Consider the following 144,179-nt stretch of genomic DNA (forward strand, 5'->3'; position numbering starts at 1 on the left):
TCTGACTCTCCTCTTTCCATGTAGGGAGTAGAGAAAGCCCAAAGGCCCCCAAGTTCAAAACAACTGATGTGCTGGGAGGTAAAGATGAACTCAGCCCAAGGCAAAGGTCCAAGCCCCACATGACTGTTCTCTGCAATGTTAGAAATCTTCAAGACACAAATTATTAGTAAAAATCCATAAAGCTCTGGTGCCCCCAGGCAATTCCTTTGAATACCAAGCCAAAAAGAATTCCTAGCTAGTTAAATATGAAATAATCAATTACAGTTTCTCTCCCTTCCCTACCAAACTTTTCTCACTCTCTATAGAAAAACACCAGCACAGGATGCAATTAAAATTCTTGTCTTTATCTAGAAAGCCATCATTAAAAAATACAGATAACTCGCAAGCAAACTTAAAATACAAAAACAGCAAATGAACCATGCCACTCATTCTATGTGACAATAAAACACAAAGCCAATAGGCAGAGAGTGGAGTAAATTCACCATTGTTCCAGCAGTTTCTCCAAGTAGGCACAATTCAGTCACTTTCTGCTAGGTTCCCTCTCAACTGAGTTGTGAACAAGAGAAAGAAAAAGGGTTTTAAAGTCAGTCTCCTGGAAAGAATCCTCCATCTGTTGCTGCTGGTGCCACTCTCTCCAGAGAAATTTTAAAATTGTCACTAGAGTGGAAAAGTCCACTGTCTAGTTTGGATCCCATAGCAATGTTATATCTTCCCAAGTGTGAAAGAAATACGATTTCAAGTGTCTTTAGTAGTCAAAAAGCATTTATTAAGTACCTACTACATGCCAGGCACTATGATAAGCCCTAGGGATACAAAGAAAAACAAAAAACAGTCTCTGCTCCTGTGGAGTGCATAAACAACTCGGCCTCCTTCCAAGACAGCCAATTCAAATCTTGTTAGAATTATTCATAATTGAAAAAACAAAAATCCAGGACACAACCCAAATGCCAAACCATAAAGGGAAGATTAATTGATGGTAGTACATTAATATAATAGAATATTCAAACGTTCTATCCAAATGGACCTGTGGCTCCCTCAGCTTGGGAATTCCTCCAGTCATGGAGATCACAGCCCATCCATGCCTCCCCATGTTGTGTGAGTTTTCCGCAGGGGGGTCTGCCTAAGGGACTAGAAGCCTTCCTTGATCTCTCCTGACCTTTGCAAGGGTATAAGTGGAGCATTCTGGCTATCCATCTATCATTCCTCATTCTTGCCACGTGGCTAACTCATCTTGTCTTCCTATCATATTATTCCTAGATGTAATTAAGATGAACAAATATGAAGAATAAGAAATCTTTGTGAAATAACATAAAGCAAAAAAAAAGGGAAAAATCAGTCTAACACTGACCACCCTGGCCTTCATCACCAGAAAGCCAAGTATGTTATGTTTTACTCTTCCCCCAGGATTCTCTGGCACCTTGAAGAAGACTTGGTGGGGGGAGGGGGGGGTGGTTTCTAGGCTCTCTGCAAATGACTTCAGCCCTCATTGATGGTACATTGAGGGGTAGTCCCCTGCACTCCAGTTTCATTTAGCCACTAACAGATCAGCTTTTATATAGAAATATTTACTTCAGAAGGTATAATAGAAAATATATATAAACTTATCACCCCAACACATGGAAGGCAAAATTCCCCTTCTTCCTGGTACCAACTCATTCTCTGGAAAAGGGAAGGGTATTAGGTTCACAGATTAGTTTAGTTCCTATAGAGCAAAATCCCAGTTCCAAGTCCAAAACCTCCCTTGGACTCAAGTCCCAGGCACCCTGGCTTCTCAGGGCTTCCGTGATGGGCTGGCTGGCTACACCTGTAATCTCGGCTTTGAGATCAGTATGGCTCAAATTCCTGGGTCCAACAAGGTTCACCCCAATTTAAGCACAAACAACACAGAATAGAAACAAACACCCATAGGCCTGTTTCTTGGAGCTAGGGCAAAGGAGGGAGAGAAGGAGAAGAAAGACCTTTCCCTCTCACAGGTTCAGTTCATGGTGCCAATGCTATAGATGAACTATGATCTTCATCCTCTGGACGAAGCAAATAAAAGTGTCAGAAAGAGAGTGACCAGTGATCCCTGGTTTTTAAAGACACAGACAGTCAAAGAAGGCTACCCCCAACCACATGGTAGGGGATGCAGAAGCCTCCATGTTAGGCACTGTAGAAATGCTCCAAAGGCCCCCCAAGAGTGCCTCCAAGATGAACTTGGCATGCTGAGACAAGCCTGAGTTACACTAGAAAAAACTGAATACTATAATCAAATGAAGAAAAGTGGTGAGAATGTTTGGGACTTACAGGGAGAGGCTGAAAGTGTCGTGATACTTTTTGCCTTGAAGTAGATGAATTTGAATATAAGCAGTTAATAAACAAGTTTGATGGATTGTATTGATTGTATGTTAAGCTTCTATACTCAGATCCTCAAATGGGTCTGTGATCTCATCAGTGTGAGGACTTCCTTTTTGGGATGCAGATCACGGTCCATGAAGGTCTCTTCCCTACATCTCCCTACAAACTTGCCACTTTGTTCTATCTTGAGATCATGAACATATCAATGGGGTACAAGGGTTATCCATTGGCTATCCCTCATTTTCAGTAGATGACTGGTCAATCTTTTTAATCATGCATTTCTTTGATGTCATTTACTCTACTTCTTTATAATTCCCTATTTGTAATAAATTAAATGAAGTCGACTCCCACAGTCATACCCCTTGCTATTGTCCTTTGGATAATAGGCAACTTTAATTCTTTGGAGACTATCATGTTAATGTCAAACTTAACCTTTTATAGCAGGTACTAGTGTCTTCACCCCTCAGATTACTTCTATTCTTGATATATCGTTTGTGCTTAGTTATTTTCATAATCTCTTCCATTAGAATCTAAGCTTCCTTAAGGTAGGGACTGTTCTGTGCCTAACTTTGTATCCCTAGCACTTAGGGATAGCTCTCAGCACAGTGCCTGATGTATAATAAACACTAAATACATAACTTGTTCACTGACTGATTGTTACAAGTCTTGCAGTCATATAATACCACTAGAAAAATCTTGGCTTAAAAAAAAAAGACGACTTTGTTTCAGAAAAAAGTTTGAAGTCGTTAAGAAAATTTTACAATCTCCCAAAGACAATCCAGCTACCATCATGTAACAGACAAAAAGATGCCCTGGGGGCAAGAGGGTTTGGGGATCCTAGCTTTATCCTAGGAAAGGTCACTATTTCCTGTGAGGCTCCCAAAGCTGTCACAGGCCTTCATGCTTGATCCAAGGACACAGAGATGTAAAGAACAGGGAAAACCATAGGTGTTTATAAGCAATAAGATTAGATCAGTCACATGAAGTCCTTAATAGAATAAAGGAATATACAAAGAAATGGATTCCAGTCTTACCCAATTAAAGTGCAGGGAAAGGAGATAAGAACCATCAATTCTTCTGCAACTTCCCTCCTCTCCTCTTTTTCATGGACTCTCCTTTTGGTCCTATTCCAGTCTCAAACCATGTATTTCCTTGCCTCAGGAGAGGATCCAAAAATTCCAAAAATCCCAAGAGACTCTGCAGGTCCAGGCCATTCCTGCCCTCTCTAAAAGGGGGGTTAATGTGCTTGTATTTGTATCCTCAGCACTAAAGACAGTTCTTGGCACATAGTAAGAACGTAACCCTTTTTAATTCAAGACTAACTTTTTTTTCAAGTAGCTTTCCTATCCTCCTAGTAGAGAAAGTTGACTTGACCTTGCACCAGATTTATAGTAGGCAAACTGAGATGTGCAAGGTCTCCTCCATTAGAAACCTCAAATTCTACATTATCAGGACCAGAGAAAATCTCAGAACCTAGAAATCTTTTTACAAAGTCCTCTGCCCCCAGGTAAGTTAAGAATAGTCCTCCCTGAAGAATAAAGGAATTTATTCACTTCCTACTCTGGGCTGGCTGGGTAAAGTCATTTTTATCAAGGTCTACGTACCTGAAACTTACCCAAACTTCTGGGTTGTAGCCAGACTAAGTCTGGGTTAGATAGAATCAAAAAGCTATTACCAAAATAAGCATGAGTTAATGAATTCAGTGTTTCTCTGGCTCAGTCAAGCCATTCCTGAGATCCTGGAGTTTTCTATTCAACGGTTTTCTCATAATCATGGAATGTTTGAGCCTAGAGATTACCTAGTTACCTCTCTCTGCCCCTACCCCTGACTTTTTCTTTTTAAACAGGAAGAAAATGATACTCAGAAAGAAGTGACTTGAGGCAGCAAAGTGTTTCAGTGGATGGAGCTCTGGACCTGGAGTTAGGAAATCTTGAGTTCAAATCCAGCCTCAGATACTAGCTACATGACCCTGGGCAAATCAATTTACCTCTGTGTGCCTCAGTTTCCTTATATATAAAGTAGGGACAATAGAATCTATCTCTCAGAGTTGTTGTGAAGATAAAATGAAATAATATTTGTTGAGCACTTTGTAAACCTGAAAGTGCTATATAAATGTTTGCTATTGTTAGCATTTATAATAATAATACATTCACATTATTCCTTACAAACCAAATTTCTGGATAAGGACTCTTTTCCATAAGGGAATAATTTTGCTTCCAAGGGCTTAGGATTGATAAAGAGTAAAGAATGAGCAAAGCAGTAAGAGGAGAGAGTGAATCTCATATCAAAAGGAGGTTGGTCCAAGTCAATCAATATTAAATACTTTACGATGTGCCAGGCACTGTGCTAAGCTCTGGGAATAAAGAGAATGGTGCAAAATAGTCCCTGCCCTCAAGGAGTTTGCATTATAATGGAGGATACTAGTGTAAACAACTTTGTTGTTCAGTTATTAAATTGAGACTCTTCATGGATCGTATCATGCCAACGGTGTCTATGGTGTCTTGACAAAGATACTGAAGTGGTTTGCCATTTCCTTTTCCCTGTGGAACACACAAAATGTATCCAGAGTAGAGGGAAGGTAATCTAAGAGAAGAAGGCATTAGCATCTGGGAGGTAGCTGGAGTGCTGAGGCACCAAAGTCAGTAGAATTTGAGACAAGTCACGAAGAATGTCAAAGAAACAAAGGGGTGAATGTGAGTGGGTAAAGATAGCCAGTGTACTGGTATAGAAAGCAGAGGCAGAATACTGTGTTCAAGGAATTACCAGTAGACCAGTGTAATGACAACTTAGTATGTGTAGAGGAGAGGAAAGCATAAGAAGGCTGGAAAAGTAGGAAGGAGCCAGGTTACAAAGAGCTCCAATGCCAAAACCGAGTTTTATATTGAATCCCAGAGGTGATAAGGATCCCACTGGAGTTTCCTAAACAAGGGATTGTCTGGGTCCTATGCTTTAGAAAAATCTCCTTGGCAGCTGAATGACGAAACGGAATAGGAAGAAGAGGCAGGGAACACAGTGGGAAGGCTTTTGCAATAGTCCAGGTGTGCAGGGTGATAAAGGCTTGAATTAAAGTTGAAGGCCATTGTGAGTGGAGAGAAGGAGCCATGATATAGTGATGATGTATGATTCATGTGATGATGACTTAGTCTATGAATTATCCACAGCTGCAAGTCTCATCCCCGGCTGGTTTTTCCTATACAAACCAGCATATTTCTGGTCTGTGTCATTCTTCCTTCAGTTCCTATGTGCTTTTATTTTAATATCAGCCTAAACAAATCCTCATTGACTAATTTGGAGATTAGAGAGGTTTTAATAAATTTCAAAGCCAAAAAACAAATGATTTGGAGATATTCTATTCTTATCATAGTGGCACTTCAAATTGGAGCAATAGAGTATCAGGCCTGAAGCATAGTGGAAGGAACAACATTTTGACTTCTCACATATCCTGGATGGAATCAAGAGAAACTTCTTTACCAGGGAGAGCTGATTAGAAGAATGAATTGTTTTGTGTGTACTGGAGATCTGTAAGTGAACACAGTTAGTAGTCTACCATTGCTTATAGGAGTAAACTGGAGCAGAGACCCTAGATTTAGGATTCAGTGTTGAAGGTAGCCCTGCAGGAGGCAGAAAAGAGGAGAAATGTATAATGGCAGAACTTCAAAAATGGGGGACTGAAACATGTGTAGACCCCATCAATTTTCTTGACTGCTGGAACCACTCAATGTGGAGGATGCTGGGCTGGTGGTTTCCCAGGATGCTATGAAGTGCTTTGGAGAAAGGCATATGAATTTGAGTACACATTTTGTGACTGACTCCAGTTGGCTAACTATGTAGTGATAAGGCCTGGCCGTTTCAGCTAAGGCCTCTTTGCTTCATTCACATCTGGGGTTGCTCAGTGTCTCACCTTGGTCAAGAGAATGAATCACTGGAATCTGGGCTCTGGGATCCAAGCTGGGTCAGGAAGTAACTTCAGGATTCCAACCCAATGGAAGGATTCACCCAGTAGTCATGCTACATCATGACATGAACTTGGTGGGACCAAGTCTATGTAGGAATTAAGCTAAGTTTTGGGGTCTACTCCCCTTGAAATTGAGGTGGTCTAGGGGAAAATATACCCCAGAGGTATTGGTGGAAATGCTTTACATTTGTTTTTGCTATGTCTTTGAAGTAAATATTCTTTTGTAAAAGCTAATCAATGTTCAATGGAAGTGGAGTGCTAGTCACTAGCCCATAACAAAAAAGAGGAACACAGCCAGTGGAGATTCAAGACAAATTCAGTAGAGAAAAGACACCCTCAACCACACAGGGTAACCTCATCAAATCAACAAGCATGTATTAAATGCTAATTATATACCAGGCACTTTGATAAATTCTGGGGACACAGCAAAAGGCACAAACAGCCCCTGCCCTAAAGGTGCTCCCAATCCAATGGGGGAGATACCATGGAAATGACTATGTACAAATAAGATACAGTTAATCTTTAATTTTTTCAGGAGTAACATTCCTAGAAAATAGCACTTAAAAGTCAAAAACATGAATATTGATACATTGAATCTATGAGAAGTGGGGGGTTAGGTTCCCATGACCACAAAAGCCATAATCTTTTACAAGAGATTGTTGAAAATATACTTTTCTGCATATAATTCTTTATAACAAAACATTAATTCTGTTAATATGTGTGTTTTCCTAACACCAGGACCATGAAATAATCTGTAAAATGCAGGCGAGAAGAGAGGCAAGGTAGGATGGGACTAGAGGGGGGCAGGGACTGCCATGTCAGAAGAACCCTGAGGTAAAAAAGGGAAAAGGGCAATCTGTCATCTCTAATCTCCCTCTCAGTTCCATGACTGAATTGTTCCTCGATGAAAAGCACATGCCTAGGGTGAGTCCCTGGCCCCTGGTCTGAGTGCAGAACTCCCACCCACACAGCAGCGGGAGGTGGGCAGTGATGCTCAGTGCTGTGCCCCCCAGGACCGCCCAGGCAAGGGCAGCAGGGGAAGTGGGACATTGACTGCTCAAGTACTGGCAAGAGGGCAGAGGTGACCACTTGAAAAACTTAGCTGTTCCCCCCCCCCTTTTTTTTCAATTCCCTCATCACACACTTGAGAGGTTACTTTAGCACTTTCTGGAGTGGATTCACAAACACTTTTTATGAATACTTTCCTGCTTTTTGCAGATATAAACTTGCCACATTGTGCTTTTCATTTATTTTTCTACTGTACATAGCTGCGAATATGAGTGGTTTACCAGTGAGAAAGGGAAAATGAGGTTACTAATAAAACCATGCAAATACTTGAAGTCATGAAAAGCTAAAACATGTGAATGTTGAGGATTGACTGTACAGTTTCCCCTTCTACATGGCAACTTTCGCCGTTGGAGTTTCGATATATTACAGGTCAGCAAAAGAAATGAAAGGGAATTTTGGGGGAGTTTGGCAAAGGCCAGCAGATGAGACAGAGCTTATGGCCAATACTCAACCCAAATTTTACAATAAGGTACTGTAAACACCCCATAAAAGAAAAAGAAACCATTCAGACTTCTCCTCTGGTATGAAGGGAGGGCCAAAACATTTTACTTGGATTTTCAAGATTGTAGGGATACTGTGCCCCTAATCCCCATGATGTAGAAGGGATAACTGTATATACAGTATAAATTAGAAGCAGTCTCAGATAGAAGGCACAAGCGTTAAGGGAAACCAGGAAAAGGGTCTTACAGAAGTGTGATTTTAGCCAAGACTTGAAGGAAGCCAGGGAAGCCAGGCAGTGGAAATGAGGAGCTATGGTGGACAGCCAGTGAAAACGTGCATGGGAGTAAAGTGTAAGAAGGTTGGGAAGGTAGGAAGGAGCCAGGAAGATAGGAAAGGTTTCATGTGGAAGGTGGTGGTTGCTCTTAGTCTTAAAGGAAACCAGTTGTACCAAGAGGTCAAAGAGAGTCTTCGAAGAAGGGCACCATACAAGACAAGTCTGCTTTGCTTATGCAATACATGTTCCATGTAATGGTGTATGAGTTAAATCATATCAAAAAATACCCAGGGAAATTAGCTATTTAAAGGAAATCTGTGTCACATATTTTTCATAAAGTGAATCTTCCTATAAAGGGGACAATTGACAAGCCCAACCCTTCAATTTATCTGGTTTGTAAATGCATATGTTGCATTTTCTCAATAATTGTTTAATATTTATTAAGCACCTACTCTGTGCAAAGCATCATATTAGGCCCAAGGGCAGAGACTGTCTTTGCATCTCAAGAGCCTGGTCCATAGTAGGAGTTCAAGAAATGCTTGTCAATCAATTGATAGTAGAGAAAATCTAGCACTCTGCTACAAGCCTTGAAAAAAACCTATCTGGCAACCACTCTAAATTCCGAAGGATAAAGACGGAAGACAGTACATGAAAAATTATTAAAATATGAGAAATTACTTCCTGCAGAAGGAAAAAAGGTATTTTCCCCCTTCCTTTGAAAAATGTGTTAGAAGTCCTCTGAAGTGCCTGTGTTCTCCAACATTACCTAAGAATTAAAACATTAAAAAAAAAAATCCTGGCACTCTTTATCTTCATCTCTAATCTAGAAAGGTATTCCGCCTCTCCCCCTCTCACCGCCCCCCAACAGTTTTAGCCAATTAATTAGATTTTTGCCTCTCAGGGTTTTCTAAAACATTTTTGCATTTTTGCCAGCATTGTCATAGCTGTTTCATGTTGTCATTCCATTATGTAGAAATATTAATGGAATTTTTAGGAGTTTTTCGTTTAATTTTTTTTTCCTTTTTCTAGTCCTTGAAAAAATTGCCACAAGTCTTTTGAAGCCTTACCAGTTCCATCTAGACTCTTAACAAATTAGCTTTTACAAAGGAATATTTACTTCAAAAAGCATTATCAGAAATATCCAAATATTTTGCAGCCTGGGTTTGAATTCTCTCCCCTCCCCTCCCAATTAGTCTCTGGGGAGGGGAAGGCAATTAAATTCATGGGTAACTCAGTTCATTTAGAGCACATAGGCCCAGTTTCAAGCCCAAAGCCCTACTTGGGTCCAAGCGTTGGGCACCCTGGCTTCTATGACAGGCTGGCTGGCTACACCATCTCTCCTGGAGTCTTGGCTGGGCTCCAAGGTCACCATGTCTTGAACTCCATGTCTGGCCAGAGAGGATCACCACCAGCAGCTAAAACTGAGAACAAAAAACACTACACCCCTAGCTCATTTCTGGGGGTGAGGAATGGGGGAACAAGTAAGGAAGTCCTTCCCCTCTCACTGGTTCAGTTCATAGCACACAAGCTATGGGGTGAACTTCAATCTTCACTTTGTAGACACAGCAAATGAGAGTGGCAGAAAAGAGAGGGATCAGTTTTAAAGGCATAGGAAACCAATCAAAGAAGGCTACCCTTACCCATGTGATAGAGGAGACAGAGGCCTCGGTGTTAGGCAATCTGGGGAATGCCCAGGCAAACCTCATTACACTACTTCCCAGAACCAAGGAATATTTCAGAAAACTGTTAAATCGTTGCCTAGATGGTTTAGATATGTTTCCATCCAACAGAGGGTGCCAAAAAAATGTGACTGTAAATGTTGATAGAATATTTATTAAATGTTTACTATGTGCTATTGAGGAATTTCTCAGTTTGGAGAAAATTAGCCTCCTAGAGGATTTTACCCACTAGTAGGTACACAAAATTGGAGGTCAAATATATTGAGTACCCAAACTGAAAAGAAATTTATTTGTGTACTTGCTAGTTCCTAGCCACTTTGGGGCATAGATCTTAGCTTACATTGAATTCCTAGGACATAGATCTTAACTTATATAGCTTTATCAGACCCACTCAGAGTACACAACAGCATTCTGTAGCATTTGCATGAGCCATTGGAATCCATTCTCTCCCTATGGGGATGCTGGTCTGGAAAGTACCCGATTATATGTTGTGTACATTTGTGGGTTCTAATGCCAATTAGCCAGGGCCTCGTGTTTTTTAGCCCAAGAAGGATGGAGGTATTTAGTCAGGTTTTATGTAGTCAGTCTACAGCATGGTTCAGTCAAACCACACATTCCCTTAACAAAGGTGTTTTTCCTTCACAGAGTCAGTGCTGTACTAAACTGTGGGATGCAAATAGACAGTTCACACCCTCAAGGAGCTTACATTCTAATGGGAAAGACAATACCTAAAGGGGAGCTAGAAAATGATAAGGGGAGGGTACCCGCACCCAGGCAGAGTGGCTGGTGAAGAGGAGGAAGAAGGCAGCTTGAGTGAAGCAAATGACCTAAGCATTTATTCATTAGTTAAATATTTTGGTGCTTGCTTATTTGTAAGACATTGTGTTAGGTACTTTAGAAAATATAAAGAAATATGTGGTATGATCTCTACCTTCATGGAACTTATAGTCAACCTGAAGGATAGGATATTGTAGGATGCATATAACTAGAGCACAAAAATAACAGATTAGGAGTTGTAGCCAGAATGGACTTTGTTTTCTTTGAATGACTCAGCTTGCCTCGTCGAGCTTCCCTGGACGCTGGGGCTTGCTCTTCCGGGGCAAGAGACCCAGCGACCATGCCAGGGATCGGAGAGCTTCCTGTGTGATGAGTCATGGGGCTGGCTGAGGGGAGGTGTGTTAACATGGTCTACGCTAGGGGGAGGGGCCAAGTCAAGAACCAATTGGCCCTGGTCGTTCAGGCGGCACTTGATGATGTCAAAAACTCTATAAGAGGGGAGAGGATAGCTTGAAGATCCTCCTTTCCTTTTCCGGTTGGAGCCAGAGACGCCTACAGCCGAAGCTGAGCTGCCGGTAGCAGAGCTGACTAGAGGCTAGTGGGTAATCTTCTTACCATAGAGGGGGAGCATGTATACGATTTTGCCTTATACCATCTCGCTTCTCTGTGGCCTCCTGGTTACCCTTGTAAGGCAGACTTATTGGGCCTGGAAGCTTTTGATGAAAATATCAAAATGGGGACGCTGGTTTGTGGGCTTGTTATTGTGGAGTGTAAATACATGCTTTAGTTCTCCTGCCTTCTGCCTAGAGAATTCCTTATATCCTGCGGTTCCGGACCTTTTAGGCACATATGAGATTCTCTTTGAAATCATAAATTCTGCCTTCCTAATATAGGAGTAAACAAAAGCCTGAGTGAAGGCTAGGGGGAGAAAGGGCATTGCTAACTTGGTGAAGGCAGGGATCAAGGCAGACTTTCTATAGGTGGTATTTGTTATTGCTCTTTGTTGCGAGGTGATATGTTAGTTGGCCATTCAAAGGTATGGGATTTAACAGGTTAAGCAGAGGAAGGCATTCTTAGCATAAAGGAATATGTAAACAAAACCACAGAGGTGTGGAAATGTGGGGTGAATACTGGAGACAATAAGCAGTCCAGTTTATCTGGAGCATAGGTTACTTAGAGAGGAGACAGCAGTATGAAATAGGGCTGGAAAAGTAGGGTAGTGTTACCCTACCCAGTATTGTGGGTGGCTGTTAAAGCTAGTAGAGCATTTCAAATTTTATTCAGTAGGCATTCGGGATCCATTGAAGTCTTTGGAAAATAGTTATATGGCCATATTTATGCGTAAAGAAGGTTACTTTGTCAGTGACATGAAAGACGGCTTGGAGGTAGGTAAGAAAGTACGCTTGAGAAGACATATTAAGAAGCTATTGCAATAATCAATGAAGGAGGTAATGACATCCTCCACTAATAATTGGCATTTATGTAGCACCTTAAGACTTGCAAAATGCTGTACGTAATGTTATCTCATTTGAACCTCACCACAAACTACAGATATTATCTCCACCTTGCAATGAGAAATAGGAATTTCAGAGTCTTGCCCAGGGTCACACAGGATAGTGTCAAAGATGGGATCTGAAGATTCGAATCTTCACATGCCTGTAGTCAGATCTTCCTGACTACAAGATCAACATTCTATCCATTGGTTCACTCTATGTGCCCTTCGATTAAAAAAGCCTTGGAGTAACTGTGCTCCCTCTTGAAAATTCAGAATTTGTGTTCTTTCTCAAAGTTCTAGGCTATAGAAGTAGGGTAGCAGAGTATCATGGAAGCCAGTGTAGGGGAGTGCTTCATGAAGGTGGAAATACTTAATGCTGTCAGACAGTGGGCATATGCAAACTGATAAATAGGTATGGAATTTCATGATGAATAAATCATCGATGACTTTTGAGGAGGGAGTTGCACTAAGAAGTGAAGGGATTATGAAGAAGTAAAGTCAGTGAATGTAGGTGTTCTTACCAGAAATGTGGTGACCTCCAAAAAGAGGACTGATAGACTCAGAGTGCAGATTAAAGCATATATTCTTCTAAAAAAAAAGAAAAGAGAAAAAGTTGGAGGGACTTTGGAGATGTACTTTTAAAAAGATGTGTCCAATGATGGATAAAAGAAGCTATAAGCACATTAAGAAGAAAATCCAGAATCCAGCTGCATTCCATCCTGAAAGATTATTAAAAGGAATTGGAGATTAATGGAAGTAAAATTCATGAAGGCTGAGTCAGGGTTATCTGCTGTCAATGACACTTGTTTTAGTAAAGAATCATGATGGCTTTATCACATAATGTGGATAAAGTGTTGCATATAAGTCTTTAAAGGGTTACAGTCAAGTGACTTAACCCTAAATGATGACATTCCTTAAAAAAAAACTATCCATATTTAAGACCCAAGAAAAACATAGATTATTGGATGTATTTATGGTATACTTTTTTAAAAACCAATAACTAAGAGAAAGATTGTAAAAGTGAAATATGTCAACTATCAGAAAGAAAGAGAGCAATGTGGCAGTGAGAAGGGGGAGGAGAGAGAGAGAGAGAGAAAGAGAGAGAGAGAGAGAGAGAGAGAGAGAGAGAGAGAGAGAGAGAGAGGACAATAACTCGAGTGGGTAGGAGGGTTCAGGGAAAGTATATTTTTAGATAGAAGAGACCCAAGTATATTTATAGGCAGAAAGGACAAGAAACAGAGAGGGAAATGCTAGATACAAGACAGAATTTCCATTCAAGTAAAGGAGTTGTTATTTTAAGAGAGGAGAGCTACTTCTTCCTCTGTGACAGAAAAGGTGGAAAGAAGAGTTGAAGATATAGTAATACCATGAGATAGAGAAGAGGGAAGTTGAAGGCGTGAGGGAACTCTCCATCACAGATGGTCTTGCTCTTCTAAATGAAGTAGGAGGTAAGGGAGAAGGAAAAGGTCAGAACACCTATTGAAGGGTGATTTACAGCTAACCTAGCCAAATATATGTATTAGAAAGACAGGTACACTAACCAGAAAGGGAAAGAACAACAAATGTCTTTACATCCTTCTCTTCATTTTGTTCTTGCTCATAATCAATCCAGAGAAAAGTTTTGCATTGAAGAATAATAGCTAGCATTTATATAGCACTTTAAGCTTTGCAAAAATGCTTTGACTGCGTTGTCTCATTTGATCTACACAACAACCCCATGTTATAGGTGCTAATATTAGCCTCATTTTACAGATGAAGAAATTATCATCATTTTCTCAAATTATCATCATCATTTACAGATGTGAGAGGGTCACACATCTAGTTAAGTGTCTAGGCTGGATTTGAACTCAGGTTTTCCTGACTCCAAGTCTAACATTCTATCCACCATACTCCCTGGCTGCCTATGAAGAAAGCTTCGAAGGCTGATTTCTACACAGCTTTTGTGGAGCTCCACACAGCCTTTTGTTTACTCCTAATCTGTTGTATTTATGCTATAATCATGTGGCTCCTATATATCCTATCCTCCAAGTTGACTATAAATTCCATGAGGGCAGGGATCATATCTCATACTTTTTTATATTTTCTAAACTACTTAACATAATATCTTGTAAATAAGCAAGCACCAAAATATTTAACTAATGAACAAATGCCCAAATCCCCTGAAACAGGTTTGGGGACAGGGGTTCTCTATAAGAGGTTAATTGGGAATTACAAGGAATATCTAACCTTATGTTAGACAGTTGTCTGGAATAATGGTCTGAAATTCGATCCCAGGTAGAGGCATTTAAAAGAAAAGACATAGTTACAGCTTTGCTTTTGTTCCTTTGTCCAAGTGGGTATGATGGCTTAGAGCCTTATCATTGATTGAAGAGCCATTAGCCTGGCCTTATTATGTAGGATCTTTCTAGTCACGGTATTTGAGCAATCTGGTGCCAAGATGGCCAGTAGGTGACCCTGAAGAAATTAAATCAGAGAGAGCAGCAGAAATGGAGACTAGATGCTTAATTGGGAACAGTTGAGATATGATTCTCAAGAGGAAACAGTTGACACAGGATTCTCAGTAGAGAGCAGTCTCTAGCAGGGAACAGGCCTAGCCAAGATCATTCTCCAATGGGGAGCAGGCTTAACAAACCCAGTATAATTCAATCAGCAGAAGAAATGAACAGCCCCAATCATGAGAAGCATGAGCTGTCTGTAAGTTTACTGCTAATGCATGTCCTCTCTGCCTGTCTCTTCTCCCCACTAATGAAATGTATATTTGGGAGAGAGGGTACTCTAGAGTTAATGATGGGTTGCTTTCTTCTATTTCATTAATTACTTTTGCTTTGAGCTAATTGCATCCTTCTACTTACTAGTAAAAAAAATATTTCTATGGGGACTCATAAACTATATTTTTAGTGAATGCAGACCCACAGAGTACCTAAATCTGGAGTTGCTCTTCTGGGGAATCCACATAAGGGATATTTGACAAGGAGTTAACTGAAGATGAATAAAAAGATTCCCAAGCACCACTGAGGGCTCAGCTGAGATTAAATAGCATGCCTTTGTCATGCATCCAAGTGACGTGTTTTTGATCCCATTTTTCCAGTAATGGTCTAAAGGCAGGAAGCAAGAGCAGGAAAAGTAAACACAAGGGTTTACCTCCCCATCCCTAGGGCTGGGACTTAGTAACATAGAAAGACAAGGGGGCAAGGGATTCCAGAATATAAAGCAAAAACTTAGTTGGAAGGGCAGTATGGAGCAAAACTTGCTGCCAAATAGAGAAGGCAGGAGAGGAGCAGAGGAAATTGTATCACTTCCTCATCTCAGGTACCACCAGGGACCTGAGGCTATCAACTATCCCCTCCTATTCCTATGTCCTTCACTCCACCTCAAAATTGAGTCTCCCAAATACAACTAGAGTTGTCAGCTACTTTGCCTCTGTCTGTCTGTCTGTCCCTCTGCTTCTGCAAACTATTATCTTAGATCAAAACAGTATCCCCTGACTTCATTCCTCTGTGTTGAGAGATCTGAGTGCTCTTGTCTGCTTTGTCTCAGTTTTCTCAAGATAAGTGTGATGATTCAACCCTTCCCTGAGGAGGGTAAGAGGAAACATCTTCACACCAGCCTCTTGGGCCAATCCTTACATTTTAGCAATAATTAGGAGCATAAATTCTCCTCCTCTCTGATTGACTTTGTTGGATAACGCAGGGGGCTCAGGGGGTCTTCACCAGTATCAGACTCCAATTCCAAAGAGAAATGAGTGGGTGATGAGTGGGAGAAATATTCCCAGGCAGAAGGAAAATGAGGGATGAGGGGTGGGTAAGTACCAGGCATGTTAGGAATAGGACAAGTAGTCCACTTTGGTTGAAGTGTGACTGGTGAGAAAATTGGCCCAGGGGGATTTTGATTTGCCTGTGGTCACATGGGTAAGCCAATTATTGACAAAATCAGGACTTGATCCCCAGATGTTCTGGTTCCAGTGACCATTTCCCTAAGCTCAAGATCCTTTATTTATCTGAGAAATAAAGGAGAGATGAAGGAGCTTAATTTCACATATAAGGAAATAGAGTCACAGACAAACTCATTTCATCAGTGGCAGAGTGGTGTCTCTGTCTGACCAGACAAGCAGATAAGGTAGAAGAGAAGAGGGAGCTATAGCCAGTTATTTTCCAAAATGTGCTTTTCTTCTAAGAAGGAGGAAAAAAGAAAGAAAAATGGGAGTAAGGATGTCATGGGAAATGGTGTTCTAAAATGCTAGCTGGATCATTATTTATATTTCCTACCAATGTCCTTGGTCTGCTGTTTGCTGAAAATATACTGTATCAGTCCATTTACTTTCTTAATGATTGCAACTTGGAGTCTTTTACACATAATGTATCATACAAGGGAAGTGACTTCTTGAAAATTATTCATTCTCGTTGTCCACTTAGGTTTTAGCATCGATTAGCCGCCTTTATTTGCTGAATTTATTATCTTCCAACATTTATTGAGCATCAACTATTCAACAATTATATTCTTTATTAAGTACCCCTTGGCACAAAGCATTGTGTCAGTCATGGGAAAGATATAAAGATAAATTACAAGATTCCTGCCCACATAGAGTTTGTGGTCTTACCAGAGGTCAGGTCTCTCACTGTATTGATGCCCCTCTCCATTCTGGATAGAGGAGCTTTGGGACCAGGGAGTGAAGGAGGAGTACCATAGGGAACAGTGGAGAAAGGGACACTAGGACTGAAAATGGCAGCCTTGCTCCTTCCTAGGACTCTGTTGAGTTTACTTACCCCGTTCTGTGAGGCACTACCCAAGACCAGAAGTGGTCTGAGCTATAAACAGTTGACACTGGGGGAAGCACCATCTCTCCTGGGTTAAATTCTTAAGAGATTCACATTCCACAAATTCCATGCTCTTTGGTATGAATTCTAAGTCCAGAGCTTCTCTAGTTTCTGCATCAGCCCCTAAAGACAGGCCCCACTGGCAGCATGAGCTAAGATCAAGTAGACACTCATTTGCCTGCTCACAAAGGGCATATAGCTAACTAGATTCAAACTGTGCATTTCTTAGAACTCCTAGGTCTAGGTAATTCCATATCTGGAGGGTCTAGGAGAACATTTCAGTCATTTTTCAATAGTGTCCAATATCCTCTGCCTGAGGGGAATTTTTTGAGCACTCCACTAATGGAGAAAAGACTTCTAGTAACCAGGAAACTGTAAGCACCACTTTGCCCACTCAAACCTACTTTCCTTTGTGCTCAATATGTACTTGTGGAAAAGTGTGTCACAGACTTTGGTGGGGGGCAGGAGATGTTTTGTACCAACTGCTTTGATTGTATCACCTTAGTAAATAGTCCTTGCTAAAAGCTTTTTAAGGATGGCTGACTAAATGGAATCTCACCCAATAATCTTAAGTGGAGCCTGCCAGTGGGGGCTCACACCAATGACATCTGAAAATTGCCAACCATCCCTCATCAATACTCCCTAGAATCCTGAGGAAAAAATGCAGCCAAGTTCTGGGGGCCCCCATTGTCAATAGGAGTGGGGATTGGGATAAGAATCCTCAGAGCTTATATGAGCTATATATATAAGATAAATGCAAGATATTTTTGGTAGAGAGACATACTAATAGCTGAACAGTTTAGAAAAGGCTTCATGATGTCTAAGCTTAGCTTTGACAAAAACTAAGGACTCAAAGAGAGGGAAGTGAGAATGTCCATGGGTGATAGTCAATGCAAAGACATAGATATGAGAGATGGAGCATCAAGCATGAGGAACTGCAAGTTGGCACCTTTGGCTGGACCGTGGAATGCCTCAGGTAGGATAATACATAATAAGACAGGAAAGGTAGATTGGAACCAGGTTGTGAAGGGTCCATGTCCAACAGAGGACTCCATATTTGTTAGTAAATGTAATAACAAACTTCTGAAATTTCCTGAGTGGGGAAGTGACACAGTCAGACCTATGCTTTAGGACAACGACTCAAACAGCTGCACCAAGTCTGTATTGGTGAGAGGAAAGATTTGAGGCAAAGAGACTAAGCCAGAGCCTTTTGAAAGGTGCCTAAGGACTTGCTGAGGCAATGGCATCCCTGACTAGAGGACAGGACTTCACCACTTGAATCTGCATAAACCAGGTGCTTCTGTTCTGATGAGGAAAGCTTGATTTCTGTGCTTCTGCATGGCATCTTTCAGGAGGGCAATTGGGACAATGTCTGCAATGGACTAGGTTCTGCCCTAAGTCTAGAATTAACATTGGTTCCCCCTAAGGGGACAGAAAGAATTTACAAACAGGACAAAGACTCAAAAAAGTAGAGTTGGGAAAATCACAGCTCTTTCTGGTGGCTTTCTGAAGTTTGTCATTTATTCATTAAATAAACATGTTTAGCACCTACTGTATGTATGGGTCAGTGTTGGGAGGTATAGGGGGATACAAAGCTGTGGGAGGCATGATCCTCCCTCTCAAGTACTAGTGGGGAGTAATAAGTTAAAAATTGCTCCTCAGAACTTGCTAGCTCTCCAGGCTTATTGTACATTATTCTCCTTCATGCATACCATATTCTACACAGATTGGCCTGGTTCCCATTCAGAATACACGACATTCCATCTCAGAGGTCATTCCCCATGCCTGGAATGCACTCCTCTCCTCACCTCTGCCACAAGGAATCCTTGTCTTCCTTCAAGGCTCAGGTCATGTGTCATTTGGCCATCTCTGGTCTTCCTGATCTGTATCTTGCCACTGGACCCAGATGGCTGGGGAGGACAAAGTGAGACTGGTGACTTTGAACAGCCCTCCCTCACTTAAATCTAATTCACTCGCATGTCATGGAACCACCTCCCTGATGTCATGGTCCTCTTCGAGAAAGAAGGACAAACAACACGTATCATTTCCTACAGGAAAGCTCTCCTGATGCCTCCCAAATTACCTTGTATGTGTTTTGTTTTTAATTTTCTATGTACCTCATTCCTACACACATAGACACACACACACACACACACACACACACACACACACACAAAATAAGCAACTTAAGGACTATGTTGTTGGTTGTATCTTCAGTATCTAGTACAGTGCCTGGCACATAGTAGGCACTTAACGCTTGGGTGGTCCCACACCCAGGCAGACACGAACTAAGGAATGAATGAATTTCCTGGGTAGACTTCAGGAAGATTCTTTACTGAGCAACTATCCTCAGAGGTGATTTGATATTTAAAACTGAAGGCCCTCCAAATGATAGTCAAGATCTGCCTGTTCTTCTCTATATGAGAGCCCATGATACACAGAGAAGTTATAATCTTGGAGGAAGGCCATAACCTGGGAATCGGGAGACCGGGATTCTCCTTTGAGCTCTGCCATTAATTCAGTATGTGACCCTGAGCACATCACTGAAACTGCTAACCCTCAGTTTCTTCATCCGATGGGAAGAAGATTGTCATAGCATTCTTCTTAGAGAACAGCTTAGAAGCAGCTGGTGGCATAGTGCTGGTGGAGGATAGTGCGCTGGGCCTGGAGGCAGGAAGACCTGGGTTCAAATCTGGCCTCAAACACTTACTAGCGACAGGACCCTGGGGGAGTCAATTTACATCTACCTGCCTCAGTCCTCAACCGTAAAATGGGGATAATAGCACCTACTTCACAGGGTCATCATGAAGATGAAATGAGATAGTTGTCAAAAATGCTTAGCACAGTGCCTGGCACATAGTAGGTCCTATATAAATGCTTATTCCCTTTGTTTCTCCCCTCCTTAGCTTTGAATTGTTGTGAGGTTCAGATGAGAATAATGGACTCAGAAGGACCAGTAGCACTATGCCAACGTAAGATGCCAGTATTTTATTCTTTGTTACATAGGATGGCTCTCTGGCAAGGGATATATCTGGAAATGAAGATAATGTAAAACCAAAGGATATAAATAATTCTTTATTAGAGTTTTTCAAGCAGAAAAGTCTGTGTGTCTATAGGAAGGAAAAGGAATAAGCACTTACATAGTGCCATAGGAACTATGCCAAGGGCTTCTCAAATATTATCCGATTTGATTCTCACAACAACCCTTCAAGGTAGGTGCTGATATTATCCCCATTTTAAAGTTGAGAAAACTGAGGCAAACAGGATCGAGTGACTTGTTCAAGGTCCCACCGCTAGTAAGTGTCTGAGGCTGGATTTGAACTCAGGTCTCAAACCTGCTTAGCTGATCTTGCTGATATTTACACAGAAGCATTTTATTCTAATTTTATTCAACTGGAAGTGGGTCATAGATTTGTTGTTGTCCAGTTGTTTCAGTGGTGTCCCACTCTTTGTGACCCCATGCAGGGTTTTCTTGGTAAAAATACTGGAGTGGTTTGCCATTTCCTTCTCCAGCTCATTTTACAGATGAGGAAACTGAGGCAAATAGGGTTAAGTGACTTAACCAGGGTCACACAGCTAATAAATGTCTGAGGCCAGATTTGAACTCAGCAAGATGAGTGTTCTTGACTCTAGGACCAGCGCTCTGTCCACTGCTCCACCTAGCTGCCCTGGGCTAGAAATAAAGGAGAAAATGTGATGAACAAACCAGAAACCTCAGGCACTTACTAGCTGTGTGACCCTGGGCAAGTCCCTTTACCCTGTTTGCCTCAGTTTCCTCATCTGTAAAATGAGCTGGAGAAGGAAATGGCAAGCCACTCCAGTATCTTTTCCAAGAAAACCCTGAATGGGGTCACAGAGTTGGACACAGCTGAACAACAACATCCTTGAATGGCTTTAAGCACTTCTCTGGATGACACTCAGGTTTCTTGACTCTTAAAGCTAAAGTACTTCTGTGATGGAATGACATGTCTTTCCCACTTCCCATAAGCATTGAGCAGTACCACCAGGATTCCACCCACCTGTGTATTCCCTCATCCTCCAAATATCTTCCACTGACAGACAGCTAGCACCAAAGAAGATTTTCGGAGCTCTCTTCAGGATGTTTTGGAACTAGGCAAGATTGATTTACTGCCCTATGGTTTAGCTTACTTCTCTATGAAAAAAGAAAGAAAGAATTATGCCAACTCCTAGGGAAGGAGACAGAGATGGATAGACACATAGAGTGAGTGTCCATATTCCTGAGGCATTCAATAAAGGTGGGTAATAGCTTGGGATAGAAAAGACCTGCCTTTGGTAAGGTCCCCAAGGCAAAATTCCTGGTGGTTTCTCAGTCCTAAAACTAGAAACTTGGGAGGGGGGGGAAGGCTTTATTTGCATTTTCCATGATATCCCCCAAGGTCAGAGAAAATGGCCCTGTCTATTCAGGGATACTGTATATATAATTAGAGAAATATCCCTGCCAAGATCTCCATTCCTAGGACTACCACTATAAAAAAATGTTAAGCAGATGGAGACTTATGCTCTGTAGTAACAAAGACTAGATCTCTACTCACAAAGGAAGTTGCTCTTACCTTTGCTGGACTTTCTCAAGCCATAGGAGAACTAAACTTAGGACCTTACTGATGATCAAGTAATGGTGATGGGAGGTCCCAATAAACATCCCATAATGAAAATAACTTCCTGCCTACTCCCCAGCAAAAGATGTCAGCCTAGACAATCTGGGTCCTTTCCCAGAGCCATATTAGGTGATTTCTTTCCAAAGCCTGGTGTCTGGGAGTGTCTTTGTAAATCCACAGAAACCAGGAGTTTTACATGAGAGTAGCATTCCAGAGCTACTGCTGTACTGACTTTATACTCTCCCAAATGCCAATTTATTTTAAAGGAGCAGAAATCTAATTTTATTCAACTGGGGACGGGTCATAGATTTGTTGTTGTCCAGTCATCTCAGTGGTGTCCTACTCTTTGTGACCCCATTCAGAGTTTTCTTGGTAAAGATACTGGAATGGTTTGCCATTTCCTTCTCCAGCTCATTTTACAGATGAGGAAACTGAGGTAAACAGGGTTAAATGATTTGCCCAGGGTCACACAACTAATAAGTATCTGAGGCTAGATTTGAACTCAGGAAGATGAGTGTTCCTGACTCCAGGACTAGCACTCTATCCACTGCTTTACCTAGCTACCCTGGGCTAGAGACAAAGGGGGAGAAAATGTGATGAAGAAACCCTTGAGACAGGATAAGCACTCCTCCCATTCTCCTTCACCTCTAGCTTCCCAATCACCTCTTTTATTTCCCTACTTTTGGATGGATTGGAGTTCTTAACTGTGTAGTGAGTTTTTTGCAGACACTATCCTTTTGCTCCCTTCCCTTTTCTATATATCTTTTGGAGATCCAGGACATAAAATGGCAAGGATGTATACGCTCAAAGAAACAATGACAGCAGTACTTGGGAGTAGGAAATGGAAGAGATGGGTAGAGTCAGTAGTTCAGATGAATAATTTGCTTCTTCCTCAACGCCTATACTCAGAGATGCTAATTAAGTCCTCAAGGAATCCATTGACCCAACTATGAGACATGCTCCCAAATCCTGTGCTTCAACTGATTGTATATTTCACTTCTGTTTTGTTATTGTTATTTCAAAAAAGTTGCTCACGTAGCTGTCACTTCTATAAAATGGTCCATCATTTGTAAATGGGAAGATAAGGGGAGAGCCTTCTCTTAGCAACCATCTGGTCACAGAATCATACCATCTTGCATCTAGAGTTGGAAGGGAGCTCAGAGGTGATCTAATCCAACTCCTTGATTTTACAGGTGAGGAACCTGCGGGCCAAGGAGATTAAGTCATTTGTCCAAGGTCACATAGGCAGTAAGCATCAAAAGAGAATGTTTGAACCCCAATGCCCTAACTCAAGAGCCAGTGAAATAAGATCTATCCTTGCCTCTGTACCTGTTAGAAGTATTTCGAGTAGTATTTTGACTACTCATATTTATCTGCTTTCTATTTTATACTATGCATTCTGAGAGAGTTTTAGAAAATCCTATGATTAGTACATAGTAAGAACTTAATAAGCGTTTATCATATTATAATAGGAGCTTAATGTTTATTGACTGAGAGAATCTGTATCTTTTCCTTTCATCAATTTTTCATGAGTCTTTTTTTCCCCAAAGCTTGGGTCATAACTGAGAAACAGAGCCAACTTTAGTGTCGAGATCTGGGCAGAAATGCTGGGGAATGATATTTCCCCAGGCCAAAGGGAGAAAGAGGTTTACTATATCATCCTGCCTAGAGACAAAGGCCTATATTGGATGACCTCTTTAGGTACCTTCTAATTCTATGAGCCACTTGGAACAGCCTATCAGGGCAGTCACCTCAATGACTCTGACCTCTTAATACAAAATCATCCCATTCTTGCTCAACAGTAAAATGTAAAGTCCTTGAAAACAGAAACTGTTTCCTTTCTGTTTTTGTGTCTCCAGCACCTAGGCTAGTGCCTTGAAAAGGACATGCTTTCTTAAATGTTTATGAATGGAATGAAACTGAGGACCAAACTGACCCTGATCTTTTGCCCATTTTCATGGGTTTTAGCTGGTACAAGGGATATGAAAATGAATAGGCAATAGGGCCTGGAGGGAGAGGCCAGAGGGAGTCCACTGGGGTCAGGGCTGTAGGAGAACATGCTCTGATGATGTTTCCAGTAGTTGCCTGATGCAAAGCAGAAGAAGACCAGTGTTGCACTATGAATATCTCTAGCAACGAACCCACTGAAAAGGGAAGATTTGGGGGGACAAGTTCATTTCATTAGCAAAAATATGACAGACAAGGTCTAATACGAGGACTTGATGGGCCAAAATAGCAATTTGTTCTCCCTGGGTTTTCTTCTGACAGTTTCTGAGGTTTTTACAAGCTTGCTGATGGACATATCTATCTATCTAGTTATATGTTTATATAGAGATACAGAGATCTATTACCATAATTTTTATATGGTAATCATATGTAGGGAGTTGAAAAAGGAGTTTATAGATTGACTTAATGAGCTTTAAGGTAGTAAGGCTTTATTTGAGACTTTAATTTTATCTTATTTTAGTGACTGTGAGCATGTCCCTTGATACCTTCTAAAGAATAGATTTCACTGATGGGGACTTTCCACAAGAGGAACTGATTGTCTTATACAGTAGTGGAGTGGATTGTTATGGAAGGACCCACCATCTTTGCTATAACCTATAAAAAGGAACCTAAAGATACTTTTGTTTCATGAGAGAGAGGTAGCACTACCTGTGGTCATCCATAAGCACTTCTTAAGAAGTTTTAAGAAGCACTGAAGGAGTCATGAATGGAAACAGTTTAAGAAGCCCTGATCTATATAACCCAAGAAAAGTATCCTTGGTCTATATCACTCAATCAATAAACACTTATTAAGCACCTACTATGTGTCAAGGCACAGCGTTAAGCACTGGATTCTTTCAGATTCTCTCAGAATATCAAATCTTGGCTTCAGCCCTGGAGAAGCAATAACACAAAGACTTAACCACTGGCAGCTATGCAAAGTGTACCATGTTGGAAAAATGGTGAGAGGTTCTGAGTTCCCCAACATTCTATCAGAAGAAGAAAAGTTTCTGAGCATTGTGATCCTTACTGGAAGCTAGGCTTCTATCAAGAGAAGGGGAATTCCCTAAGTAGTACCAACCTGAGGATGTTCCTCATAGTTAACCCCTAGTTCAAATGTAGGATAATGACACCTATGTGTTTTTCTACCTTCCAGCCACTGGAGATCTAGATCATTCATGTGCTATAGAGAATTGCATCTACATTCAAAAGTGAAGAGGAAAGCTGAGTAGAGGGCCAGTGACATTGGGAGACTTTATGAATAATTAATGCTTCTTCCTACTTGTAGCAGGAAAGGAAGAGGTCTGAGCCTAAGAGCCAGTGTTCTTGTAGCTTCTGCGTTTGAGATGTGCCTGTAGACCATGTTTAGGTTATCCAGGACTTAGACGATCTAAGGATCCACAGCTCACGTAGCAAGGACATTAGTATATTTTGTTTTAGGCTTTTTTCTATGGGTATGAGTAAAAAAAACATAACTGTATATGGTTAAGTCATATGTATATGGTCAACTACGTTCACCTCATTAGGGTTACAGAATCATGTGTTAGACTAATGTCATGACTTGGAGAGATTTAATTACCTAAATTATCTAACTCTGTATAGATCATACCATGAGATAAGATGGGTATTGACACCCACAAGAGGGCCTCTAAGGAATAGAGGCAGCCAGCTCTCTGAGAATCACAGAGAAATTGATGGTTCCCTTAAGCACTCTCCAGTCAAATCAAATCAATAAGCATTTAAGTGGCTGAAATGTCCTAGATACTGTGCTAAACACTAGGTATACAAAGGAAGGCAAAAACAATCCATGCTTTCAAAGAGCCCACAGTTTAATGGGGGAGACAGCATGTAACCAACTATGTACAAACAAGATATATGTGGGATAAATTGGGGGTAATCTCAGAGAGAAGAAACTAGCATTAAGGAGAATCAGCAAAGGGTCCCTGCAGAAGGTTGGATTTTAGCTGAGACTTGAATGAGGTGGGGGGATGAGGAGGGAGAGAATTCATAGTGTGGGGGACAGCCAGTGAAAACATATGGACTCAGGAGTTGGAGTGTTGTTTGTAAAGATAAGCAGGGAGGCAAGTGTCACTGGATCTTAAGAGTGCATGGCAGTAAATTATAGGAAGAGAGAAAGGGATACAGGCTGGGACCCAGCTGAACTCTCCCAATATTCCCCTCCAAACAACTTTTAAATAACACCTCAAACAGAATTTTGGAGTGGCAGAACCAACAAAAGGTCACAAGGAAACACTTTTCCAGCCTAAGACTGCAGGAGTGGTCCATAACACCAAACTGTGCACAGGCCTGGAGTACAGCAGGAGCGCTATCAGTGGGCCTTGGAGGCAGCAGCTTTAGGAGTTCTCAGCCCAGAGACAGTAACAGGGTTGGACAACTGGGGAGAAAGAGATTATAGGAGACCTTTTGCTGGCACATTGGGTGTTGCCAGTGCTGATTGGCAGCTCTATTGCCCATACACAGTTCTGGGTCATGGGTCCAGGGCAGAGAGGAGAACTGGTGGATTGCTAGGGCACAGGGGCCTGGTCACAGTTCCAGGGCAAAGAAGAGCACTAGTACTTGCAACTGCAGGGGAGCAGGAGCTGTTCTTGGGTACAGACCAGAGCACAGACAAGGAAAGTAGGATAACACCATCTTGGAAGCAACAAAAACATGCACACCTCCAGAACTAACTGTGAAAACGTTATCATAAAAAGGACTGAAACTTAGCACAGTGCTTCCTTATCCCAAGGAAAGCAGAGACAAACTTTAACATAAAGTTCAAACTGGAGAAGCAGGCTGAGAAAATGAGTGAACCACAGCAACAAGAAAAGAACATAACCATAAAGTTACTAGGGTGGCAAAGAAGACCAAGACAAATTCAGAAGACAACAATTTGAAAACAGCTACAAGCAAAGCCTCAAAGAAAATGCTAATTGGACCCAAGACAAGGAAGAATTCTTGGAAGCATTAAAGAAAGAGATAATAACAGTAGAGGAAAAGTTGGGAAAAGAAGTAAGAGTGATACAAGAAAATTATGAAAAGAGAATTAACAGCTTGGTAAAAGAGGCACAAAAATTCGCTGAACAAAAGAACTCCTTAAAAAGCAGAATTGGTCGAATAGAAAAAGAGGTGCAAAAGCTCGCTGAAGAAAATACTTCCTTAAAAAATGGAATTGGGTGAGTTGAAGTAATTACTCCTTGAGACTTCAAGAGACAATAAAACAAAGTTTAAGAAATGAAAAAATAGGACAAAATGTGAAACATCTCATTTGGAAAAGCAATTGTCTTGGAAAATAGATCGAAGAGAGATAAGAATCATTAGACTACCTGAAAGCTATGATCAAAAAAAGAGCCTGGACAGCATCTTTCAAGAAATTATCAAAGAACACTTCCCCCAAATCATAGATCCAGAGGGTAAAATAGAAACTGAAAGAATCTACTAATCACCTCCTGAAAGACATTCCAAAATGAAGACTCCCAGGGATATTACAGCTCCTAGATCAAAGAGAAAATATTGCAAGCAACCAGAAAGAAACAATTCAAATATTGTTGAGTTTCAGGATCACACAAGATTTAGTAGTTTTTACATTAAAGGAGCAGAGGGTTTCAAATATGATATTTCAGGGAGGTGTGGGGGTGGGGTGGAGGTGGGGGTAAGGACCTAGGATTAAACAAAGAATAACCTACCCAGCAAAACTCAGTATAATCCTTCAGTGGAAAAACGGATATTTAATGAAATAGAGGACTTCCAACCATTTCTGATGAAAAGACCACAGCTGAATAGAAAATTTGGCATTCAAGCAGAAGCATAAAATAGTAAACACAAAAGAGTAATAATAAGGAACCCAGTGGAGTTAAACATTTTACATTCCCATATGGGAAGATGATACATATAACTCCCAAGAACTTTATCATTATAAGGACTGTTAGGAATCTGCATAGAAAGAGGGCACAGATGTGAGTTGATTATGTTGGGATGATCTCCAAAAAAAGACTATAAATGTGAGAAAAAGGGATGCACTGGGAGAAAGGGAAAGGAGAAGTAGAATGAGGCAAATTTTCTCAAATAAAGGAGGCATGCAAGGAAGAGCTTTTATAGTGGAGGGGAAAATTGGCAGAAGTGGGCAATACTTGAACCTCACTCTCATTGGAATTGGTTCAAAGAGGGAAGAATACATATACACACACTCAGTTGGGTATAGAAATGTGTTTTACCCAATAGGGATGTAGTAAAGGAAGGGTATAAGAGATATGGTGTGGGGATTATAAGGGAGAGGATGCAGTGCAAGAGGCAGTGGTCAGAAGCAAGATTGATTTTTGAGGAAGGACAGGATAAAAAGAGAGAGAAATAAGGATAAACAGAGGAAAATGGGAAGGGGGAAAATGCTCAGTGGTCACAACTGTGAATGTGAATGGGATGAGCTAACCCAGGGGTGGGGAACCTGCAGCCTTGAGGCCACATGTGGTCTTCCAGGTAGTTGGGTATGGCCTTTTGACTGAGTCCAAGTTTTATAGAACAAATCCTTTTATTAAGGGAATTTGTTCTGTGAAGTTTAGATCCAGTCAAACGACCACACATAAGGGCCATACGTGGGCTTGAGGCCTCAGGTTCCCCACCTCTGATAACCCATAGGATGGGAGCAGATGGAATGGACTGGAAATCAGAATCCAACAACATGTTGTGTACAAGAGACATACTTGGGATGGAAAGAAACACACAGAGTTGAAATGAGGGGCTGGAGGAGAGTCTATTATGATTTAGCTGAAGTGAAGAAGGCAGGGGTAGCTATCAAGATCTCAGACAAAGCAAAAGCAAAAATAGACAGAATTAAAAGAGATAATCAGGGAAAGTACATTTTGCTAAAAGAAACCATAGACAATGAAGTAATATAAAAAAATTTTACAGCAATTTTCTCTGATAAAGGCCTCATTTCTCAAATATATAGAGAATTGAGTCAAATTTATAAAAACAGGAGCCATTTCTCAATTGATAAATGGTCATAACATATGAACAGGCAGTCTTCAGAAGAAGAAATCAAAGCTATCTGTAGTCATATGATGAAATGCTCTAAATCACTTTTGATTAGAGAAAGGTAAATTAAAACAACTCTGAGATATCCCCTAATATCTATTAGAAGTGACAGATGCTGGAGAGAATGAGGGAAAATAGGTGTATTAATGAATTGTTGGTGGAGTAGTGAACCTATCCAACCATTCTAGAGAACAATCTGAAATTATGCCCGGACCGTTATAAAATTGTCCATACCCTTTACTCCAGCAATACCACTGGTAGGTCTGTACCCTAGCAACATCAAAGAAAAGGGAAAAGGACCTACATGTACAAAATTTTTTATAGCATTTCTTTTTCCAGTGTCAAAAGAATTGGAAATTGTGATAGAGTACTGCTGTGCTATAAGAAATAATGGGGGAGGTGATTTCAGAAAAAACATGGCAAGACTTACATGAACTGATGCAAAATGAAGTGAGAAGTGTCAGCTGATCAATACAGTGATCCAAGACAATTTCAAATGACTCATGATGAAAAAACGCTTTCTCCAGAGAGAAAACTGATGAACTCAGTGCAAATTGAAGCATATTTTCGTTCCTCCCCCTCTGTTTGCATTTTTGTGATATCACTAATACGGAAATATGTTTTGCATGACTTCACTTGTATAATTGATGTCACGTTGTTAGCTTTTTCAGTGGATAGGGGAAGAGTGGGAGAAAGGTAGAGACTCTGGTACTCAAATTTTAAACAGAAAAGAATATTAATAATAAATATATTTTAAAAAAGAAGATTGGAAAGGTAGGAAGGGGCTAGATTATGAAGGGCTTTAAAAGTCAATCGGGATTTTATATTTGATCGTGGAGGTAATAGTGAGGCACCAGAGTTTATTGAATGGGAGGGTCATATGGTCATACTTGTACTTTTTATGCTCAGGTATCACTTAGAAACTGAGTGGAGAATGGACTGGAGTAGGTAGAGACTTGAGGCAGGATAACTCACCAGAAGAATATAGCAATAGTCCAAGCATGAGGTGATGGAGGACTGCACCAGGGTAATGGCAGTGTCAAAGGAGAGAAGGGGGCACACAGGAGAGATGAATAAAAGTAGAATTGACGGGACCTGATAACTGATTACACCTGGAGGTGAGAGAGTGAGGTTAAGTGGACAGTTAGTTTGCGAGCCTGGCTGACTGAAAGAATGGAGGTGCCTTCAGTAGCAGTAAGAAATTTAGGAAGAAGGAAAGATTTGTGCATATGTGGGGATAGGGAGAGAAAATAAGTTCAGTTTTGGACCTGTTGAAGTTTAAGATGTGTAGGGACGTTCAATTTGTGATGTCCTGTAAACAGTTGCAGATGTGAGACTAGAGATCAACAGAGATGTTAGGGCTGGATAAGTAGATCCGGAATCATCAATAAAGAAATATAAATTAAATCTATGGGAGCTTAATGAGATCTCCAAGGGAAACAATATAGCAGGAGAATAATAGATGTCCTAAGACAGTCTTGGGGAATACCTATGGTTAGTGGATAGAATCTGAATATAGATCCAGCAAAGGAGAATAAGAAAGAATAGTCAGGCAGGTAAGAGGAGAGCTAGGAGAGAGCAGTATCATGAAAATCTAGAGAGAAGGTGGTTGACAGGGTCAAAGACTACAAAGAGTTTAAGAAATTGAGAAGAGCAGTTTCAATAGAATGATGAAGTCAGAAGCCAGACTTCAGGCAACTAAGAAAAGAATGAGAGAAAAGAAAGTGGAGACATTGATTATTGATGACCTTCTCAAAGAATTTATTCATGAAAAGGAGAGATATATGACAATAGTTAGCAGAATGGATGGATCAAGTGATCATTTTTTGAAGTTGGGGGGTATATGGGCATATTCATAGGCAGTAGTGGAACTGACCAGTAGACAAGGAAAGATTGATGATTATTGATAAGAAGAGCATGAGAGAAGGGCAATCTGCTGAAGAAGATGAGGTGGAATGAGATCACTTGTGCAAATAGAGGGTTTTCCTAGGCATATGAGACTAGGGTGAAGGAGAAAATAGTAGCAGAAAGCTTCTGAGTGATGTGAGATGAAGAAGAGAGAAGAGGGAACTCTCAGTGAATGGCTTCATCATTTTTTTTTGGTGAAATGTGAGTCATCGCTTTCCACTGGGAGGGTGGGAGAAGGGGAGCCATGAGCACCCTCTGGTGTTGGGTGGAGGACATCTCCAGTCAGATATGTGGGAGATTAACGGTGCGTGGCCCTCACTGAATAGGATCAGGCATATGAACAGAAGCACCGCCTACATGGAAAAATGTATATGTGTGCTTCAACTACATCCTATTCCTGTATCTCATTTCAGCATGAAAGCAATCTCAGGTTCTTGAAGGTTATGTCAGCGGAGCCCAATCACAGGCAGGTCTTTAAAAGCTGAAAGGTTTTAAGTTAGAAGTGCAGCAGTGAGTTCTGTTGGTTATCCAATAACCAGTTATATCCAATAACCAGTTAACCAATTTTAGATAGGCTATTTTAGATAGGATAATTATATCCAGTTTAGATAGGATTATATCCTATTATAGTTATGTCCTATTTTAGATAGGATAGTTGTATCCGATAACCAGTTACCCAAATTTAGATAGGATAGATAACCAATCCAATATCCAATAACCAGTTAACCAACTTTAGAGAGGCTCATCAATGTAAGGTTGGTAACTAGGTTATGATTTTTTCTTTTTGCCACAGCAACTCCTGAAACAAGTTGTTGAGAAATTGAGTGGTTATGCATAAAGGATGTACAAGCCATACAAATGAATCCTAGATCCTCTGCATGCAAACAGTGTTTTATCGAAAATGTCGATGAGATGTAACATAAAAGCTGGTATTTATACAGTGCGTTAAGACACAAGATCAAATGAGATATTTGTAAAGTGCTTAACACACAAAAATTTATCTGATTTGAACCTCTTATGAAATAGGAGCTATTCCCCATTTCACAGATGAAGAAGCTCATTTCTGAAGGTCAGAAAGAGGCCAAGTGATTTCTTTGCCCAAAGCCACACAGCTAGCCAGAACTAGAATTCAGGCCTTCTGCATCTTAGTTCATTTTGTTTGCCACCATCCTCCACTATCTCCCAATGTCTCCACAGAGAAGTACTAGTTTGAAGCGCAACATACAAGTCACAGGAGTTGGAAATGAAATTTGTGAATGACCGTTACCTTTATGAAAGAGAAGTTTTGGAAGGGATCATTATTCTTGTCTCCAGAAGTCTCCAGCTGACAAAAATCATCAGATTCTAAGAATATAGCACTTTTAGCTACTCAGTAATTTTTTGTGTGATACAAAGAGAATACTGAATTTAAAGTCAAAGGATCCGGGTTAAAATGTAGACTCTGGCACTCATGTGACCTTAACCAAGCCATTTCCCCTCTGGGCTTCAGTTTCCTTATCTGAAAAATGACATTAGATTTGATCATCTCTAATATCTCTTCCAGTTCTAAGTCTTATGATCTTATTAAATATTTTAGGCACTGAGAGAAACAATTCAAATGCCCACAACGCTTCTGAGAAATGCACTGGGTGCCGGGGAAGGAGTTTGGGAAGGAGGGAGGATAGAGGAGAGAGGAAAAAGGAGGGGAGGGGAACAAGAGAGCTGACTGATTAATCTTTGACTCAGTTCCTTAGGTGGGACTTCATAGTCCCTTGCCTCTCTAGATACCTACACAGAGTTATTTGAGGGGGTCAAAGGCCCAAGTGCATCAAAATATCAATTTCCCATTCTCCTCCAGTTATAAAATCACCTTTCTCTCATATTTTGCTGGGAATTATCATTAGAGTCAAAGTTCTATAGGTCTCCATAGGGAAATTATGAAAATGCAATTATGAAATATTGCCTGAGCATTCATTAGCGTATTTGGAATGTACTGAGAACCTGTTGTACTCATTGTTATTGGTCCTTCATTCTCAAAGAGGATCATGACATCAGGAAAGCGATGCAACAACTTGCAAGTGAACTGGATTTAAGTGAGGGAGAGCTGTGCAAGGTCACCAGCCTCACTTTTGCCTCCAGAGCCATCTGAGTCTGGTTAGCAAGATATAGATCAGGAAAACTGAAGATGGCCCCCACTGAGAGCCTAGCCAGGAAGGGATGATGGAACACAAAAAAGTTTCAGTTGGCAGGAGGAGGGAACAATCCGATGGTGGCAAAACCTGGTGTAATATACTGTTGGAACAAGGTTCCTTTATTAAGGATCTTACAATCTACCTGAGGAAACAAATCAGTAGTGACCCATATAAGACAGGATCTCACCAAGTCCTAAAGTATATTTCATGTCTCGGTGCTCACAGAGGTTCAGAAGAGGAGGGGATCAATGAGAGCTGCGGCAGTCAGGGAGAATTTTATGAAAAAGGTGAGCCTGGAGCCTGGCGTTGAGGAATATATGGAAGACAAAGTGGGCAGGGCTGAAGAGCTTGAGTAAAGGTATGGAGGCCTGAAAGAGCTTAGTTTGTTCTTGGGACAGTGAAAAGGCTGTTGTTAGTTAGGAAAATATGGAAGTAAGGTTGATAGGTCAAATGGGACAGAGGAGATTAGAGTTAAAACAGTGGAATGATTGATTGTGGTGATCACTTAGAGTTTTGAAATAGCCTGCAGCCAACTGATGTCATGGATTATTGTGAATATCAAATGACTTACAACATTACTTATTTGTTATTGTTATGCTATCCACTGGATACTCAATTAGGTTCTTGAGCACCTAATTGGGAGCAAAGCAGAGAGGCTTGCTATGATCTAATTTGTCCCTAATGAATGCTTCCTAAGAGACACCTAATTTAAGAATTTAGATGTTTGTTTCTGGGACCATACAGAAGTAACTTGGTCCAGAGGACCAGATAGGTGCCCAAGGGGCCCATGGGTAGTAAATAAGAGAGATGGGATTCAAACCTGGGCACTCTGATTCCAAATCTAGCCTTCCTACCCCTGCCCGGCTCCATCTCTTACCAGCTGGGAGGCAGAAACAAATACAGAGTGGCTGGAGGTGGTTGCTTTCATGTTTTGCACAGCAAATATAATAAGCAGAGCACGCCCGAGCAAGACATCACGCTGACCTCACCCAAATGATCGTTTTGGCCTCCAACACTTGGTATCTTCTCTTCTGAACGCTTCTTAGGGCCGGAGACAATGGGGAGATTTACAAGCAAGCTGAACTATGTTAAAAATAACAGCAAGACATTTAAACCGAATCCCTCATTAAACTCCCTAGAGCTCTTGAGCAAGCGGATCTGAAAAGAAGAGGAGCGGTTAATCGAGATGGCCGTGGAGCAGAGCTAAGGCTGCTGCGATTATGTCGCATCTTCCCAAAGTCACCAGTGGTCACTGGCACTTTCTTTGGCCTGGGTCTGGGTAAAATACTTCATATTTTTTTTTCGGAAGGAACATTTAGATGATTTGCCTGCTGGGTGATACAGTGGATAAAGTGCTGGACTTGGAATCAGGAAAACTTGAATTCAAATCCAGACTCGAAGTCTTACGAGCTCCATGAGCTGGGCAAGTCACTTATCTGCCTTAGTTTCCTCATCTATAAAATGGGAGGAATGTTGATAGCACCGAGCTCCCAGGGTTGTTATAAAGATCAAGTGAGATATTACATAGAGTGTTTCCAAAACCTTAAAACACTATATAAATGTTATTATTATTCTCATTACTATCTATTTCACCTCGCCAGGGCTTGCTGTGTGGTCCACAGTGTCTCTTGCATCATAGCCCACCTCTCTGCTCTGGCAACCACCTTTTCATCAGACCCTCATCCTCTCATCTGTACGATTTATACTATGCTGTGCTATACTATGTATACTACCCTATACTATTCATGCTATACTGTACTATTCTATTTATCCTATGCTATACCATATATACTATCCCTCTCACCTATACTATTTATACTATTCCATACTATTTATACTATACTATACTATTTATACTCTGCTATACTATACTATACCTCTCACGTTTACTATTTCAATGGCCCACTAAATGACATCTCTGCTTCCAGTCTCTCCCCACTGCAATCTACCTGACACACAGATTCCAAGACTCCCTTAAGCACTGATCTGATGTCAGTTGAATAAACTCCAGTGGCTCCCTGTTGTCTCTGGTATAAAACACAAATGCCTTTGTTTGGCTTTTAGAACCCTTTACAGCATGGCTCCAACCTACCCTTCCAGTCTCATTCCACATTATTGCCCTTCCTGGACTCTGAATTGTCTCTGTTCTTCACAGTCACTCCTCCCATTGCCTTTCTTTTGCACTGGCCACACCCCATGCCTGGAATGCATGCTTTTCTCCCATACAACTCATAGAATCACTCACTTTTTTCAGGGTTGCAACTCAAGCCCCACCTTCTACAACTGGCCTTTCCTGATCCTTATACCCCCAACCACAAGTCCCTATCTATCTGGTATTTCTACTACTGCTATTTTGTATTTATTCTGTATATTTTTATTCTTTCTAATTTATGAAATGAAGGACTGACCAACAAGAGCCCAATCCTCAAACATGCACGAATATTCTCTGCCTGCTTCCAATCCAAAAACATAGAAATTTTGGTAAGCCTGCTTTTGTTTATGGACGGCTGATGAAGTGTTATTGTGTAATGAGCTATCTCCTACCCACCTACCACGTGTCTTCTGCCTGGACTTGTCTGTCTCATGGTTATTGCTTCTGACTATTTCTATTGGCTACTATGGACCTTGCTACCGACTCTGGTTGCCAGTGGGAGCTCTGATGGGACCTCTGGATCCCTTGAACCCACCATGGGCACTCTCCACCTCAGGATACTCATCCAGTTAAAATTAAGAAAAAATAAACACAGAAGAAAAATAGGTACCATGTGTTCATGGATGTGTGGTGGCTAGGAGAGAGACAGGGCAGCTTCATTTCCCTTATCTGGCATCTCAAAACAGTCCTGTCTCTGCAGAGCCACTATGAAAGAGACTGATAAACGAGCAAGTCTTTGCTTTTGCATGTAGACAGTTCCAGTTCAATGACTCAACTTCTGGCTTTATGGCACGGGAAACTGGTATCACTGAATCAAAGAGTAATGGAAGTGGGGTGAGAAATAAGATGTAAGACAAAGACATTGATGAACTCAAAAACATCCACTAGAGGATAATTAGGATGATGAAGTAAGAGCTTCAGGGTTCTGCCATATAAGGCTTGATCAAAGCAACTGAGAAAGTTTTGCCTGGAGGAAAAAAATGATAAAAAAATTTTTAATTCTTAATTTAATGAACACTAAAAAATAAAGAAAGAAAACATTTCTATATACAAAGTAAGACAGAAAAGTAGGATTATATATGAAAATGCAAATTTCTCCTATATAGCCTGCTTTTTAAAGTATATAAATTTTTTCTGAACTTGAACACCAAAAGAAAAATTTCCATATACATGACAATTAAATGTTATCCCAGTGTCCTGAAGTAACCCCCCACTAATTTGTATGTCAGATCTTGGAACTGTATAAAATACATACTTCAAACTTTTTTTTTCAAAGAGAGGCTTTATTATCACCCCAGAAGATGATGATAATGAAATTCTCAGACCACAGATCTGGAGCTTCAAGGGATCTCAAAAGCCATATGACCCAACTCCCTCATTTTACAAATGAGGAAACTGAGAACCGTGGAGGGACACGACTGCTTCAAGGTTGCATAACTAATTAGCATCAGGAGTGGGATCTGAGCATAAGTCCTGTGACTCTCCAGTGACACCAGTGCTTATGGTGTCTTTCTCATATCATCTTATTTTGTTTTTAGCAAAGAGTTTTCAGGTTCTAAGGTCAGAATCTGTCTGAATCCCCTGTGGAAGAGGAGCCTTATCATTCCCATTTAGCTGCTAGTTGTTCAATGGAAATGTAGGGAGATGGTGGCGTTCAGGGTTATAGCAATGGATGAAAGCTTAGCAGGGCTAGCCTACCACGTATACTTTAGGTGCAGGGGGCTTGAAGCCATAAAAGTCAAAACTGTCTTTTTCCTTATTTGCTACTCAACTGAAGGAGTATGTCGTGGTATTTTAACATTAATTTATCGCATATATTTGTGTTGGCTTCTGATTGGAATCCTGATGGAAAATAGGTGGCAATTCAAGAAGCTAATGCAAAGGGCTTTGGGAGTTACAAGAGGATGCTTTGGGGAGAGGTTCAGCCAAAGCAGGGGTTCATAACCTTTTTTGTGTGTCCTGGACCCCTTTGGCAGTCTGATGAAGACTACGGACTGTTTCACAGGATCATATTTTTAAATACATAAAATATGGAGGATTACAAAGAAAGCAATTATATTGAAATACAGTTGTCACAATATTTTTTTTAATTCATGGACCCAAGTTTAAGAGCCCCTGGGCTAAGGAAATGCTTTCATTAAGGAAGGAGATTCTGTAGCACTTGCATTTTGGGGGTGACTGTGATTAGTTCAGGTGTCTTTTCGAAGCAGAAAAACTAAATGACTAGAAGGTATTTGCATTCTTAAAATATGTCCTTGGAGAGTCTGCATGCTGTTAGGAAATGAATTCCTTTCCTACCCCACACTCTCCAGGAAAAGAGAAAGAACTGTCAGATGGAGCATATTATCATTGAAAGAGTATCCCCAGTGGATGAGATCATCAAATGCAGTAAAAAGATCTACCCCCATGACTCATTTTGGCATGGAGGAAACCCTGGGATCTAGAGAACTATGCCAACAGAGCACAATAGAGTCTCTGGCAGGTCCCAGCAATCTGGAAAGATTTTAGAGGTAGAATCAGCTAGAGATCTTTTGATTGTCTCATGAAGGTAACGTTAGAAAAGAAATAAATGGCTCTTGGATTCTCCATTCGCCACAATAAAGCATGCTGGATTTGGAGTCAGAGGTTCTGAGTTCACATTTTGGTTTTGCCGCTTGCTACCTGTGTGACCTTAGGCAGATCCTTTCAGCCCTAGTCCTATTTCCTTATTTGTCAAGTGAAGTCAACAAGTATTTGTTAAGTGCCTACTATGAGCCAGGCACTGTGGTGAGTGCTGGAGATAAAAAGAAAGGCAAAATCACTATCTGCCTCCAAGGAATTTATAAAGTGAGGACATTGGACTAGATAAACTTAGAGGTCCCTTTCAGCTCTAAATCTGTCATCTTATGGACTAAAGAAAAACAACTGGAGAAAAGGAATCAACTGAGTATCCAATTCTGATAGTTTATAGAGTCTTCAGTACCCATTGTCTTCTACCTCTCTACAGAGATGGGAAATGACGGGTAATTTCAGTCAACCACATAGACTGCTTCTCAGTGTTGTTTTTATTTGCATTATTGTGGGCTTTGTGTACCAGGTTCAGCTTATTTTGCATCAGTTCATAGACATCTTCCCAAGCTTCTCTGATTTCTTTACATTCATCGTTACTTATGATACAATAGTGTTCCATTACAATCGTATACCACTCTTGAGTCATTTCCCACTCAGAGAGGGTCCACTTTGCTTTCTTATTGTGATTTTAAAAACAGTCTTGCAAAGTATAGGAGTTTCGCTCTTGAAATTCGAATATATTATTAATAGTATCAAAGCCAAACAAGCAGATACTATATATGTGAAAGATGTTTATTAAAATCCTAAATGTACATGGTAGGTCCTGTATGTTATAAAAATTTAGAGGAAAGTTGGATAGCTCATCCAGAGAGGGGAATAAAAAACACCATGATTAGTTTGTTTTGGTTCCTGTTTGAAGTGAATGAGGGGAAGAGATGAGGGTTTAGACTGAGTAACACAAGAAGTCTAGCTTCATGTTCCTGGAGGAGTTTTAGGTGGAGCCAGGAAAAGAAAGGGGGAAAGTGAGAATGTGCTGACTCCTTGGAGGGATGCAAAAAAATCTGTGAGTCTATGTGACCTGTGTGAGACTGTAGGAAGAGCAAGAAGCATCAAATAAAGCAGAGTAAAACCAGTCCTGAGAGAGATGGTAGGGGGTTTGTGGAGATTTTCAGGAAATGGTGGGTTATTGGCAACACTAGGTAAGAGTGGAGACTGTGATATTATTTTAGAACCATTTATATAATTGAGAATTCTTGATTGTAGGATTTGTTATTTTATCTAACAAATATAAGTAATAATAATTGACATTTACATAGTGTTTGAAAATTTGCAAAATGATTTTCATACATTATCTTTTTTTCAGCCTCACAATAGCTCTGCAAGACATTGCAGGTATTATTATCTCCACTTTACAAAATAGAAAATTGAGGTTAGGAGAGATTAAGTGATTTACTCATGGTGAAACAACCAGTAAAAGTCAGAGGCAAGTTTTGAACCTAGGTCTTCGAGACTCCAACTTAAACACACTATCTACTACAAAGTGCCTACTGTGTTCAAAGCATTATACTTAGGCAATGGGATTTAATAAAATGTAATGTACGGCCCCTTCCCTCATGCAGCTTACAATCTAGTGGGGGAACATAAGACATATTTCCAAATGATTATAATGAAGTTATGATGTAAGAAAAGTATGTGAAGTACAAAATGGTGGAAATTGACAAAATAAAATCCTTATAACTTTTGTCTCAGGTCAAGGAAAAGAAAACATACTCTATGATTTGGCTTAAATCTTGCCTTCATTTATTCTGTGAATAATTGATCCATTGACCCACATAATTATATATGGGTGGGGACAGCTTAGAAATATCAACACTCACATGACATGGGAGACCTTCATAAAATAAATGCTTCTCTTCATAAAGCATTATATCTCAGCTCCCTTTTAAGTCAGTGCTTTGCTAATTAAGTATTTACAATGCCTTCCTTTGGGTAATTAACCCCAACCTCATACCAAGTATCTCTTTCTCTCTTCCCTGCCCCTTTCTTCTTCTTGCATTGACCTAGCAATTTTGGCTGAAGTAGAAAGGAACAGGAATCTAAAACACATTCATATTTCAAAGCCCAGATTTCCACATATTGGCCCAACGTATTAGAAAATAAATGGCTCTTGGATTCTCCATTAGCAATAATAATCAGCAGTGTCTCAGGCTAGAAATCTGTAGGTGAAGCATGGGTCTGGAGAAGGAGTGTGTTTCTCATTAGAGACCTTGAAAATGTATTTTGTGCACCATCTGGGAAAGAAGGGAGGAGGCTGCTGAATGAGATTTCTTTTAATAAGCCCAATGTTCCCCACTGTGGCTTTGTCCTCTTTCCCTTATAAAGCTCATTTGGGATTTCATTTCCAAATTCTTTCTTCTCTCCCTCTACAAGAAAAACCCTGAAACAGTGCCTAGCACAAATTCTGATGTAAGGATAAGATAGCAGAGACAATGGTCCCACTATAAACCACCTGGGGCTCAGGGGAAGGGCACCATAGAGCCATAACTCACCAGAGCCTTGCAAAGTATGAAATTGCTGGACGCTGCAAGGAAGAAGTGTGCATCACTGCTCTCCTCCCCCCACCCCCCATCCTGTGTACCGCCTGCCAGGTACCTGTGCCCCTCTTCAGCATCCTCAGCTGCCTCTCTCCTCTAATTGGAAGACTGGTGAGATGAACAAGAAACTCCTCCCAAAGCCTCCCTTTAGAAGGGTCTCAGAAACCCAGCCAACTCTTCATTTCCTACCAGTCAATCTCTGCAGATTCAATTACACCATCATCTTCCTCCCTTCCCGCCCCAGGAAAAGCTCATTATTAGGAAACTCATCATCATTGACATTGCATCAGCTTTGTACTCACACCTCATTAGTACCCGCCTTCAGTTTCCTTTGCCTCTCTGGAGGGCAGAGCAAAGAGCTCCTCCCAAAGCCCCCATTTTAAGAAGCCCAGCTCAGATGTTTAGCCAACTCACCATTTTGTTTCCAACTAACCTTACTCCTTGTCCCCACTCAGCAATCCCTCTTTTTCCTGCTTTTTAAGTTTCCTTTTTTGTGTGGTCTTCCCCCATTAGATTGTAAGCTCCTTGAGGGCAATGTACCCAAGCACTTAGCACAGTGCCTGGCACATAGTAAATGCTTAGTAAATGTTTATTTTATGTGTATTTCCTGTAAGACAGAAAATGTGACAGGAAAACACAATTTTTCCTCCTCTAGAGGAGGACCAATGTCTCTCAATTGGAGAAAAAATTCTGCTTCAGACGTTGAGTCAATGAGTTACAAGGGAAAGAAGCCAAAAACAGTTCAGAATAGACCATAATGGTGCCTAGGTGAGAGAAAGCCTAGGCCAAACCTTATTTCCTTAGTCATTTGGGGCTACACAAGGTGAAGAAACTTTTGTACACAACTTTCCTGAGAAAATTGTGTACAATCATATTTCATATACTTAATATAATATGCATATTTATGTATAATATGTATGTGTACTTTATATTACTAGGGCATTTTTTTTAGCCATTAGCAAAATAGGACCAAAGACAAAAATGGTAAAGCATGTCATAGATATTTAGATTGGATTCCAAGCTTGAGATAGTTAATGACAGGTGAATATCAGTTTGTTGTTAGTTTAGGGTGTGTATGTGTGTATAATATATAAACACGCCTATGGGCAGCAGAGATGGAATCACACCTTCTGTGTTACACCCAAATTCCATTTCTGTTTTGTTTTATGTGTTTGCTAGTTTTTAAATCACTAGACTCTGAGTAGATTCTCACAGATGGAGTTCTGTGTCCCAGTGATGACATTTTCAGGATCTCTCTTGTCTACATCCCAGTCACCCTTGATACATGAGATGGTTCATTTTTACCCTTCCAACTGGTAAAGTTGCCACACATGGGAGTAAGATAAACTTTAAACATATATGCTCTGGCAGTAACCAACATTGAACCTGATCAATCAATAAGCATTTTTAAAACTTTGATTTATTTTATAAATAAATCAATTTTATAAATAAAAAAAAGATGACTGCACATGAAATTATTAAGCACCAATTGTGTGTTTCACATTCTTTTAAAAAATTAATTATTTTCAGCTTTTTAAAAATCCATTTTCTCTCCCTCCTGCCTCTTCACTCCTTGAATAAAAAGAAAAGAAAAAGAAAACCCAGGTAACAATATGCATAGTCACACAAATAAATTCCCACAATGGCCATGTGCAAAAAATATGTCTCATTCTACACCTCCGAAGTCAATCACCTCTCAGTCAGGGTGTGGGTAGCATGCTTTATTAATGGTCATCTGGAATCCTTGGTCATGGTGTTTATCAGAGTTCTTGAGACTTTGAAAGCTGTTTGTCTTTATGATACTGTTGTCATTATATAAGATGTTCTGGGTCTGCTCACCTCTCTGCAGCATTTCCTGTGTCTTTCTAGTTTTCTCTGAAGCCATCCTTTTCATTATTTCTTACAGCACAATAGCATTCCATGACATTCATATACCATAATTTGTTTAGCCTACTTCTCTAACCAAAGGGGAACCCCTTAGTTTTTAGTTCTTTGCCACCACAAAAAGTGCTGCTATAACTATTTTTGTGTGTGTGGGTCATTTTTTTCTTTCTTTGATCTGAGGTATATGCCTAGCAGTAGTATTGCTGGGTAAAAAGGCAACCGTGGTTTAATAACTTTGGAGGCATAGTTGTCCACTGTTTTCCAGAATGGCTTGACCGATTCATAGCTCTACCAAAAAGTGCATTCAAATACCTGTTTTCCTATAGCCCCTCTAATATGTTTTCCATACTCTTAGGCACCATGGAGAACACAGGAAAAAATGTGAGGCATTACTCTTCTCAGAGACTTGCCTTCTAGTTGTGAATACTGTATCAATGGTGAATAATAAGAGAGTATACAAGACCATGAGTGACAGTGAGTCTTGACTTAGAGAAGGCTGGCCTTGGAGTCAGGAAGTCCTAGGTTTGACACCCATTACCTGTGTGACCACGGACAAGACATTTAACCTCTGAATACACCATTCTCTTAAGATCATGCTAGGTACTAGGGATACAAAAGTGAAGAGCACAACAGTCCCTGGCCTCAATCAATCAACAAGCATTTATTAAGCATTTAGTATGTGCCAGGCACAGTGCCAAGCTCTGGAAAAACAAACAAAAAACAAAAATAGCCCTTCCTTCAAGGAGCCTCCTTCAGGAAACACATTCATAAATAGGTACATAGAAGATAAAGACTGAGAATGTAGAAAGTAGCCTTAAAAGGAAAGTCATTAGCAGCAGGGAAGTTCGGAAAGGCCTCCTATAGAAGTGAGTCTTGAAGGAAGCCAGAGATTCTGAGATGTGGAAGTGATAAAAGAGAGCTTTCCAGGAACAGGAATAGGTAATGCAAAGAAGAGATGGAGAAATGGGCATGTGGGAGGAACAGCAATATGGCGGACCATAGCATGTGTAGAGGCCATTGTGTGTAAGAAGACTGGAACGATGGTCTCAAGGAGGTTTACATTCAATGTGGGGGAAACAACATGTATACAGATAAATATAGGGAGGTACCTACCCCATGCCCCTGCAGGATCAGGATGGGCCTCATGTGATCTTTATACTGAGCCTTAAAGAAAACTAGAGAGTCTATAAGGTTAAGGTGAAGAGGACACTCATTTCAGGCACAAAGAAAAACCTGTTCAAAGTCACCGAGTTGGAATATTGTATCAGTAAGGCAATCACAATGTAGATGATAATTGTCAAAATGCCTGTGTGGTTCTGTATCGCAAAGTATACGAGACTCACCACATAGACGGGAGAAGAAGGAAGCCATTTGTTCAGACACCAGGAACCATATCCCACAAGCCATTTATCCAATCTATCAGAGCAGATACATAATATCACAACATGGAGCCTCGCCATCCCAAAACCTCTCTGACCTCCTGCTGGGGTCTTCCCAAAAACAAACTCACACTACAGCTAAGTCAGTCTGTTCAGCTCTAACTATCACAACGGCCATTAGCAGCCATTACTGCCCTCACTCATGCGCTTGCTCTCTCTCTCTCTCTCTCTCTCTCTCTCTCTCTCTCTCTCTCTCTCTCTCTCTCTCTCTCTCTCTCTCTCTCTCTCTCTCCCCCTCTCCCTCCCTCTCTCTCTTTCTCCATTTACTGTGACATAACTTCCTTTTCCTGTCAGGAAGCTCCTCCCACCACATGTGACTTAGGCTTCCTGTGATATAAGCAGGTCATGTGGCCTATTAATGGGTGGAAAAGATCTTCAAATCTAAATTGCTACTACAAATATGGAATGTCCTGGATGGAGAACAGTAGGTAGATCAATTTGCCTAGAGTGATGTCCACACCTTGAGTTCCTCACAATGATGACATCAAAAATCCAGATCTAAATAGGCTCCACCACTGTGACCTGTGTGACCTTTCTGGACCTCACTTTTTTCATCGGCAAAACAAAGAGACTGGGTTAAAGGGTCTCTGAGGTCCTTCCAAGCTCTAGATCTATAACCCTATGACTTGGATTCAAACCTTGGCACCACTACTGTAACCTTATAGACCTTTTTCTAGCCTCTACTCAGTCTCTATTTTGTATGTACCTATTTATGAACATGTTTCCTGCAGTAGGCATCTTGAAGTCAGGGGCTGTTTTTGCTTTTTCTTTGTTTTTCCAGAGCTTGGCACTGTGCCTGGCACATAGTCAATGCTTAATAAAGACTTGTTGTTTGATCATTGATTGATTGAGGTCAGGGAAGTCTAGCACCTCTGGTGTGATGGCTTGCCAAGTCCTTTTCAAGGCTGCTCATCCACCTTTGTTTGGGGTCTTCTGTCACCCAACTCTCACCTGTGGTTCCAAGAAGCTGTAGCATATGCAACAGCCACCCCAATAAACCATCTCAGATGATGGGCTAAACCAGGTTGAGGGTAACCAACAGGCCTCAGACACATTGGTGAATTGGGAGGTACCTACCCCAAACATGTGAAGATTTCTCCTAGCAGAATGGGCAGATGGGAACAATTTGTTCCAACAGCCATGAAGATGGCTGAAGCAGGTGCTGTGGAGCACTTAGTGCTTGCTCAGACATAGAAGATGCCAAGGTCATCCGCTGCATCAAGGGCCATCGCCAATTGTCCAGCCTATTGTCTTGCCACTAGAGTTTGATGACTTTGTGAACCTCTGCCTCACTTAAATCCAATTCACATGCAAAGTGCAAGTGAAGACCACCCCATGATGTCATTGGTCCTCTTGGAAAACAAAGGACAAACAGCAACAGATAGAGATTGAGACCCTGAGAAACAGAGTGAGAGAGACAGAGACAGAGAAGTGTTAAGTTGTGGGAGGTATGATAGGGATGGGAAGAGGAAGTATTAAGTGGGCCTTGGGCAGGGGTTTGGAGAAGGAAATCCAGTGAGGTCTGGAGTAGTCTGGGTATGCTTTCAGAGGGAAGGAGAAACTAGAGTAGAGGTACAAGGGATGACATTTCAATAGAGGGAAAGAGAGAGAGGCCATTCCAGAGTAGAATGAGATTAGGCACAGCTTGTTTGTGACTCTGTCCATCCAGGATTTAGTTCTAATTGAATGAGGAGTACTGGGAACTAAAAATCACAAAAACAAAAACTCTTTTTTGAAGGTAGGTATTTTTTGAAGGTAAGTATTATTTGAAGGTAGGTATTTCCAGAGCACCACCAGAGGAGAAGGTCTATGGGTCACCCATACTTTTCTTCAAACAGACCTCTACTAGACAGCTCACATTTTGAGGTTTCTTCACATTTTTCCTCCAATTCTTAACTGTCTGTAGCAAATAGGGTTTGGTTTTGTCTTTTTGTCTAACTACTCCATACTTTCCACTTCTAGTCATCTGTGTGGCTTTCAGAAATGCCTAGTATATCCCACTGAGTAATTTCGTTAACCTCTGTGGAACTCCCTTTCTGCATCTGCAAAACGAAGAGACTGGGCTAAATAATTTCTGAGGTTCTAGAGCTGTAATCTTATGACCTGGATTCCCATCTCAGCTCCACCACTGTGACCTGTGTGACCTTAAACAAGTTATTTACTCTCTCTGGGCCTGAGTTTCCTCCTACGTAAAACAAAACGGTTGGAGTAGATGACCACTGAAGTCCCCTCCAGCTCTAAATCCAGGACCCTAAAGGGCACAGATGAATTGAGAGAACAACAGAAAGCAAATGAACCCAGTGATATTACTGGCTAAACAAATTTCTGACACACGTATGCAATCAAGGTTAGGAAGTACTGAAGGGCAATCTGGCAAGGGAATGTCATTTAGTAAGGAAAACCCAGCTGTTCCATAAGTGAGCATAAGTTTATAAGATTCTCCCCATAGTTTGCGCATAATGGTTAATGCCCTCCCTTTTGTCATGTTCACCTACTCCAAAGCTATTGGTCTGTGTCCTTTATCAGGAAAATCAATGAAATTTATCACATAGAAATTTATCACATTGAAATATAGGCTTTAAAAAACATTTTTTATACATCCAGGAACCTGAGGGTATGTGCTTTGGAGGCTTTCCACAAAGAGGTGATAATCAATTAATGTTATAAGTAGCACTTTTAAAACAAAATCTACAACTAACTGTAGAACTATTTGAAAAAAACACTCCCCACCTCCCCTTTGATTGGAAACAACTTTGGATGTGTTATATTCACCCTCCTGGATAATAATTGAGTACTTTTACCTTCATCTTGAATAGACACTATCCAGACCCCAAGCATGGAATTGGCTATAGATAGAAAACAGAGGTCATTTCTTGGGGACCAGGGAGGAGGCATTTGTGGTTGCTCAGTTATCTGATGCTTGGAACAGAGCATAGGGTTTAAGGACTTGCCTTCTCTGGCGCCTGGGGCTCCATAGACTGAAAAGAGAAATGTGACCTTCTCTGTATAGGAGGGAAGTATTCATCTTCCAGACCTCCAGTCATGGGGAAAGTTCACTGCTGTTTGTCTGGTTTATCTTTTGAAGTTGCCTGCCAAGGCCAATCTGTTCTAGTACTTTAAAGGCCAGATGGAAGGTCACTTTTATTGCTTACTGAGGGCCTGAACTCCACTGAAGCAGGCTTCCTTTCCTTATGATGACTTATAATATCTCTTCTAGGGCAACTTATGATCTATACTATGTAGGCAGCATTTCTGGGCCAGCCAGAAAGGCCTCATGAGTCAACTGAAGATTTTATATATATAATATACATATATATATACACACACATATGTATGTATGTGTATATATACACATTTATACATATTTATACATGTACATGTGTATATATAAAATACCTTAAGAGCAAGTATTTATACTTCTAAGTTTTTATATTTATAAATATATATACACTTATTTTTATATTTTATATTTTAAGTTTTTATATGGGTAGGTGTTTGCTTTCTATTGCTTTGGTTGTGTCTCACTCTTTGCAACCCCATTTGGGGTTTTCTTGGCAGAGATCCTGGAGTGGTTTGCCATTTCCTTCTCTAGATCATTTTACAGATGAGGAAACTGAGGCAAATAGGGTTAAGGGACTTGTCCAGGATCACACAGCTAGTAAGCATCTGAGGCCATCTTTGAACTAACGAAGATGTGAGTCTTCCTGACTCCAGGATGAGTACTCTATCCACTGTGTCCCCTAGCTGTGGCACTGCCCCTGGAGGGAGGAAGAACTGAGTTCAAATCTGGTCTCAGATACTTACTGTGAAATGGGGATAACAATAACACCTACCTCCCAGGGTTTTTGTGAGAATAAAATGAGATAATATTTGTAAACAGTTTTGCAAACCTTAAAGTGATATATAAATGCTAACTATTTTTGGAGGGGAGGAGGGAAGAGAATAATCATTTATATATAACACTCACTATGTGCCCGACACTATGCTAAATGCTTTACAAATATTATCCCATTCAATTTATTATTATTTGAAAGGATCGATAAAGTCAGGGAGAAGAAAGCTACCATGAGCTAGGCGGATAGAATACTGGACTTAGAGTCAAGAGGATCTGAGTTCAATTCTGGCCTCAGATGCTAGTCATATGACTCTCGGCAAGTCATTTAATCTCCGCCTGCCTCTGTTTTCTCATCTGTAAAATGGGGATAATAATAGCACTTATATTAAAGGACTGTTGTGAAGATAAAATGAGATTTTAAAAAAGTATTTTTTCTTTTTCAAAATTTATTTATTTATTTTTAGTTTTCAACATTCGATTTTATAAAATTTTGAATTCTAAAATTTTTTCCCTTCCCCTTCCCAAGATGGCATGCAATCTAATATAGGCCATACATGTACAATCATATTAAACATATTTCCATATTAGTTACATTGTAAAAAAAGAATCAGAACAAAAGGAAAAAACCATGAGAAAGAAAAAAAAGAGAGAAAATAATACGCTTCGCTCTGCATTCAGATTCCATAGTTCTTTCTCTGGATGTGGATAGCATTTTCCATCAGGAGTCTTTTGGAATTATCTTAGATCCTTGCATTTCTGAGAAGAGCTAAGTCTATTCCAATTGCTCATCTCACATTGTTGCTGTTACTATGTACAGTGTTCTCCTGTTTCTGCTCACTTCACTCAGCATCAGTTCATATATGTCTTTCCAGGTTTTTCTGAAGTCCGCCTATACATCATTTCTTATGGAACAATAGTAGTCCATCACATTCATATACCAAAACTTGTTCAGCCATTCCCCAATTGACGGGCATCCACTCAGTTTTCAACTCTTTGCTACCATGAAAAGAGTTGCTATCAATATTTTTGTACATGTGGGTCCTTTCCCCTTTTTATGATCTCTTTGGGACATACAGATCTAGTAGTGGTATTGCCAGATCAACAGGTATGCACAATATTATAGCCCTTTAGGCATAGTTCCAAATTGCTCTCCAGAATGGTTGGATCAGTTCACAACTCCACCAACAATGCATTAGTGTTCCAATTTTCCAACATCTCATCCAACATTTATCATTTTCCTGTTTTGTCATGTTAGCCAATCTGATAGGTGTGATGTAGTACCTCACAGAGCATTTTTCCATATGACTATAGATAGCTTTAATTTCTTCCTCTGAAAACTGCCTGTTCATATCCTTTGACCATTTATCAATTGGGAAATGATTTGTATTCTTATAAATTTGACTCAGTTCTCTATATATTTTAGAAATGAGGCCTTTATCAGAAACATTGGCTATAAAATTATTTCCCAGCTTTCTGTTTCCCTTCTAATATTGGTTGCATTGGCTTTGTTTGTACAAAAACTTTTTAATTTAAAGTAATCAAAATCATCCATTTTTCATTTTATAGTGCTCTCTATCACTTGCTTGGTCATAAATTCTTCTGTTCTCCATAGATCTGACAGGTAATCTATTCCTTGCTCTCCTGATTTGCTTATAGTACCACCCTTTATGTCTAAAGCATGTACCCATTTTGACCTTATCTTGGTATACAGTGTAAGATGTTGGTCTATGCCTAGCTAGTTTCTTCCATGCTATTTTCCAGTTTTCCCAGCAGTTTTTATCAAGTAGTGAGTTCTTATCCTAGAAGTTGGAGTCTTGGAGTGATAAAAAAACATTTTGCAAACCTTTAAGATTTTTATAAAAAGCTAGCTGTTTTTCTTATTTTTCTTCAAGTCTTGGTCCTCCATAGTTTCTGAATGGGTGAGTTTCCAAAGGCTAGCTCTGCCTTCATATTAATAGTCTGGGACCCCATAGAAACTCATCACTTAACTTTATTTGCCCTATAAATGAAAGCTAATCTGAGAGGGATATCATGAGGCTCAGAGGAGCACAGATGGAAAAATGCTTTGGAGAGTATAAAATGATATATGATTTTCCTTAGGTGGGGGTTGGGGAATCTAGACCTGTGTTACCATTCATACAGGGAATGCCTGGTGAGGACTTTCTTCTATAAAAGCTGATCAGCAACTGCTGAGAGGGCTGTTTTAGGAACTAAGAGTATAAGCCACTTGTCCAGGTTCACATGGCCAGTATGGGTCAAAGGCAAGACCTGAACTCAGGTCTTCCTAACTTCAAGGCATATGCTCTGCCCCTGCTCCAAGATGCTTCTCGGTATATTCTCTATGAATGATAGGTATCAAACCATAGAATTATAGATTATTGCAACAGAAAGGGATCTAAGAAGTCATCCAGGTCAATGTCCTCATTTTACATAGGAAGTGACAGAGGCACAAAGAGGTAAAGTGACTTGATCACAGTCACTCAGTTAGAATCTAAGGTAGAATTCAGATCCAGATTGTCCTGACTTTAACTCTAGTACTCTATTCACTGTGCCATACCGAAAACAAATGTCTACCTCTGGGCCAAGCACCAAGTGGGTGTTTCTGTTTTGCTCCTTAAAAGAAAGGTAGCTGAGGAATGTCCCCTTCACAACTATGGCAGGATTTAACTGACCTCAACTATGCTTTAGGTAAGGACTACATCTGTCTCGGTTATTTCCAGTTGTAGTTTCTACCAGATAAGTCTTAGAAATGTCATGTCATTAAATCCTTGCAAAACGGCATTTACGGTGGAAATTGCAATCAAGTCTTCAACGTGGCTTGGTAGGTGAGTGAAAGGGCCTGTACAATGGATTCTGTGGGAAGTGTTACTAGAAGCAGAGCTGAAATGCTGTTTGAATTACTCAGCCTCGGTGTTCTGGATACTTGCCCAGAGCTGAAATTCAATTTGAAGCATCTTACGAGGAGAGCTCTGGGAAATATGTCTGGCACTGATACAGTCCTTTCTCACCTGACCATATTAGACCAAAGAGGCAGAGCTGTAGACAACTAGGAGCAACTCTTAGGACTCCAGAAACCAAGAGAGGAGAACAAGGAATGGGGGTGGAGGTGGGGAAGGAAGGGAGTGAAAGCCTTGGTTTAAAAGGAGGATTATTTAGAACTATAGTCCTTAAAGTGCTCAGTCTACAAGCCACTTCTGCGTCAAAAACAACCTTTAAACTTGCTACTGCCAAAAGGAGGGTATTCCAGGGCTCTCTGGGCTAACGAAAAGGCAAGTTCGGTTAAAAAAAAATCTATTGCTATTTTTGGCTTCCAGGTCAGGAGCGTGTGTGTGTATGTGTGTGTGTGTGTGTGTGTGTGTGTGTGTGTGTGTCTGTGTGTGTGTGTGCATGCATGCATGCATGCACATATGAAATATATGTCAGAAATGAAGATATAGGGATGGAAAAGGGTTAGGGATTGAAGCATTAGTTGACCATATGCCTCCTTGCAAATGGTAGAGTTCCAGAAGTAAAGACCCATGAGAAGAATGGACACATTTAGGGAAAATACATGGAAAGGACACATGTGACCAAGGCATACTCACAAGGGGGCAACCCTGCTGATGCTGTAGGGTCACCAATGTCTTCTAGTAATGTCGTTGTACTGCTCCCATTGGACCTCTTTCCTGCTTGTCTCACATGGCATGCAACCCATGCCAGATATGTAGTCTCTACTGAATGTGTGAGCATAACATGTAGTCTCTAGGAACTGCTCTTGGGTAATCCTGAGGATCTGCTGGAGTTTGTTATGGTACTCCAATGGTCCCATCGTCACCACACCACTCTGCTTTAAGCTTTTGGCTTCAGTTGAAGTCCAGTTGGAGACTACTTCCTCGTTGGAGGAGGGGGCTCTCCCACTGCTTTTTTCAGTTTAAAACCCAGAGGCTTTTTGATACAGTCTCTTTTTAAAATTATTAATTAATTAATTAATTTTTAGTTTTCAACATTCACTTCCATAAGATTTTGAGTTTTAAATTTTCTCCCTTTCCCTCTCCTTCCCGCTCCCCAAGATGGCACGCCATCTGATACAGGCTCTACATATGCATTCATATTAAACATATTTTCACATTAGTTATTATGTAGAGAAGAATTAGAACTAATGGGAGGAACCATGAGAAAGAAGAAACAAAACAAAACAACAAAAGAAAAGGAGAGCAAATAGTGTGCTTCCATCTGCATTCAGACTGCACAGTTTTTTCTTTGGATTTGGATAGCATTTTTCATCCTGAGTCTTTTGGAGTTGTTTTGGATCCTTGCATTGCTTAAGAAGAGCTAAGTCTATCAAAGTTAGTCATCTCACATTGTTGCTGTTACTATGTACAGTGTTCTCTTGGTTCTGCTCACTTCACTCAGCATCAGTTCATGTAAGTCTTTCCAGGTTTTTCTGAAGTCTGCCTGCTCATCATTTCTTATGGCACAATAGTATTCCATTACATTCATGTACCACAACTTGTTCAGCCATTAACTAAAGGTAGCATCTCTGTCATAGGCCTCACTTTGACTCAAGGTTAGAGATTCCTTGTGGCTCCCTGTTCAATTTCTGTTGGTTAAATCTCACCTAGTCAGCATCAGCTCAGAGGCTACCTTTCTGCAACCTGCCAAAGGTTTTCTGGATTCAGCACCCTTCAGCTTCTCAACTCCAAGACTTTCTTAGTCTCATATAGATAAATGGAAGTGGAAATAGGTATAGGAACAAAATTAAGCCTGGGGAGTGCTTTTTCCTGTCTAGCTACATTCCTGCCTTTAGTATTTATAGTATGCCAGTGTCAAGCCACCCTTTATAGATAAGACTTAGACCCTACCCTCATGGAGTTTACATTCCAGTAGGAGGATATGATACGTGCACAAATAGCTATATCACAAAATAATGCATAAGTACTCTATAAAGACAATGATGGAAATTTCACTAATTGAAGGGAACCAGGAAATAATTTCATGGAGGAGATGGCATTTAAGTTGGGCTTTAAATCACGAGCAGGAATTTCACAGGCTGAAGTGAGGTGAAAGGCATTCCAGACATAAGAAGAGTCATAGGAGCAGTAATTTAGGACTGAACACAAGAGTGTTCCAGAGCCAGCTTTGAGAGCTGATTGTTAAATTCTCAGTATGAACATACACACCTCAGAAATCGCTCAATAAAGCAGGGCTAAATTTACTGTTTTGTTGGTTATGTCTAAGCTTTAAAAAGTGGAGAAAATATTAACAATGCAGACTGCGTCCTGCATTTTTGGAGGTTAGCTATTAAGCATTTATCAGCACATCCCTAGCTGGAAGGAACCTTAGAGGCCATTGAAGTCATTCATCCCTCTCAGGTGAAGAAATTGAGGTAGAAAGAGGTTAAGTAACTAGCTTAGGAATGCACAACTAGTAAGTGTCCAAGACAGGATTGAATTTTAAACTCAGAGTTGCAAGTGCAACATCTAATCCAGTCTAATACATTGTCTCTCAATGGTTGAACCAAGGCACAGCAGAGGAAAATGAAGGTTATGTAAGACTACGTATTGTGGATGGCTAGTAGTTCAGCCAGAGTGGAACAGAGAGTACTTGGAGGAGGGTAACACGAGATAAGGCTGGAGATGAAGGGCAGGAACAGAGAAGCCTCCAAAGGAGTTTGTATTTTATTGGGTAGATAATAGTCCAGACAACTGGGCTTTTCATGCTTTAGGAACCATTCATCCAAACACTAGTACGGGAAAGGGCTTATATACCCAATACATTATCTCCATTCACATCTCTGCCCTTCCTGATCTTAGACAAAGCAATTCTAGATCGGGGAGGGATTTTTTTCTAATTTTGGGAGATCATGACCAGTAGTAACAATTAATAAAAATATCTAGAAAAAAACATCAAGTGAGAAGATGTGATCTCTGTGTTGCTGGTTCAGTGCCTGGGAGGAATCGATGAACATTCTGCTAATTAACACTTATAAAGCTGGATGTCCCTAACCATTGGTCCCTATTTATCCCCTTTTGGGTTGAAATCTGGGATTTAAAGATGCAGGTTGGGGCTTAGGACTTCTATTGAAAGTGGAACCTGAAAAGAAAGGCTTAGTTCCAGGGATGGGGGTGCAGAGACTAAGGCTGGCAAGAGGTGAGAGGCTATAAGTAGGTCACTGGCCTGGAGTGTTGATGTGTTTCTCTGCTCTTTGTTCCAGTCACCTGTCTGTGCTAGGAATTCTACACTTGATCAGTTGAATGGAATGTGTGACAGACACTGACCAAGAGCCCCAGGGGCATACAACAAAGGCTTCAGTTAGCAATACCAACCCATCCTGAATGGTTATACTTAGCAAACAGTCCCATTTAAGTCACTATAGGATTGAATGATCCCCTTTCTATATGTCGATGAGTTCTAAAGATCCCTTGAAATGCTCAGCCACAATCATCCTTGTCCCCAGCCCTTATTTTCTATTGCCTCAGCAAGGCACCAAATAAGTCTAGAAATAACTTGTCCTCAAGTGAACCTTTCATAAACAGAACAATAAAATACCCCACCAGAAAGGGACCTTGGAAGTCCCATCATTTTATGCCCTAAGGCCCCTAGAGATGAAGTGACTTGCCCAGAGTCAGACAGCTAGCTGACCAGTTAGTAAACACAGAGGCGGGAACGTGCTGGTAAATGTTTAATGACCAGATGTCCAGGAAGAAAAATCTGTATATGACACACTTTAAAATTTAAAATGCATTATTAACATTTTCTCTATCATTCTCTTAATTCTAGATAATCAAAACAATAAATCAAACCCTGATTTGCTGATTTCTGAGGTTTAAGTGCAAAGCACACCAAAAATGTAACGATTACCCAAATGGCTCCAGCAGCATAACACTTCATGAATCCTGAATCAAGGAGCTGCTTCTATTAAAATAATGACCATTAAAAGAGATATGTGAAATATATGTATATATGTGTGTGTATACATACATATAGTTTATATTCTATATATAGTGTGTGTGAAGGGAGGAGGGAGGGAGGGAGGGAGGGAGAGAGAGAGAGAGAGAGAGAGAGAGAGAGAGAGAGAGAATCTAGACTGGCAAAACCTATTTGCCATCACTTTAAAAATAAACAACAAAATGAGAAGATATGATGTATGATTTCTGGGGACTTGGAGTTCCTGTTTGTATTTCAAGCCAAAATGAATCTAAATAAAGTTAATCCTTCATTCTAGTAGGATCATAGGTAAAGAGCTAGATAGGATCTCAGAAGCTATCTAATCCATCCTGCTCATTTTAAAAATGAGTTTTCTCTTTTCTTTCTCTTTCTCTTTTTCTTTCTTTTGAGATGGGTCTTCTCATCTTTCCCAGGCTGAAAATAGAGTAGCCACTCACAGACCCAATGCAATTACTGAGTGGTCCAGAAGCTTTGACTAGTTCCAATTCTGACCTGGGCTACTTCATACCTTCCAGGAAGACCAGTGGCCCTCAGGTCTTGGGGGCTCACTGTATTGGTGCTAGAGTTAGTATACATGCCCACTCTAGCCCACTGTGGCTCAGCACTCCAGAGATTCTTCAGCTGCAGACACCCCAGTAGGCATGGGCCACCACAGCTGGCTGCAGATGAGCTCTAAAGAGAAAGGTACACAATTTGCCATGAGTCATATAGAGCATTCAAGATGGGATCTGAACTTCAGTATTTGACTCCAGAGTTAATGCTTTTCCTTTTTTTTAAGATAATTTATTTTTAAAATGCTGAATTTGGAAGGCAGAGCCAAGAGGGCAGAAAAAGGCAGTGACTTGCCTGAGCTCACCCCAAAACCTCTCTAAACACCTTTAAATAATGCCATAAAACAATTCCTGGAGCAGAAGAACCCACAAAAAGATGGGGTGAAATAATTTTCCAGCCAAAGACAACTTGGAAGTTGGGTAGAAAAGGTCAGTCACACCTGGGTAAAAGTGGAGCACAGTCCAGCACAGGCCGTACCAGCTCAGACTGGGCCTCAGCAAACCATGAGCAGGCCTTGGGAGCCACTGAATCAGCAACAGCAGTGGCTGCTTCCAGAGCTCTCAGCCCACAGATGGTAAGAGGGAAGATGATACTTGTAACTCATAAGAACTTTCTCGTTCTTAGGGCAGTTAGAAGGAGTATATATACAGACAGGGGGCACAGGTGTGAGTTGAATATGAAGGGATGATAGCTAAAAAAAAATAAATTTAAAGACTGAGAGAGGAATGTACTTGGAGAAAAGGAAAGGGAAAGGTAGAATGGGATAAATTACCTAACATAAAAGAGGCAAGAAAAAGCTTTTTACAGTGGAGGAGAAGATGAGGGATCTAGGAGAGAGTGCCTTACTTTCATCAGAACTGGCTCAAAAAGGGAATAACATACATAGTTAATTAGGTATAGAAGTCTACCTTACGCACAGCAAAGTAGAAGAAGGTGATAAAAGAAGGGGTGATAGAAGGGAGAGCAGATTGGGGGAGGTGGTAGTCAGAAGCAAAACACTTTTGAGGAGGGACAGGGTGAAAAGAGAGAGAGAATAGAATAAACAGGGTAGGGGAAAAATGATGGAGGGAAATACAGTTAGCAATAGTAACTGTGAAAAAAATTTTGATGCATGTTTCTCTGATAAAGGCCTCATTTCTCAAAATATAGAGAGCTAAGTCAAATTTATAAAAATAAGAGCCATTCCCAAATTGATAAATGATTAAAAGATATAAAGTTTTCAGATGAATTACCAAAGTTATCTATAGCCATATGAAAAAATGTTCTAAATCACTATTGATTGGAGAAATGCAAATTAAAACAATTCTGAGGTACCACCTCACACCTATTAGATTGACTAATAGGATAGAAAAGGAAAATGACAAATGTTGGAGGGGATATGGGAAAAATTAGACATTAATGCACTGTTGGTGGAGTTGTGAACTGATTCAATCATTCTGTAGAGCATTTTGGAACTATGCCCAAAGGGCTATCAAACCATCTATACCCTTTGACCTAGCAATACCACTACTAAGTCTGAATCCAAAAAGAGATAAAAAACAAAAAGGAAAAGGACCTATATGTACAAAAATGTTTATAGTAGCACTTTTCTGGGGGCAAAAAATTGGAAATTGAGGGGATGCCCATTAATTGGGGAATGACTGAGCAAATTGTGGTATGTGATTGTGATGGAATACTATTGCACTATAAGAAATGATGAGCAAGATGCTCTCAGAAAAACCTAGAAAGACTTACCTGAGCTGATACAAAGTGAAATGTAATGTCTACAAAGTAACAGCAATATCGTAAGATGATGAGTTACAAATGACTTAGCTAGTTTCAGGAATACAATGACTCAAGACAACTCTGAAAGACTTATGGTAAAAAATGCTACCCATCCCCGGAGAAAGAACTGATAGTGTCTGAACACAGATCGAAGCATGCTTTTTAAAACTTTCTTTATTTGATTTTGGGGGGAAGGTCTATGTTTTCTTTCACAACATGGCCAATGTGGAAATATGTTTTGCCTGACTAAACATGTATAACCTATATCGAATTGCTTGCCTTCTCAATGGGGGAGAGGGGGAGGAAGGGAGAGAATTTGGAACTCAAAGTTTTAAAAACAAATGTTAAATATTGTTTTTACATGTAATTGGGGAAAAATAAAACACTAAAAATATTCTGAATTTGACAATTAATACACATGAATTTTTCATATGAAATCACCTTAAAATCATCAAACTACTTTTTTTTCTTTGTTTTACTTTGTCTTTTGAGAATCAGTCACTATTCTTTCTCCTGTACCAAGCTGCTTCCTCTTTCATTTTTGGGTGAGGAGAAAATGGCCTGACAGTCAAGCCCAACCTGTATGAGATTTCCTTATCTCAATCAGGGCACCTACGTAACTTGAAATCCTCTTAGTGATTTAGGCTTCTTTGATTTATCTGCTTTCTTAATTTTTACAAATACTAAACACTATCCTTCCCAACGTCCACTCCTGATTCCTAGGCTCCCCTGTCTGTTGAGAAGACCCCAAAGATTTGTAATAAAACATGAGTCTGACCTAGCTTCCTTTACACTATATTCCTTGTTATTGGCTGATCGTGGTGAATGTGGGTCATGTCTTAGGTCAGCATAGTTGTGACCCCTCATGAGCTATATATGGCAGAGTAAGCAATGCTGGACCAAACAAGGTGTGTACCTCACTGAGATTTCTTTTCTTTCAGCATCTGGCCCTTTAAAGAACTCTCTACCCCTCAAAGTAACCTCTTATTAATTGGCTATTTGGCTTTCATCTCTGAAAAATACCTATGAACTGATCATCAGCATTTTGATCCTTGTTGGTAGGTGGGTTAGAAAGTAGGAGCATCCAGGTAATTGGGGATAGCAGGAACCATTGCAAAGCCTTCTTGTCTGGCCCTGGTGAACATGACCAGCTCATTCCCTGGAATAGAACTGTATCATGTTTGCCCTAGACCAGTTTGAAAGGTCTTGACAAGTACAACTTTCACCCTATCTTTTTTATGGCCCCATTAATCTTAAGTCAACTGAGCATACACTGAGTCTGACTTTTTAAAAATATATGCCTCCCACAAATGATAAACTCTCCAGCCTGGATCTGGTTTCTGCAGGGGAATAGGGCAGTATGATGCCGAGAGGCAGTATGATGCTAAAAAGGGCACACCTGCCTAGCATAGCACCCGGGCTATTGATTCTCAATATGCTGACTCTTTGGCTGTAAAAGTAACCCTAAATCCAACTTGGCTGTCTTCCCACATGTGTCAGAGGAGAAGACACTGGCACCATGCTTGGGACATTAGCAAGCAAAACCAGCATTCTCTACTTGCTTCCTGCAAACTCACCATCCTTATTCATCTTCTCTTGTACTCATCTCTCCTTTCACACCAGTACCACTGTAGTTCAGACACTCAATGTCTCTAACCTAGTCTATTGCTACAACTTCCATATACGTTTCTCTGCTTCATCTCTCTTCTCTTAATCCATCTTCTACACAGCTGCCAAAATAAAGCACAGACCTGACTATCTCTCTCCCCCACTTCAAAAGTTGCTGGTTCCCTATTGCCTCGAAGATCAAATGCTAACTCTTAGGTATGGACATTTGAAGCCAAATATGGTATGGCCCCAGCCTACCCTTACAGATTCATTTCCTGTTCTCCTTCACACACTGTGTTCCAGACATTTCCCAAACTCTAGAGCTTTGTACAGGCTGTCCATATGCCTGGACTATACGTCCTTCTCATCTCCACCCCTTACAGTCATTAGCTTCCATCAAGGCTCCCCTCCTGAATTTTCTATGTTTTAATGCTCCCTTCCTCCCCAATTTAACTTGTATTTACTTATCTTTTCAGTAAAATGTAAGCTCCTTAGGGTCTGGGTTGTTGATTTGTTTTTTGGTTTTTTTTTTTTGTCTTTTTATCTGTGCTTAGTAGGGTTTCTTGCACACAGTAGGTTCTAATTAAATACTTGTTAAATTTAATTGGCTGAATTAAGGGGGCATGAAAATGACATATTCTGTCCTTATTGAAACTTACAGAAAGATTATGTTGCCCCCAAAGTGGTGCTGAAGCTATCTGCACAAGACTGACCTGAGGGTGTTGCTGTCTGGTTCCTGAATCCTAGTATCTTGGTCCTTTTAAGGATTAAGAGAGAATCTTTGGCCCAATTCTTCCAAAAGGAAGCCCCCAGTTGAAGAAATGTCATTGTGCACCAACGTGAATCGTTCTCAGTGTCAGCCTGAGCTTTGGGCACATTCTTGATCTGCTTTCCAAATTCTTGCCTCTGGCTTGCCCTGTGTTTTTACCATATCCCATCCACATTCCTGGCTGCCCTGTGCATTCCTTCAGCTCAGTTTTGGCATTCTTAATCATCCACCTTTGACTCCTTTTTCACCTTTGTTATTCTGTCTGCTTTCCCTTATCTCTAAATTACCTGAGAACTGATGCTATCCCCTTACTGGCTTTCTCCCTCCCCCCCATGCCTGTCACCTTCAATTCTAGGCCCTTCACCATCCTGATTGATTATGTAACCCTTTACCTGCTGCTTAATAGTGAGAGGACAAGACAGTCACAAAGGTCCCACCTCACCAAAAATACCTCTGTGTGCCTGAAATTCCATATTAGAATCTTTCCTTCATATTATTACTCCAGGAATGACACTGTTTAACCATGACACAGGCTCATGAAAGGGGCAATATCTTAGGAAGGATTAATGGATCAGGTTACCTAGTAGAGAACTCGGCCTGTAGAACATAAGGCCTATGACTCAAAGCAATCTGCTGCTTTCCTTTCACTGCCAAATATTGTAGGTGTTCAATAAATATTTTTTGGATGACTGATTGCAGATGTTCCCACTCTCTAACTCCTAAGACCCAAAGGTGTTCATTAACAATATGGCCTTTCATATTATAGAGGCCTTATATCTTCTTTTCTCTGGGTACCATGTTATACCTGACTCTTCTTTCTATTTTCCTTTTTACCTAAGGCACCCAGGTGTTTCTTTGAAAGCTGGTCTTGGTTAATGAAGTGTAGTATACGTTCTATGGCCTCATTCTCCCAGAACAAGGGCTGTAACACCTCCCCCTTGGTGTTCTAGGGGTTTAGGGTGTTTGTTTTCTAATGCTAATAGCCCAAGCTCCCTGAGATCACACACACACACACACACACACACACACACACACACACACACACACACACGCACAACACATATACATCTTAGGTAACAGTGAATAGTGCTGCTCTGGTTCCATTTAATCACATAACAAGAATTAGCTATTTCAAAGGGACATTTACTTAAAAGAACAAATGTACAAACATTTCTCCCAACACATTAGGGGCACACTCTCCCCATACCACTCTCTGTGGAGAGTGGGCTCAGACCCAACTCAGTTTCTGCATAACATTGGTTCCACCAAGTTCATGTCCAAATATGGCATCGCTGTTGGTGAGATCTTGTGTCAGTTATCACTGGGCTGGGTCCTGATGGTTGTTCATTGGTTCTCAGGGCATCTATGCTGGGCTGGCTGCAAAACCCAGATCGTGGAGGTTTACTCACTTGAACTTTGAAAACTCACAAGGTCAGAGTCTCCAAAATGGAAAAGAACCTAAAACATAAAAGAACAAATGCAGAGGCAAATGTCAGCCTCAGATAGAAGAAGGCCCAAGGCTTCTTCCCTTATGGTATTGCTTCTCACCAGGTGACATCAGCAAAGGAATCAATCAGCAAGAGAAGAGTCAAAGAGAAGATAGCCAAGGCTCAGGTCACTAATTTTTTTTTTTGAAGGCACCTCTGATTCCAGCAATGCAGCCAATCAGAAAGGCTTCTCACAACCATGTGGTTAACCAACTAGAGCAGATTATAGAATGTACAGATGCTTTTATTTCTCCAAGGTTCTTCCATCACATGGCATCATGATTATTCCAAAAGCAGGCTCTCTAAACTCCTCCATATGGGGAGATACCATCAAAGGTGTTCTATTCTAGTGACCATTACAGAAGGAGCAGATAGGAACCAAGAGGAGTTAAAAGGAAGTGTAGGGGCAGCTAGGTGGAACAGTGAATAGAGCACTGACCCTGGAATCAGGAGGACCTGAGTTCAAATCCAACTTCAGACACTTATTAACTGTGTGACCCTGGGCAAGTCACTTAACCCTGATTGTCTCCCCCTTTTCCCTCCAAAAAAAAAAAAAAAGAAATGTAGAGATCGCCTAGTCCAATCTCCCACCCAAGTCAGGGAACTTTTCTTCAGTATCCATGCCAAATTATCATCACTGTTCCCCAGAGCTGTAACTAACATGAAGTGAATAGGGTTTTTCTCCAGGGTTCTAACATTCAAGGGAATGTACTTCTTTGCTTGGGGGTAAGGAGATGTTTCCTTGCCTTACAGTCTGCCCGTGTCACCAAGTGGCAAAACTGTCCCCAAGCTGCCGTGTCTCCACCCTTTTTGAGCTTCACCATCCACCTTTGGATCAACCTGGCTCAGCCTTTATGTTTGGCAAAAGGAATGACCTCCCCTTTTCTGATCTCTGACAGGAAAAGCTACAGCCCCTTCTTAGTGTTTAAAGGCCAGCACAATCTGGATCCAGCCAACATCTTTAGATTTATTTCACATAACTTTCCTTCACATTCTCTACAACTCAAACTAGATGACTTTGTCCCTTCCCTAAGGCCCAAACACCATGCCAGTAATTTTCTTACCCAAAGTACCACCCTGCCCTAGGCCACCAATTATCTTTGTCAGTTGTCTCCTCCATTAGAATGGAAGCTCTCTGAGAATAGGGTCTGTCTTTCCTTTTCTATATTCACATCTAACTACTTAACCCAGTGCTTGGCACAATGACAAACACTTAATAAATGCTTTTCCATTCAGTCAGTCAATAACCATTTTGTTAAGTGGCTGTTAGGTTCCAGGTGCTGTGTTAAGCACTAGAGATGTTCATTCTTCCTTTTCGAAGACGGCCAATGACATCATAAGATGATGTCTTGGCTCTTTTGTGAATTGGATTTAAGTGTGGTCACTGTGGAAGCTACAGCTTCTTGGAGCCACAGATAATAATGAGAAGGCCAAAGTTATTGCCTGAACTCCCTCCCCTCCTCCCCTTTTTTGGTCTCTGCTTTTAGGTCTGATATGTGGCAAAAATGTACAAGGTGGTCAGACTCGCTCTCTCTTCCAGAGTCATCGAAGTCCAGTGGCAGGACAAAAGTCTAGATGACTGGAGATGGCTCAGATGCAGTGGATGACCTTGGCATCTTCAATGTCTGACCAAGCTCTAACTGCTCCACAGCACTTTACTTAGCTGCCTTCAAGGCCATTGGAATAAATTGTTCCTGTCTGCCCATTCCACCCAGGGAAGCCTTCACATGCTTGGGGTAGATGTCTCCCTAACTTACCAACGTGTTTGAGGCCTGTCAGTTACCCTCAGCTTGGTTTGGCCCATCTGCCAAGTTGGTTTTTATTGGGGTGTGGTCACTGTGGAAGCTACAGCTTCTTGGAGCCACAGATAACACTGAGAAGGCTAAAGTTATTGTCTGAATTCCCTCCCCTCCCCCCCTTTTCTGGTCTCTGCTTTTAGGTCTGATATGTGGCAAAAATGGCTTGTGTCTTGTCTTTGCCCCTAGCGTGCTTTAGTGGGGTTATGGGGGAGAGCATTTAAGCAACTTAAATTTAACTGAACTCAGAAATCTCTATGTGTTTTTAACTGGCTAGTAAGATAAGAGGTGACCTTAATCTCCTGCTGCTTACTATGTGTGCTCTGTGCTAGGTATTTCTTGTGGGAGTGGGGGGTGGAAGGGAAGAGGAAGGGGTAGGGAATACTGCTGGCTTAAATTCTTTATGAGAGAGACAATGCAGATGGCCAGACAACCAGGGTGGAGCCCATCAAGTCACCAAGGCAACACATGTTTCCAGGACTGGAGCAAGGAATGTGTACATGTGTGCACTCAGCCTTGAAAGTGAGATGAGAACCAGTCTTAGAGTGAGAACTCCCCTCTCTAACCCCCCAGCCCTCCAAGGAACTAGAAGTTCTGATAGTTTCTAACTGACTGGAGATCTCAAAATATTTTTTTCCTGCTACCCCTATATTAATACTCCATAGACCTGCCTCCTAAAATATCAGATTGAGTAGTACCTTCTGGGCTCCTGAACCAAGCTTTCAGGATTTCTTAACAGTCTCCTTTCTTTTTGAATTGTAAAATAACAGAGTTCCATGAAACAGGTTCTTCTTCTGTCAAGTCTTGGTGTTCCCAATCTTTTTTGGTCCCCATGCCCTTTAGTTTTCAGTAAACTTTCCCATATGCCTATTCATTATGATAAGAAATAAATTCTAGAGTTTATCATGGATATACACCTCAAAAATAAAATAAAGAGATTAATGTCAATAGAATATGAATTATTTGCTAAATATTCTCAAACACCTTGTACAAACTTCTTGCTCTGGATACAGTATCGTGTGTGTGTGTGTGTGTGTGCATGTGCGTGTGCGTGTGTGTGTGTGTGTGTGTGTGTGTGTATGTGTGTGTGTGTGTGTTTGTGTATATAATACTGAGTAGTACATATATACATTCCTCCCTCCAGTACTCTGTGTATGAGTGTAAACACACACACATACACACACACACACACACACACACACACACACATGCACGCACGCACAAATTCAGATGTCCTTCACTGGGAACTCCATATCTGGTTCTCCCTTCTCTAACACATTCTGGCACTGCTTGAGTGGTATTTATACCCAAGTGAGACAAGATAATTCCCAAGGTTCCCTCCAAAATAATTGTACAGCTAGCTCCCTCCCCTCTCTCTCCCTCAAGACCCAAATAGTACCAGGGTCAGTGCTCTATCCACATTTCTTTGTCTAGTTCCCCAAAAACCCTCAGAAGAAGCCCAAAGGCAAGGGAAGGGATTAGATTGGGGGTGGGGGTGGGAAACCTTGTTTTGTGAATCACTTCACGTGGTCAGAATGATCTCACAGCCTCACAGAAGGACCCCTCTTTGCAAAGCAGTGCTCCTGGGACTTTGGAAGTCGAAATTTATTTGAAACACACTAGGGGGCTCACTGTGTAAAGGAACCCCTACAGTCAAATCTTCTATTAAGCAAAGAATCCTCTGGCAATGAGACTAATCACTGCCTCCTTTATCTGTTTTGCAAACCCAAACTCTCAGCTATCAGGTTTGTTTAAAGCTAAATGGAAGCTGCTTTATGGCTGAGAATTAAGCTGAACATTCTTCTCTTGTGAGCTCTTTTCCCTACTCTCTAAGGCATCTAGGATTTTTATTCCCATTTTTTGGCTCAGGATGCTGAGGCACAGAGAGATACTAAATGTGCTCCCCTTCTTGAAGGTGAGGAAAAATATTCAGGTCACACAAATCTCCCTTATCTTCTTTCCTTCACAATCTTATGGAGGAAAATGGACATTTTGGTCTTTAAGGACTAAAACAGGGCTCCTTTCACAATGAGGTATTTTTCATCTTTGAGTCAAATAGGAGGGAAGGAACAATTGCCAGGCTGTGCTCTCCTTCCCTCTGGGAGCCCTGGCAAATCTCAGAGTGAGAAACATGGGAGGTCTGATGTGCTTGTGAGGGTCCCCAGTTTCACCTGGGGGAAATTCCTCAATTCCACTGTGGCAGTCTGGGAAGATAGAGACATGCTTGAGGGGCTGGTTCCTTGCTATGTTAACTTCTTCCCAGAATCTTTCTCTCCCTCCAGGGACTTCTCCCTGAAGAAAGCCTGGAACCAAGTGTATCCTCTCTCAAAGCTAGAAGCCAGGATATCTCCTCTCCCAAGGCACAGAGTACCAAGTAACAATATTGTCCACACAAATTTATCGGGAAACTAGTAAAAACCTAATGGACATATGAGAACTACAATTTATAATAGTGAAGAAACCAAAAATATCTCTATCTTTGCTTATAATTGGAAGTAATTAGTTGTACCATGTGTATATGTGGACTTCTCCACTAGTGATCCTCAGCTCCACTTCTAAGGCTTAATGTGTAATGGATTGGCTATAGTCTGCATCATGCAATCAAAGGTAAGTCACTGAGTCTTCTATTCTGGCTAAACTCTCCCACTTCTTTCAGTTAGTGTTCCAATGGCAACAAGCTTGAGCTGAGGGTTATGTATGTTATCTCATTCATCTCACAAACTTTGTGAGATAGGTGCTATTATTATCACCTTTTTACAAATGGAGAAACTGAGGTTCACAGAAGTGACTTGTCCAAGGTCGCACAACTAAGTAATTATGGAAAGGCAGTATTTAAACTCTTCCTGACTCCAAACCCAACACTCTATCCACTATGTCATTTAACTGCCCATAATAGCACTGACAAATGGCCACCCAAACTCTGCTTATGGCTTCCAGTGACTAGGAATCCACCACCTCCCAAGATGTCACATTTCACTTTTAGATAGCACCCATGGTTAAGTTTTTCCTTAATTAAGTCTAGTTCCGCATCTGTGCAATATATATCTCTTGATGCCAGTTCTGCCCTCTGGGTCTAAGCACAAATCTAATCCCTTTTACACATAAGAATCATTCAATATTCAAGGACATCTATGTCCTCCCTCAGTCTTCTACCCTGGCTAAACACTTCTGATTCTTTCTATTAGTGTTCTAAGGGCATGGCCTCTGTCCCTCACATGATTCTAGCCATCCTCTTCTCTGCCTCATCTATGCCTTTCCTAAAATGTGGCACTCCAGATGTGGTCTGACCAGGGCAGAGAACAACCAAATTAATACCTCTCGCATTCTGGATGCTATGCCTCTGTTGGAGCATCCTAGTGAACACTTCCTCCTACCCTCCCCAAACCAGAGAAACCATTCCTCTCTCAGAGACAGCTCAAGCAAAGTTATTCAGTAAGGATCCTGGCAAGTGCCCAAGGCCCTGTGGGTGTTTATTAAATGCTCATCAATGAACTCATTCCAAGAAGCCTCCAAAGGCTTCTTGTCCAGAAGACAGAGCACACTCCACTAGGAACCACATCCCTCGCCCCACCCTTAGCAGCCTAAAGTCTAGATTGGAAGCCAAGTGGAGCCAGGAGGGCAGGCCCCTGCCAGTTTAGAGAATAATGAATCAGGTCAGTGTGATTGAGACAGCTAGGTGGCATAGTAGAGAGAGCGTTGGGCTTGGAATCAAGAAAATCTGAGTTCAAATCTTGCGTCAGACCCTTATGGGATCCTGCACAAGTCACTTAATTTCTCTTAACCTTAGTTTATTCATCCATAAAATGAAACCATCTCTGCTCTCAAAAAGCTTATATTCTACTGAGAAGATGCAAAGATAAGTAAATGCAAAGTGATTATGGGGACAGGGAGACTAGGAAAGGCCTCTTGTAAACGGTGGTGCCTGAGTGGAACCTTAAAAGAAGCGAGAAGCTTTCAAGAGGGAAGAGAGCCTGGAACCATGTATATGTCCTCTCTCAAAGCCTAAGCCAGAAGCCAAGGATCTCTCTCTCTCTCTCAAGGTATAGAGTATCTAAAAATAGTTCCCTCTACCAATCCTCCACCAAATAGTTCTCTCCCTCCAAGAGGGAGATAATGTGCTTCCAACCAGAACTTACAGATTATTTATGTCCTGATCCAGATTTAAGGCTCTTGTTCTCCTTTGTCTGCTTCTGGTGTAAGGTTCTAGAAATAAGAAGGAAAACCACCCAACACTCCAAAGTATACAGCTGGAGCAGGGCGGCTAATGTTTTCCAGTGATACTGAATCTAGCTTAATTCTACCTCCATGAAAGCACTGAGTGAGGCAGCAAGGCCCAGATACCATACCCACTTTTATAAATGACTTCGGGGGCAAATCTCTTTTCACTTCCTCCCCAGCCCTACATATATACCCTTCACATTCCTTCTCCTTGTTTCTTCCTGTCAACCTCCTGTACCCTTCAGTGACATCCATCGTCAGCAGTCTCTGTGTTAAAGCACAGGAATTCTCAGTCATCCTGTTGGTTTATTCTCATAGTGATAGAAAGACGTCAAGGGCTATCTATGGTTTAGGTCTAGACTCAAAGTCTGAGATGCTGAAATGCTAAGGACCAACCATGTTCTTGGACAAATTGGACATTTTGTGAAGGAAGAAATAAGCCAGTTAAGTTGATATTGGCCCAACTTTCTTCCCCTGCCCCCTGCCCCTGAGGATTGACAACATTTCTAGAGGAAATGAGAAACTCCCTAGTCCAAGGCTGTAGTGATTTTCAGTCTCCACTTCCAGAGAGTCGGTGTATTTGTTTCCCTGAAGAAAACCAGCCCCAATCTGTTCCCATATCTCTGCTGTGCTGCCGGGCCTATAATGAAGGATGCAGTCAACAGGACTATAAAACCTGACCTCTTAGCCCCACTTAATGTAAATACCCAGTCCAGCCACGATGATTAAGTACGTAGGACTTGTCTCTGTCAGACAGGACTTAGGAGCTGGATTCCGGATTTACTTTGTTTATATCATTCTTGTGCGATAAAAGTCTCATATGTTTCTATAACAAGGAACAAAACTTTTATCTCTGCTACTTTCTTTCCCCCACTATTCTCCCCTCCTCCCCCTTCCTCTTTGGTTATATTTCTTTGAAAAGTGTAATGCTAGCTTTTCCCATGGAAGCACAGCTGCTGTGGACTTTTATGGTCTGCATTCAAACTGGCCTTCCCAACGGAGTCAATTTTCCTTGCAGAAGCATCGATTTTTAGTTGGAAAAATATTGTACAGATGGAGATGAACGTGGAGAAAATGAAGTTGCATTTGAAAGGAAAATGCACCGAGAGTGAAAACTAGAAGAGATGTTCTTGATAGAGCAATGATGATTATGATTATAATTTTTAAAAGTTTACTGGAATGGGGGGATGGGAATAAACACCTACATAGCACCTACTATGTGTCAGGTACTGTGATAAGCATTTTACAAATGTTATCTCATAATCCTGACAATAGCCCTGTGAGGTAGGTTCTGTTATCTCCATTGTACAGTTGAGGATACTGAGGCAAACAGAGATTAAGTGACTTGCCTTAGGTCACATAACTAGTGACGGTCTGGCACCAGATGTGAATGTAGATCTTCCTGACTCCAGGCCCAGTGCTCTATCCACTTTGACATCTAGCTACCTCGAATTTAAACTTTTCAAAGCACTTTCACTTTTTAAAATTATCCCATTGGACAGCAATGACCCTATGAGGTAGGTAGATATTCCAGGCTAGTGCAAGGGTCCGCCCCATGACTTAAAGGAAATTTCACAGAAGAATCAAGTGGGTCTATAATAGAACTTTATCTGGCACATTTAAAGAAAGGCTATGTGGCTTAAACCCTCAGGACTGAGAGAAGGGAGAAGGAGGGATGGTGGGGGGAAGGTCAGTTGGAGCACGTGCACAGTTTATTAATGACTTTGGCCTTTCTTGATTTGTCTTTTTTGTTCTTTCTCTTCTCAAAGACGGGGCAATTGTTACTGGTCTAGTCTCTCTCATGACATGGTCAGTGAGGGAAGCAGGGAGTGATGATACTACTTCTGGGCTCATTCTCCTTCCCATTCCTATGGACATTCAGGCATCACCCACCCTCCACACTGAGGAAGCCCCAAGATACATGTGAGAGCAAGGAAGGGATGAAACCTGGGTTTATTGATGCTCTTCTGTCTTCCGCAAGACAAGAAAGGAGTTCATGCTGGTCCTGCAAGAGGCTGCTCCATTAAGAGCTGCTCCTCCCGGTTCAATAGGTAGGACTTGGGTTCATATTCTCTCCAATGATCAGGGCAGTTCAGGAATGATGAAGAGCACTAGGTGTTTTAGAGGGTGGGTTAGGTCTCTCTCAGACAGAGTCTGACTGACTCTGTATCTCTGATGTCAGGAAGGGAGGCACCAATTAGCAAAGTTGTGTGGGAGCTGGAAATTTCTAGTATGGAAAGTTCCCAGCAGATTCCAGAAAAGACAGCTTTCTTTAAAGCTCAGCTCTAAAGCTATTTGCTAAATGAGGTCTTTTCTGATTCCTCTTTTGGATAGTATACCCCACCCCTCCAATTAACTTGTATGTACTTTATATATATTTTACATAGTCTTGCCTTTGGGCTTGCTCTTCCAGCTTTCACTACTCTGGTGGGTTAGGTCTTTGTATCCCTGGTGTCTAGCGCAGCACCTGGCAAGCAGCAGACACTTAGTAAATGCTTCCTAACTGATCTATTAAGTGGCAATAACTCCCTATTTTATAGATGAAGAACCTGAAGTATAGAAAGGATAAGCAGCCCACCCAGATTCACACAGCTAATTAGTGGTTGAGCTAGGAGTGCAACTCAAATCTTATGGCTCACTTTTTTTTTTCAGTCCACCATGCTGCCATACTTCTCTTGAAGGGCAGAGAATTGCCATTCCACTGTGAGAGATCCCTGTGGATTCTTTGGATTACGTAAAGATGTTCAGCTGATCATACATGTCTTAGGTCCAATCCAAGCAGCTGGGCCATAATAGACACATTATCTTGCTTCTCACATGTTCCCTTCCTTTGTTTGGGACCCTTGTAAGTATTCTGTTTTGAGGGCAACCAGAGAGCCAACCAACTGGTTTTGGAATAAAAATGCTAATGTTCAGATTAACATCTAAGGCATGACTTAATACTTTCCCAAATGTCATACAGCAATTAAAATAAGGTTCTGCCTCCAAAATAAATTCCAACAAAAAATTTTACAGCAGAGAAACAGTGCCAAATGAATATGTTTATTTTGGATATCAAGGTCCCTTATGTCCCTGAACAGACTCATTCTGATAAAGTAGTAGTTATTTTGTGCAACTCCTTGCTTCTTGACAGCTCAAAGAAAATGATTCTGGGTGAATGGGTTTCTATTCTATGCTTTAAAATCCCTTTATTTGATCGTTATGGCATTTAAGTTCTTTTTTTAAAAAAGCCATTTCAGTCAGTTCTCATTCATCATTCTCTAAGGAATCTATCTACTTTGAAGATTATCTTGACAACCTAGGTTTGTCTATACTTTCTCTGCCCTTGAGACTTTTTCCCAATTGCCAGTCAGATATGTAGACATAGGAACAGACAAGGAGCATGAGAATGCCAATGCTTGTTTGTCTGTTTGAATTCCAAAAGCAAATAGAAATAAAGTAAAGTAGATCTTTGGACTGACCATCAGAGGTCATGAGTTCTAGTGCGACCTCTGCTAACAAGGATGCTACCTTAGATGAATCACTCAATCTCTCTTGGTATTAGTTTCTGCATCTTAACAATAAGAGAATTGGACTAGATTATCTCTAAAGTCTATTCTAGTTCTAAAACCTCTTTGATTTGCCTTGTATGATTACCCACTGCTTAGTAACACTCATGCTTCTGTCTCTTTCATTATGACTGTAAGAAACCTAAATTTAACAATAACTAATTAATTCAATTCAACAAATATTTATTAAGCATTTATTATGAGCAAAGCACTGGGGATAAAAGACAACCCCCCAAAAAAACTTCTGCTCTCAAGAATCTTACATTCTATGGAGGAAACAGCATGTACACATATAAATATATAAGTAACTATGAGAAAATTTGGGAAGGGGGTGCTGACTTATAATCCGCTGCCCTTTGTCCATTTCATTCAGTCAGATAAGTGACCAAGTAACTTAAGGGACTCCTTCAGAGTTCTCAGAATCTTTTGTGTCCCTAAAAATTTTTAATATTTGACCTTCCTGGTAATTCTATGGTACAAATCTTGGGGATAATTCTGCATAGATATACATACTTTTTCTGTTTTGGAAAATAGTATTAGGAACTATGTATTATCATAAAGATAGATTTGGGAGTCTAGGAGGAAAAAAAATTTAAATCAAGACTATTCAAGCATGCAAGGGCCTTATTTCACAGAGATGAAAACCTTTCTTTCATAAAGGAACTCCCAGGGTAATGCAGTTTGTTGCTGGGGGTAAAAGGGAGGGGAAGAAGCCTACAGCTGTTAATCTGTTTCCCTGCTAGAATGTGGATTGACATCTTGTGAATGCAAGGATGTAAATGATTCTCAGGTTTATTCACTGATTGCCTAATATTACTTGACATGTCTGAGGTTCTCTGAATTTACTGACCTGAGCTTTCTCCGATCCCCAGGTCTCCTGATGCATGAGCAAGCCAAGGAAGAAATACTTGCACTTCAGTGCTAAGTGCCATTCTAAAATAAGCTCTCTCAAATTTTATTTGAAGGGGATCTGGAAATAGAAAGCCAGCATAGTCAACAGCCCAGCACAGAGGTGAAAAGGCTTTTCACCAATGACCTGGGGCTACTTTGCATGCTGTTCAATCTCTTTTCCTAACACCTCTCTTGGTAGGTGATGATTGGGCTGGTCTTGGTTGTGTTGGACCCAATTCCAGGGTAATTGCCCCCTTCTGACAGCTTGTGGTATAGGCTCCCAGCTTTATAAGGTTTTAACAAAATTACTTTATTTTCCCTCTAGTCTGCCGATTTTTATGTACTGTGAATAACAGCCCACATTTCCTCTAACTGGGGTAAACTGCCAGGAAGTGATCATTTTTTGTCAAATGGGGAGAGAGATTATTGCTAGGAAGTTTGTGGGATCATAGATAAGAGGAACCTCCAAAGCCATCAAAACCAATCTATTCATTTAACACATGGGGAAACTAAGACCTAGAGAGGTAAAATAATGTGCCTGAAGTCAAACAGGTAGTAAGTGGAAGAGCCTAGATCGGAACTTGAGTTCAAGATGCCAAGTTTATTGCTAGTTGCGTTTTGCCACTGCTTCCCTATGTAGATAGGCTAGTGACAGGGAAAGGGGGGAAGCAAGCATTTGTTTATTGGGGGTTTACTATGTGCCTGGCATTGTGTTAAATGCTGGAGATACAAATACAAGCAAAAAGAAAGACAGTTCTTGCCCTCAAGGAGCAGGGAAGAAGGGAAAATGGAAAAAGGAGCTGAAAGGTGGGGGCAAGGGCGGGGTGGGGGGATAAAGATAAAAATCCAGAGTGATGATTTTGAAATCCAAAGAAAGTCAGGTACAGGACCAAGAGGGAAATTAAGGCATACTGGCCTGGGCCCCTCTGCAAAATGGAGGCTCCAAGAGGAATTCACTCATGGAACACTAGGGGAAGGCCTTGCTAAGGAATATTCCATAGTGAATGGGAGGTTTTTCCATATCAAGGAGGCCCATGGAGCTAAGGAAAATTTCCAAGATAAGCCAGTAATCAAAAGGGTATGGTTTTGAGAAAGTCAGAAACAGTGCCAGGAGAGGAGCAAGGGCTTCATTCGAACCTCAGACAAAGACTCCAGTTTTACCATTAAAGAAATGTCTCATCATTGAGGCCTACCCTCTAGGAAGCCAAAACATAATTGAAAAGTTTTTTTAAAAATCAATCAAATTGGCTGTTTTGTGACCAAGAAAATCGCTGGTGGTTTCACTGCATTTAGCCCCTAATTATTAAATTTAGTCAAATCAGTGTGTGTGTGTGTGTGTGTGTGTGTGTGTGTGTAGATACATCCTGACAACACTAAAACTATAGTTATATCAACCACAGTCCCCAGAAGCTGACTCTAGTGATAGACACACTTTGACTGCTGCTCCACTTTGGGATACTTTGGATCTCTCTGTTCTGACCCTGCCCTAGTAGCTAAAATCTGTCTATTTTTCTGCTATAAGAGTTGGTTTATTCTACATGGGGAAACCTTGTATGGTTGCAATTCTTTCTTTGGCCTCACAGCAGCCTACCAGTCTCCATCCCAAATTTTCTTCCCTATTCTAAAACTAGGACCTCAAGTCATGAATAATCCTGACCCTTGGATCAATTAAGAGGTAGTCTTTGTGATTCTGCTCTCCAGCTGCATCTCCTTACTCAATGCTATCATCTTTCTAGGATTTGAAAGTTGAAGGCTAACTTATTGGGGTTGCCATTAGAATGTGGCAAATGGTCCTTATTGTATGTCCTGCACATAGTAGGCATGTGATAACTTGTTTAAGATGATGAGTGAAAACAAAAGGATCATAGATTCAGAACTGGAAGGGACCTTAGAATTCCATCTTGTCCAACCTCTTTATTTTATTCATGAAGAATGTGAATCCTCTGACTCTGAATGCAGCCCTCTTTTCACTGCACTATATTGCTTCCTTATGAAATCTTGTCCGTATTGAGAAATGCCCTTTATTGGTGAAGGCAGCTTCATTTGTTCACTCACCAGCATGCTATCCTCACTCCTCTCTGCTTTTATAAAATAATGACTCTGTTCATCTAAATCCTAACCAACTTCTAAGGCCCAGCTTGAGTCCCATCTTCTCCAAAAGCCTTTTCCAATGGCCCCAGACTATGCAAGATCCCTTCTCTAAATTCATAGAGCAGGCAGTGCCTTTGCTATCCAATCAGGCCCTTGTTTTAACCCTGTTTTTTGTGACGCTCCAATTGTTTTATGTGGGTAAGTCTCCTCGCTACAGCGAGATTACAAGCTTCTCTAAGGACACCATCTATGCCATCTACTTCTCATATTTGTCTCAATAAGGTCAGCACATTGCTGGGCACGTGGTTAGGGCTCAACAAGTGTCTGTTGACTGAGTTTGATTGGAAAGGAGCTGACATGAAATATGAACCATCCTTTGCTCCTTTCCATTTTCATCTTAGAATCATATGAGACGTAAAAGCTATTTAAAAATCAAGGCTTTGATAGCCAGGAATCAAAGCAGCATTATGTGCTGCAAGTCATTGAGTCTTTCAAGATATTTTTGTGGACAAGGTGAGGAGATCTGAGTTAGACTTTAATATAGTTAGGCATACTTGTAGCTGACCAAATGATTATGTCTGAAACATGGATTAAATCAAATCTGCTTCAAGGAAGGCATCTAGTGTGTCAGGCTGCAGAGCACTGTTTGTGGCCCAGTCTTTTTCAATGTTTTTATCAGTAAGTTGAAAGAAGTCACAGAAGGCATGCTTATCATATGTAGATATGTAAATGGCATCCATCCAGGGATGTGTTATAACTAGCTCTAATGGCCTTGTGAGAGATAATTGTTAAATCTTCAGTTAGGAGTATTTATACCTTGGAAATTGGCAAATGATACAAATCAGGGGTTAATTTATTGTTTTGCTGGTTTCTAGACATAAAGAAATGATAGAGAAAATGTTAATAATGCAGAATAAACTTGAGTATGTCACGCTGTCATACACGCATTTTTCTTTCAGAGACCTGATTGTTAAACATTTACCAGCTTAACACTGCACGTATCTCATGCATTAGATGACAAAATCAACATCAAAAAAAAAATCTCAATTCAGTTCAATAAGTATTTTTAAGCACCTACTGTGTGCCATTCACTAGGCTAAGCTGTAGAGATACAAAGGTAAAATAAAACTTTCCCATTCCTCAAGGAAAAGCTTAGAACTGGGAGGGTTCTACATGTACACAGCTAATTACATTTTATATGTGTGTGTGTGTGTATATATATGTATAAATACATGCATGCATATATACACATATATGTGTATGTATGCGTGTATATACATACATACATACACAGTAATTTTGTTGGTGGGAGGAGGAAATCACTAACAACAGGCAGGGCTGATGAGACCAAGTTAACAAGATTAGATATAATGGGGATCAATTTAGAATCCTGCACTTGGTTTCCACAAATCACCTAAATAAATAGAGGACATGATAAACTGGTCTTAACCACTGGAGTTGGGAGGATGGGGGAACAATCTCTAGGTTTTTTGTTGACTATGAGCTCAATGTGATTCAACAGTGAAAAAAGGTTATCCAGCAAGCTGATTCAATCTTGGACAAAGGTAATCATAATCTAGCACCCAGAACAAAGGTGATAATTCATTCTTTGTACTTTGTGGGGTACAGCACTTCTTCTTAAACTGGGTTGTGACCCCATATGGGGTCTCAAAAAGTTTGATGACAGTAAAAAGTTTCTGAACATGTAACAACTAAATATTAATTAAAAACCCAATGTGTAATGAATCCGAGGTGTTTCTGGCAGCACTTTCCCATGTTGCATCACACAGCTTCACTGCAGTTTTGGTTCTGAACACAAAGTATGCACAGTTTGCACTGTGCATGCCCTCAGGCCACACAACACCAATGAATGCTGCCAAAACTTGTAAAGAGGTCTCCAGTGGAAAATGTTTAGATGTTTAGTTCTGGCCACCATATTTTAAGAGGGATATTGGCAAACTTGATCCCTTTGAGGGGAAAACAAGCAAGGTAATGACAGGACTCAAAGCCACATTCTATGAAGAGCTAATGAAGGAATTGGGAATGTTCAGTTATGAAAACAAAAGAGAGACAAAGAGCTATCTCCAAATACTGAAAGCTGTCACGTTGAAAAGGGAGTCTAGTTTTCTATTGTGTTTCAGAAGATAGAATTAACATGTGGGAATCCTAAGGGGAACAGAATTTCATCTAAACACCAGAAAAAGAAGAAAAAAAACTTTTAACAATTAGAGTTGTGAGGCAACAGGAATGAGCTGCCCGTGGAGTAGTGAAGTCCATGTGTAAAGCCTAGTCTATGTATCAGGAGATTCATGTATTTTCTGAGAGGTTGTTTCTACAAATCATAGAATCCTAAAGTTTGAAGAGACATCAGAGATGTCCTAGTTAGAGTGTTAGGCTAGGAGTCAGGAAGACTTGTGTTTAGATCCTACTTTCAGATCCTACACTTAGTAGCTGTATGACTGTGGAAGAGCCATGTAATCTTTCTAAGGCTTCCTTTCCTCATCTGTAAAATGGGGATAAATAATACCTGCACTACCTACTCCCCTACAGGTTTGCTGTAAGGACGAAATGAGATCAATCAACAAATATTTATTAGGTGCCAACTATGTGCTAGGTTCTGGAGATACACATTTTTAAGCACTATATAAATAGAGAGGAGCAGAATGAGAGATAACTGGTCTTGGAGCCAGGAAAAAGACTTCTTTCTCCTAACTATATGGTTAGCAGAACTTGACCAGTTTCAGAATGTCTGCAACTTAGATATCTCTCCAAGTTACATGCATTTCATATCATCACAACTCCATGGCTGCCTCCAAGTGGGAAGATGCCACTGGAGGTGGCCCTGTACATGTACCAGAGCCTATTACACAAATAAATAAAAGGGAAGAGAAGGGAGAGGACATTCATCATGGAAAGTTTCTCTTAGGAGGGAACTCCTGAGCTTCAGTTCTAAGTGGATGATATATGGTGGAAAGAAGGTTTGTTGGTATCTCTCCAGACTAATTTACAACCTTAGGGCAGATCTGAGAGGTGCCCATTATTCTAAACCAATCTGCAGAGCAATTCTGTGTTTATTAACATAGAAAAGAAGCCTTTCCCTACCAGGGCCCTTCATTTGGAACGTTCCATTAGGCAAGAGTCTTCCATTGTTTCTCCTTTAGGGGAAAATCCTTCTTAGTTGCTAAAAAACAGACTCTTCCACTGGGGCTTATAGCAAAGTATCCTAGATTGCTTCACAAAAAAACAAAAGACTCATCAGGTATGCTCTGGGGAAATGAAAGAACCATGTACTCACTCAACCTGAAAAGTCACTACCTATTTGGAATCCTCAAGGCTAGTTTGTTTCCAAATGTGTGAGGCATCAGAGGCTCTCTCGCCAAATTAGAGAAGTGGATGTTTACAGAATTGAAGGCAAAATCATTTGGAATTGGCATGGATGGGGTTGTCCCTGGATCATTACTGACCCCATAGTGAAGGATCCCACAAGGTCAGTAAGTAAGTCACAAATAAAGAGAAGGCAACTGAAGATAGATAGATAGATAGATAGACAGATAGATAGATAGATAGATAGATAGATAGATAGATAGATAGATAGATATTGTTGTTGGTTGTTGTTGGATTTGTCCTTTGTTCTCAAAGAGGACCATGACACCAGGAAAATGATGACATGACTTGCAGTTGACTTTGATTTGAGTGAGGGAGGGCTGGGCAAGGTCACCAGCCTCACTTTCTCCTCCAGAGCCATCTGGGTCCAGTGACCAGTTATTCATGGGGATGACTGGAGATGACCTAGGATGCAATGGGAGACCCTGGCCCTTTTAGGCTCAGGTCTTTTCATGTACTCACTTAGAGTGAGGTAACATCCATTCAGATAGGTAGATAGTTAGATAGATGGATGGATAGATAGATGTGACTAAGGAGTCCCTATAAAAATTGTCAGGAATGTAGCATTGAATATTTAAGCCAGATCAGACCTCAGACAATCCTGTCATTATTTTCCAGGTGAGGAAACTGAGACCCAGAAAGCTGAAGTGATTTTCCCAAAGTCGTGAAGGTAGTGAGAAGTAGAGCTAAGATTGAAATCCAGAATTCACGTCAGTTTCTTTATCTGGAAAATGAGGAGTTTAGACTTTTGGCCTCAGAAGTCCTTTCTAGCTCTGCCACTAGGATCCTTTGAACTCCCAATTTATATTCTAATAGCAATATTAATGGTGGTTTGCCATTCCCCACTCCTTCCTTTGACATTAATTTAAATTCTGAAAAAGATGAGGAATGGAAAGAATAGAACAAAAAGAAGTCCAGACAGGGAGGATAGCGGTGATATTAGGTTGAAGGTAGATCAACTTGAAAGCTACAGGTTGATCTTATTATATAGAGTGTCCCAAAAGTCTTAAGACAGTTTTAAGCTATTAAAACTTTAGTAGCTTAAAATCTAGACTTTTCAAGAAGAAAAGGAAGCAGCATATAACATAGATCTTCAATTTGTACAACTCTCTTTTTCTGTCCTACCATTTATACACAAATACCCATTCTATGTAGTATTTGTTAAGTTCAGAATAAAAATTAAAATTAATTTTAATTTTAAAAAATACAATAAATTCTGGTCTACTTATTTCTTGCCTGTGCCTGCCAGTAGTATCTTGGTGTGCTTCTCAGTCCTATTGATGGTCCTTAGTTACTGATTCCTAATTAAGCTATTTGTCTATATTATCCTTCATTAATGAAGCTTGGGTTCTTGAATCTCTTGGAGCATACTGAGTGGTGAGATGTCAAGAGCTGCAATGTATGAGTGGCAGAAGTATCTTCCATTTTACGTAAGCCTAAGTCTTCTAACACTATGCTCTCTCTAGCAAGACCTACATACTTGAAACAAAGAACAAAACAAGACAGTACAAGTATGCTCTGCATAAATTTGCATCTAACCAATATTACTGCTTCACAATAGCATCATTCATGTATTTGTAACCTGAGTGTCAAGGGCCCTACACTTGGCAGTGAGACAAGGTTCATCCTTGGAAATTTATCGGTAATAACACCTCTATCTGGCTAATGCTTTGCCTCTATCCAGATATACTTGAGAACAATTGAATTTGGCTCATTTTTAGAGTATTACAGTCAATTCGCCTACAAGCAACCAAGGCTTTCATTTAGCTTTTAAATACAGAATATCTGGAATAGTATTGAATAGAGAAGGAGCTAGCAAGTATTCCAGTGCTTTTAGCAAAATGGATGAAGGAAATAGTTATCTCCTATTTTCCTGGCAAGTGCAATTTCCTGCTTCCTCCTCCCCTTCCCAGAATAATTCTGTCTTAGTCACAGCTAAAGATTTACAATATCAATTGGGAAAGTCCAACAGAAGTCCCAATTGTATGGGGGTACTGAGGAATGAACAGATCTAGGAGCAAGCCCAAATGCTTTATCTCCAATCATCTTCTGGACTCTTCTGTCCAGTCATCATTGGTTGGCAAGTCTTGCCACATCTTTCACATATTTCCCCTCCTCTTCACTCACATAGGTGCCAACCTAGTTCACAGTCTCATCACTTGGGGCCTGAGAAAAGGGTGGGGGGAGGAACAACGAATTAAGCACTTACTTTGAGCCAGTCATTGTGCTAAGTGCTGGGCATAGAAATATTAGCAAAAAAAGACAGTGCTTACCCTCAAGAAACTTATATTCTAATGGGAGTGGGGGAAGATACATTAAAAGGGAGCTGGAAAGGGTAGGATAGAAAGTAGCTCAGAACCAAAGTAGAGCTGAGAGACAATTGAGCAGGAACTCACTAATGGGAAGAAATATCAAAGTATACCAGAAATATCAGAAATAGCTGCCTATTAGTCTCCTTGCCAAAAGCCTCTCCTCAGTCCCATCTATCCTTCACAATGCTGCCAAAAAGATTTTCCTAAAATACAGGTTTGAGCCTGTCTATTCTCCGTCTCCCTGCCAGTCAGTAAAGTCCAGTGTCAATCTCCTTCCTCCTCCTCTCCCTCCTCCCCAAAGTTTAGCACAGCGCCTGGCACATAGGAAGCATTTAACAAATGCTTATTGATTGCTTAATCGATTGATTCTTGTCTGTTCCCTGAAGATCCCATCTCAGCTTAGGCCTGTTGTCTTTGCCCCAGGAGCCACCACTGTCTGCTACCACGATCTTCCTGGAAAGCTTCCCTCTACCTTTTTCCTCCATCTTGGCTATTTTCTCCCTTAACTTCCCCTGCCTGGTGCTTCCTACCATGGATTTGGCCCCCAGAATTCTGGAAAGTGTCTTTTCCTATCATTTCCTATCATAACCATCATAACCAAACCCCACCCAAAAATAGCAAAATTCCATTGTAACATCAGTTATCTAATCACCCATCCATAACATTGTTCTCATGGAACTAATTACCCCCTAAAATGTTATTTCACCTAATTTTCCCCTGGACACTAGATAGGGTCTGTTTGTATATTATCAAATACAAAAACAAAGGTAACCAAGCATTAAAATACATGGCACAGATAGTAAGCACTATGGAATGAGATGAAGAAGGAAAATTATTTTTGGCTGGAATTGTTAAGAAAGATTTCTAGGAGAAGGTAAAAATTGAAAAGGATCTTTAAGGATGGGTAGGATTTAGATTTAACTTCATTTGTAAAATGAGAGGGTTGCAGTTAGGTGGTGCAATGGTGCTAGACCTTGACATGGGAAGACCTGAGTTCAAATGTGATCTCAGACACTTTATTGGTCACATGACACAGGGCGAGTTACTTAACCTCTGCTTCAGTTTTCTCATCTGTAAAATGGGAATAATGATAGCTCCTACCTCTCAGGGTGTTATGAGGACAATAGTTATAAAGTGTTTGCAAACCTAAAATGCTAACTATTGTTATAATTATTAATAATAATTAACTATTATAGTTATTATATGCTCTCTAGGCTTCCTTGAACAAAAACACAGTCATGAAAATGCATATGGCCACATTGCACATTCTGGAGATAAAGAAAAGGCCGCTCACTAGCCATGTGTCCTTGGGCAGGTGACACCTTCTCTCTGAGTCTCAGTTTCCTCACCTGTAAATTACAGAATGTAAAATGAAGGGAGAAGACTAGACCAGTGGTTCCTAACCAAAAGGACCAACAACCTCTGTGGGGCCACGGAGTCACTGCAATGGATGCTCGAATCCATCTGCACACCAAGAATTACCATTTGATTTTTATTTAGTACTAACAAAATATGCAATGTGATTTTATAAATAAGCAAGCACAACCTCTATGGACTGAATTAATAATATGGCTCACCATGTAGATATTGCTATTTCAAATGTGTCTGATACAGGGTAGATACTGTGTTTCAAATGTATCTAGATAGGATTATGTTTGGAGCATCTAGGTGTAGTGGATAGAGCACCGGGGCTGTGAGTCAGGAAGATTCACCTTCCTAAGTTCCAATCTGGCCTCAGAAATTTACTAGCTGCATGACCCTGGGCAAGTCACTTAACCCTGTTTGCCTCAGTTTCTTCAAACCACTCCAGTATCTCTGCCAAGAAAACCCCAAATGGGGTCATGAAGAGTCAGAAATGACTAAAAAGACTGAACAACAACCGTTGTTTTTACTAACAAATAAATTTATTTAAAAGTATCACTGAATTCATAGGAACTTTTTTGTCTCTCTCAATCAATGGATTCTAGTAGTCCAGCTTCTGTCACAGAGGTCTCTGAAACCCTTTGGAATTTTTTGGTATTTCTGTATACAAAAAAGGTTGAGAACCATTGGATTAGATGATGTCTAAGGGCCTTTCCAGTTCCAACATTCCTTCATTATATAATAACGCTAGACTGGTGATAGCAAAGGCTGGTTGTCACAGAGTATTGGGAGCCTAGTCAGATGGGTAGGGTAGGAGACTAGGTCTACATAAGAGTCCTCTGAATGTTAGTAACGATGCCTCATATTTGTAGAGTGCTTTGCTGTTTATAAAAGCCCCTTCCCTCAACGCCCTATGAGGACAGTGTGGTGCCGTGGAAAGAATACTGGATTTGGCATCAGCAGACCCAGATTAGAACTCTAGCTCTTCTGCTTATTACCTTCATGACTTTGGGCAAGTCACTTCCCCTCTCTGGGGACTAGGTCTTCACACACAAAACGAGGAAGCTGAACTAAAGGACTAGATCTCTTCTACTGTAAAATCTATGATTCTATTATTCGTTTCCAGTTCTTTTTAGTTGTATCAGATACAGAGGGCTCACATAAAGCCCAGGACTGCCTGGCTTCCCACAATTTGGATCATTGCCAGAGTACTAGTGTTGGGTGTTTTTCATCTCTGCTGTCTATCAACAATTCCCTCTTCTCCTCCTCCTCCTTACTTTCTTCCTCTGCTCTTACCTTGGAATGACATAAACAAAGGGTTGTAAGAAACTGGCAGCATTCTGGGGCTGCTCTCTGACTGATAGAGTACCCCAACAAAAGGCTTTCTGTGTCTCTTTAACTGTTGCCGCTGGGATATTCTCTATTAGAGTTCAGGATCACCCTCCCTTCCTGCTTCCTGCCCCCACTCCTGAACTTTTAGACATTACAAAAGCCATTATCCGGACATTTGGATCCCTGAAACAATCAGTCCATTTTACTTCTGCTACCCTCTTGCTCTTTGCATTATGCATATTTATTATATATCTTTTTTTTTCTTATTAAGTTCTTTTTACCCAAGAGTCATTGGCATGTGCATAGAGAGTAGGCCAGGTATCCCTGTATACTCTGAGGCTTCATTCCCATTGATTCTTCCCCTGAGGGTTTACATCTTTGATAGAATTTGATGGAATTCTCCATCCTGAGAAATCAGTACTATTCATTTCCAAAGCTCTAGTTAATCCAGGGATATGGAAACCAGTCCACCTTTGCAGAGGGTAGGAAGAGATCCATGCCAGGATTGCCAGACACCTCGCTGGAGGAAGGGGCAGGCAGGATCTAGGGTCTCCAGGGCTGGAAGATCTCTTTTCAGGTCTCCAAGAGAGATATCAAAAATTATAGTTATCTGCTACCCTCCAAATATTTCTCATTTGGGTATACAAGTCTAGGTTCAGAATGAAAGCCACTTGCCTAATCCTATCAAGGGGGAGGTTAGCCCCTAGCTAATGCTCACCAGCTTAAATTAACCCTTCCCACCAAACTCTGGTTACATATTAAAATGGACAAGAACTTCTTTATCAAAGAAAGCAGGAAATAGACATCAGAGAAGTTCTACAGAGTCAAACCAGGATAGAAAGAATGGTTTTACTGAAAGAGAGCTCTCCCACTACTCTGTAGGGCTGTAGACACGGGGAGTCAAGGGATATGATGGAGGCTACGTCCCCTATATGTCTGCAGCTCCGGGGCTCCAGCCCACTATTTGAGATTTTGCTCCTCCCTCTCCCTCAACTTGACTTTTTCAGGGTCCTCTCAAAGTGTGCATCCAGAAAAAGAAGTCTCTTCTCCACTCATTGGTCTTCATTTTCTGGAATCAATATTCTCTCAGTCAATCAGGAATCACATTTCTCTTAAAGATTTACACCTTAGGTCACAGGGCAGTCCCTCAGTAATGCTCCCCCAAGCTTAGGTGTTGCATATTTAGAGTGCTGTATAAAACCCATCAGTCTCTAATACCATGGAGAGAAATTAAAGATATTTTCATTAAAAAAACAAAAGTTGAGAGAGGGCAGAGCTTAGGACAAATTAATCTAAACACTGGGCTTCTCTTATGTATAACACATTCTGGGGGAGATTTAAGGCGTGTACCTGGGGGACTTTCCCACTCAAATCTCAGCACATGGATAACCACCTACTAAAATTCCAAGTAAAAGCAGTGCTGCTCCTGAGCCTGATTGTAGCTCAGATGATGTCTCTAAGAAAAGGGAATGAGTTAATAAGTGGCCAGTTTTTCTTTTGTTGTTGTTCAGTCATGTTCAACTCTTTGTGACCCCATTTTGGGTTTTCTTGGCAAAGATACTGTAGTGGTTTGCTATTTCCTTCTCCAGCTCATTTTACAGATGAGGAAACTAAGGCAAACAGGGTTAAATGATTTGCCCAGCCAGTAAGTGTCTGAGGCAAGATTTGAACTCAATAAGATGAGTCTTCCTGACTCCAGGCCTGGTACTCTGTCCACTAGCTGCCCCTAGCTTTTCTTTTAACAGCTTTAAATCCCCCAACACTTGGGGTGGGGGTACAAGTGGGTACAAACCACTTGAGTTTCCTTTCCTCTCCTCTATTCTCCTAGTCTCCTGCTGTCCTTTACCTCCCTCTTTCTTGACACTTCCCCCTCTTCTTTTCTTCTTCTCTTCTCCTCTTTCTTCAAAGTTCAACTCACCAGAAAGGAAGAAAGTCATAAATTGGGCGGATCAGCATGGGAAAGGGTGGGGGCAGGAAGTTTTCTGATCCCATTTCCCAACCTTTTCAACTTCATAAAAGCCACAGTGCTTCATAGTGAATTCATTTTCAATTTAGAAAAAAAAAAAAACATTTTTTTTCTTTTTTTAAACTTTTTTCTTTCTGCCTTTCTCTTTTCTTTTTCTTTCTTTCTTTCTGGCTTGCTGTTCTGTTTCTAAAAGAGGAAGTACTAGGGTAGAAGATGGAACAGAAATCACATTTTGCTCTCTTGCTGAATAATGGGACATTTAAAAAAAGATTTTGATCCAGACAGAATACTTTGTCCTTTTCATTGGCATCAGTTTGATTTCCTGAGGGATGGATTTTGTCTTTCTACCCTGAACTTGGAAATATCAAAATATGCCCCAAACTTGCACATAAGGCTCCTATTTCACCCTGTCCAGTTTCTGGAAAGGATGAAAAATATTTCCTTTGTGCTGCCATCAACTGTGTGTGTGTGTGTGTGTGTGTGTGTGTGTATGTGTGTGTGTGTGTACTGATAAATTTATTAGCTCAGCAGAAAGCATACTCAGCCTGAAATAAAACCATGAGTTTAATCTCAGTTCTCCTTCTTAAAACTTACGTGGCCTTAGAAAGTCACTCTTGGAGCTTAAGTTTCCTCATTTATAAAATGAAGGGCTTGAACTAGATGGTCTCTAAGGTCCTCTCTAAATCCTCCAAGCCTATGGATTCCCAGTTAGGTACACACCAAACCAAATGAATTCTGATTTTCTTTTGCTCAAAAAAATTGGGTCCAGCCCTAGACCTATTAAGTACAAGATAAAGTTTAGGTTCTCAGTTATCTCTCAGCTTTAATCTTGTCCTTTTGCATAAAGAATTGGTTCTTCTTCTTGCCAAGGCAAACCCCTCTACATGCACAAATGATCCCATTCCATCCTGCCTTCTCCAGATTACCATTTTCATCTTCTCAATTCTCTCAATAATCTTTAAACGCTCCCTTTCTGTTGCTTGCTTCCCTAATGCTTATCAATGGCCATGTTGTTCCTATCCTCAAAATAACACTCACTTGATCCATCCATCCTTGCTAGCTATTGTTTCATACCTCTTCTCCTTTTTGTGGCTAAAGTCCTGAGAAGACCATCTACAGTAGGAGCTTCCTCTTCATTCCTCTCACTCTCTTCTTACCTCTCTACAACTAACCATCTCATTCAACCAAAACTGCCCCTTCCAAAATTATTAAAGATCTCTGCATGGCCAAATCTAATTACAATTTCTCAGTCTTTATCCTTCTTGACTTCTCTGTGGCCTTTAACACGGTCGATCACTCTCTTGCCCTTGACATTATCTTTTCTCAAGATTTACTTGACACTGCTCTCTCCTGATTCTTCTCCTACCTGTCTGACTTTTCTTTCCCTGTCTCATTTGCTGGATCTTCATTCAGGTCTTGCCCACTAATTATGAGTGTCCCCCAAAGCTCTGTGCTAAGCCTTCTTCTCCTCTCCCTCTATATTATTTCTCTTGATCTCATCATTTCTCCTGGATTTAATTATAATCTCTTTACAGATGACTCTCAAATCTATTTATCCAGCCCCACACTCACTCCTGACCTCCTATATCTTCACCTATTTCTTGGACATCTCGAACTGGATGTCCTATAGGCATCTTGAGCTCAACATGTCCTAAATTGAATTTATTATCTTTTCACCCAAACCCTTCCCTCTTCCTAACCTCCCTATTACTGTTGAGAATATTATCATCCTCCCAGTCACCCAGGTTCAAAACCTAGGTGTTACGCTCAACTCCTCACTCTCTCTAACCCTAATATCCAACCAATTGTTCAGTCCTGACTTTCTACCTTCTTAACTTCTCTCCTACATGACCCCTCTCTCCTCTGACACTGCCACCACCTTGGTACAGGCCCCCCTAATTTCTAGAATATTACAATAGCCAACTATTTGGTTTTCCTCCCTCAAATTTCTCCCTACTCTAATCCATCCTTAATTCAGCTATCACAGTGCCTGGCACATAGCAGGTACTTAATAAATGCTTGTTTCCCTTCCCCTAATTTCATGAGGCTTTAGAGCCCCAGTGAAAGAATTTTTCAGATAAGCTGGAGCTATGAAGTTTTTGTTTTTTGTTTGTTTTTTTTTGTTTTGTTTTAGTATGACCTGAGATTTCATTGATAGGGAGAATTTCTAATGAAGAAACTTCCTCCACCAATGCAGTTTAGCAGCTGCTCTGCAATTTTTAGTTTTAGAGAGTTGACTGAGGGGTAGGGTGGTGGTGGGCATGAGAGGTTAAGTTACTTGCCCAAGATCACAAAACCAGTTTGTGTCAGAGACAAGACTTGAACCCAGGTGTTCCTGACTCTGAGGCCAGCTCTCTATCCATTAGCTGTAAACTAATCTAAACTACCAGTTTCCAAATCCTTGCTCACAGAAAATGATCAATAAATAGTCTCCTAAATGACTAAGGCTCCCCCATCCAACACATAATGACTCATTAGTTTAGGAATTCAGCTTTTCCTTTTTAAAATTGTTATGTGTACAACTTATAGTGCATTTTAAAATAATGAAGTCATGGATTTAAAGCCAGTCTTGTCTACAACATTAGGTGACTTTGGCTAAGTCACGGGACCTCTTAGGGGATCCGTTTCCTCATATGTCAAATGTAGTAACTGGAAGAAATAATCCTTAATGTCCCTGTCAGCTCTGGATTCCTACAATCTTATATAAATCAATGTTTCCTTTACCTAGTCCTCAGATTTTGTATTTGATGTTTCAAGGGATGCCCCCTAATTTTAACGTTCTGTAATTTGATGAGTACTTTCCCGTCCACTTCTATTCACCGCCATCATGCTTTTTGCAAACTATGGTTATAGTTGCCATGTCATCTTTCCAGACCAAAGACTGAGAATGTTTTTGTCTCACGTGGAAGTCCTTCTTATCTTTTTGGTTTTCTTAGGTCTTTTTTCTGGACTTAATTCAGTTTTGTTATGCTTTTCCCTGCCCCTCCCCCAAATCCCACGACATAGGAGAGTACCAAGTCATCTGAGGCAAGAAAGCTGAAACCTTAGTTTTCTGCGCCAGCCACCAGACCACACTCTCCTTCTATGACACACAAAAGCCACCTAACCTTTTGCCCTCTCAATTTCTTATCTTTTCTCCCCAAGGGCCCTGGTAAGGGAGACAAGCTGTCATCATCTCAAAGGCATCTGAGTTCAATGGCCCCAATACTGGATCTTCTTCAAGGACTCATAAATCCTAAGGAAGTCTTGTGTAATTTGTCGCCGCTTGAGATGCCCATAGTGACATTCTCATACCAGAATTGGCTTAGCAGAAATGCATTTCCCCAAATGTTCTAGCCACAGATGGTCCTATAGGAGACTGAAGACTTTAAATTGCATAGCCATTTAATCACAAGTCTGTCGACCAGCTGCTTCTGTGTTTGCAATTTCCCACCATACCATTATCTAACTGGACATGCTGAGACTTTGGCCTAGATGATATCACTGGATATGTTCAATCCTGGTCATTGGCTGGGTCTGGGCCCCTAGGACAGGTGAGAGAGGATCTGTTTTTCTTTGCAAAAGGTTACATAAGATTGTAAAACCAGATGTCATTTCACAAGTCTAACATTTGTACCATTAAACACAAACTGCTGCATCCCGGGATACATCCTGGTTATCCTGAGAAAGGCAATATGGTAGAATATGCAGAACATGGAATTTGTATCTAGAGGACCTGGGTGTGAATCCCGGCTCTATTGTTCACTACCATGATGACCTTGGACAAGTCACTTAACCTCTCTAAGCTTCCTCATCTGTGAACAGAGGGGGTTAAACTAGATAATCCCAGATGTCCTTTCCAGCTAGAAATTCAATGATCCTGTTGTACATTTTAACTATGGGAGGAGGGGGAAGGTGAGGGCAAGTCCTTAAATCTCAGAATTCTGTGGCCAAACATCTGGATTTTCCTGAATGACTGAAACAAGTGGTCAAAGGAAATTGGGCTCCAAGCCACTTAATTGCCTCTACCAACGCCTGCCACCTGCGCTACCATTTTGCTTTTAGGACTACGTATTGTCTTCTCTATGTGGCCCCTTGTGGCAGGTGGGAAAAGGGGAGGAGGTGAGGAGGTAGAGATAACAAATAGAATCAGCTTTACAGTTTCATCCTGAGCCAGTTTTGAGCCACAAACTAAAGGAAAGCAGCTTCTCAATGATCCAGGAACATCATTCTAGATCCTATTTGTGACTAACCTTCTGCCCCCAAACACTGCTCAGAGAAGAACCCCGGCCTCCATTAGAAAGAGAAGTCATATCCATAACTTTGGACAGGTTCCTAAGTAGGAGTTTTTGTCCCTGAGAAAATGGAGAGGGTAGGCAGGGGTAGTATAGCCAGGAGAAGGAAATACTTCCAGACTCCTTAAAGTATCTGTATTACTGAAGACTAACTATTATTGGCAATGTGGGGGAGGGGATCAAGGGGGTTTGGTCACTGGGGGAAGATAATGTTTTCAGCATCCCTTAATTTTTAGTGACCTGAAGCAAAGCTCCAGATCAGGGGTGGGGAACCTGCAGCCTCAAGGCTACATGTGATCCTCTAGGTCTTCAAGTGTGGCTCTTTGACTGAATCCAAACTTCACAGAACAAATCCCCTTAATAAAAGGATTTGTTCTGTAAAACTCAGACTCAGTCAAAAGGTCGAACCCAAGGACCTAGAAGGCCACAATTGGCCCCAAGGCTACAGGTTCCCCACCCCTGCTCCAGATCCTACCCTAGTTAAAAAGATACTTCAAAGGAGCTGGGTTCCTAAATATTTACACTGGAGTTGTTGGGGGATGGGGAAAGCTATATTAGGAATGGAACTACTTTCTTTCTTTCTTCCCCCTCCCTCTCCCCCTCTTCCTTCCTTCCTTCCCTCTTCCTTTCTCCCACTTCAAGCATTATATCTGCTCCCAGTTCCAGGCTCAAGATAGCATTAGCTCAATATCCTTGTGGGTATGGAATTGTAATGGCAAGCAAAGTGGCACTTTTTGTTTTGCTCTTTTTTCTTTTGGAGTTCTAGTTCTTCTCAGCACTAAGGTAATCAAGTGCCTTTGATTGAGACTTGCCTTTGTTTGAATCAAGAGTCTTTGATGACCTGCTTATGTCACAAGAAAACCTAAGTCACATGAGTTCAAGTCACATGGTTGTAATGCCCTCTGTGGGCTGACTCTGAAGAAGTGTATATACATTCAGAGGTTAGCATTTTGTTTTGGGGGTTCATTCATTGGAAGACTGTTCCTATGATTTGGCCAGACGAGACTCTGGGTAGCCATTAAAGAGCTCCCCACCCCTGACACCCCGGCTTTGAAAACCCAGATGTTGGTGTTTCCTTCTATGATAATTATGTATGTATTACTATGGACAGACAGTTAGAAGTGCTGTCTGCTGATTTGTGTTATTTGCTCTGTTCATATAATTTCTGCTTATAATTTCTGTTTATATTTTCTCTGCAGTTCAGGGTGCTGACCTTTTCCCCTGAACTAAGTGAATGATATATGTATGTTTAATTAAAGTGAGATTGTAAACCCCTTAAAGTTACTTTCTTTAGAAAAGCAGATCAAAGAACCAGTGACAGCAGCCCTCCTATGTGCTGGTGTTGTTGGACTTATACCTCCACAGCAGCTGCAAGCAGCATTGTTGTTACAGGAACTGAAAATGAAAATTTCCTATCTTTGGAGAATCCACTATACCAAATCAGTCTTAGGCATAGCTATGAAACAAGCAAAGCTATTCTTTGTTTCCTTCTACTTATCTTTTTTCATCTTCTCTGAATCATCAGGATGCTCCTGCCCACTCCCATTTGCTTTGGGTAGCCAATTGCCTTAAGCCTGCTTTCCAAGAACAAGTACCCTCACACCTACAGTCTGCCCTCCTTGATCAATACTTAATCTAGTATTAAATTTGACATTTAGGTGTTTACTACATGCTAGGGCCTAAGTTTAACAAAGAGAAAAGTGAAATATTATCTGATCTCAAGTATCTAACATTCTGCTGAGAAACACACGTGCAAAGATAAGTAAAATGTGGCATAGAGAATGAAGCAGGCAAAAGGGGGAGACATCAGACAAATTGCTTTAGGAGTATCTTAAGAAGAAGAGAACATTAATAGCTGGGGGGAGGAATTGGGAACAGTTTCACAGAGGAAATAGCCTCGAGTATAATCTTAATTAAAGTAAGATAAAGATTTTGAAAGGCCAGAAGAAGAGACTCTGGGAATGATCAATGCGAATGCAAAGAGGCAGGACAATGGCATGTCGAGCTCATGGAAATTTAATAATTCAGTTTTACTGGAAGAGAAAATGCGTGAAGAGAATGCCAGACCTGGAGTCAGGAACATCTGAGTTCAAATCCAGCCTTAGACATTTACTAGCTGTGTAACCCTAGGCAAGTCATTTAACTCTGTTTGCCTCAATTTCCTCACCTGTAAAAAGAACTGGAGAAGGAAATGGCAAACCACTCCAGTATCTTTGCCAAGAAAACCCCAAATGGTGTCATAAAGAGTCAGACAGGATGGAAACAACTAAACAATACCAACAAAAGGAGTATAGTGAAGGCTGTCCCTCATATGTAACATAGGGGTACCATTGTTGGCTTGTGGGGAGGCAGAATACACATGTCTAGCCTCTTCTCCCTCCATCCTTCTCCAAGGGAGACTTAAATTCCTTCTAGGAGGGGAAGTAGGAGGTTGGAGCCCAAAATTTGGCCACTCTGCTTTCCTCAGAAAGAGTGGGTACTGTGCCAGAATTATATTCATCCTTTCCCTTAAATACTGTTTGTTTAGGGGATGCAATTTTTAGGTTCAACTTCTGATCACTATTCATTGAGAGAGCGGGTAAACAAGACCCCAAGCTCTACATCCAAGACTTGACTCTGTCCCCACAAAGGACCAGTGCCACAATGAACACACAAAGGAAGTAGCAAGGAAACCCATTTATCCAAGTCAATAGCAAAGCAGAAATCAAAGAATACGTAGGAGAATACATACCAGAGAAAACAGAGAAAAGGAGCTCCCCTGTTGAGAGCAAGATAACTCAGCTGAATCAAAAAAGAATCCTAGATCTCACCCAGGAGGAAGTGCCCTGAAGTCTCTAGCGTAGCAAGCTGGAGATAGGGATATGGTGGAGACTGCCAGCTCCTCTCATATTGCTTTCTTCCTGGAGTCTTTTCCTTAAGCAACCTGAAGTGGGGTTGGCATCTTCCATTGTCTCTCTTTAAACTGGAAGCCAAAAGTGCCCAAAGTGACTACAGAACCTGAAGAAACTTGAAGAGACTAGAGTTCTCCTTTTTCCTGCTCTCACCAATCCATCCTACCCTTAATGCAGGTGCAAGGCACTGAGATCCACCACCGAGGAATGAGTCCCATACCAAAGAGCTTTGGGACTAGGATTACTAAAGCAATGTGAAATAAGTCTATCAAGGTACATTGATCCTAGAATGTAGAAGACTGAGGTTTCACACCAAAAAGTACATGCTTTACCCTAGAAACAATAATCATTGACCGATTTTGAGCATAGGAGTGACACGATTTGATCTGGGCTTTAGGAAGATCATTTTTGTAGTTATGTAAAAATTGGTTTGGAGAAGAGTGAAAATAGTGATGGAGTTTTAATTTGTGGGATATTAGTCCACCTTAGTCCAGGTGAGAGGTGATGAGGGTATAAATTAAGCTAATGGCCATTTAAAATGGAGAGAAGGAAGATGGTGGTATGAGAAATAGTTCAAAGGCCAATCAATAGGATTTGGTAACTGATTGGTTATGGGAAGCAAAAGAAAGGGAAGAATAAAAGATGATTCTGCCTGTACTAATATTGGCCACTAGGAGGTTGGTAATGTCCTCAACAAATATAGGAAGGTGTATAGAAGGAATAGACAAAGGGGGAAGATGATGAGTTATATTTTAGATGGGTCAAATGTGTGGTGCCAATGGAATATCCAAGGAGAGATGTCTAATAGACAGTAATTCAGGACAGGAGTGCAATAAAGAGATCAGAATTGGATAGATAAATACATACAGATGCTAATTAAACCCACTGGAGCAGATGCAATCACCAGCAGAGTACAGAAGGAGAAGGGAAATGTGCCAAGGACAGAGTCTTCAAGGCTGCCTACACTTAAGAGGTAGAAAAGTGGATGATGAAACAGCAAAGGACCCTGAGGAGAAATGCTCAATGATGTAGGAGGAGAACCAGAAGAGTGTGTAGTCATGAAAATCATGGAGGGATGATAACTAGTAGGAGGGGAAGCTAACAATGTTTTTTAAAAACTTCAGAAAGAACAAGGAGTATGAGAGCAGAGAAAAATGACATTTGGTTGAGAAATTCAGAGATCATCGATAATCTTTAAGAGGACTGTGTCAGTGGCATATTGTAGTTAGAAGGCAGATTGCAAGGGGCTGAGAAGTGAGTAGGTGGTAAATCAATGGAGACCGTGAGTAAAATTGACTCCTTCAAGAAGGGATCCATATAATAACCAACCAAAATTCCAGAGGACCCATGATGAAGCATTCTATCCACCTCCTGGGCTGGATTGTGTTTGGAAAATTATGAACTATTTTAACAATCACAAGGTCCCCAAAACAAAGGCAAATCTTTTTAACATCAATATTCTTCTGGGGATACCATATACCTAAGATACATTCTTCTATGGATGAATGAGTTGGGGCCTCCATTTTGGGGTTGAGCCCAGACCAGTCAGGCTTCCTTCCCTTCCCTGACTCTAAGGACTTTGCCACCATGTCCCAGCCTGAGTACCTCCTTTTTCCTCTTCCCTTCTAACTGTTGTCATCTTCTTTTAGAATATAAGCTCCTTGAGGGCAAAGATTGTCTTTCTTTTGCTTAGGTTTTTATCCTGAGAATTTAGCATAGTATCTAGCACATAATAAGCCCTTAATAAATGCTTGTCATCTACCTACTATAGAATATCATGGATTTCAAAAAATTTAAGTTCAATTGATCCAAAAGGCAATGGAGAGATGCCTGGTGAGCATGAATGTACTGTGGTATATTACCAATGCAAGATTTCACAGGAAGAGTAACAGGAGAGATGAAAGGGTTTGGAATAACCCTTGCAAGAAGGGCAATAGAGAGTTAATTAGTGATTAATTAAAGGATTGCCATGCAGCAATGAGGGCCTGGTTGCAATTAGAACACTGCCTCTAGAGTAGGAGTGAAGAAAGCTGATGGCCTTGCTCCCTCAGGGTCAGTTTCTTTGTGCTTTCCTAGGTCACAAGAGCTGGCCAAACAATACAGCAGTCATGACCTGGAAGAACATAGGCTGGTGCTATTGTATCAAAAGGAGGACAACCTAGTGCCTGAGGCCTCCACTGATCATTTCTAGTTGCAGCAGCTCCTCTTTCTTTAGCATGAACTACAAGTCCATAGTCAGGTCAGGAGTCCTAGAGCAAGAAGAACTCGAGTAGGGGAAAGGGGGAGCAATGGAGAAGATAAAAGGTGCCCTTGGGACCAGCAGGCAGAAGAATGTCACTGCCTCTTAAGAGGATGCTGGAGCAAAAGATGGAGACTGCCCTGGAGGGAGTCAAGAGACCCTCGTTAAAGTCCTATTCAACCAGTTACTACCTTGGCATCCTCCATCACCCCCTTGATGGAGTTTTCCTTGATCACTCCCATTTGGAAATTATTTTTATTTCTTCTGACTTCACATAGTATTTTTTTCCTTTATTGCAAAGGAATCAAATATCTGGCCCATAAAACTCTCAAGTGCCATCTCAATCAGATAATAATGTAATTGAAAAATGTTTAATAAAATAAATAAAAATGCAATACAACAGAGATAATGTTAATTTGTGGTTTTCCAAGTCAATACTTGGAATCCCATAGGGATCCATTTCTACTTAAGTCTCACACCCACTGCTTTATTCTGTCATATTCCCTACTACAGTTTTTGTATGTTTTATACACATATATATATGTATATTATATATATATATACATAATTGCATATTATGTATATTATATATATATATATATACATAATTGCATATGAGTGTCTAAACTGTAAGATTATAAACTCCATGAGGGCAGGGGTTGTCTATTAGTTATCATCAAATCTGCCTCATTTGTTTGCACATAGTAGGTACTTAATAAATGCTTGGCTGATGAGGGATTGAACTGAGCTTTTGCCTTTGCAAGTCCTTTTTGGCTATTCTCTACTAGAAAGGGAGGAGCATAGGGACTAGACTTGCCATTTCACTGATATAGGTCAGGAAACTCCCTCTACCAATTCTGCCTTAGAGAGTTGCATTGAGGGGTTAAGGGATTTGTCCAGTCGCCTGGGTTATGTCAGAGATGAGACTTGAACCCAGGTCTTTCAGGCTCCAAGGACAACTCTATTAGCATAGTTAAATGTTTTTAGCGTTTGAAATAAGGTTTGAATCCCAGGAATAGGCCGGGCCTCAGAACCTGACCTAGAGATCTATACTTGGGGGCACTTGAGTCAGGAGTTCCACTCCATGGTGGACCCAGAAACTACCTACAGGCAATGGTGCTAATGGGGATTTGGAAGCCTCTCTGGGTAGAAGGCAGGCAGCAAGATGGTGCCATAGATAGAGCACTGGGCCTGGAATCAGGAAGACCTGAGTTCAAATCACCCCCCCCCCTTAGACATTTAGCTGTATGACCATGGGCAAGTCACTTAACCTCTATTTGCCTCAGTTTTTTCATCTATAAAATGAGGGTAATAAAGTACCCGTCAGGGTTGTTATGAGGACCTGACGTGATAATTGTAAAGCACTTAGTTCAGTGGCTGGCACATACTAGGTGCTATATAAATAGCTATTGTTATTATTATAACTACTTCCTAAGATAATGGGGCCTTTTCTAGATGGTATGAGTGTCTATCTATACATTTGACGGCTTTCCAGGAAGTCTCAGCCCCGCCCTTGGGAGCACAATTTTGTGGTCTAGAATCATGGAAGTTTGAGTAAACTGCCTTCAGATCTTGGTGTCTGGTAAGCAGCACCATGAAACCCAGTCAGGAAGGTTAGGTCTGGGGTTAGAACCTCCCTGCCAGGAAAAACATTTAGAATATAGTGCCCTTAAAACACTCTCAGTAGTGGCAAACCTCTGAGCCAATCAGGAAATGCCACTGGCCTCCTAGCTGCACAGAAGTACCTATTTCGGCTTGGGGAACGTCTTCACGTGGAAACTGTTCACTTTTTTAAAGTTTCCTCTTATGTTTTTCCAAGAGTTTGTGATCCTGCCTGCTAGGTGAAATGTCTGACTTAGGTTCTCGGACAGTTTTTTTCCCTTTGATCTCTTCCCTTCCCCCAGTACAGTACTTATTGTCTGGACTATGAATTGAAGAACTTTATTCTCTTCAAGAATGTTTCATTGAACGCCAGCATCGAATCCTTTCGCTGCTTAGGATCACAGAATTTTAGAGGTTGTTTCATGTTAAACCGACTGATGGCATTTAAATATTTCCTCCATAGACATAGGAACTAGACCTGTAATTTCACTGGTATGGAGATCTCCCAGGTGAGAAAGCTCCCTCTTCAAATGCAGGTCACCACCTACTCTACAACTTCAGAGTCTTAGAGATTTGCATTAGAGCAGAAAGAGGTTTAAGTGACTTTCCCAGGGTCATACAACCAGCATGCGTCAGAGGCAGACCTACACCCAGGTCTTCCTGACTTTGAGGTTGGCTCTGTATTCTCTACAACCATGTCGCCTCTCATCTACTCAGTGCAACAAATGATATGTAGAATTAGTCTGCATAAAATTACATTCCAAGGAAATACTTGGCGGGTAATCTGTTACTCCATGGAGAGTCTCTCAAGCACTGCAGCTTATAAAATTCTTTTTCCTTAGGGTCTATACCCTATAATTTCACAGGCTGCTGAGATAAGAGCTGCACTCAGCCAAATGAAGGAGTTGATCTTACACTAACCTTGTCAGAGGCCTCACTTGGCTGCTGGCTACAAGTTTCTCTCTTCCTACCACAAATAGGGAATTTTTTTCTAAGTCAGATGGAGCCGTTCTCACATTTCGCTAATTTGCAGTTTCTTGCCCTTCTCATTTGTGCTTAGAAATTAATATCCCCATAAATTAATATACTCATTCATAGCACCCAGAGCAAGGCTGTGACTGAGGTGGCAGCTATTTTTATCTGTGAGGTGGTTGTTTGAGAAAACAAGACATGACCATGAGGAGACTTTTCTGGAGTTGAGCTTCTATGGCACACAGACCAAAGATACCTAGGATCTTGTTATCACTGAAAACCCTCACGGATATATCCACTTTTCCTTCCGAGGGTCTATATACTGCCTTTCTAAGTCCTTCATTCTTGAAGAGGACCCTGACATCAGGGAGGTGATGCCATGACATGCAAGTGAATTGGATTTAAGTGAGGGAGGGCTGTGCAAGGTCACCAGACTCACTTTATCCTTGGAACCATCTGAGTCAAGTGGCAAGATATAGAGCAGGATGACTGGAGATGGTCCCCTCTAGGCAACTAGGTGACAAAGTGAATAGAGTGTTGGAGTCATTAAGAACTAAGTGTGGGGCAGCCAGGTGGTCCAGTGGCTAGAGTGCTGGGCCTCCAGTCAGGAAGACTCATCTTCATGAGTTTCAAATCTGGCCTTAGACACTTACTAGCTGTGTGACCCTGGGCAAGTCACTTAATCCTGTTTGCTCATTTGTAAAATGAGGTGGAAAAGGAAAAGGCAAACCACTCTGATATCTTTGCCAAGAAAACCCCAAATGGGATCACAGAGAATCCAAAACGACTGAACAACAAGACCCAAGTTCAAATCCTGCATCAGACACTAGCTACATGACTGCGGGAAAGTCATTTAAACTAGCTCAGCCTCAGTTCCCTTATCTATAAAATGAGGGTGATAATAGCACCTACCCTACAGGGTTGTTGTAAAGATCAAATGAGATATTTTATATAAAAGCACTTTGCAGTCCTTAAAGCACTATATAAATGGGAGTTGTAATTTGTATCATTCCTATCTAGTAACTGCTCCAATATAGTGGGAATATTGCTAATAAACTTGGCTAGGAATTAGAATAGAATTTAGAAGTCTTTTTTTAATTTAATTTTATTTATCTTTTTGTTACATTTTAAGTTCTGAACTATCTCTCTCTCCCTCCCCCCCCCCAACATATGTGTGTATGTGTGTAAAACCATACTATGCATATTTCAGTTTATCAGCCCTTTCTCTGGAATTGGATAGCATCTTCCTTTATAGGTCTTTGGTGGTTGATTTGAGTGTTTATAATACTCAGAATAACTTAATTGTTCATAATTGTTCTTTGAACAATGTTGGTGTTACTACATACAATGTTCTCTTGGTTCTGCTCATTTCACTCTTCATTATTTCATGCAAGTCTTTCTACGTTTTTTTCTAAAATTAAGTGGCTCATCCTTTCTTATGGCACAGTAGTATTCCATCATGATCATATAACTAGTTTGGCCATTCACCAATTGACGGGCATCCCCTCAATTTCTAGTGTTTTAGAATAGATTCTTAAAACTGGAAGGATAACTGGGGATAGTTTAACCTCAAACCCTCCATTTTATAGACAAGGAAATGAAGGCCCAGAGACACTTGATAGTTTAGCCAAGGTGATACAGGTAAGAAGTAGCAAACCAGGACTAGTACCCAGGGTTCCTGACCCCTGGTGCTAAGTGTTTTCCATTATACCATACTGCCAGCTAGAGAGCATCCAGTCCCAGTTTGCTCCTGATAAACTGGCCCATTTACGACTCACTGATGATAAGGATATTCAAGTGCTACTTACACTATCTCCAAATAAAGTGTATTATGTTTGGACATGCTGTTCTCAAATACCTTGCAAGACTGCTAGAAGACTGCTAGATTGTAAAGTCCATAAGTAAGCTCCATTGTAAGTGGAGGCAGTCAGTGGCTCAGTGGATAGAACACTGGGCCTGGAATCAGAAGACCTGAGTTCAAAGCCAGCATCAGACATATCCTAGCTGTGTGAACCTGGGCAAATCACTTAACCTCTAATCGTCTGCCAAAATGGATCCACTGGATCCGCCGGAGAAGGAAATGGCAAACTACTCCAGTATCTTAGCCAAGAAAATCCCAAAATGGGGTCATGAAGGGTCGGACACGACTAAAACAACTAACCAACAAAAAGCTCTATAAGAAGGGGGATCATGATTTATTCTTTGTAACACATATATGCAGACAACGTACACATCCCTTTTCAAGAGAAAAATCTATTAAATAGAATGGAATGGAATTTATATACATGGTGCCTGTGCCCTACAAGCCTCTTCCCAAGTGAACCATAGGAAGCTGTTTGCTATGAGGTTTTGTTCTTCTTTGAAATAGTGGGTGGGGTGCCGGGGAGAAAAAATGAGTACATGTTTAGTAAAAAAAAAATAAAGTCAAATTTTTTAAAAAGCTGACCCTTTAAGGTTTACAAAGTGCTATTTTAGACACATGCTGCTGTTCATTCTCAGAACAGCTCCATGAGGTAGGTGTTACAGGCATTACTATCCTCATTTTTGCGGATGACAAAAGTAAGGCCCAGAGAGGTGGAGGCACCGACTCACAATCACACAGGAAATGTCAGAGGCCAGATATGAAGCTGGTTCTCTCCTGACTCCAAATCCTATTCTCTTCTTGCTACACAACATTGCCCATAATGCCCTTGTCTCTAGAGATTTCACATGGAATCTATACTTTTTGTATATTCCAGGGGTTTTGATGTTACCCCCTAGAAACTCTGCCTCTAACGACCCAGCTTGCCTTTTTGAAGTTATCTGGTTACAGGAAGTCTAGAGATGAGGGCATCAAAGGACAGAAATGCCATAAGAATGAATGCTTGCATAATTTCAATTTTTAATTTTGCTGCCTCTTTACTCATATCTCACGATGTTTACCAGATCCTCTAACGATTTTATAAATTCAGCTCCTCCACCCCTGCCACAGTTGGCTTTTTTTCTTTTTTCTTTAAGCATTTTCATCTCTAGTGTACCTCCCAGATCTATAGGACCACATGCAGCTTGATGACACTGTCCTTAAGCAACGTAATCAGAGAGGATTCAGGAAACGAATGATTCCAGAAAATGGTCTCATTGATGTTTCCTGTCTCATCAATCATTCAGTGACTATTAATTGAACGCTGACTCTGTCCTAGGCACCATAGGGGTTGCAAAGTAGTTCCACAATCCCTGATCTCGGTCTTACAATTGGGAAAATAAAGTAACAAATAGCCCCCTCCTCAGCGCCACATGGGGCAAGGAGAGGAAGGAATAAGCTGTGGGTAGGGCCGGTCCCGTGCATAAAACTTCCAAGTTAGTGTTGTGTTCGAAGTTTCTAATGAGAGAGGAGAGGGGAGGTTGGGAAGATTGACTTAAGGCCCCAGACTGAACTGGGACAGAATCACCAACCAGGGTATCAGGGTGTCAGAGGGCTCAAGGATAAGAAGGAAAAATGGCAGGCAGAGGAAGAGCAGCCCTACACTGGGGCCTGCCCTTGCATAATAACCGTAGCTACTATTTATATAGTGCTTACCATGTTCCAGGCAACACTGCTAGGTGCTTTACAAAGAGTGTCTCATTTGATTCTCACAACAACCCTGGGAGGTAGGCGCTGTTATCATACCCAACTGACAGATGAGGAAACTGAGGCAAACATAGGGTAAGTGACTTGCCTGGGGTCACACAGCTAGGCAGTCTCTGAGGCCAGACTGGAATGTCTTCTTGATTCCAGGTCCAGTACACTGTGCACTATGGTGCCACCCTGCTGCCCCCAGTCTAATCTAGTGCATTGCTCTAAAAGGCATCAGAGTATAATTCTACGGAGACCTGTTTTGCAGGCAAAAGAAGTCATAGAATGGTAAGAACTAGATGTTTTGGGGAGAAACTCTGCAAAGCTGTATATGGAAGTGACAAATTCATTCTCAGAGAATTCTGGAAGAAGGAAGTGGAAGAGAGTTCAAGAATAGTAGATATGTTCTCCACTGAGAGACAGACAAGCATGGGGTACCATTAGAACCCCAACTTATTTCCATCACCACCCCTGAATTCGCATCAAGAAAGACCATAAGAACAGCCACTTCATCACAGGTATTTCTCTCTCTCTCTCTCTCTCTCTCTCTCTCTCTCTCTCTCTCTCTCTCTGTAATTGAGGTTAAGTGACTTGCCCAAGGCCTGAAGGCAGATGTGAAGTCAGGTCCTCCTGACTCCAGGGCTGGTGCTCTATCTGCTGCACCACCTATCTGCCCCTACCACAGCTATCTCCCATAGTAGATGCTTAATAAATGTTTGTTGAACTGAGTACCATCATCTTCTCATGCTTAAAACCTGAGGCAACTTTGAACATTCCTTCTCCCCTACATCCAATAAAGCTTTTTTCCAAGTTTCCAAATCCCACCAAGTTTTTCCTTCTTAATGCTTCTTGGATCCATTCCCACCTTATTGTGTTCACTGCCTCTACCTTAGTCAAGGCCCTTACTTCTTCTCCTTCCCTCTTCCAGTCTTTTGCCATTCTAATCTATCCTACACATAGCAGACAGGTTATTCATCCTAAATCTCCACTTTGCACATAAATATTTTATTGAATGAATGAACTATAAAAAGATAATCAACAACATATGGTTGCATTTGCTAAGTGCCAAATGTGTAGTACAAACAATTCAGAGAAGGGGGCAATCCCTTTCAGATGGGATATTTAGAAAAAGCATCTAGAAGAAGGGGCCTTGAAGGATGGGTAGGATTAAGTCAAGGGTAGTAAAGATATTCTAATTAGATTTAATGAATGGTATGAATAATGGAATGAAATTGGAAAAACAAGCTATGTTTGGCAGTCAACAGACCATTTTTCTGGAGTAGAAGGATGACAAGACGGAAGATCAGAAAGTAAGTTCAGGATGTATAGGAGAGGGCCTTGAATGCTGGGTTAACACATAGACAATTGTGAATCATTGAAGGCTCTTGAGCAGGGAAATGGCATGATTAAAATGGTGCTTTAGGAAGACGACTTTAGCAGTGCCCAGTGGATTTCCCTTCCTTTTTAGCTCTTTTCCAATGCTAAAGCCGAGCTTATCCATCTTTAGGGAGATCCTATATCATGATATATGTTTGTATACATGTGAGGGTTTATACATTTACCATTTTTCCATTTTGGTTTTAGTGGTCATAAGAACTTAATCTGCCATTTTAAAATAGGTGTCTTTAAAACAAAAATCTCTTCATTCTCTACTTTTAAAAAAGAAGTATTTTTATCCAAGTTCAAGTTGCAACTTTCCAGAATTTGGTAACTCATCCTATCCTAATCCAAAATTGAAAATGCAAACCAAGTTATTGAGAATTGTGTCTGCCGCTGCTTGGACAACTGCATGAGGCGGTGCCCCCTTGTAAATCAACACCCACTGGCCCCTCCACCTTGGAATATTTATAAGGAAACAGACCACAGACCGTGGGAAGTCAGAGCCATATGTCTAGCCTGCAAAGTATACTGGGAATAATGTGGTGGTGTGTAAGGAAAGTCTGACTCTCTATTCTCTCCAGGGTGGGAATCAAGGGTAGGGATAGGGGAAGAACTTGTTGATTCTACCAGGAAGGGGAAAAAAAAACCCTGGAATTTTATTTTGTTTTGGATCACCTCTTATTATAGTCTGCAATGTGAGACCATGGTTTTGTCTAGAAAGATTTAAATATATATTCTCTTAACCCTCCTTACTGGGTCCCTACCTCTTGGGCTTTGTCGCTATTTTAGCACTTTCTGAAGCAGAGTCCTGCAGAGATGTTTTAGAGGACTACAGTTATGTTGGCTCCCAATGAATACGAAATTGTAGTCATGAAAGACTGCCATGTACAGGACTAAGGACCATAAGGCTTGCTGGGAATGCTTCTCACTTATTGGTTATAATATTGGTAAAGCACTTTGGATGAAAGGTGATAGGGGGTACAAATGTGATACAGCATAGAAATGTGAAGTATCATTGTACACTTATCTAGAGTGCTGAGGCAGACAATGGAAACAGACTCCTGTGTTTGATTAGCATGGTGTAACCTTAGGCCATACTCTCTCCTGCTCTCTCTCTGTCTGTCTCTCCGTCCCTCCCTCTCTGTCTCTCTCTGTCTCTCAGTCTCTCTCTGTCTGTCTCTGTCTGTCTGTCTGTCTCTCTCTCTCCCCCCACTTCTTTTCTCTGTCTCTCCTTCTCCCTCTCTCTCTCTCCCCCTCTCTTTCCCCTCCTTCCCCCCAACAGTTTGTCTCATTTGTGGAATTCTCTAGTGAGGATCGTATACCTCTTAGGAGTAGCCCAGATAGCCTCACTCTTCCTGCAAGCACTGGGGTTTTATGGTATAGCAGAAAGCTCTAATTGAGCAGTTAGGAGGCCTGGGTTGAAGTCCAAGATATCCTCTGAGAAGCCATTTAACTCTCCTTGACTCTCTGTTTCCTCACCTACAGAATGGAGACAATGAGAGGCAACAAGGTATAGTGAAAGGTTACTATTCTTAAAGTCAGGAGAACGTGGGTCAAAATCCCAATTTTGCTCAGAGGCGTTACTAGGGCTCTTGAAATCTATGGCAATAGAGCACAATTTCCAGTAGGTCCAACCTGCTAGAGATGCTGTGGTATCTCCAAACTTAGCACTTAGTAAACCTTAAAAGCGTATATAAATGAGTAATTATTGTAAATAATAATACTAATCCACCAAGAGGCAATATGGCAGTGGGTAGAGGTCTAGCCTTGGAGTCAGGAAGCCCTAGGTTTAAGCCCTGCCTTGGACACATACTGACTGTGTGACCCTGAGTAAGTCCCTTTAAGTTCTCAGCGCCCCAGGGGATTCTCTAAGACTAAACTTACAGTAAAAGTTCTGACCTGTGCTGCTAAGAGAAAGTTTGTTAGACGTTTCCTATGCTAATGAAAAAATATGTTCAGTCCAAAATATCAGTAGTACTTATAATCCACTGATGGCCTATTCTAGTTTCATTACAGCATGAATGTAAATTCAATTCACCAAGCATTTATTAAGCAGTTCTTATGTGCCAGGCATTGGGCTAGTTGCTAGGGAGATGAATCAAAAATGAAACAGTCCTTCTACATTCTGTTGGGGGTGGGGTGAGGAGGGAGTGATTTGGTTCTGGAAGTCTTTGCCATTGGATCATAATTTCTGACCCAATCCTGTGATCAATGACCTGTCAGAGGCACCGTGGTATAAAGAATACAGCTGTGGGGGCAGCTAGGTGCTCCAATGGATAGGACACCGGCTCTGGAGTCAGGAGGACTTGAGTTCAAATATGTCCTCAGACACTTGACACTTACTAGCTGTGTGACCCTGAGCAAGTCACTTAACCCCAATTGCCTCTAAAAAATAAGAAAGAAAGAAAGAAAGAAAGAAAGAAAGAAAGAAAGAAAGGAAGGAAGGAAGGAAGGAAGGAAGGAAGGAAGGAAGGAAGGAAGGAAGGAAGGAAGGAAGGAAGGAAGGAAGGAAGGAAGAAAGGAGGAAGGAAAGAAGGAAAGAAAGAAAAAAGGAAAGAGGGGGAAGCAAGCAAGGAAGGAAGGAAGGAAGGAAGGAAGAAAGAAAGGAAGGAAGGAAGGAAGGAAGGAAGGAAGGGAGGAAGGAAGAAAGAAGGAAGGAAAGGAAAGGAAGGAAGGAAAGGAAGGAAGAAAGAAGAAGGAAAGGAAAGAGGAAGGAAGGAAAGAAAGAAAAGAGGAAGGAAAGAAGGAAAGAAAGAAAAGGAAGGAAGGAAGGATGAAGAAGGAAGAAAGAAAGGAAAGGAGAAAGAAAAAGAAAGGAAAGAAGAAAGAAAGAAAAAAGGAAAGAAAGGAAGAAAGAAAGAAGGAAGAAAGAAAGGAAAGGAGAAAGAAAAAGAAAGGAAAGAAGAAAGAAAGAAAAAAGGAAAGAAAGGAAGGAAAGAAGACAAAAGACTTCCTTTTGACCTTAAAAAAACAGAATACAGCTCTGAATTTGGAGTCTGGAATCCCAGCTCAAATCCCTCCCCTGAGTACTTTCTAGCTATGTGATCATAAAATGAGGAGGCTGGATGAAACAATTTCTAAACTCTCTTCTAGCTCTAAATCTAGGCTCCTGATCATTCAGGTGACTTGAGGCCCCTGACCCTTAGTCTGATCCTATACTTCCCTCCCCAGAGCCAGGGTCTAAGCATCTCCTCACTTTGCTCTACTATAGGGAGGGTTGCATTTCCAGCGTATCACAAGAACCGGTTCTCTTTTAGGGTTCACGGCCCACCTAAACTTCCCCAACATGATGGAAGTTTCCAAAGCCCCAGAGTTTTCCACCAGGGAATCAAAAGGTGGCTGAACCTATATTTGCCCTAGCAGTCCCAGTTAGAGAGTTTCCACCTTATCCCACTCACTGCCTTATCACAGTCCCTGGTCACATTCCAAATTCTCTTACTTGGAGGAGGTGAGACCTGAAAAGCTAAACAGCATAGGATTCTTGTTTGGAAAAAAGACTCTTGGGTCCCTTTCTCCCTATAACTCTCTTCCCCAAAGATCCCCCTGCTGGCTTTCCCCTCCCCTCTCAGACAAGCACCATTTTGCTTGTAACTTCAGCAGATAATTAAAGAATTTTAGACTCTTTGAGCTGGCAGGAATGTATAATAGTCTAGTCTAATTTGACCCAATGCTGTCTCTGGTCTTGTTAGCACATTTTACAGATAATAATAATGACAGGGATGAGGCAACGTGGTGGGTGGCACAGTGGAGATAACACTGGGCTTGGAATCAGGAAAACTCATCTTCCTGAGTTCAAATCTGGCCTCAGACAATTGCTAGCTGTGTGACTCTGGGCAAGTCACTTAATCCTGTTTGCCTCAGTTTCCTCATCTGTAAAATGAGCTGAAGAAGGAAATGGCAAACCACTCCAGTATCTTTGCCAAGAAAACCCTAAATGGGGTCACAAAGAGTCAGACCCAATTGAAATGACCAAACAACAAGGATAGGGAGAGGGACTGGACCTGTGATTTCATTTGATATAGAAGATTCCCAGATGAGGAAATTTCCTCTACCAATGAAAGTCATTGCCTCTGCAATCAAAAGACTTGGTGAATTGCCTAGAAAACTGAGAGATTAAATGACCTGCCCAGATTCACCCAGCCAGTATGGGTCAGAAGCAGGACTCGAACCCAGGTCTTTCTGGCTGCAAGGCCACCTCTCTTGAGCATGCTGCCTCTATGTCTCTAAGAATAATATAGCCAAGTCCTCGTTAGTGAAGATAACAAATCCCTTGAAGTGATCACGTGCGTTCAGATTCTCCCTATTTGAATCTATAATTGCATAGAACAAGGATGGCAAACTCAAGCACTAACCTGCATGTGAGGATGCCCGTGAGTACATATTAACTTACTAAACCACATATTGCTACCATCTAAATTTATTGTACTTTTATTTATTTTGTTAAATATATCCCAATTACATTTTAATCTGGTTTGGGCCTTAGTAGGAAGTGTTGTGGTTGTGGTCCAGGCTGTGTGTTTAATACCTCTGATGTAGAATATGGTTATTGGTTCCAGCCCAATGGAAATATAAAATAGGAATTTTTAAATGTGGCTATTTCAGGGGATTCATTATTCAAATAAGAAACAAATAATAGCTGGTTTTTAATGCATCTTTTTAGGGCTTGCAAATTACTTCACATACTTTAATTTATCTCATTGCTCAGAATAACCCTTAGAGGTAAATACTATAAATATTATTCCCATTTCACAGATGTTGGAAATTAGACTGAAAGAGGTAAATTGACTTATCCATATAGCAAAGGCCATATTGCTAATTCATGGAACAGCTTGAACTAAAAACTAACTAAAGCTCCTAATTAAAGTCTAGTTTTTTTTTCCCCACATCACAAGGGCAACATTGGATTATGAATCCAATAGATACTGATTCAACACAGAAAATTTTGGAATTTGGCTCAATTCAATAATTATTTCTCTCCCCTTTCCTCACTGCTACACTGGTGTCTATGACATATTAAGACAAAGGGGGTGGGAAAGACTTCCAATGCACTTGATGCATTTATGGGAGCACATGGACAAACATCATTCAGGATGAGAAGCCAGAGAGGGCTTCCAATCTTCCCCAGTGGCAAGAGTAGCTGCAATTGACATAATGGTGGATGTCCTGAAGTATCAAGGTATTAAAGAGGACCCACTCTAGGACTTGACCTTACTTAGGCTTGAAGCCCAAGTCATTCTTCTCTAAGTTGCCTCTTCTTGCAGCAAAAGACAAACTTGGGGGTTAGGCAGGAAGAGTGTGGTGTGAAGGGGATGGGATATCGAGAAGGAAAGAGAGGGGAAAACAGAATTAGAAAGGCAATGAAAGGTTAAGTTTGACATTCTATAGTTCCAGACTAATTGTTCTAATGAATGGTTTAATGAGCACAGCTACCCATGTGTTCCTTGACCTTAGAACTAACCAGCCTTTTACTTCCTCCCCTCCCTCCACCCCCATCTTCCCTGGCTGAGAGTATCTCATAATCCACATAGTGTGGCCTCATTTCATCAAACTTTCCCTTGCCTTTGCCCTTTAGATATGTGACTCCATCCTCTTTCCCAAAGAACACTTTTTAAGTGAAGTTTTTATTTTAATGAGGAAAAAAAACAAAGAAACATGAATACTATCTATTGAATTCAGTGAAAATAAGAAAGGGGAGAGAGAGTTTTAACAGATTATGAAGAGGCTGATATTTTGAAGTTACTATTTTCAAGCAGATAAACACAGGCCCACATAGTTTTGGTGATAAAATGTCTCCAGCCAGTCATGCAGGGAGGTCTCTCTGACCCTGTTTGTGGAGTGCATTCTCCCCAAGATGGATCAGAAAAATGAAGAGACAAAACTGCAGTTCAAAAGCTCTGTACTGAAATCTTTCCAGATGGGTGCCAAGATGTCGGGGGCATAGGGGCCTCCCTGGGAGTCTCCCACAATGTGGACAGATTGAGGAGACATTTTAAAGGAAATATATAATCTCTTCTCAAAGTGGCTGTAAATCTTTCACAGAGAAAGCAGTGGGAAAAATGGTAGACTTCCACTTGATATACAAAGTACAGGCAAATCCCTATATAATACTTATTTTAATACCTATAATCTATTCCAACGATAATTTGGAATAATGAAGCTGGAGTCAGGAAGTCTGGGTTCAAATTCTACTGGCTGCATGACACTGGGCTTCTTTTGGCTTCTTGGTGCCTCAGTATTCTCACCTATGAAATGAGGAGATGGAACTCAACAGTCCTTAAGTTTCCTTCTAGCCTAAATCTATGATACTGCAATTCTGTGGATGTACCAGGCTTCTGCTATTCACAGTTGTTTCAAAGAATATGATTTGACCCGGGTCATATCCAAACCCAAATAACAAGCATGTTATGATGGAGCTCTAATATGGCATGGAGGAACATGGGTTCCTTGAAGGCTAACTTCAAAAAACAGCATCAAAGGCTAACCTCAAAGAGTAAACTGTTACTGGTCCTGCCAAGCATAAAACACTCAGAGGAAAAACCAAACAACACACTATTTATCTATTGTCCAAGGACCAACCTTGCTAAGTTTAAAGAGGCTTGTCACTAGGCACAGGGGTGGGGAAGCTATGGCCTTGAGGCCATATGTGGCCCACTAGGTCCTTGGGTACTGCCTTTTGACTAAGTCCAAGTTTTACAGAATAAATCCTTTTATTAAGGGTATTTGTTCTGTGAAGTTTAAATGCATACACATGCCTCTGGTGTTAGAAGCAGCAACAAGGGGGAGCCCCTGAACAAGCTATAGTATGTGAATGTAATGGAATGCTATAGTGCTACAAGAAATGATGAGCAGGAGGATTTCAGAAAAACCTGGAAACACTTACATGAACTGATGCTGAGTGAAGTGAGCAGAACCAAGAGAACACTGTACACAGTAACAGCAATATTGTGCGATGATTGACTATGAATGATTTAGCTCCTCTCAGTAATGCGATGATACAAGACAATTCCAACAGATTAATGATGGAAAATCCACATCCAAAGAAAGAATTGTGGAGTCTGAATGTAGATCGAAGCATACTAGTTTCACTTTTGGGGGGTTTTTGGTTTTTCATGATTTTTCCCTTTTGTTGTTTCTTCTTTCACAACATGACTAATGTGGAAGTATGTTTGATATGATTTCATATGTATAACTTATATCAGATTGCTCTTTTGGGGAGGAGGGAGGAGAAGAAAAAGATGGAGAAAATCTGGAATTCAAAATCATATAAAAAATGAATGTGGAAAACTCTCTTTGCATGTAATTAGAAAAAATAAAATACTATTTACAAAAAAAAGGTGGGGGGAGCCAGAACATGGAGAAGCAAGGCATCTTGACTGCTTCTACTTCTTTGAGTTATTTAGATAGTATGGGTCTGATGGGAAGAGAGGTTGCCCATCTCAAAGCCCCAAGTACATTCCTCTTCTAGGGAAGTCCAAGCCATCAAAGTAGTACCATAAAGCCAATGTCTACATGGGACTTTGAGGGACAAAAAAAGAGACTCACCAAAATGTCGGGAGGTTGCCCCACCAACAGTTGCAAGCTCATTTCTCTTCTGAAGGGTAGTCAAAATCACAGGGTACCAACAAGAATGGAGGTTTAGGACCCTGGTAGGACTCATCTGGGAGACAGGAAAATCATATTAATAGTTTATGGATTCTCCTTTTATGTTTTCTGTATTGTCTGTGGGTTCTTATGAGTTCTTTGCATTTGCTGCATTTTCAGTGTTTGGAATAAATTCCATTCTATATTTGATAAATGCACTGTTGCCATAAGTTTAGCATAGTGCCTGGCACTTTTTCATTCACTCAATCATTCATTGAGTTGTGTTCTTATAAAAGTATTTGGTATAAATACCTAAATTAACTACAAAGGGATATATAAAGGAAGAAGCTATCTGCATCCAGAGAAAGAACTGATAAAATGAGTTTTATATATATATATATATATATATATATATAAATATGTATATGTATGTGTGTGTGTGTGTATTTGTGTCTAATGGTAGTCATCTCCAGGGTTGCAGGTGGGGGAGGGGAAAAATAAATTTACGTGATAACTTTATTATATATTTTAAAGGAATAGCAAGTTGTACATAATAGATTCACAGTTTCATATGCAACCATCTTCTTTATTATATTATGTTATGGAAATTCTGTTTTATTCCATAACTTAAAAATAAAATAAATAACCATTTTTTAAATAAATTTAAAATAAATAGATGAAAAGGGCATTTGGAACCTGGCTACACTTGGTAATCCTATGAATTTTACTTTATGCAATTTAAAACATTATTCTGAGTAGGGATCCATAGGCTTCTCCAGACTGCCATAGGAGGCCAGGACCCCAAAATGGTTAAGAACCTCTATTCTGTGGTTTACTATGAGGGCCGAAACTCAAGAAATTCTTCTCAGTTTCTTTATGGAAGGCAGGACTATTTTCTCCATTCACTGAGGGATCAGATTTATGTTATCATTTTTATTCCTCCATCACAACATATAGAATAGAATAACCTCTTCCCTCCAGGGCAAATGCTCATCATGCCACTGGTCTGGGCTTCTAGTAGGTGAACTCCTGAAAGGGGTGAGGCATCCTGAGATTGTGCCCTATATGCTATCACCTGAGGGGAGGGGCTAAGTACAGAGTGAAGTTATTGGCTGTTGCACTGCTCCCTCATGCTTCCCTGCCAGAAAGATGCACTCCGCCACAGTGTCCCTGGCGAGTGCCCCCATAAGTGGTCTCAGTCTGGTCATTTGTTCCTGTTCACCAACTGGAAACAATAGAAAGCTCAGGGAAACTGTTCTGCTAGATTTTTGCATCCAACCGGTTTTAAACTGGACCAATGTGGCAACTCCCATGGCCAGAATATGTAATGTGTGAGATGATAGAATACCATTTCATGCATTAGCCATGTTAGGGAAGCATGCTGCCAAGAGCTTCATTACCCATGCAGTGTGCCTGTGCTTTTGTCATGCTTTATTCGCAGGCCATCTGGATTAGCACTTTGACTGAACACTGGCAGTTTCTATTGTGTTTGGCTCTGGGGCAAGTATTACTTGGTGTGCTGTGTTTTATTTAACATGTTAGCATGTGCAAGATGCTCCCTATTCTTATGGCGTTAGCAGATCGGCATGGTTCTCCATGTAATCTTGGTTTATTGGTTTGAAGTTTCCTACTGGGGCAGTGAGAGCCAAACCTTTTCTGGACTCAGTCTCCCCAGGAAAGAGCTTAGACAGAAGGATTCATCCATTTCAAGCCCAAGGGGTACATTACTACAAAGTAGCTTCCAAGTTATGGACAATACTTATGTTGAGTTGTGCACTGCCAAACTCTGGACCACAAGAAGAAAGTCTAAGTATATAGATAGGTCTTGGTATGTAGAGAGGGACCACTGTCTTTGGAAAGTATAGCTACCAAAGGCTACTGAAAAGATTATTTTTAAATTTCTGAAAGTGAGGAGAGAAATGAAGAAATCGTGTTATTTATAGCTGAGGGGAAGGAAAAATAGCACCCAATTTATATTTTTTGTGAATGGGCCAATGAATGAAAGGCAGCATAGTACAGGTGAGAAAAGGGCAGGTCCCTGAGAATCTAGAAAGCCTGGGTTCAAATACTGCTTCAGATACATGTTCTATTAACTGTGTGACAGTGTTCAAATCACTTATTGTCAACATGTGATGCTGAGTTAAAGGAGAGAATTTCCACCCTGAGAACTGCTAACTCTCAGAGAAATAACAAGTCTTGCCTAAAATGATAATGATGATAATGTGCTAACATTCACCTTCAAACAAAATCCATTCTTCCTCAATTTCTTTTTTTCCCCTAATTAACCACATTTGATCACAAATTGAAGCCTTAGATATTCAGGAGACTGGGTGCCATTTTCTCTTTAGTTTGTCCAGCTGTGTTGAGAAAATGGCACCCTGTCTCCTGAATATCTAAGACTTCAATATGTGATCAAATGTGGTTAATTAGGGAAAAAAAAGAAATTGAGGAAGAATGGATTTTATCTGAAGCATGTGGATCTGAATAATCTCTAGTTTAATTAAGGACTCAACAGAATATCCAATAAGAAATCAATATTGACTGTTACTAATCAGTATTGGCTTCCTTGCCATTCCTTGATATCTTTGACTCTGGCTTCCCCTGCCATGCCAGGAACTTTCTCTGCCCTTATCTCTATCTCCTGGTTTCTCTGGCTTCCTTCAAGTCTCATTTAAAGTTGTCCCTTCTTTAAGAAGCCTTTCCCAATCTTTCTCATTCTCAGTGCCTTCCCAATTTTTTGGTGTGTGTGTGTGTGTGTGTGTGTGTGTGTGTGTGAGAGAGAGAGAGAGAGAGAGAGAGAGAGAGAGAGAGTGTATACATATATATATATATATATATATATATATATATATATATATCTTTTTGTTTGTTTGTTGTGCATAGTTGTTTGCATATTGTCTTCCCATTCAACTATGAACTCTTCAAAATTGGGACTCTGTTTTAGGGGTTTTTTTTGGGGGGAAGGAGTGTCACCTTTCTTCATGTCCCCAGTATATAGTATAGTGCTTGGCATATAGTAGGCACTTAATAAGTTCTAGCCAACTGGCTGATATACATTTCTAAATAAACCAACAACACACAATTTATTTATATAAATCTGAGACCTCTGATTGTTATTCTGGTAGTAATTTTTCTCATCTTTGCATTCAGAGAAACCTAAAATATTAGAGCTAAAAGGAACCATCGAAATCATTGAGTTTAACCCCATCATTTTATAAATATAGAAACTGAAGTCCAAAGTGGTGAATTAATGAGGCCTAAAGTCACACAGTATGTTAGTGGCAAAGGCAAGACTAGATAGGACTTGGGTCTCCTGAGTCTCAATATGATATTCTTCCTATAACACAAGGTCAGTGAGGTCTAACTGTGCAAAATCGCATATTTTCCTTCTAATAAAACTGTGAGCCAAGTTAGTTGCACTTCTGAACATCAAGAAGTGAACTGCTCTTGACTGGCATAAGTAAATTTAGCAGTTGTGAAGAAGAAAATAATATGTCTATTTCCTTGCCCCTATTCTTAGTCTCTACCCATTATCAATAATCACATAGACTGACAAGGTACTGAAGTTCAAAATATGTTCATTTGTTTCAGTCGTGTCCAACTTTCTGTGATCCCATTTAGGGTTTTCTTGGCAGAGATACTAGAGTGGTTTGCCATTTCCTTCTCCAGCTCATGTTACAGATGAGGAAACTGAGGCAAACAGAATTAAGTGACTTGCCCAGAGTCACACAGCTACTAAGTGTCTGAGGCCAGATTTGAACCCAGGAAGATGAGTCTTTCCTGCATCCGGGACCAGTTCTATCTGCTGTGCCATCTAGGTGCCCTGGTTGTTTACTTTGTCACAAAGTTTTGATAAGGACTAAATAAGAGTGTGTGTGTGTGTGTGTGCATGTGTGTACATGCATACATATATACATATATGTGTATATATATACATATATATATACACACATACACACATCTGAGCTCTTTAATCAACTTCAGAAAAATATGAATACTTGAGTGTCGGATGAAGGAAATGATGCCATATCAGAAACATATTGTGAACGATTTGGAGAATCAATCATTCCCTTTGAGTGAGTGTCAAAGATGTAAGTCATCCAGCAAATTGAGGAGTATACGTTCAAGTCTGAGAGTTGGAAGCAATTGTGGAAGGAAACTGAATGCTGCACTTGTACCAGGGATAGCAAATTGAAGGAGGGGATTTTCTTCTCCTTCTTCCTTGGCCATGTCGTTAGACTATTGGGCCAATGGGTGTTGCATCCAGTAGGGAGCAGAAAAACACACTCCACTCAGACACGGATAAAGAGACAGTCACCTGAGGGAGGGAGCAGCTCCAAAAACTTTGCTACTCTGATCAATGCCATGATCTATGACAATGCCAAAGGATTCATAATGAAAAATGCTATCCATCTGGGGAGGGGGAGAGAGGCAGAGAGGGAGAGAGTGGGGGGGGAGGGAAGAGAGAAGAGGGGAGGTGGGGAGAGGGGGGGAGGAGAGGGAGAGAAAGGAGAAAGAGAACTGATGAACTCTGAGTGCAGACTTGAAGCATAGCTTTTCATTTTATTTTTCTTGCTTTTTTTGGCACCATAGCTAAAGTGGAAACAGAGTTTTGCATGACTTCACTTCTATAACGGGTATCATATTGCTTGTCTTCTCCATGGGTAGGATAGGGAGAGAATTTGGAACCGAAAATTTTTAAACAAATGCTAAAAGGAAAGATGCTTCATGATAGGGAAGGCAGACAGTTCTGAACTCAAGAAAGAAACAAACCCTGGGAACCCAGCTGAGTGGCCTGTGCAGGAGAAATGTGGCCCTGAAGGGAAACTGCATTAGAATTCTAAACAGAAAAAGGATTTCCAGTTCCTACAGTGCTAGCAGTTGTGATTTACCTTTGTCACACCTATGTCTTAGAGTACCATTGTACTCTAAATGTGGGCCAAGTCTTAGAACAGAGACTGTATTTGTGGGAAAGAACACTCCAGGTTTAAGGAGGTATGGGAATTTTTTTCCTCCAACTCTTATTACTATACCATCTTAGCAAATATCTTTGCTAAAAGTGAATTGTCTACTGGCTGGTTGTTCATATGACACACTTGTGGGGGCTTATGAATTATACTGGTAGGACTGGCCACTTACAGGGTTACCCCCTAGAACCTGAGACAGCAGTGATTCTCTGCAGATCTATAGGGAAATAGACCAAAGCAGATGTTACACAAGAAAATATTGAAAGTTTCAGAGCATATGTGTGTATATATGTATATATACCTGATGCATATATACATATATATGTGTGTGCATGTATGTGTGTATATATGTATGTGTATACACACACACACACACATACACACACATATCCATACTCAATTATAGCCTTCTTGGGAGAGGAAGGGGGAAAAAAAGAACAAAGTAAAAAGTGTGCTGTAGAGAACAAAAGAAAACTTATAATGGGGGCAGCTAAGTGGTGCAGTGAGTAGAGAGCACCGGCCCTGAAATCAGGAGGACCTGAGTTCAAATCCGGATTAGACACTGACACACTTACTAGCTGTGTGACCTTGGGCAAGTCACTTAACTCTAATTGCCCTGCCTTCCACCCTCAAAAAAAAAACTTACAAGGAAGCAAAGAAAAGATGGATGGCTCTGAACACAATGTGTAGTATTTATTATATAGGCTTTCTTGAAATGGAAATTTATTGCTGTATATTTTGAATCCTCTCATGTTCTGCTGTGCACGTGGCAATACTTTTTTATTTTGTATTTAAGTTTTAGTATTTAAGTTTAAAATAAGTTAATAAAAGAAAAAAGTTTCAGGGCAATATTAGAAGAGCTAGAACAACATATACACCAACTATAACTATAGAAAAACAGAAGAAAACCAGAGGTAGGTATGAAAGGGGAGACAGAGCAAACATATTGCTGTTTATTAACTTCATAAGATCTTTGGGTCTGGACATCATCTAATCCATTAGCCCTCATTTTACATGTGGGAAAACAGGTCTAGAAAAGTGAAGAGACTTACCCAAGGTCACGTAGAAAATAAATGGATCCAGACCCATGACCACTGATTCCAAATCCAGTCTTCTACGTTTTCAAATGTCAATCATGCTCTGTTACGGGATTTTTCTTGTATGATTTGGTTCCTTATTTTGCATATTCCTTTGATGATCTTTTTTTGTTTATGGTTATTAAGTTCATCATAAAAAATTAGTTTTTAAGAAAAGGATCTAAGACTTTGGCTGACTGAATGAAAGCCTGCTTTCCATCTACCCCATCTCTGACAAGAGGCAGGAAAAAATGTACTTAACTGAGGGCATCTGAAATGTGGATCTCTTCCACTATCCAAAAAGTGCCACCTGGTGCCACGGTGCAGCTATCATGGCCAAAGGGCCAAAGTACAGTGATTATTCCACTTATGAACTGTGGAGTGGCAAGCAGGGGTTAGGGAAGAGGAATGCTTCCAATGTAGAGCCAGACTTATCTTCGCTGGTGTGCAGGTGTGTGCCTGGCCTAGACCATCACCATGACATTCTCTCTGGGCCTGTCATGTTGTCAAAAAGAGGCTTCCACCAGCACCTGTTACCCAGTGGTATCATAACAGAGAGGAGGAAGGAAAGCTTTACGTGCCTGGCCAACTCACTCAGCTGCCAGTAGTGCTCTGGGGCTTTGTTTTCTTAGTGGCAAAATTGGGGAGGGAGGAAAAAGGGAAATAACCTCTGAGGTCTGTTCCAGCTCTAATATTGTGTGTTTCAATAAGATAACCAGCCTCTGGCTCTATCCTGAATATTGATGTACCCTATTCTAAATCATATAAGCGGAACCAATCCCATATGTAGACTGAGAGGTAACTACCTGTACAGGATTAATGAAGGCCCCTTCAAGGCTCCTAGGAAATCAGAAACAACTTCCTCCCTTTTCCAGTTTCTAAAAGTGTTTGAAATTCTTACCGTTAGAAGCTCTCCTTTGGTTTAAGGCACTGAAGACATTCACTATGTTAACATAGAGGGAGTTGTTGTTCAGTCATGTCCAACTGTTCATGACCCCCGTTTGGGGTTTTCTTGGCAAAGATACTGGGGTGTTTTGCCATTTCCTTCTCTAGCTCATTTTACAGATGAGGAAACTGAGGCAAACACATTAAACCTTTGGCGCTTATTGGTTTATTAGATTAGCTACCTACCACCTAGAAAATAATAGGGAATAAGCTACCTTGAGGAAGTTTTAATGGATAGGAAAAGGTAAAAAAAAAAGTACAGGGTAGGAGTGATTTCCTGGGCAAGGGTCTTCATAGAGGTGATACCTGGGCCTAGGTGCTGAAAGGACAACAATAAAATCAAAGGGCAGAAAGACCCAAAAGGGAAGGGGAACGGAGAGGGGAGCCTGAGGATAAAACTTGCCTACTTCATGCTTTTTCCCAGGACCAGCCCTATGTGTAAAATCTCTTTTGCCTGGTTTACAGGGCTCAGGTATACAAGTGGCCTTGGTGCTTGTGGCTCACATAAGAAGGCAGCCCTCAGAGCTTTGTAATATGATAGCTACAGATTGTCTGATATCAGGTCCCAACCTATCAATAGCATATGATCCAACAAAGCCTGGGAGAATTGTTGCTCACTTCTCCACTCCCTGCAGGTTCCTCCCTGAGTATCCCCACTCTGTGATTTCAAACATGCTTTTCTTTTTTTTTGGTTTTGGGGTTTGTTTGGTTTTTTTGGAGGGAGGAAGGCAGGGCAATTGGGGTTAAGTGATTTGCCCAAGGTCACACAGCTAGTAAATGTCAAGTGTCTGAGGTCACATTTGAACTCAGGTCCTCTTGATACCAGGCTCTACTCACTCCACCACCTAGCTGCCCTCAACCATTCTTGAGAAGCATAGTCTTGGCACAATGAAATAAAAGTGTCCCCTGGGCCCCTCCCTTCTATTTCCCTCTATTTTTCACATTAGTCAAGAAACTCCTTCTTCTATCACTATATTTGCGCAAGCCTGAAGTCTTTGATTAAATTATAAAGGAAGATTTTAATTTTCACCCTTAAAATCAAACAATGGCTGTAGGAAGGAACCTAAGAGATTAACCCCTTTATTTTACAGATGGGAAAACTGAAAGTCAAAGAGATAAGGGATACAAGGGGACTTGGGCCATGGGAGATGCCTGGACCCAGGTACAATACCCTCCCAACCCAAGTGACTCATATTTTTTTATGTGCCTCATAACAATTTCTGGAACCTTATTAGTATAAAATCCTTCCACAACCAGTTAGGGGCAAGTCTCTGGGCTCCCAGACCTCTGCTCTTATCATTCCATCATTGTAAGTGCTAGTTTAGGATTAAAATCTTTTTATTTTTTTTTTAATCGAAAGAGAATCTGAGACAAATTGGAAGAGGTAACCTATGAAGATAGGTCCTATGTCCCAGGTCATTCATATAAAGGATCCTAGCAAAATGGTTGTATAAGTTCTAAACAGCCTGTGTCTTAGTCATGTGTTAAATCTATAGAGATCATACAACTCCATGAGCATTTTGCTAAGTGGATGGACTGGTCGCATTTTCTAGGTGTTACTCATGCAATGCCCAATCAAATAGGCAAGTAAGGTGAGCCTTATAAATTGAGTTAACTGTGACGAGTGATTTGATTCCAAACATTTTCTAGATTTTGGAAAAGCTCAGGAAACTGTAGGAGTACCCCTTAGGAAATGACTCGTGAGATGGTAGTCAAAATCAAGTATGTGGAGGATGTAGTTAAAAGAAAATCCCCAAATACACCAAAATCGTTTATAGTAATACTTTTAGTAGTAGCGAAGAACTAGAAAAAAAGTAAAATCCTATCAGATAATGGGATAAACTAATTATGGTAGATGAATGAATATTATTGTGCCGTAAGAAACAATAAATATGTCTACAGAGAAGCATAGAAAGACTCACATAACCTGATGCAGAGGGAAGTAAGCGGAGCAACATAAACAATAAAGACAATGACTACAACAATGTAAATTGAAAATAATAACCTCAAAACAATACAAAGTGAATGTCCCAGAATTACAAAGACCAAGCATGGCCTCAGAGAAAAGATGTCAGAAGAGATCTTCTCCAATACTCCTTTGTAGTGGTAGAAACCCACAGGTATGGAACATTACATCTCTCTCTCTCTCTTCTCTCTCTCTCTCTCTCTCTCTCTCTCTCTCTCTCTCTCTCTCCCTTTCTATTTTCCTCTCTCCCTCTCTCATTGATGGGTTTCACTATTTTTTTCCCCTCATTTTCTTTTTTCTTCTATAAATTTTTTTTGTTATATGGGGGGAAAGATACAGGAAGAAAGTTAAAGGGTACAAAAACAAATTATAATGATTAAAATACATTTTTAAAAAACTAATGTTTTCTTTCTTTCATCATTTCATCACATACAAGAAGTGTCCTCTAAATCAGAGTGTTCTTGGGGCAGCTAGGTGGCGCAGTGAGTAGAGCACTGGCCCTGGACTCAGGAGGACCTGAGTTCCAATTTGACCTCAGACACTTGACACACTTACTAGCTGTGTGACCGTGGGCAAGTCACTTAACCCCAATTGCCCTGCCTTCCCCCTTGCAAAAATAAATTAATAAATAAATAAATTAGAGTGTCCTCTCAATTGGCCAGTTAGATTACTCTAACATGGCACAGTGGAAAGAGTGATGATTTTAGAGTCAGAAGACCTAGGTTAAAATCCCAGCTCTGCTTTTTACTTCCTACCTGCATGACTTTAGGCAAATCGCTTAATTTTCTCTGGACCTCAATTTCCTCATCTGAAAAATAAGGGGATTTGCCTGGGAGATGTCTAAGGTCCCTCACAGCTCTAAAGCTATGGTCTCCTGAGCCTTTGATCACACTTTGTAAGCTAAACTGGGATAGGTTAGGCCAGGCTGAGTAGGTCTCAGTCTGGCTTTGAATCACCAATGTGCCCCTTGTGACAGAGCAGTAATTAATAAGAGTAAATAAGGGCTTTGCCTCAGGGCACCAGCATGCCACAGTGTGCCTTCTCACCAAGGGGAGTCAACTTCCCCACAGAAACTGCTGTCCCTGGGGCCCTACAGTTAAGGTCCCCAAATCTCTAGAACCACTAGGGACCCTCACCTTCCGGGTCCCATTGCCATGGCCCCCTTCTCTAAGGACTCACCTTTTCCCCAACCCTGAAATAGGTGAAGGTTGACCTCTCCCAGACTAGATTTCCCCCAAACATAAATATTTAGTTCCAGTTCTCTTTTGCCTTTTGGGTCAGTCTTACTCAGGACAGCATTGTTTCCTCTCCTGCAGTGCTTTCTTCTCTGTGTTCTCATCTAAGCTGATATGTAATCAGTAAGCTTATCAGGTACTTACTATGTACCCAGCCCCATGCTGCTGCACATCGTGGAGATGCAAAGCAGAAGCTCTGTTCGATGCCAAGGGGCTTTTAATATAGTGGAGCAAGTGGGACTGAGCTGAGGGGGAAGAGGACAATATAAGACAAGATGTCATTGGACGCTAAATCCTGTGGTCTCTACATTATAACATTTGTGGGTTGTTGTTTTCTTTGTTAAATATATACAAATACAAGTCTGGGAAATGAATAATCCTTCTGATCTTTCTCACATGTCTTCTTATGTCTGATTCACTTGAAGGAAAACTTGCTGAATCCTCAAAACTTTGAGATTACCACACTATATGTCAGCCATAATAATCAATATTGTTTTAGACTATTTAAAATAACTAGACAGTATAAGGTCATAATACTGCTGTGGTATAGCTAACGATGAGTTAGTGGACTTAGGAAAATAGGGAAAGACTTGTCTTAGCCCTATGAAGGAAGACATTATCCACCCTCAGAGAAACAGAGGACAAACAAGTTTAGTATGGTCTTATATAGCTTCATATGAATGTATACATCTATATATGCATATGATTATAGATATCTAAGTAAGTATATATGTATATTTTGTGTACATGTATATATATATGTTTGTATGCATATATACACACGTACAAATATATCTGTGCTTAATTGTAGCCTTTTGTGGGGAGGGGAAGGGGAGAAAAAGAACAAAGTAAAAAGTGCACAGCAGAGAACAAAAGAAAACTTACAAAGAAGCAAAGATGGACAGTTTAGATCACAATATGTAGTGTTTACTATATAGGCTTTCTTAAAATGGCAATTCATTGCTGTATATTTTGAATCCTCTCTTATGTTTCTCTGTGCACATGGCAGTGCTTTTTTTTCTTTTCTTATCATGTATTTAAGTTTAAACTAAATTAAAAATAAATAAATAAATGAAACTTTTAGATTAACCCTGAGTGGCCAGGAATCAGTGTAGGATGGCCAAGGGGGTAAATGAGTACTTGTCTGGTGGGAGTGAGCAGATGGCCTAAAGTCCTAAAGGGAAGGAGAAGAGCAGCAGGGCCCACCCATCTCTGGACGCCTAGCTTTTGATCTGGCTCTGGAGAAATTTGACCTAACGTGTTTCATGATAGGTTTTTGGTTCGAAGGATCACATGCAGAGAATCAGAACTACCTTGGAATGAATGTGGCTTTACTCCAGGACACCATTTCCTAACATTGTATATTTCTGTAAGGTAATCAGCCTTCGTGCGGTACCACTGGCAACCTAAGGCACAAATAGTAATAACTGTCAGTTGACATGACTCATTAAGATCTGCAAAGGGTTTTAGGCACATTACCTTGTTTGAACCTTACAGAAACAACTCTATAAGTTTGATACCATAGGAACTGCTATTCTCATTTTACAGAGGAGTAAACCGAGACTCGAAGTAGTAAAAGGACCCGCCTGAGGTCATACCAGAGGTATGACTTAAGCCTGACTCCAAATCAGACTTTTTTTTAAAACTCTAACACATTGGCCCTTGGATGACACAGATATTGAAAATGGCAGGCGGACTGATGTTCAGTGCAGGATAACACACTCCTCCCAACCTCAGAAAAATACTTATGCATACACAAACCCTTGGCACTCAGAACCTTAGCACATCTCAAAAAATGTTGCCGGTCTTCTGTATGATATGTATAGAGCCAACCGGAGTAAAATTATAACCTAGACTTTGCATCTACCTCTTCCATATTTACTCCCTCAGTGACCCCAAATGCCCATTGTTTTCATTCTGTCCGTGGCCCACCATCATTTTGCTGTTGGTCCAACCTTCCGGAGCAATGCTCCATAATATAAAATTTTCTCTCTCCTCTCATCCATTTGAGGTAGCTGTGTGGTATAGTGGATAGAGTGTTGGACTTGGAGTCAGAAAGACTTGAGTTTGAATCCTCCCCTTTACTAGCTTTCTGACCGTGGGCAAGTCACTTAAACTCTGCCTCAGTTTCTGCAGCTGTGAAATAGGATAATATGTAGAACCTAGCCCCAAGGTTGTTGTGAGGCTCAAATGAGATAACACACATACAGCGGTTTGCAAAGCTTAAAGCACTATTATTGTACTAGCTTTCATTATGATTATTTCTATTATTATCATATAGACTTACCTCCCCTATGTCTCATTCCCTCAAGGTCCTGATCTCTACTAAATGGCAATGGTGCCCATGGATTAAGTAACGTCACTTCTCCTTGATCAGATATTCTTAATCTGGAGTCCACAGATGTAGATAGACTTCAGAGGAACAATAAATTTTGGTTGAAAAAAAATTATCTTTATTTTCAACAATCTTTTATTTCCTCTGTAGGAGGATTATAGATTTAAAAATCTTATTCTGAAAGGGAGTCTGTAGGCTTCACCAGACTTCCAAACAGGTCCAAGACACCAAAAAGATTAAGAACCTCTGTGTTTAAAAAAAAATAATGCCTTAATAGTAGTTGTGACCGGATATGTCTCCTGATGGTGAGAAACTGGCAGGTAGGTAGGGATAACTGTAGAACTGTATGTCTGCCAGTGTGAGCATGCACCTGCACACGTGTGGGAGGGTTAGTGGGAGTTTCTATGGCTCCTTGAGTCATCCCACTTTGCTGCTCACACCAGTTGGAATGCCACCGAGGTTAGAGAAGAGGTGTTAAGTATGGTTCTGAATCAGCAGAGATAAGGACACCTGCTGACACCCATCTGCTCAAATCCTCTAGAAGCTTTGCTATGATTGCCAGCTTTCCACCATGATTTCAGATTTTTACCCACAGTCTCTCCAAGATGTGCACCAGCTCCCTCATAGCTCCATTCTGCCAGCCCATCATATCCTCCTTTCCTTACATACCCTCTGGCTTTCTTATCTGTTGGCTCTGCTTGGGACACCAGAGTGGTAGTTTTAGTCATGGAAAAACAGGGCAGGGAGGAGCCGTATGAGTTCCTGTTGGATAACTTCAAAGTGAAGTATGTAATTTGGTGCTTTACTTCATCGATGCAACAGCTGTCCAGATGCAGGCAATTTTGAGTTTGGTGTGGCTGGAATGTCTAAAAGCCTTAAAAAGAGCTTATTATTTTAGACTCGACCATGCCAGAGCATTTTGGTACCAGTGTCGAGACTGTATAAAAATAAGTTGAGACATTTTGAGGGTTTTTTTTTTAAGTAGAGTCTTTGATGCTACACAAATAATTTGGTTGGGCTGTGTAGATGTCAGAGTTTGTGCCTGAGTTCCTCTTACGTGGATAGCATTCTATTTGCGAGTAGGCTAGAAATATCTTTGGGAGGACATCGAGAGGTTCTTTGTACCCTTCTCTAGGGTTTGAGATAGAATGGTTAGTTTGCTTCACTCTCTTCCCAAACCCACAGAACATACACCTCTGCTACTTGGGGTGATTAGAAACCTGGCAAGCTTTACAAACAGGTGAGATAGGGACCTTTGCGGTATGATTTCAGGGACTCTGGGAAAGCCTACCCTAACTCTTCTGTCTCCCCAAATCTCTTTGCCTGCTTAATTTCCTTTACTAGGAAAGAGAGCCGTTAATTTCAAGGAATACAGGAAGATCTGTCATTTCCTTTTCCTCTACCCACATGCCACAACTTATCTAAGATTTGGTTGGGACACTGAGGTTCTGACCTGCTCTGGGACACATTAGCCAGTAAACGTAAGTGGGATTTGGATCTAGGTCTTCTCGTCAACAAGCCCAGCCCTATTGCCTGTAGCAAGCAGCCTCCTAATTTCACTACAAAATACATAAAAATACAAATATTCTTAAGAGAAGCAACATAAGGAATTTCAACTCTTCCACACTATAGTGTAAGGACTAAGAATAGGAGCAGAGAGTATGCCAATAGTGAAGAATGTGGCATGTGGCAAGGTTGGAGAGGACTGCAGAGATACAAAGAATTAGGGGATAAGAAGTTGGGAAAATCCTCCCTTAAATCATTAGTTTGTTTAAGAGTAGTTCTACTTAGAAAAGGGGAAAGAGAAGGGGAAGGGGAAGGGGAAGGATGGAAGTAAAGGGAGGGGTAGGCATTCAAAAAGGAGAGTGAAATCAAAACAGCCAGAAGAATAGGAATGAGTCTTCTCCTTCTACACTCACCCATTCCATTCCACAAACACAGCTGCTCACAGTTATGGGACTCTTATCACCACCTCCCCACCTGCAGGTTCAGACTGAAGCCCTTTTTTTTTTTTCTTTTCAACATAGCAGCTCAAATTCCTAGCAACTGCCTTGGGTCCAGAGTTCCTTTGAAGCCTGACTGGAAGGTGAGGAGCCCTGCCAGGTGCCTTTTTATATGACTTCCGGCTTATGGGCTTCAGAGGGTGATGATAAGATGGGGGCAGGGAGGGGAGTAGGACAGAAGGAAAACCCAAGAGAGACAGAATCTCTATGGCGTTTAAAGGGTCCTCTTGCTTCTTACCTAGGACTTAACTACAATCCAAATGAAGATCATAAGCTTTTTCATTAATGTTTTCTTTTTTTTTCCAAGCTGGCTGGGGACTGTGGCAAAGGCTAGCAGCTCACACCTCAGGACTCCCTCCCCTATTTCCACTATATTCTCCCCACCCCCAACAAATCTCCACCTGTTCTACATTAGAAAAAAGGGGAGTTTCAGCTTCCACCTGTTGCCCAAGCAAAGTCTGTGTGCTCCAGGGGGCGAAGCTGGAAGCAGGCACTCCCCTGATCCCTCCACCCGGGGGAGGGGAATATGTTTCTTATAAAAAGCAGCATTTACAAATGCAACTCGTTTTTCCTATAACAGACCCTGCTGATGTATTCTCCCCTGTCCTCTCCATGCTTCGCCTGCCCTCCTAGCTCAAGAGAGGAGGAATGGTGACAGCTTGACAAGGGCCAGGAAGTGTGACTGAAGCCAAAACTGGGCAGGAGCCTGTAGTATTCCCTTAGTGCATGCCCAGGCCTCCTTCCACCCGGGAGGCCTTAGTCTGGAAGCACCTGCAAAATCTTTCATAGAAATGGGCCCTATCCAGACCAGGATCAGGATTTCATACTCTTCTTGGCCTGAATTCCAGCCTAAGCTGATTCAGAGTAGCTGGGGAATGGAAAAGGAGACTTAGACACAAATTCATTTTGGCTGGACACATGATGCCCATGCTCCATGGAACCCTATGTGAGTTTGTGCACTCTCTCTCTCACACACACACACACATGCATGCACACACGGCTGTGAAGGATAAGACAGAAAAACATGGAAAAACAAACAAGAGACTTCCAAGAGCACAGCAGCCTGGAGACCTGACATGTAGCTTAGGCTCCAATAGCCGCACTCACTTCCATAGGTCCTAAAGATATAACTATTATAACACAGTATGATTTTTCATGTTCATAATGATGTGCCTGAGTGGAAAAAAAAAGTCAAGCAATGTCTATTTAAGATGACAGCTAAGTGTATAATATGTTTTAGAAAGAGCCATATAAATTCTATATATTTGTTTAAAAAAAGTTAGTTGCCCCTCTGCCCTTCGGAAATAGAAACCTCAACTAGACAGAATGCTGCATCTCTCAATGCTTCCATTTACCATCTATGTGACCTTAAGCAAATCACTTAACCGCTCAAGGCTTCAGTTTCCCCACCCGTAAGATGAATGTTTGGCTTTAAGAGACCTCTAAGATCCCTTCCAGTTCCTAATCTATGGCCTTATGCTCCCCAAATTTCCAAATAGTTGAAGTTTGACTGAAGCAGCATCCTTGGTCATGGGAAAACTCAGTTTTCTTAAGCTGCAACACCTGGTTTGTTCCAGGTTGGGGAGACAATTCTGCCAAAGATGGCACTTTAGCCCCTTCCATCACTCTTTAGGCTTACCTCAATGGGCCACCCCGATCCAAGCATCATGCTTCCAATCTATTCTGAAGTTCAGGAGCCAAGATTATAGGAACAGAGAGGTATGTTTCCATCCTTATTCCCCTTTCTCATGAACGTCCCTGGGGCTGGACTTTAAATTCCCTTTTATGGATGGTACCAGTAAAGTTCATATGGCCAAATATGACCCTCCCCCACCCCCCCCACCACACTTCCTAGCCTAGAGGACTAGCCTCTAGGTACTTCTTTTGTGTGAGAGGAGGAATAGGACAATTAGGAGTTCTATGCTTTTATTCCTGTTGCTCTTCAGCTCTCCTAGGCTCAGCAAACCAAGCCAAACACCAACCCTTGCCTCAGCCACTCTAGATCAAGGCTGTGGTTATAAAGAATTCTTTGAAATTGCTATTGACTTCTGGTGCCAAGATGTTGGAATGAGGAAGGAAACCTCTGAAGCCCTTTCAAATTCCCCTCCAAACAACTAGAAAAACACCTCAGAATTGATTTAGGAGCAGGATTGCAGCTTATCAGCCTGCAGGAAAGGTCTGTCTCACTGGGTTGGGAGGGGAGCAAGGTCCAAGAGCAGCAGCAATATCAGCCAGCCTCACAGCAGGGGCCTGCAGCAAGGCTCCAAGCCCGGAGCAATCCAGCAGTGAGGCCCCACCCTTCTGCAAAACAGCAGACTCCTAGGCAAGTGAGCAGTCTGTGCAGCACAGCAAGGCCCCACTCCAGTGACCCAACCTCCAGCACAGGCGGCCAGCAGGGCCTTGACCTCATTGCTGACCAGTAGTGAAGTCCCATCTCCAGGCTGGCCAACAGCCAGATATCACTCCTGGGTCTACTAGCAGAGAGGCCCTGTTTCCATAGCAACCCAGCAGCAGGGCCCCACACTAGAGGCAGAACACCAACAAGATAGGGCAGGCCACCATACAGGTAAAGGTAAGGGACTGAAGCAGCAGAATCTATTATGTTTCAGCTGAAACAAAGAAAGCAAGGGTCACAATCATGATCTCAGACAAAGCAAAAGCAAAACCAGATCTAATTAAAGGTGATAAAGAAGGAAACTATATCTTGCCAGAAGGTATCATAGACAATAAAGTCATATTAATACTAAACATATATGCACCAAATGGTATGGCATCTAAAATTTTAAAGAAGTTGAATGAGTTACAGGGGGAAATAGAGAGTAAAACTATACTAATGGGGGACCTCAACTTTCCGCTCTCAGAACTAGATGAATCTAACCAAAAAATAAACAAGAAAGAAGTTAAGGAGGTGAACAGAATTCTGGAAAAGTCAGATATGCTAGGTCTTTGGAGAAAATTAAATGGGAATAGAAAGGAATATACCTTTTTCTCAGCAGTACATGGCACCTACACAAAAATTGACTATGTATTGGACGTAAAAACCTCACAACCAAATGCCGAAAAGCAAAAATAGTAAATACATTTTTTTCAGATCATAATACAATAAAAATTCCATTCAACAATAGACAATGGAAAGAGACATTAAAAATTAATTAGAAATTAAATAATCTAATCCTAAAACAAGTGGATCAAAGAACAAATCACAGAAACAATCAACAATTTCATTAAAGAAAATGACAACAATGAGACAACATACCAAAATTTATGGGATGAAGCCAAAGTGGCACTATATCAATAAAATAAGAGAAAAAGCAGATCAATGAATTGGACATGCAACTAAAAAAAAAAACTAGAAAAGAACAAATTTAAAATCCCCAATTAAACACAAAATTTGAAGTCCTGAAAATCAAAGGAGATATTAATAAAATTGAAAGTAAGAAAACCATTAAACTAATAAATAAAAGTAGAAGTTGGCTTTATTTTTTAAGAAACCAAATAAAATAGATAAACCACTGGTTAATTTGATTTAAAAAAGGAAAGAAAGCCAAATTATGAGTATCAAAAATGAAAGGGGTGAATTCACCACCAATGAAGAGGAAATTAAGACAATTGTTAGGAGCTATTTTGCCCAATTATATGCCAATAAATTTGACAATCTAAATGAAATGGATGAATATCTACAAAAATATAAATTACCCAGATTAACAGAAGAAGAAATAAAATACCTAAATAACCCAAGCTTAGAAAGAGAAATTGAACAAGCCATCAATGAACTTCCTAAGAAAAAATCCTCAGGACCAGATGGATTCACAAGCAAATTCTATCAAACATTTAAAGAACAGTTAATCCCAATATGATATAAACTATTGACAAAAATGGGTGGAGTCCTACCAAATTCCTTTTACAATGGAAATATGGTGCTGATAACCAAAACAGGAAGAGCCAAAACAGAGAAAGAAAATTATAGACCAATTTCTATGATGAATATTGATGCAAAAATTTTAAATGAAATACTAGCAACAAGATTACAGCAATATATCACAAAGATATGACCAAGTGGGATTTATACCAGGAATGCAGGGTTGGTTCAATATTAGGAAAACTATCAGCATAATTAATCATATTGATAACAAAACCAACAGAAATCATATGATTATCTCAATAGATGCAGAGTCTTTGATAAAATACAGCACCTATTCCTATTAAAAACACTAGAAAATGTAGGAATAAATGGAACTTACCTTAAAATGATAAGTGATATTGATCCAAAACTAACAGCAAGCATTATCTGTAATGAAGAGAAGTTAGAAGCCTTCTAATACAGTCAGTGGTGAAGCCAGGTGCCCATTATCACCTCTATTATTTAATATTGTACTAGAAATGTTGGCTATAGCAATAAGAGAAGAAAAAGAAATTAAAGGAATTAGAATAGGCAATGAAGAAACAAAACAATCATTCTTTGCAGATTATATGATGTGAAACTTGGAAAATCCTAGAGAATCAACTAAAAAACTATTTGAAATTATTAACAACTCTAACAAAGTTGCAAGATACAAAATAAACCCACATAAACCATCAGCATCATAGTAAATGGCCATAGTAATCTAGTATATGATAAACCCAAAGATCCAAGCTTTTGGAACGAAAACTTATTATTTGACAAAACTGCCAATAAAACTGGAAAACAGTAGGCAGAAACTAGGTATAGACCAACATCTCACACTGTATACCAAGATAAAGTCAAAATGGGCACATGATTTACACATAAAGAGTGATACCATAAGCAAATTAAGAGAGCATGGAATAGTTTATCTGTCAGATTTATGCATAAGGGAAGAACTTAGGACCAAAGAAGATATAGAGAGCATCACAAAATGGAAAATAGATCATTTTGATTATATTAAATTTAAAAGTTTTTGCACAAACAAAACCAATGCAAACAAAATTACAAGGAAAGCAGGAAACTGGGGGGAAATATTTGTAACAAGTATCTCTAATTAAGGCCTCATTTATTAAATATGTAGAGAACTGAATCAAATTTATAAAAAATACAAGTCATTCCCGAATTGATAAATGCTCAAAGGATATGAACAGGCAGTTTTCAGACAAACAAATCAAAGCTATCTATAGTCACATGAAAAAATGCTCTAAATCACTATTGATCAGAGAAATGCAAATTAAAAACAGAAAAGCACCCACATCTACAAAAATATTTATAGCAGCTCTTTTTGTGGTGGCTAAGAATTAGAAATCAAAGGGATGCCCATCAACTGGGGAATGGCTAAACAAACTGTGGTAAATGATTGTAATGGAATATTATTGTGTTATTAGAAATGACAAGCAGGATGATTTCAGAAAAACCTAGAAAGACTTACATGAATTGATGCATAGTGAAGTGAACAGAACCAGGAGAACGTTGTACACAGTAATGGTAATATAGTTCAATGAAGAACTGGGAAACACTTAGCTACTCTCAGCAATGCAATGATCCAAGACAATTCCAAAGGATTAATGATGAAGTATACTATCAACCTCCAGAGAAAGAACTGATATTGATTGAATAGAGACTGAAGCATACTATTTTTAACTTTCATTTTTTTTCTTTTACTCAAGTCTTCTTATACAAAATGATCAACATGGAAATGTTTTACATAATTGCACATTTATAACCTATGTCTGATAGCTTACTGTCTCAGGGAAGAGGGAGTGGAGGGAGAAAGGGAGGGAGAGATAGAATTTGGAACTCAAAGCTTTAAATAAAAATGTTTAAAAATTGAAAAAAAAACTGCTGGTTAAACAAGAAGTTCATTTCCCAAATGGAAACTTCCTGTTTCTTGTAGATTTCATGAAGTCTTCTACATCTGTTTTTCATATATATACATATATACATATTTTAATGTTGTTTTTCCTGAAAAAATATATCTTAATAAGGACCTGACATGCTTGACCCAAAATGAACTTGGTAGTGCTACATACCACTTTTGTTGTGGCCATTTGTTCTCCTTTAGAGGATATGACTCAGGATCCTAGACTGACTTCTCCTGCCCTTCCTGGGGAGGAAAACCTCCAGCAACCACCAATGGCTTCAGATGACTCAAACTCACTCCAAATCCCGTCCAAATTTTCCCAGGAAAATAAATGACTATTTTCCAGTTGTTCAGTCATATTTCGGTCATGTCTCCAACTCTTTGTGACCCCATTTGGGGTTTTCTTGGCAAAAATACTGGACTGGTTTGCCATTTCATTTGCCAACTCATTTTCTAGATGTGGAAACTGAGGCTAATAGGGTTGAGTGACTTGCCCGGGGTCACACAGCTAGTAAATGTCTGAGGCCAGATTTGAACTCAGGGAGATGAGTCTTCCTGACTCCAGGTATTCTATCTATTACACCACCTAACTGCCTGAAACAATTCTTAAATCCCATCAAATCCAAGCATTTTCCCTCCATCTTTCCAGGTATAATAGGAACATAGATCCAGAGTTTGAAGAGACCTTGAGTCCAACCCCCTGATTTTACAGATAAGGAAATTGAGGCCCAGAGAAGGTAAATGGGTTGTGCAAGGTCATATGGGTAATAATCTATCAGTAAACATTTATTAAATGCCTACTCTGTGCCAAGCTCTATGCTAAATGCTGGAAATACAAAAAGAGACAGAAGACAGTCCCTACCCTCAAGGAGCTTACCAGATCCTGTGATTATAGCAGTGCTATTCTCACTGATCCTCCATCACCAAAAATGTGCAACTTATTTAGTCAATCAGTTATTATTCATCAAGGTTTTACTCTTTGCCCAGCCATACATGAGGTGCTGTGAGGGACACAAAACACAAACAAGGGTTTCTGCACTTGAGGAGCTCACGGTTTAAATGGGGAGACAAGACATATGGATATGAAAGGAGGACTAACGTCACAAGGCAATCCATAATTCAGTGTCAAACCAATGGCTTCCCAGGAGATGAAGCACAGTGTTTTTCATCACTGTTTCCACAGTGGCTGGCTAGCACAGTGTCTTCACAGAAATCAGAAAAGAGCTTTAGGCCTGGTTCCTGTTGAAAGTCCATTTGTGAAGACTGGCCTTTGTCTCATTCTTGGTATTTATACTCCCAGTGCCCAACATTCATATAGGAAAATGTGAAAGAACTCTGCTTGCTTCTACCTATACTGAAGCCTCAACTTAGTAAAACATAGTATCGTAAATTTTGAGTTTGAAGGGACCTTTGAGGCCATATTGTCCAATTCCCTCCCCTTCCAGATGATAAATTCTAGGAAATTGGTTGGAAACACATTGAGGTCAAATGACTTACTTAAGTCACACAGCATAATAGATGGGAAGAATTGAACCAACTCTCCCTAACTCCAAGCCTAGCATTTTATCTATTATACCAAGCTGCCTCTATCCCTCTAGGAGAGGCACCAGACCTGTGATTTTATTGCCAGATGACTACACTCTTCACCAATGCAGGTTGGCATCTTCTCTGAACCTTAGGAATATTATAATGTTGCCTAGAATAGAGATGTCACACTCACAGCCCAGTGGCCACAAGTGACCACAAAACTCCCCAGTGCTGTTGGATATGGATTAAAATTATATTGGAAAAGTTTTTAAAAAATAAATAAAAATACAGTACAATATAGATAATACTAATTTGTGGTTTTCTAAGTCAATACAGGGAAGCTAGGTGATGCAATGGATAGAGCACCAGGCCTGGAGTCAGGAAGATGTGAGTTCAAATACAGCCTTCACTATAGTTTGTAAATAGCAGCCTCTAAAGGAAGGAATAAATGGTTTGAGAGGTGGGAATAGAAGTGTAATATCCAGATCAACTATGATAGACTTAACGCTTCTCAGAAATACAACGATCCAAGACAATTTCAAAAGACTCATGATGGAAAATTCTATCCATATCCAAAGAAAGAACTGATGGACTCTGAATGCAGGTAAAAACATACTGTTTTCACTTTCTTTGTTTTTTTTCATGTTTTTTTTTCCTTTTGTTCTGTTTTTTTTCTTTCGCAACATGATTAATGTGGAAATATGTTTAACATGATTCCACATGTATAACCCATATCAGATTGCTGCTGTCGTGGGGAGGGAGGAGGGAAGGAAAGGAGGGAGGGAGAAAAATTTGGAACTCAAAATCTTACAATAAAATGCATGTTGAAAATTGTCTTTATACATAATTGGAAAAAATAAAATACTATTTACATTTTTAAAAAAGAAATATAATATCTAGAATGAAAGGGGCAATAGTCCTGATGTTCTTTGCCCTGGTCAAACCCTATCTGAGGTATTGTGTTCAATTCTGGGCACCACATTTTAAGAACATTAATAATAAGCTCTCCACAGCTCATCCAGGGAAGGGAGATCAAATGAAGAGACTGGGAAGAGTGACGTAGAGGACCATTTTAGCCTGGAAGAGAGACTAGGATCCATAGATACACAAGCCATCCAGGGATAGATTTCAGAGGGTCTGTGAATTTGGGTGAGAGGAGAATTAATCTTTATTTTCAATAGCTTCTGGCTTCCTTTGTAACCCTACATATTTTGTTTTGTGTGTAGCAGGGGTATGGCACATCTGTAGAGTACCTTGGATGGCATCTCTCAATGTGGAGAAGCTACGGGGCTTGCTTGCAGGAAAACCACAATGACCTGGAATGGAAGTACCGTTGAAGAGACTGTTGGGCATATGTAGGCATTCTGTAACTAGTTCTGATTGGCTAAGCATGGTAAAGAAGAGGCTGTCTTGATTAGCTGCGGAGGCATTCAAAAAAGGCCTGCCCAATCCAGCTCTTTGCTTTATTTGCTTCTGGAGGAGTGTGTTAATCCTTCCCTCATTGCATCCAGTGAAAGACAGTGCTATGAAGGGAGAAGCCATGGACTGTCTGAGACCTCGGTTCTTGACCTCTACATTTACTCTTTCATGCTCTAAGAAAAGGGAGGGAAGCTTCCAAGACCTTGGGAGTTTCAAAAGATTGGGAGGGCTCCTCCACATTCCAGTGTTCCAAAGTCCCTTGGTTTTCAGCATCTCAAAGACACAGGGAGTAAAGAGTGACTTTCAGCAATGTTATTCAAGATTGAGGTCAGACATAGTTGAGACATGGACTCATCCAGGTGTCATGCTGAATCTGAACACGAACTTGGTACGACTAAGGTTGTATAGGAACTGAACTAAGATTTGAGCCTATTCTCCCCAGAAACCAGTGTGATTTACAGGAGAGTTCTCCCTTGATGTATTGGGGGAAGAGATTTATTCTTTGTTTATTCTTGCTTATTTTTATCTATTCCTGCTATATCCAATTACTTTATCTTTAAAGGAAATATCCTTTTATAAAAGGTAATTAATAGTAAATAATTAAATAGGACTAGGGTATTAGTTACTAGTACATAACAATGAGAGAAACACAGCAGCTGGCAGTAGAGAAGAGAAATACCTCAACCCCTCAAGGTAAATTAGGACCCTGAGAGGATGATAGAGTCTGCCTGACTCAAGGATAGAGGGCTAGGGTATAATAGATATTTGTGTTTTTAAGTCAAGCCAGGTTAAGTCAAGAAGCATTTATTAAGTGCCTACATTGTATCAGGCACTATAACAAGCACCAGGGATGTAAAGAAAGGCAAAACAGTCTTTACTCTCAAGAAACTCAAAATCTAATAGGGAGAGAACATGCAACAATTCTGCACAAAATTTACATATGGATATGTACAGATATAGATATATAAAATATAGATATATAGTTATATAGTATAAACATATATAAGATAACTTGGAGGTAGTCTCAGAGGGAAAGGACTAGCATTAAAGATGAAGGAGAAAGACTTCTTGAAGATGTTGGGATTTTAGCAGCGACTTAATGGAAGCTGGGGCAGCTAGGTGGCTCCATAGCTCATACAGCACTGAGCTTGAAATCTGGAAGACTCATCTTCATGAGTCCACATCTGGCCTCAGACACTTACTACCTATGTGAACCTGGGCAAATCCGTTAATTCTATTTGTCTCGGTTTCCTCATCTGTCAGATAAGCTGGAGAAGGGAATGGCAAAGCACTCCAGTATCTGTGCCAAGAAACCGCCAAACGGGATCGTGGAGAGTTGGACATGACTGAACAACAAAACATATATAAAGGGAGCCATGGAAGCCAGGAGGAAAAGATGAAGAGGAAGAAAATTCCAAGCAATGGGGGACAGCTAGAGAAAATGCATGGTGAAGTGAGATGATCATTTGAGGACAGTGTCATAGAATCATAGAGTATAGGGAAGGGAGTCAGTGTAAGGAGACTGAACAGGTAGGAAGAAGGTAGGTCATGAAGGACTTTAAAAGCCAAACAGAACATTTCATATTTTATCCTGGGGTAATAGAGAGCCATTGTAGTTTATTGAATGGAAGAGGAGGTGGAGTGAGGGGGAGAGGAAAGAGCAACAGCATCAAAGAGAAGTCAAGAAGGCAGAGGATTTCAAAAAGACCATTAGATCTGGCAATTAAGAGATCATTGCCAATGTTGGAGAGACCAGTTGTAGTTGAATGATGAGGTCAGAAGCCAAACTGAAAAGAGCTGAGAACAGAGTGAGAGGAGAGGAAGTGGAAGCACAAGTTATAGATGGTTTTCTCAAGGAGTTTAACCATAAAAGGGAGGAGAGAGAAGACAATAGCTTGTGGGAAACAGACAAATCAAGTGAGGGCTATTTTTGAGGATGGGAGAGAAGTGAGAGCGTTTGTCATAGCAAAGGAGCAGTCACTAGAACAGGAGAAAATGAAGATTGATGAGAGAATGGGATGATAGAGGGGCCAATCTGCTGGAAAGAAAGGGAAGGAATGAAGTCACGTTTGAAAGCATTAGTTTGAGATAGTCCATAGGCTTTAACAGACTGCCAAAGGGTCTATGGCACAAAAAAAGGTTAAGAACCCCTGACTTGGGGTGACTTGATCATTGCCTTCAAATTTTAAAGGTTTATCATCTGGAGAAAAGACTGGATTGGTTCTATTTAACTGCAAATGGCAGAATGAGGAGCTATGGGTAAAATTTGCTAAGAGGAAGGTTTTAGCTATGACCAAGTATGGGTAACCTTAAGAAACACTCTATTCTCTAGCCCTAGAGGTCTTTGAACAGAGACTGGATGAAGATTTGTCAGGGATATTGGGAAGAATATTCTTGTTTAGGCCTGATGTCTAATGTCCTGTCCAATTATGTGACTCTGTATCTCTGTGTGCTACAAGAACTCAAAGGAAGGAGAGCAGTGTTTCTGGGAGTAGCCTGGGATAGTTTCATGATAAGGCAGGCCTTGAATGCTCCATGTCTCTATAAGCTGGTCAGTATTACCTGGGTGGGGCTTACTAGATCAGGAAACAGACACATTCTTTTACTGATAAGGCCTGGCTTGAGCCAGTTATTAATTCATTTCCTCAGGCCTGCTAGGAAGGGTAGCAAATGAACACAGCCTAGATGTCTAAGGATAGGCTCCTGTCTCTGATTTTGCAACATAGCTGCCCAACACACACAAATCCCTGGCTCCCTTCCCCAACTCCAACCCCACTACAGACACCAGCCTACCCATGGAAAAATGCTATGTATCTTATCCTTAAGCTTATTAGTGACAGCCAGGGCTGAGGGGTATGCCATAGAGATCAATCCAAACTGTGTTCCTGAAACAAGAGCCCGTTCCAAGGCATGCAGACCACTTCTGCCCATTTTACTAGGGGAGCTAATCTATGGATAGACAAAAGTTGTCAGCTCTCCTGAAGTACTGAAGGAGGTTGGAAGCACTAGTTTCATGACCTCACCCTCTCTGTGCAGGGAGAATAATCTCTGCTCAAAAGGTGCTAGGCAGAAAGTGAAAACAGAAAATGGCTTTGGTAATAGCCAGTTCTGCCAAACTACCTAGACCCTACTTTTATCAAGAGGCTAAATAGACTGAGCTCTGGGTATACAGTGTCCTCCATGCTGTCCTCCAATTGGGAATTCATGAAGCAGAAAGACTGAGAAAACTGATTTGGCATTTACATGGTGCTTTTGACTTTGTCAAATTCCTACTTCAAAACAACATTCTGAGGAAGGTAGAATTAGTTCACAGAAGAGGAGGCTGAGACTAAGAAAGGCTTCACACTACAAGAACCAAGTACATCCATTATGTCAACTGAAACAAGAATCTTTTATCATTTATTTTTTTTATCATTTTACTATAATTTATCCTTTGGATGAAAAAGACAGTCAGGGGGCAGAGCCAAGATGGCAGCTGGAAAACAGGAACTCACTTAAGCTCTCCCCCAAATCCCTCCAAACGCCTGTAAAAAATGGCTCTGAACAAATTCTAGAGCTACAGAACCCATGAAATAACAGGGGAAAGCAGGTCTCCAGCCCAGGACAGCTTGAATGGTCACTGGGAAGGGTCTATTGCATGGAGCACGGCCCAGCATGTACTGTGCCAGGACTGAGGAGATTGGGCGGAGCAGGCCTCAGGGGCATGAATCACTGAGCTGTAGCACTCACTAGACTTCTCAACCCACAAATGCCAAAGACCATGGAGCAGGTCAGTGGAAAAACTGCTGGATCTGGGAGAGAGAAGTACGTGGTCCAGCCCCAGCCCCAGGGGTGGTGGAGGTGGCACAGCAGCAGCAGCAGGAGGCACTGGCAGCTGCTTCTAGAGATGCAGCAGCAGTTTCTTCCGGAGCCCCTGGCCCACATGGTGGGAGGAATCAAGCGGTGGATCAGAGCAGGAGTACAGGGAGCCCTTTGCGGGTGCAGAGGCAAGGTTCTCTTGCTTTGCCCTGCTTGGATCTGGGTCACTGTTGGTGGTTCTTGGGGGAGGAGGATCTCTGGTGTGGCAGAGCTTGTGGTGGCTGTGGAGAGAGAGTCCTCCTGGTAGCTACAGGGCAGGAAGGAGAGTTTGTACTCACAGACCAGAGCACAGACCAAGAAAGGAGCATCATACCACCTTAGAATAGAAGTAGCTCAAAAAAAAAATAAATAATAAAAAATAAAAAAAAATAAAAAAAATAAAAAAAGAATAGAAGTAGCTCTGAAAACTGCAGTGAAAACTCCTGAAGCTTGGGACAAAGCACTCTCCACTCTGAAAGCAGCCATACCCTAACAAAAAGCTCAAGGGTCAAGTAGTTGGCTGGGAACATGAGCAAGCAGCATAAAAGGACTCAGACTCAAACTATAGAATCTTTTTTGGTGACAAAGAAGATCAAAACATACAGCCAGAAGAGGTCAACAAAGTCAAAGAGCTCACATCAAAAGCCTCCAAGAAAAATATGAATTGGTCTCATGCCATGGAAGAGCTCAAAAAGGATTTGGAAAATCAAGTAAGAGAAGCAGAGGAAAAATTGGGAAAAGAAATGAGAGTGATGCAAGAAAATCATGAAAAACAGGTCAACGACTTGCTAAAGGAGACCCAAGAAAAAAATACTGAAGAAAATAAACACCTATAATTTATCCTTTGTGCAAATGTAATTTAAATACAAATAATTATAAGACATTATAAAATATTACTTTGAAATAAAAATGTTCATCATCTGATAAATATTTATTGACCATCTCTAGCATGCATGAATGTACCCTGTCAATGGACACAGCTCAGTCCTTAAATTTCTGTCCTTTGTTAGTGGCTTGTCTACCATCTCCTTCCAGAAGTGAAACCTAAATCTTTGGGACTCCAAGTCCAGTTGTCTTCCTACTGTGCCATGCCATATATCTTTTAGTTTTCTCAGTTTAAAAAAAGTTTGATTGGTGTTTTTTTGTTTCCTTATCACAATCATTTCTCAGTCAATAAATATTTATTAAGTACCTTCTATGTGCCAGACACTGTGCTAAGAGTGAAGGATACAAAGAAAAAGCAAAAGACAGTCCTTGCTCTTTAGGAGCTCACAGTCTAATGGGGGAGACAACATGCAAATAACTTTAATATATATGATATAGAATAACTACATGTCATGTAACTATATAATGTAATATATTACAACCATATAATACTATATAACTATATGATATAACTATATAATGTAACATTTTCTAACTATATAATAACCATATTTAAAGATATAGAATAAATTGGAGAAAATTAGCAGAGGGAAGGCTCTACCATTGAGGGGTATCAGTAGGGGCTTCCTGTAGAAGACGGGATTCTAGATGGGACGTGAAGGAAACAGATGAGGAAAAAGAGCATGGGGACAGCCAGGGAAAATGCCCAGAGTCAGAAGATGGAGTGTCTTGTGTGAGGAACAGCAAGGAGGCCACAGTCACTGGACTGAAGAATACGTGTTTGAGGAAGAGGTGGAGGGGAGATATATGACTCTCCTCTATCCTAGCCAGTGAGCCCTCCCTTATAACAAGGAAGGGGGAAAAAAGGTAAGCAAAACTAATTAATACTTCAACCACATCTCACAGTACGTGCAGTATTCCAAATCTGTGACGCCCACCTCCCCAGCAAAAGGGGGATAATCATTATAATTAGATAATGTTCAGTTTAATTTTATTGTTATGTTTGTGCCCATCACTGTAGTTGTCATGGAATGTTTCCTTGGTTCTGCTTGCTAAATTTACTCTCTAACCAGAGGTTTTCTTTTGTTTCTCTGAATTTATAATACACACCAATTTTTACAAGTATAATAATATTTTATTTCCAGCTACCCATCAAAGCAAAGGCTAATTTTTTTGTTATTAAAACTTTATTGGCATTGCTAAATGAGACATGGAGTTCACTTTAGCATCTCTGAAGAATGAAAAATGAGTATCACAGAGAGGACAATGGAATAGTATATGGTGGCTGGAAATAGGCTGCAATATATAACCAATTAAAAAAAACTCCAGAGGAAAATGGATTAAAAAGATGTCTTCAGGGAAGAGAGGATGGATGACTGGTCATGTAGCAAGAACAACAAATAACAGGTGGACAGTCAGGATGTTCCACTGATACCCTCACAATGGGTCTATAATTTTAAAGGAAATAATGGAAAAATAGGAATGAAGGAGGAAACCATACATTATAAAACAGTAATCATCAAAATTACCTGGTACTGATTGAAAAATATAAAAGTAGGTCATTGGGACTAGACAGGCAAGAATCAGATACTATAGAACTCAGTAGCCCAGTGTCCATCCAATAACCCAAGAGCATAAACTTCTTGGGGAAGGACTTTCTATTCAGCAAGAAGTGTGGGGAAAAACTGGAAAGCAGCTTAACAAAAAATTGTTTTAGACCAGCATCTTTTTCCATATACCACAACACATTCCGAATGATCTTCTACTTAAATATAGACCATATTTTTTTTAATTAGAAAAATATGGAAGGAGTTATCTCTTATAGCTATGGCTAGGAGGAGAATTCCTAACTAAAAAAAGTATAGAGGGGGTCACCAAGGGTACAAAGAAGGGTAAAAGATAATCCCTGCCCTCAAGGAGCTCACAATCTAATGGAGGAGACTTACACACAAACTCTATACAGGATAAACTGTAGACAATCCACAGAGAAAAGACACTAGAAGTAAGGGGAATCAGAAAAAGAATGCTGCAGAAAGTAGAATTTTAGCTAGGACTTAAAGGAAGCCAGGGATGCTAGAAGGCAGAGGTGAGGAGGGAGGCTAGGTACGACGGAGAGCAAGTGAAAATGCCCAGAGTTGGAGGATGAAGTGTCTGAAGGCTTTTTAAAAGAGTCAGAGTATAAAATGCTTGGGCTCATTGTATAAAAATTGAGTAGGGATCATATAATCATAGCTTTAGAGCTGAAGTGACTTAGCTATCACCTAGTACAACCCATTCATTCTGTTCAGATGAGGAAACAGGCTCAGCCAGGTTAGGTGACTCGCCCAAGATCACACAGCTCCACATGTCAGTAACAGGATTGGAACTGCTGCCCTCTGACTCTAAATCCATCACTCTACTCTATAATGCTGCAGGTGCCTTGTTATTAAATAGAGTTTAACAACCATCAATTCACTTACCCCAAAAACATACTTCACTAGATTCTTGAGCTCGTTAATATGGATATTTCTTGCATTTGAATGGATTTGTTGTTATTCTGGAATTGTTTCAATCATGTCAGACCCTTTTGGGGTTTTCTTGGTAAATATACTGAAATAGTTTGCCACTTCCTTCTTCAGTTCATTTTACAGATGAGAAAACTGAGACAAACAGGGTTAAGTGACTTGCCCGTGGTCACACAGCTACTAAGTGTCTGAGGACAGGTTTGAATTCAGGAAGATGAGTTCAGGCCCAGCATACCATCTAGCTGCCCATAAGCATTTATTAAGCAACCACTATTTGCAGGTACTGTGCTAAGCACTTTAAAAACATTATCAAGTTTGATCCTCACAGTTAACCCTGAAATAGGCACTATTAACAAATAATAAATGTCAATAAAAATTTATTAAGCAACTATTGTGTGCCAGGTCTTACACTAAGTGCTAGGAATAGTCTCTTATGGTACCCCACACTTATTGAAAAAAATGAGGGCATTATATTCTTTACTTTGTTTATCCCCCAATTGGGTGGAGGTGTATCTCCAGCTCACCTTTGCCTCTTGCCTCCTCTTTGTACATTCAAGGGACTTCCCACCATTATACTCGGGAGTATGCTGGGATCTCCGAAAACTCATAACACACTTTTAAGTTTAATCTGAATTATTAACATTTTCTCTACCATTTTCTTAAGTCCAAACATCCAGCAAAATAATAAATTATGCCTTAATTTGTAGCTTTGATAATGTCTAAGGCATTAATACTTAATAATTAAAGCATAAATACTCATTAAAAGTTTTACAACCAGATCAAGCTGACTCCAGAAAGAACTCTCCTGGTTATCTCCTCAACAAAACATGTTGTCACAAGGGTGCGTGGGATTTAGTCCATAGACTATTAATTTAGTTCTTCCTCTTTCCCTTCTATCTCTTTAAGATCCCCTTAACTCATTATTCCTTTTGGTCCCTTGATAATATAGCTTTGATCTTTCTTTTACTTCTCAATACAATTTCTTTTAAAGAAAAATAATGGTAGAAATGTGAGACAATTTATTGCTTTGTTTTTCTTGGTAATCGCAGTTAATTTCCTTATTTTACTCTTATTTGAAGGTTTTTACATGTCAGATGGTCTGCTTAAATCTGGTTATTTTGGCAACAAAAGTCTTTCCTTTGTTGAAGGTCCATCTTTTTCCATCAACGATTAGACACAGCTTTGCAGGATATATTATTTGGGGTTTCATCTTGAGATCTTTTGCCATTTGGGTGCCCCATTCTCTTCTTTCCCCAACTATTTCTTGTGGAATAATATTGAGTACTTTGAATTGGCATTCCATCATAGCTGAAGGCCTTTCCTTGTCTTCTTGCACAATTTATTGTTTGACATAGAAATTCCAAAATTTTCCCACTATACAATTTAGAGTTTTGTCCTTGTGATGATTTAGGGACTCAAATAATCATTACTCTGCCATCTGTATTCAGAAGCTCTGTGAAGTTCTCTTGTATTTTTCCCTCAGCATAGTATTCAAGTTTTTAATATTTATCATTTTTTTCCTGGGAAACACATGATCTTTAATTTATATCTGTACATTATGTCTTCAAGGTCAGTTGCTTTGTCTAGTTTTAAATTCAGATTTCTTTTTAAAATTGCTGTCTCTTCTCTCTTGCCAAATTTTGCTCGTTTCTATATATTTTTTTTAATTACAAATCTGTTATTCTTCTCAGAGTCTTCATTACTTTATAGAGGTTTTCCATGGTGAGTTCTAAATTGTCAACTCTGTTGTTTGTTTTCATTAGCTCTGTTTTTGACAGTATTGATTTCCACCCTGATTTGCATCCTAATATCTACTTTTTTTGTTTGTTTTTTGTTTTGGAGGGGGGAAGACAGGGCAATTGAGGTTAAGTGACTTTACCCAAGGTCACACAGCTAGTAAATGTGTCAGTGTCTAATCTAGATTTGAATTCAGGTCCTCCTGACTCCAGGGCCAGTGCTCTACTCACTGCACCACCTACCTGCCCCCCAATATCTACTTTTTAAAGTTTTATTCCTCTTTTTAACTATTCTGTAGTTTCCTGATGTTGTTCCATGACCTCTGGGAGTCTAAAGAATTTTCTTTTTCATCAGGGTAGTTATTGATTATCTTCCTTTATGGAATATTTATTCACCATGTTAGGACTTTCTTTTGTAATATTTACTCATTTTTCTTTCTGTCTCTGTGAGTCCATATTTTATGTCTTGGGTTGCTAAATTGGGCTCTATATCCAACCTTCTCTCTTGGACTTTGGTTTTTTTGGGGTTTTTTTTTGGTTTTTTGGTCTTTTCTTTATTTTTCCAGTAGTTTGACTCTGGCTTTCCTTCTCATCCTCTGGCCCTTACTCTTCTCATTGCTATTACCCACTTTTTCTTGAATAGATTTTCCCCAAGGCTGTCAGCTTTATCATCCTTTGAGTTATGGGGACCCAGCATTGCTGGGTAGGCTGGGACCAGAGAAGGTAATAGGAGTTACAAGCATTTAAATTCTCTGATGTTATTTCACACTGTAAGGTATTTCTGTCTTTTTATCTTGTGGTTTAAGCTCTATGTCTTTGCCCCCTAGTAAACTCTGAAAGGAAAGGACTGACAGGGTTTCTAATCTCCTTTGCCTTGGGTTCAAATACCTTTTCCCTCTATCTAGTCCTAAGCTTTCCTGCTGTTCATCTCTCTTCTCTCTTCTCTCTTCTCCCACCTTATATGCCTCCCTCCTCCCCCACCAAGCACCACACACACACACACACACACACACCCACAGACACACACATACTGTTGCCTTCCCTTTCTTCCCTAGGCAGGATCAGTCTCTTTTCTGAGTTTTGTTTTGTTTTTTGGGTTGATTTTTAGATTTGTTTGGGTTTTTTGTTTGTTTCTTTCTTTTTTGGTGTGTATGGACATTTGAACTGTGTCACTGCTACAGGGGACCTGGCCAGAAGCATCCAGAGCCAGAGCCTGAAACCCAAACCTGTGAAGTTGCTTACATTAGCTATGCTCAGCCAGCAGGGTGAGTTGGGAGCAGAGAAAGTAAAGTGGGAACTAAAAGTATTTAAATTCTCTGCTGTAATGCCATGAGTATTTTACTTTGTGAATTGTTTTTGTCTTCTTATCTTGGGATTAAGCTCCAATTACTATGCATTTGACTCATATTTCCTTCTTCTGAGTCTTTAAGGTTGGAGGGTTCTATGGAAAGCAACTACTCTGCTATCTCGCCAATCTCATTGTCCTGGTTTTCCCATTATTCAAAATGGATACTTTGGTGCTTTCCTGCAGGCGGGGCCCAAAGGGATTAGTGGTAAAGCCAATCCTAGAAGAATTCTGAAAGGTGAATTCTTCACCTCCTCATTCTTTGATTACATAGTCCTTCTTCCTCCTAGATCTCCACCTCCTCAAGATGCTCAGTATCTAGACCACTAGACTCCCATGGAATGATTTCCTACCCATATCTGTCTAGCCTGGATGTCGTTTTACGTCCTGAGAATTCCCATGCAATGAAAAAAAATCCAGAACAGATAAGGAAAGCTAAACTCTGTTGGCTAATCTGATGTTAGCTAAATGCTAACTGGTTAATATGCAACACCACACCACCACCCCCAACTTCCTCATTTCCTGACCAGGTAACATAGTTAGCTTTTGAGGAGGGTTCTTTGCCTCACAATGCCTTCACAAAATGTAGGAGTTTCAGGTCTGGGAGGAAGAGATGTTTAATAGGTATTACATTTCTTCTCAAATCACTTCACTCACCCGATACCCAAGCATTTACTCCATCCTGGAGTAGGGTCAGCCTGGCGTTTTGTCCTTAAGGATTTTTTTTTCTTTTCTTTCTTATATTAATCACTCTTAGTAAAGGTATGTTTTCACAGTTTCCCATCATCCCATCTATCAGAAAGAGTACTCAGCCTGAGAGGCTGGGATTTTCTATCAGAGGAGAGTCCTACTAACAGACATTTTGTAGGTTTACCCCAAAAGTGGACAAATGGTTCGAGATGATTGTTGGAAAGAGTTACTTTCCCTTACTTGACTGTCTCTCTAGAGTTAAAGACGGACTAGCACAAGGAAAGGAGAGAGAGAGAGACAAGTACAAAGAAAGCCAACTGAAAATCTTGCTTTGCGTAAAAAGTCAATGCAACTTTCACTTGAGGCATTGATTCTCTTCCTTCCAAAACCCTTCACCAGAAGGAAGAGAGGTAAGTATGTGCTCTGTCTCTAATTACAGAGTCCAAAGGTTTGCAAGCAGCTCAGCCCAAGCCCAAGCAGAGATTTAGATGAAGACCTGTATTTTTTAAAATATCAGACAGCTGGAAACAGACCCACAAGCCTGTCATCCTTTCTCCAATCCCACATACTTCCCAGGAAAGCCAGATGATTCATTGCAGTTTGGGGAAAGTAGATGGAGATGGGGAGAAAGAGCATGAATAATAATTTTAGTGTAACTAGAGATTCTTCTCTTACCCTATCAACATAGTGTGGGTTTGGTTTGGAGGTTTTTATTTGGTTGGTTGATTTTGTTTTTAATGACTAAGCCCTTTGCCACAGTGAACTTTCTAGCTAGTTTCAATGCGGTCCACAGCAGGGTTTGGTTTCCTGACCTGAAAGAAAGCTTTGCTTTTGCCATATTTCTGTACTTTCCTCTTCCATGACTTGTGAAAAGCAGGGATTGATCAACAAAAGTAGAGACAAAAAAAGGGGAGCAGGGAGGAGCCCTAAACAGGAAGCTAAGTAGACCTCAAAAATAAGCCTTGCAGATGGATGAGTAAGCAACATCTGAAGGTGATTACATAGAAAAAGACAAGATTCCCACCAAAGGTAAAGGCTCAATCATTTCTTCATGCCCTGTAACCCCTGCCTTTGTCTCTATACTCAGACATAGTTACTCAGGATCATGTGTGTGCTCAATTCCTTTTCCTTCCCTATCAAAATTTGCTCTTGGGGAAAGCCTGATATCAGTGATTTATACCTCAATGTGAAAGATAAGGCAAAAATCACAGCTCTAGGTTCCAGCAATAAAACAAATCCTATATGAGAACTAACATGATTTAACAGTCAGACAATCAGGTTCCCTGGAAGGGCTTTTGTGAGCTCCAGAGTTAGGTTAGCCAGCATGCGAGCTAAGGGTCTGATTTAACAAGAAGTCAGAAAGCATTTATTGAGTCTCTGCTGTGCACCGGGCACAGTGGTAAGCATTGGAGATATAGAAAAAAAAATGAAACATACCTTTCCTTAGAGAAATGTATATTCTCAATGCAGTCTTAGAATGGAGATCAATAAAAGTCATGCTGCCCTTCAGAGGATCCCTCCTGCCTACAGTATTATTCTGGGCCAGAGGAGAGGAATAAGTACAGAATAATGAAAAGAGTACTGAGTTTGGAACCAGGAGACCTAAATTTGTTCCTAGTTATTACATATACCTACTATCTGTAGGACCTCAGAGTGATCACGGTATAGGAGACAACAGAATGTAGCTGACCCAATGTTCTCTGGAATCAGAAGACCTTGGTTCAAATCCCACCTCTGATAATTACTACCTTGTGACTTTGGGCAAGTTATTTAACTATCTGGTGCCTCAGTTTCCTCACTGGTAAAATGATAGATTTGGACAGGAAAGCAGTTGGGGTTCCTCTAGCTCTAAATCTACCCTCCTATAATCCCTGGGCCCCACTTTTCCTCTCTGTAAAATGAGGTGGTTCAACTAAATGACCTGTAAGTTGCCTTCCAGCTTTTGATTCTACAGGTTCAGAATTCATGGTGGAGAAAAACCAAAAGCTGAAAAGTGGTTAGGGTATTCTCTAAATAGTGGGGGAATTTAAGGAAATAGTGCTAAAACCAGAGGTTCCTTTCTGAAATGGATAGGATTTCTACCCTCCCCCCACCCCAAGAACATTTGAAAATTAAATTTAAATATGATAGACTTTTAAAAACAAAAATAGAATGGTTTCCACTATCGAGAAAATATTTTTTCTTAGCGAAATGGAAAACTCTTCAGGGGAATGGAGGACTTAGTGTCATATTCTTCCTGAGTCATTCCCCCTTCTTCAGACCCCAGATCCATCCAGTCAATCCTCCAACACGTATTTATTGCACATCTACTATAGACCCACTCCTATGTTTGGTATTGTTGAGGATACAGAAGAATAA

General features: G+C 40.6%; 2 long non-coding RNA genes across 2 annotated transcripts; one reads left to right on the forward strand and one right to left on the reverse strand.

Annotated features, from left to right (window-relative positions):
- Positions 1-14,642: 14,642 nt before the first annotated feature.
- Positions 14,643-69,084, forward strand: LOC118829352. Its single transcript, XR_005008994.1, has 3 exons — positions 14,643-14,720; positions 68,010-68,178; positions 68,780-69,084. It is a non-coding gene; the product is annotated as an uncharacterized LOC118829352 (long non-coding RNA).
- On the reverse strand, positions 59,749-120,711 carry LOC118829351. The gene is made up of 2 exons (XR_005008993.1): positions 120,662-120,711; positions 59,749-60,084 (listed from the first exon to the last, which is right to left on the reverse strand). It is a non-coding gene; the product is annotated as an uncharacterized LOC118829351 (long non-coding RNA).
- Between the last annotated feature and the right edge of the window lie 23,468 nt (positions 120,712-144,179).

Source organism: Trichosurus vulpecula, chromosome 8, assembly GCF_011100635.1.
Source record: "Trichosurus vulpecula isolate mTriVul1 chromosome 8, mTriVul1.pri, whole genome shotgun sequence".
NCBI classification, from domain to species: domain Eukaryota; kingdom Metazoa; phylum Chordata; class Mammalia; order Diprotodontia; family Phalangeridae; genus Trichosurus; species Trichosurus vulpecula.